The sequence below is a fragment of the Prionailurus viverrinus genome, chromosome B2 (assembly GCF_022837055.1).
Source record: "Prionailurus viverrinus isolate Anna chromosome B2, UM_Priviv_1.0, whole genome shotgun sequence".
NCBI classification, from domain to species: Eukaryota; Metazoa; Chordata; class Mammalia; order Carnivora; family Felidae; genus Prionailurus; species Prionailurus viverrinus.
The window spans coordinates 32217627-32357854 of record NC_062565.1 but is presented as its reverse complement, the minus strand read 5'-3'; the positions used below and the strand labels follow the sequence as shown (position 1 = coordinate 32357854).

Genomic DNA, 140228 nt, shown 5'->3' with positions numbered 1-140228 from the left:
CCTGGGAGTTCAAGATTATCAGTTTTATTTGGATGCCTCAATTCATTTGGGATGTCTCAATTTCAAGGTTCAGATCTCATTCTTTCCAGATCTCAGGGCCCTAACTTTCACATGAAGACCTTGGCAAGACTGTTAATTCAACAGTCATTATAATTCAGCAACCTACACAATTGAATTTTGATTTTGATTTTGATTGTTAGCTATATCAGCCCTGGAACTCTATAAGAAATAAGTTCTTTTAGGGTTATCCTGGAAGCTTTCTGGTTCTCATTCCATGACTTAACAGTCCTGAACTATTATTTTCTCTTTACATCAGAACAACTTGTCTCACACCACAGTCCTTACAGTCATCATTATTATTTTTTTTTGATAGCATGCACACAAGTAAGCAAGGGAGGGGCAGAGTGAGGGGGGGGGGGGAGAGAGAGAGAGAGAGAGAGAGAGAGAGAGAGAATCTTAAGCAGGCTTCATGCTCAGTGTGGAGCCTGATGCAGGGCTCGATCCCACGAACTGTGAGATCATGACCTGAGCCCAAATCAAGAGTTGGATGCTCAACTGACTGAGCCACCCAGATGCCCCTAAAGTCTTTTTTTTTTTTTTTTTTGGTGATAAAGGTGATTTTATTAAAGCACACAGGGTGACAGACCCGTGGGCAGAAAGAGCTGCCTCCCATTAGTCATTTTTTAATTTATTTTTTTATCATTTTATTTTAAGTTTATTTATTTATTTTTGAGAGGTGGGGGGGGCGGGCAGAAAGAAAGGAAGAGAGAGAATCCCAAGCAGGCTCTACACTGTCAGTGAAGAGCCCAACACGGGGCTGGAACTCACAAACTGAAAGTTCATGGCCTGAGCTGAAACCAAGTCATTTTTACAAAGATCTTGTTTTTTAAGTATACTCTACTCCCAATGCGGGGTTTGAATTCACAACCCTGAGATCGAACGTCACATGCTCCATGGAGCCAGCCAGGCGCCCCCTTATCATCACTGTTAATGGCTTAACGGCGAAAGGCCGCAGCCACATGGGCTCCCGAGGCATGTGCTCAGTTGGCACTTCATGATCAACCACAGATGACAGTCCGATTAATTGTGGTGCCATTGCATGCTGTGGGCCACTAGCAGCCCATCTGTCATGGACAAAGAGGTCAGCACTGCTATCAAGCCGGAGCCTGTGACCCAACCAACGCCCAAATCCCACCTATATCAGCCTACTTCCTGGGACCATTCTTGGTACCAATTCTTCATTAATTTGTGCCCAGTCAAGAGACAAAAGCCACACAGTAATGTAAACAGGGTAGCTTACGATAAGGAATTATTAAACAATGGTAGGTTAGTAACCATAAAGAGGTGCAGAAGTGTCCTAGAGCCGAGGGAGAGTGCCCCAGCCTCTGATTCAGACCTTACTGACCCACTGCGTGGCAGAGAAGCTTGCTGGGTTGCCCAGGCCAGAGCTAGTCAGCAGTCACCAGACAAGCGGGAGACAACCATCCAGGGTGTGAGGGAACGGAGGCTACTGGGCAGACATGTAGAGACAGTCGAGGCATGTGGAGGGTGTGGTGGTCACATCAAGAAGGTTGTGGGAAATAACCGTGGGGCGAAGTGAGCCGAGGCTGGTGGGCGGGCAGGCAGAGGGGGTCAGGGCACTGCCACGGGCCATGAGGCCTGAATATACTGTATCTGCCCGGGGAGGACAGCAGCAAACTAGTCCCTGGGCCCACTGGGACTTCGTGGTAGCTGAAGGGCTGAATTCTCTAGACTCATGGCTGGAGCGGAGCACTCCCAGATGGTCCCGCCCTCGGCCACCACAAACACACACGTCCACACATTGCTGCTAGGCCATGGAGCAGGGGCAACAAAGACAGAATGCAGCCGTTGGAACGAGGAAGAAAAACGCCCTCGTTCTGTCCTCCTGTGCCCTCTACATCATGCTCACTGTACAGAAGAAATACTTAAATCGTCCAGTCCATGACTGCCGAGCTAGGACTGAAGGATGAATTTGGAGCTGAGAGTTCATACATTGAGAACTGGCATAATGCTGTCCATCACTTTGCTATAGCGCTTAAAAACAAGCAGGGCCAATGGGGAGCCTGGGTGGCTCAGTCGGTTGAGCATCCGACTTCACCTCAGGTCATGATATCCCGGTCCACGGGTTCAAGCCCAGCGTCGGGCTCTGCGCTGACAGCTCGGAGCCTGGAACCTTTTTTGGATTCTGTGTCTCCTTCTCTGTCCGACCCTCCCCCATTCATCCTCTGTCTCTGTCTCAAAAATAAATAAACGTTAAAAAAAAAGTAAAAAAAAAAAGCAGGGCCAGAAAAAAAAAAAAAAGGAACGTCTTTACAACTCCTTTGCAAGGCTCCTGTAACATTTATTTATTTAAAACTATTCATTCATCTCCTACTATGTACTAGGCACTGCTTTAGATCCTAGTATCACATCATGAGTGAGATAGATCCATTGCCTGCTGTCACAAAGCCCACCTTGTAATGAGGGAAGACAGCAACCGAACAAACTTAAAAAAATGTCACCTGGCCACAAATGATACGCAAAGTCAAGCAAGAAAGGACTGCCAAGTGAAGATACCCCTCTCTCAGCTGTGATGGCTTGGCTAGTAGGACGCTAACCTCCCCACCAAGAACAAGAAAGCCTAGATAAAAATCAAATGACACAAAACAAATTTTATTTGCAGGCATCAGATAGCTACCAAGACAGCCAGATTTTGAGGGACTGAGTTTCCAGAATGAGTGAAAAATCATTGAGGTAGGTCCAAATTCTACTCAACTGTTCACCCAGAAGTATCTGCTAGTTTGTAGTGGCACAGGGTGAGGGGTAAGAAGCTTGTCAGAAAATGGCCACTAAGAGGTCAAGAAACTCAGCACCTCCCTCAATGGTCTCGTGGGGCTGAGGGGGCTCCTGAGACAACCAGGGCTTGAGGGGCCGAGAGCCTGGAGAGGGGAGTCCTAAAAAATGATAGTTGCCGAGAGGAAAGCATAAACTGAGAAAATGAGAATCTAACAGAGTTCTTGGCTGTCTCATGGTGCCAGGGACACAAAACACAGAGCTCAGGCTGATGAAGGAGGAGAGTTCCCTGTGAACCCCAGGCTGTCAATTAAATAAGGTCTAAATCCTAGGAGTAATGGAAGACCAGAAATCAGAAATAGATAAAAGCCTTACAGAGCACACCAGACACAAATAAGCTCAATAAGCTCAATTCCTGATTGAATTAATCTGTCATACCTCTAACTTCCTGCCTAGAGAAGCTAAATAAAATAAGTCTTCTCTGGAGAGAGGTCACCTCATCCAGAGTCTCAACAGTTGTTCATACAAAATGTTCAGCATTGAATAAAAAAAAGCCCCAGGCAGGGGCACCTGGGTGGTTCAGTTGGTTAAGGGTCCGACTTTAGCTCAGGTCATGATCTCCCAGTTTGTGGGTTCGAGCCCCACTTTGGGTTCTGTGCTGACAGTGTGGAGCCTGCTTGGGATTCTCTCCCCATACCCTCTCTCTCAAAAATATTAATATTAATATACTCCTCCTTATCCAGTCTTATATCCCAATCCCCTTGGCCCAACACCTTCAAGATCCCCATACCCAGGCATATTTTCCCAGTTACTATTGGTACATAATATCCAGATCCATGAATAAGTTCTTTTCTTCTAAAGTGGAGTCATGGGGCGCCTGGGTGGCTCAGTCGGTTAAGCCTCCGACTTCAGCTCAGGTCACGATCTCGCGGTCCGCGAGTTTGAGCCCCGCGTCGGGCTCTGGGGTGATGGCTCAGAGCCTGGAGCCTGCTTCCGATTCTGTGTCTCCCTCTCTCTCTGCCCCTCCCCCATTCATGCTGTGTCTCTCTCTGTCTCAAAAATAAATAAACATTAAAAAAAATTAAAAAAAAAATAAAGTGGAGTCAGGATTTCCCCAATTGGGCCATGATGAAAAATAGTCCAAATTACTGCCCTAGAAACCATGGGAAGCTGGGGGCAAATCTTGAGGAGAGCAAGTATCATCTTACAAGGCATCTGCCTCCACATGTTTCTGAACATGTGGAAGCTGTTATCCTCCAACAAAGGGGAAATGAGATATTTCATTAGGTGTAGCAAGTGTAGGAAAAATCAGGGTTCTCAAGCATGTGCACACACTATCCCCATCCCAGGTACCAGAGTGTCATTCTCTCCTCATCAGGGCACTGATTTTGATGTAGGAGCCTTAACAGGGCTGTGAATTAAGCCTTCTCTATAATTCTGCTACTCTCACAAACAAGTCCTGTGCTTGGCTTTCAGCTCAATCTTCCCTCTAGCTGCAGAAGATGCAAGTCTTTCGTAATACTGCCGCTGCAACATTCTGGCTCTCACACCTTACCTGAATTTGTGGCCTGTCATTTTCTCCATCCAGCATATCAAGGGCACTTATAAGAACCTAAAAAATGAGGGTATAAAAATTTGTTCAGTAAACATCATAGTCAATAGTGAAATATTGAAAGTTTTCCCCATGGGATCAGATTTGAGACAAGAATGTTCACTATCACCACATCAATGTAGCATTGTAGTAGAGGTCCTAGCCTTTAGAATAAGGCAAGAAAAAAATAATTAAAAGGACTTGAAAGAAAAAACAAACCTGTCATTATTCACAGATGAAATAGAAAAGCCAAAGGAATCTATACAGAAACTATTAGAATTAGTAAATTTAGTATGATCCCTGAATAAATATTTAAAAATAAATTGCACTTTTATATACCAGTAACACCCAATAAGAAAATCACATTTTTTAAACACTTATTTATATTTGAGGGAGAGAGAGAGAGAGATACAGAGTGTGGGCAAGGGATTGGCAGAGAGAGAGAGGGAGATGCAGAATTTGAAGCAAGTTCCAGGCTCTTAAGCTGTCAGCACAGAGCCGACGTAGGGCTTGAACTCACAAACCATGAGATCATGATCTGAGCCAGAGTTGGACACTCAACAAACTGAGCCACCCAGGCACCCTGAAAATGACATTTTTTTAAAAGAACATTTATAATTACATAAAATACCCAGAAAAATATCTAACAAAAGATGTACAAGATCTTTACAATTAAAACTTCAAAACATCACTGAGAATAACACAAGAAAAAGTGGAGTAGGGACCTCTGAGGGCCAGCTCTTCCCAGAACCACCAAAAACACCTCCCCAAACTGGTCAGAATCAACATTATAAAATTCTGGAAGGTAGTGAAAGGCTTACAGCAACCAAGTGAATGCTTAACCAGGAGAAAGTCCACTGTAACAGGGCAAGGGAGCTTTGAGGTGTTTTAACTTAGTCTTGCCCACTCTCTCCCTGGCATGGTGGCAGTCTTGAAGATGGCAGATTGTTTCCCAGTGTACCTGGTTCCAGAGGGAACAGAATGGACTTTATTCCCAAGGAATTGTGTTTGTTTGTTTTGACCTGACAGGGGTTTCTCTGAAGGATTGATGTAAGAGCTTTACCTTTGTTGCCCTATCTCAGAACTCTATCAGGGCAGAGCAGGTATGCAGAGGACATTCTTTAAGAATACTGAAAGATATGGGGCGCCTGGGTGGCGCAGTCGGTTAAGCGTCCGACTTCAGCCAGGTCACGATCTCGTGGTCCGTGAGTTCGAGCCCCGCGTCAGGCTCTGGGCTGATAGCTCAGAGCCTGGAGCCTGTTTCTGATTCTGTGTCTCCCTCTCTCTGGCCCTCCCCCGTTCATGCTCTGTCTCTCTCGGTCTCAAAAATAAATAAACGTTGAAAAAAAAATTAAAAAAAAAAAAAAAGAATACTGAAAGACAATGTGGTGCCTGGGTGGCCCAGTTGGTTAAGTGCCAACTTTGGCTCAGGTCATGATCTCACAGTTTGTGGGTTCGAGCCCCATGTTGGGCTCTGTGCTGACAGCTCAGAGTCTGGAGCCTGCTTTCAGATACTGTATCTCCCTCTCTCTCTGCCCCTCCTGCACTCATACTCTGTCTCTCAAAAATAAATAAATGTTTAAAAAAATACTGAAAGACAAATGAACAAGCTGCTGTCTCCTGGGGTTATATATTTATAGCTGTTGGAACAAACAATAGACACAACAAAAACCTGGGAGGAAAAGCTAGGGAGATTTTGGGGAGAGCAGGGGTCATGAAAAGCTCTCATGTATATTGGAGAACCTTAAAATCCACACACGTGTATGTCTGGGGCAGAATGTATGCTCGGAGAAGAACTGAGAAGACCATAGGAACTCATTTCTGGTTGGTCCTTAGGCTGAGTGCCAGCAGGACGAGAAGGCTAAGAAAGCCTCATAAATGGTTAAGCACTGAAGGAGTTACTGCAACCCAGAGCCAATGTGGAAAGACCTAGAGAGTAATTTTTCTTTCCTTTTCTTTTTTCATAATATTCAAGATGTCCAGTTTTCAACAACAACAACAAAAAAATATGAAGCATGCAAAGAAACGAGAAAGTATGGCCCATTCACAGAAGGAGGAAAGGTAGACATCAATAGAGATAGAAATGATAAAAAGGAACCAAATAGAAATTCTGGAGCTGAAATGTACAATAACTGAAATTTAAAAATCCACTAGTGGATTTCAACAGGTGATTGGAGCAGACAGAGAAAATAATCAAGAATAGGTCAAATGATCCAGTCTGAGGGCAGAAAGAAAAAAATATGAAGAAAAATGAACAGAGCCTAAGACACTGTGAGACACCATCAAGCATACTAAGTTATGCACGAGAGTCCCAAAAAGTAGGAAAGGGGCAGAAAGAATATTTGAAGAATTAATGTCTGACCCCCTCAAATTTGAAAAAAAGACATGACTCTGCATATCCAAGAAGCTCGACAAGCTTTAAGTAGGATAAACTCAAAGAGATCCACATTAAGACAGTCAAACTGCTGAAAGTCAAAGATAAGTAAAAAATTTTGAAAGCAGGAAGAGAGAGGTGAATCATAATGTGCAAGGGATGATCAATAACTATTAATAGCTGATTTGGGGGGCACCTATGTGGCTCAGTCAGTTAAGCATCTGACTCTGGATTTTAGCTCAGGTCATGATCTCATGGTTCATAAGATCAAGCCCCAAATCAGGCTCCTTGCTGACAGTGTGCTCCCCTCTCTCTCTCTCTCTCTTTTCCTCTCTCCCCCACTCCCCTACTTGCTCTCTCTCAAAGTAAAGAATAAACTTAAAAAAACTTTTTTAATGTTTTTTTTTTTTTGAGAGAGAGAGAGCATGAGGAGGGGAGGGGCAGAGAGAGGAAGACACAGAATCAGAAACAGGCTTCAGGCTCTGAGCCATCAGCACAGAGCCCAACGCAGGACCTGAACCCACAAACCATGAGATCATGGCCTAAGCCGAAGTTGGATGCTTAACTGACTGAGCCACCCAGGCACCCCATGAATAAAATTTTAAAAAAACAGCTGATTTTTTAATCAGAAACCGTTGACGACAGAGGCAGTGGGATGACATAATTCAAGTGCTGGGAAAAAAACCTGTCAACCCAAGAATTCTATATCCAACAAAATGAATCCTTCAAGAATATAGAAGAAATTAAGACATTCCCAGATAAAAGCTGACGGAGTTTGGGGTGCCCCATTGTGGCATATGTTAGTTTCTGAAATATGACACTGAAAGCACAGGCAACAAAAGACAAAAAATAGATAAATTGGACTTCATCAAAATGTAAAACTTTTATGCATCAGACACTATCAAGAGCATGAAAACATGACCCATAGAGTGGGAGAAAATACTTGCAAAAAAAATGGGAGAAAATATTTGCTAAATATATATATATATAAAGAGTCTAGTATCCAGAATATGTAAAGAACTCTGACAACTCAACAACCAAAAGACAAACAACACAACTTAAAAAATGGCCAAAGTGCTGGTGGAAGTGTAAAATGGTGCAACTGTTGTGGAAAACAGAACAGCAGTCCCTCAAGAAATTAAAAATAGAATTACCTTATGATCCAGCAATTCCACTTCTGGGTATACAGTCAAAAGAATTGAGGGGCACCCGGTGGCTCAGTCAGTGGAGCATCTGACTCTTGATTTTGGTTCATGTCATGATCTCACTGTGCGCTCCAGCCCCACATCAGGCTCCAAGCTGACATTGCAGAGGCTACTTGGGATTCTCTCTCTCCCCGTCTCTGTCCTTCCCTGGCTTGCGTGCATGCACATGCCTGTGCACACGCATGCATGCGCTCTCTCTCTCTCTTTCTCTCTCTCTCAAAATAAATAAAAACTTAAAAAAAGAGAATTGAAAACAAGGGCTCAAACAGATCTTTGTACACCAATGTTCCTCATAGCATTATTCACAATAGCCAAAAGGTGGAAACAACCCAAGTGTTTATCAATGCATGATTGGATATACAAAATATAGTATATACATACAATGAAATATTATTCAGACATAAAAATGTATGAAATACCAATACATTCAACAACATGCTAAGTGAAATAAGCCAGACACAAAAAGCTATATGTTGTATGCTTCCAAAATATGAAGTATTTAGACTGGGCAAATCCATAGAGACAGAAAGCAGATTGAAGGAGCTGCATAGATGAGAAAATGGAGAGTAACTACTTAATGGGTAGAGAGTTTCTGTTTGGGGTAATGAGAAAAATTCCTGGAGCTAGATAGTGCTGATGCTTTCACCTCTCAACACACTTTATCACTTCCAATATACACGTTTCCCTGTTTTTTTTTCCCAGCATCTTAGATGTACTTCACACCACTACATTACTTTAAAACAGTTAAAATGGTAAGTGTTATGTGTATTTTTTTCAATTTTGCTTATTTTCTGGGTAATAATAGTCTCAAGAACCTTTCTCTTCATCAAATGTTTGATCCTCTTGAAAAATTTTTGGTCTTTGAGCTTGAATATGGAGCTTTACTGCATCAAAAATACAATTTTCTCGTTGTAGTGTTTTGGGAAGTTCTTCCGAAGAAAACTGAATCCAATCCATGCCTCTGTGAAATCCAGTCTCTTTGTCAAAGGGTACAGTACACTTTCATATGTGGCCAGAATGTGCAGTGTTCTCTCAGCTCTCTCGAGGCCGCTGTCTAGGGAAGTTTTCTGCAAAAGCCACAGCGGGCTAGTACTCGCTGTGGCTCCACAGCACCCCTCACTACTGAAGCCATCATCTTTTTTTTTTAATTTTTAAATTTTTTTTAATGTTTTTATTTATTTTTGAGACAGGCAGAGACAGAGCATGAACAGGGAGGGTCAGAGAGAGGGAGACACAGAATCTGAAACAGGCTCCAGGCTCTGAGCTGTCAGCACAGAGCCCGACACGGGGCTCGAACTCACGGACCGCAAGATCATGACCTGAGCCGAAGTCGGCCGCCCAACCGACTGAGCCACCCAGGCGCCCCAGCCATCATCTTTATTATGTGCATTTTACAACAATAAAAATTTCATAGAAATTAGTAAAGACTACCAGAGGCCTGGGTGGCTCAGTCTTGAGTGTCAGACTCTTGACTTCAGCTCAGGTCATGATCTCGGGGTTCGTGGGTTTGGTCCCCACGTCAGGCTCTGTGCTGGCAGTGTGGAGCCTACGTGGGGTTCTCTCTCCCTCTCTCTCTTCCCCTCCCCTGCTCATGCATGCTCTCCCCCTCTCTCAAAATAAATAAATAAATTTTAAAAAAATCAGTAAAGATGAAAAAATGTAGAACTATATAATATTCATAGATTGGAAGATTCAATATTATAAACATATCAGTTCTTCCTAAATTGATCAACAGATTCAAGGTAGTCACAAGCAAAACCCCAGCAGGTGTTTTGTGAAAAGTGTCAAATTGAATCTCAAATGTATGGAATTGCAAAGGGCAAAGGCTAGCACATACAATCTCGGAGTAAAAGAGCAAAGTTAGAGACCCTATACTAATAGACATCAAGACTTACCATGAGGATATTATCATCTTTAGGACAGTGTGGCATTGGTGCAGGGACAGTTACCTGTTTTCTGTATCAATTCCTCACATTAGAAAATGAAAATGACCACAGTGGGGCACCTGGGTGGCTCAGTTGGTTAAGCGTCTGACTTCAGCTCAGGTCATGATCTCAGGGTTTGTGAGTTTGAGCCCCGCATCAGGCTCTGTGCTGACACCTCGGAGCCTGGAGCCTGCCTCAGATTCTGTGTCTCCTTCTCTCTCTGACCCTCCCCTGCTCATGCTCTGTCTCTGTCTCTCAAAAATAAATAAACATTAAAAAAAATTAAAAAGAAAAAAAAGATTAAAAAAAAGAAAAGAAAATGACCACAGTGGAAAAACTGTCAAGAAAGCAGGTGAACCTAGGGAAACATGTATATTGGAAGTGATAAAGTGTATTAAGAGGTGAAAGCATAAAAAGATATATACATGGCATGCACTTGTTTCCTTTTTTTTTTTTAAGATTTTTTTAAAAAGTTTATTTATTGAGCCCAACGTGGGCTTGAAGTCATAAACCATGAGATCATGACCTGAGCTGAAATCAGTCAGATGTTTAACTGACTGAGCCATCCAGGCACTCCTAAGATTTTATTTTGAATCTCCACACCCAATGTGGGGCTCTAACTCACAATTCCAAGATCAAGAGTCCCACGTTTCACCAACCGAGCCAGCCGAGCACCCCCATGCACATGTTTCCACTTACTGTGAATACCTTATTTCCTGTGTGAGAGAAAAACGACAAATTATTAAAGCGTTGCTCATTCTGGAGAGCTTTACCGTGTGTCTTCCAAGAAACACATTCAGCTGGAAGGAATAATGCTGGAAGGAACTAAGTTGGAGGAAGAGCAGTGTTATGGACCGAATTCCATTCGCCCCCATTCGTATGTTGAAGCCCTAATGCTCAGTGTGACTGTATTTGAAGATAAGGTCTTCAAAGAGGTAATTAAGGTTAAATTAGGTCGTAAGAGTGAAGCTCTAACCCAATATGACTGGTGTCCTTATAAAAATAGAGACACCAGGAGTGCCTGTACACAAAGAAAGACCACGTGAGGAAACCAGTGAGAATGGTAGCAGAGACTGCAAGCCAAGGAGAAAGGCCTCAGGAAAAACCAAACCTGCTGGCATCTTGATCTTGACCTTCCTGTCTCCAGAACTGTGAGAAACTAGACACCTGTCATTTAAGACACACGCCCTGTGGTATTTTGTAATGACAGCCCTAGCACGTTAATACAAGGAGCAACTAATACTTGACGAGAAGTCTTTGAAGGAAACTTTATTTATTTATTTATTTATTTTAAAAGTTTTTATTTAAGTAATCTCTACACCCCACATGGGGCTTGAACTCACGATCCCGAGAGCAAGAGTCGCATGCTCTTCCCGCTGAGTCAGCCAGGTGCCCCTAAAGGAAATCTTAGATCATGTAGACAGAATGATCACTGTTGCTTATAAGAGATCATGATCATGACAAGAGCAGAAAAATCACATTCAAAACGCAATTTCCAGCACAGTGTAGGGTAATCAGAAGCTGCATAACCCAGGCAAAGGGAATGTGACACTTGCCCATTAAAAATGGGCAAGTTTCTTGTCGTGCTTTGTCAATACTTTCAGAGGACGATCCACAACCATCCACTTTTGAAGACTCATTGCCAAGGAAATGAGCAGCTTCCACCAGCTTCTTGGATCTGGACATGGATGAAGCTCAGACATTTACTGTTTCACTCCTTCTGAAGTCCATTCTTTTTCAGCTTCATCCACCACTAAACAGCAACAGTGACTACAACCTCCTTATTTCCTTCTCATCTCCAACCTCACTCAGGAGACCCTGCGATTTCAGTAAGCATGTTTTATTTTATTTTTTAATTTTTTTTAAATATTTATTTATTTTTGAGAGAGAGAGACAGAGTATGAGAGGGGGAGGGGTAGAGAGAGACAGAGGGAGACACAGAATCTGAGGCAGGCTCCAGGCCCTGAGCTGCCAGCACAGAGCCTGACACAGGGGCAGGGCTCGAACCCACATAGCGCAAGATCAGGACCTGAGCCAAAGTTGGAGGCTTAACCGACTGAGCCACCCAGGCGCCCCAGTAACCATGTTTTAAAACTTGCCTTGCTTATTTCACTCTTGGCCGAGTGTTGGTTGTCTCCATTATGTGTCTTTAACATATCATTTCACTGTTCATTTACATTATAGTATGTATTTGTTGAAGTTAAAAGGAAAATGTTGGTATCCTATGTTACTGCACAAATAAACTCATTAATGAGTTAATTAACTGTTAAACAAGTAGCTGGTGTTTACATTAAGCAGAAAAACCTGGTTGACTGTTATATATATATTTTTAGAGCGTTTCAAGCGCTGAGGGAAATTGGTTGAGGTTTTAAATGTGCTGGAAATACTTTCTTTTTTTTTTTTTAATTTAAAATAATGACATACAGGCTCCCACTACCTAAAAATTCACTATCCAACATGTTTTTAAGAATGGATTCCTAAAAATTCTCTGAGGGATGCCTGAACTAGAATAAAAGTTACTAGGATGAATAAAGTCATATAGTTATCGGGGCGCCTGGGTGGCTCAGTCGGTTAAGTGTCCGACTTCGGCTCAGGTCACAATCTTGCGGTCTGTGAGTTCAAGCCCCGCGTCGGGCTCTGTGCTGACTCCTCAGAGCCTGGTGCCTGTTTCAGATTCTGTGTCTCCCTCTCTCTCTGACCCTCCCCCGTTCATGCTTTGTCTCTCTCTGTCTCAAAAATAAATAAACGTTAAAAAAAATTTTTTTTTAACAACAAAAAAGTCATATAGTTATCATACTGCTGTATAGTTAATGCTGCATTTCACTAGAAGACACCCATGATTGGGGCGCCTGGGTGGCTCAGTTGGTTAAGTGTCCAACTATTGGTTTCGGCTCAGGTCATGATCTCACAGTTTGTGGGACTGAGCCCTGCATCGGGCTCCACGCTGAGCTCGGAACCTGCTTAAGATGCTCTCCCTCTCCCTCTTCCCCTCCCCCACTTGTACTCTCTCTCTCTCTCTCTCAAAATAAATAAACATTAAAAAAAAAAAAAGAAGACACCTATGATTAACCCTTAGTGATGCTGAGATTGAATGCCTAGATTAGGATTGCAACATATGATCACCTGATTTATAGTTAATGATTTCCCTCTTGAAACTAGGAAGTAATCTGCATGGTGTTACTTTGGCTCTATATGAATTTTTACAATAACTAATCATCTATTGGTTTTAATACCAATTGATAATCCTTGCCTGAGTCAATAGTTTCGTTGGAGTTCATGAAATTATGTTTTTCTAATTCTTTTATTTCGCTTACTTGTTTAACATTCCGTGAATGTTCTCTTCATTATCTAGAACTATTCGGTTATCCTAAAATAAATTTTTACTGGAAGAGCAAAACAAATGCTTAATATTTTCCCTTTAATTACCAACTTTCAAAGTAAGTTGTTCTTTTTTTGTTTGTTTTTTGTTTGTTTATTTTTCTCTCTCTCTCTTTTTTTTTTTTTTTTTTATTAAACGCTTATTTTTCGAGAGACGGAGAGAGACAGCGAATGGGGAAAGGGCAGAGAAAGAGAGGGAGACACAGAATCCCGAAGCAAGCTTCAGGCTCTGAGCATAGAGCCCGACGTGGGGCTAGAACTCACGGAGCAGACCGTGAGATCATGACCTGACCCAAAGTCAGACGCCTAACCGACTGAGCCACGCAGGCGCCCCTGTTTGTTTATTTTTGAGAGAGAGACAGAGTGCAAGAGAGGGGTTCAGAGAGAGAAGGAGACACAGAATCCAAGGCAGGCTCCAGGCTCTGAGCTGTCAGCACAGAGCCCCACGCGGGGCTTGAACTCACAAACCGTGAGATCATGACCTGAGCCAAAGTTGGACGCTTAACCGACTGAGCCACCCAGGTGCCCCAAGTTGTTGTTCTAATAGCTGCCTTAGGGGCACCTGGGTGGCTCAGTCGGTTAAGCGTCCAACTTTGACTCAGGTCATGATCTCACGGTTTGTGCGTTCAAGCCCTGCGTGAGGCTCTGTGCTGACAGCTCAGAGCCTGGAGCCTGCTTTGAATTTTGTATCTCCCTCTCTCTCTGCCGCTTCCCTGCTCATGCTCTGGCTCTCTCTCTCAAAAATAAATAAACATTAAAAATTAAAAAAAAAATGGGGCGCCTGGGTGGCTCAGTCAGTTAAGCGGCCAACTTCAGCTCAGGTCATGATCTCGCGATCCGTGAGTTCGAGCCCCGCGTCAGGCTCTGTGCTGACAGCTCAGAACCTGGAGCCTGTTTCAGATTCTGTGTCTCCCTCTCTCTGACCCTCCCCCGTTCATGCTCTCTCTGTCTCAAAAATAAACGTTAAAAAAAATTTTTTTTTTAATTTTTTTTAAAATAGCTGCCTTAAATGATAATAAATGAGCCTCCTTGACTACTCTCATTTTGGGTATTGTTATAAAATAATGAATTTTCATTGATTCAGTGTGTTCAATACAATTAGTATTTTTCTATGTTTATTTTTGAGAGAGAGAGAGAGAGAGCCAGTGAGGTAGGGGCAGAGAGAGAGGGGGACAGATGACCCAAAGCCGGCTCTGCACTAACAGCAGTGAACCAGAGGCAGGGCTCCAACTCACAAACCGTGAGATCATGATCCGAGCTGAAGTCAGACACCCAACCAACTGAGCCACCCAGGTGCCGCAGCTGTTATTCTTTTAGTTGTTCAGAATGTCATAACTTTGTTCAGTGGGGACACCTTCACATGGGCTCCTGTGTCCAGCTTTCTTGTTCTTAACACAAAAACATGTCCCAGGCACACCTTGAAAAATGCCTGTTTTAGACCTGGAATCAGCAGTTTCCTAAAGAAACCATACTTTCATTTTGTTTGTCTTATTTTTCACTGTTAGTCTTTAAAAAAATTTTTTTAATTGAAGAATAGTTGACATATAATATTGTATTCAAGTGTACAACATAGTGATTCAATATGTATATACAGTACGAAACGGTCACCACAATACGTCTATTCCCATCTGTCCTCATACAAAGCTGCTACACTAGTATTTACTATATTCCCCATGCTGTCCAAGGCCATGCTTTGTTTGAATGGGGGATGGTATTAGAGATCATAACATGGGCACTAGGGCTGCTCATTGCTTCTAACCCATTTCCATGGACAGAAACAGAAAAATACATATTTCAAAACTCATGAATTCATACTGAGTTTTCATTTTTCACATTGGTATGTTTTCACTTCATTCCTTCGGTTACATATCTTTTCTCTTGTCCTAAGAATTCTGATTTCTTACATTAATATAATTTCTTGTGTCCTTTAACCTATTTATAAGAAAATACTATATTTTCAAAGTTCTATTACTGGTAATACTACAAACAATAGAACTTCTGAGAAAAGTTTACATTTTAAGAGAGGTTAGGGGCACCTGGGTGGCTCAGTCGGTTGAGCAGCCGACTTTTGCTTTCGCATCAGGTCATGATCTCATGGTTGTGAGATCGAGCCCCGCATGGAGTTCTGCACTGACATCCATCTCCACCCTGGGCATGGAGCCTGCTTAAGATTCTCTCCCTCTTCCTTTGCCCCTCTCCCCTGCTCGTACTCTCTCACTCTCTCTCTCTCAAAAAAAATTATTTAAGAGAATTTAATATTTAAGCATTTAAAGTTTAAAAACAGGAGTGCCTGGCTGGTTCAGTCAATAGAGCATGCCTCTCTTAATCTCAGGGCTGTGAGTTCAAGCCCCACGTTGGGCGCGGAGCCTACTTAAAATAATTTTTAAAAGTACATTAAAATATTTTAAAATAAATAAAGTTTAAAATTATAGCTGGAGGTTTTTTTGTCTTTAGAGTACATCCCCTTAAGGTTGTAGTCTTTAGAACTCATTCTCTCTGTGATTATGTTGCCAAGTTAATATGGTTTAATTCATTTATTCTCAAAAGAATTTCTAAAATCTCTTTTATTTTTTGATTACGTAGTGGAATTACATGATTCAAAGTACACATAGAGGAGTCAAGTACATGTAGCCTTGTTTCTTTTTTTTTAATTTTTTTTAATGTTTATTTATTTTTTGACAGAGAGAGAGAGACAGAGCATGAGCGGGGAAGGGGCAGAGAGAGGGAGACAGAATCTGAAGCAGGCTCCAGGCTCTGAGCTGTCAGCACAGAGCCACGATGCGAGGCTCGAACTCACAGATCGCAAGATCATGACCTGAGCAGAAGTCAGACACTCAACCAACTGAGCCACCCCGGCGCCCCCACGTAGCCATGTTTCTATCTTTACCTCAACTTCTTTCCCATATTTACTGTTTTCTTATTTATTCTAGTAGTGCTTCGCTTTGCAAATATAAGCAAATACACCTTTCTTATTTCCTCCCCACCCTCACTGTCTCATACAAAACATAGGATATTACACTTTGCTTTCTTTCATCCAACAAAATATACTGGAGATCTTTCTACATCAATACATTGAGCAATTGATGGTTTTAAGAGTCAAGCACAAAGTTTTATTAACTTGGACCAGCACACAAACCAGAATTGTGTTTGTAATATAAAATTTCTGATTAGACATCCTTAAAGTGTTTAGCAATTCCCCAATTTATTTCTCAATCTTTAAAAAAATAAAACTGGCTATAGGGGTGCCTGGGTGGTTGAGTTGGTTGAACGTCTGACTTTGGCTCAGGTCATGATTCATGGTTTTTGGGTTCAAGCCCCACGTAGGTCTCTGTGCTGACAGCTCAGAGCCTGGAGCCTGCTTTGGATTCTGTGTCTCCCTCTGTCTCTTCCCCTCCCTTGCTCGTACTCTGTGTGTGTGTCTCTCTCTCAAAAATAAATAAACATTTAAAAAAAAACATAAAAGTCTCTTAGAGAACAAACTGAGGGTTGATGGAGGGAGGTGAGTGGGGATGGGCTAGATGGGTGATAGTTAAAATAAGGAAGGCACTGTTGTGATGAACACTGGGTGTTGTATATAAGTGATGGACCACTGAATTCTACTCTTGAAACCAATATTGCACTGTATGTTAAGTAACTAGAATTTATTTTTTTTTTTTTAAATTTTTTTTTTTAACGTTTTTATTTATTTTTGAGACAGAGAGAGACAGAGCATGAACGGGGGAGGGACAGAGAGAGAGGGAGACACAGAATCAGAAGCAGGCTCCAGGCTCTGAGCCATCAGCCCAGAGCCCGACGCGGGGCTCGAACTCGCGGACCGCGAGATCGTGACCTGAGCTGAAGTCGGACGCTCAACCGACTGAGCCACCCAGGCACCCCAAGTAACTAGAATTTAAATAAAAATTTTTTTTTAAAAAGAAAAAGGAAACAAATACAAAAATTATGATCCAAATAAGATTCTCACATTATGATTGCTTAATAATATGTCTTTTAAAATCTTTTAGGGGGCACCTGGCTGGCTCATTTGGTGAAGTGTGTGACTCTTAATCTTGGGGTCATGAGTTTGAGCCCTTCGTTCAGTGTAGAGATTACTAAAAAAATAAATGTAAAAAGCATAAAAATTTTGTTTAAACATGAATTTGTTGCATTAAAATTTTTTAAGTTTATTTATTTTGAGAGAGAGAGAGAAATCAGGAGAGGGACAAAGAGGGAAAGAGAGAGAGAGAGAGAGAGAGAGAGAGAGAGAGAGAGAATCCCAAGCAGGCTCCGTGCTGTCAGCACAGAGCCTGTTGCAGGGCTTGAATTCACAAATCATGAGATCTTGACCTGAGTCAAAATCAAGAGGCAGATGCTCAACTGACCACCAAGGTGCCCCTAAGACATAACATCTTTTAAACTACAGGTTTCCCTCCTTCCCCCTTGTCCCTTTGCAGTTTTTCTTGTGAAAAAAATGGCGTGTTTTTTTCTTAGAATTTCTTGCAGTCTCAGTTTTGCTGACTACATCATTGTGGCGTGGTTTAACATGTTCCCCTGCTCTCTGCATTTTCTGCGAATTTGTAGTTAATATTTTGAGGCTTGATCACATCCACGTTCAATATTTGGGGCCAGACTAATTCATAGGTGGTGGTGGTGGTTTTCCATAAGAGGCACATATGGTCTGGCTGTTTCTTTTTTGTGGTGTTTGCACTGATACCCAATGCCTAGATCCATTAATTCATTCATGGTTCATTCATTTTTTTTTTAATTGTGGTAAAATACATGTAACATAAAATGGACCGTTTAAACCATTTTCTTTTTCATTTTTTAAGTAGGCTTCACACCCAGCATGGAGCCAAATGTGGGGCTTGAACTCATGACCCTGAGACCAAGGTCTGAGCTGAGATCAAGAGTAAGACACTTAACGGACTGAGCCACCCAGGTGCCCCCAAATCGTTTTCAAGTGTACAGTCAGGAGCAATAAGTATGTTTACAGTGCTGTACAATCGCCACCTTCTGTCTGCAGAACTTTTTTCCATCTCCCCAAACTGAAACTCAGTATCCATGAAACAGTAACATATACTGGAGCAAAGTCATCAAAGTTGTTGAATCTCGGGTAATGTCAAGCTGCTATATACACTTCCTGCACTATTAGAAGTTACAACAAACAGCAAGATCTCCATTCCCACACAGATTTGCAGCATATATTATTTCTGAGCTTGAACCACAGTTCCAGCAGTGATTTTCAAACCTCAATGCAAGTGCAAAGAAAATGTCTATATTTCATTTAATTGTGCAATTGAGGAGTTTCCACCTCATCTTCATTTGGATGTGACTAATCCAAGATGTAATGACATGATAAAAGGCAAGTATCAGGAGAAGAATATAATAGAATTCTATAAATGCCTTTCAGGTGATGAATATGCTCAATTAAAATTACATGCTCTTGGATTAATATCAGTAGTTGGCGGTACTATCTGTGTGAAGACATTTTCAGAGATGAAATATGTAAAATCTCATTACAGATCAGCATTAGCAAATGAACATTTGCAACTGATTCTGATGACAGGGAACACTAACTTTGTACCCCAGTTAAAGCAGTAGACCTGTATTACCAAAAAAAAAAAAAAAATTGTACTCAATCATTATACTTTGAGTTTTGTCAGGAAAAAAAACCTGTGGCAATTTGTTTTCTTTAATTTCCATGTACTTATATAATATCCTTGATTTTGTTTCTTGGCATGCAAAGCCTAATATTTACTATCTGATCCTTTATAGCATAAGTTTGCCAACCCCCGGTCTAGAAGAACATTGGACAAGTACAGCCAGCTGCTTCTAGCCATTCAGATAAAACCCTTGATTCACTCCCAAGTCCTTCTACTCCTGTCTTCCACTCATTAAATGGCCTCTCTAATTCAATTAATCAAGACAAAACTCTAGGGGTCTTCCTTGATTTTTTACTTTCCCACCATCTCTATATTAATCTGTTAGAATGTTCTTGCGTCGGTCCTACTTCCAAATGTAATAATAGCTTTTAATCCATCTACTTCTCTCCATACCTGCTGTTTTTATCCACCTCTTGTCTGTGCTGCTGAAATAGTCTAATTGGTCTCCCTGCTTCCACTCTTGCCCCTAATGATCCAATATGCCCTCTGTAGCTGGAGGAATCTCTTTAAAATGCTAAAAGGCCATTGCTCCTCTACTTTAAACTCTTTATTGCCTTCCCATTGCATTTCAAATACAATCCAAATTCCTTAACGTGATCTGAAAGGCTCCATATAACCCAGTCCCAGCCCACCTCTTCAACCACATCTGCAATGGACTGAACGTTTGTGTTCCCCAAAAGTTCATGCACTGAAATCCTAACCCCCACTGTGATCGCATTAGAAGGTATGGCTTTTGGGAGGCGATTAGGTCATGAAGGTAGTGCCCTTATAGAGAACTTCCTGTCTCTTTCCACCACATGAGGACATGGGAAGATGACCATCTATGAACCAGGAAGCAGGTCCTCAGAGTCTGCTGGCACTTGATCTTGGACTTACCAACCTACAGAACAGTGAGAAATACATTTCTGTTGCCTATAAGTCACTTAGTCTGTGGTATTATTATAGCAGACCCAACAGACTAAGACATCTCATTCCTCCCCAAGTCCACTGGTTTCCTTGTCACACATACCAACCTCGTTCTCTCTCTTGGCCTTTGCATCTGCTGAACACTGTACTAGAACCATTTCCCCTGCCCTGCTTTGCTTGTCTGGGTCTTTCCTCTCCTTTGGAATACGAGATCAATGTGTACAGTAGGCCTTCCTTTTGTGGCACACTCCCCCTTATTACCGGTTCATTTTCCTTTACGGCACTGGAATGTAATCTTATGAGGGCAAGCACTGTCCATCATGCCTAAAATAGTACCCACATATAATGGGTAATAGTGGATAGCTGGCATATACTTACTGAAAAGGAAATGCCAGGAAAGTTTCATGACAAGGTGAAATAAGAGCTAGTAGAACACGTAGCAGCAGTCCCACCTGGGCCTCATGGTCAGATTTCTAAAGAAAGTGATGTGTCAGCCGATATCTGAAGAGAGAGGGAATTAGCCCACTGAAGACTGTTTCCAGGTAGGTAACTATTCTAGGCAGAGAGATGAGCACGAGGAGCAGAAAAAGCAGAGGCCCGGGGGAGACATGAATGGCAAGAGTGCAGTAATTGGGAGATCATTTGGACTCCATCAAAGAGCAGGAGGTTTAAGCTGGAGAGCTGGCGAAACAGTACTTTATGCTTTAGCGAGAACACTGTGGCCATAGTGTGTGTGGAGTGAGACGTAGAGAGAAGCGAGACAAGACAGGAGGTTGCAGTAACAGTAAAAGAATGCATCGATTTGAAATATTCAGGGGATGGCATTGGTAGGACAGATATGGGAGGTGAGACAGGTGCCCAGGAACACTTCCAGGTCTCAGTCTTACGCATTTAAGTGGATGGGGGAGCTTTTACTAAACCCGGAAACAATGGAGCAGCTGACTTGAGCTGGGGTAGAGTATTTTAGGCATGCTGAGCTTGAGAGGTCTATGAAGTACCTACATAGCTGGTTTAAACATCTGCCTCTCACGGTGATAATCCTGCCCTTCTCATCAGTGCCAGGTACACAGCAGGCCTTGTTGCTGAAGGAAGGAAAGAAGGAAATCTAAGTGGGTCTGGGGGTCAGGAAAATTGGAGATATAAAATTAAGCGTCATCAGTATTTAAGTGGTTTAACTCAGAAAAGTGGATAAAAATCACCCAGGAATATATAAAGGTGGAAGAGGGCGAAGAGAACCCTGAAGAATTCTCACCTTTATGAGAAAGGTAAAAAATAATGTTCACATCTAATCCTTACTGAGTACCGTAATGTTTCATTTCCCCCTCAGTTGAAAATACTTTCCCTTTATATATGTGACCCTTCCCTGAGAGCACTGATCCTGGTAAAGGTGTGGGGAACTAATGTTCTCACTCATAATAACAGCTAACGTCTATTGAGTTTACCGAGTCCAAGGCATTGTTGTAAGCACTTTACATGTATTAATTAATTCTTACAAACCTGCAAGCACGATTAAATGCTAATGAGGAACTCCAGACAGAGAGTGAAGATAACTGGACAGAGGGGACAATTAAAAGAGCAAGGGCTCTGGGAAGGGGGCTAGCCTTGGACAGTAGTAGGGACACCTCTTCCACTACATGGAGGAATGGACAGAGGCAGAGAAGTAGGCTTTTAAGTTTTAAATCTTTAAACACTTAAATCTAAATGCTTAGATCTAAATTCCAAGGCTGCTTGGAGCTTATTTTCCACTTGGTGCAAGGCGCATGGTTACAGGGTGTAAGGAAGGCTTGCCTGTGGCTTGGATAGTAAAGACTGGGGTTCTGTCAACTTCCTTTTTGGTGTTTTGCTGTTTTGTTGTAAAAGAAACCAATCACTTCTGCTTGAGGCAGCCTGTCTAGTCTAAGGGGAGGGAAGGGGTTCTGATGAGCCTAGCACCTCCTGGTGGTGGCCACTCAGGATTGGGGCCTGGTGTTGGCTCTGCCAGGCTGGCCACCAGGCTGCTTCTTCATGGCTTCCAGAGTCAAGTCACAGGTGATCGTGCCATTGGAGGCCTGGGGGAGATTCCAAGCGTGCCGGGGACTCCAACACTGTTAGCCATGAACTACTTTGGGAGAGGGGACTTCCCAAAGAAGCGTGCCCACCAGGTCAGCCCTGGGGAGACAGGGGTGGTGAGGGATGGCTTCCCCAGTACACTGGGCAATTCCACAGAAGCTGTTACTGGAAGTGGAACCCAGGTGGCGCTGGTAATAGTCGTGGGTGGCCACGAGTGAGCGAGCTGCTGGAGGGATGGTTGCCATGCTGTCACTTGTGGCCTGGTGGAAGCTTCTGTGCAACCCCTTGTAGGCTTGGGCCCGCGATCCCGGGTGCCAGGGACTGAGATGCTAGGCCAGGGAGTCCATTTACATAGGAGACCGAGGAAGTCTGCTCCACGTGCACGGCGAGGGGTCTACATCCAGATCTTTCGTTATGGAACTTGTTTTTTGTGTAATTCCTAATAACTTAAAAACGATAAAACTCTAAGATGGCATTTTAATTTGCTTGCAGTAGTAATAACAAAGTTCTATGGGGACTGAGGAGAGGGAGGAAGCAATTCTGCCTTAAGTTCAGAGGGCAGAGGTGGAAGTTGGGCAGATTCACCATTTCTTGAATACCTATTAACTGCCAGGGGTATCTGACACCTTAAGGATCCCAAGATGGGCAAGAGGTGAAGATTACCTGGGGTGGGCCTCTGTTCCCCTGGGCTGACTAGCACCATTCCCCACTCTTATTCCAGTACCTCAATTTCCCCTTGAGGATTGCACATGCCCACTTTGTTGCCTTGATGGAACATATGTTCAGGGTGCTCTGGCCAGAGGGTGGACCTGAGGCTCAGAGTTCTCCTCCGGGAATTTTTATCTTGAGATAAGTAACACAAGAAATAAGGACTAGATTGGGGTGCCCTGGTGACTCAGTTAGTTGAGCATCTGACTTCAGGTCATGATCTCACGGCTGGTGTGTTCGAGCCCCAGGTCGGGCTCTGTGCTGACATCTCAGAGCTTGGAGCCTGCCTTGGATTCTGTGTCTCCCTCTCTCTGCCCCTCCCCTGCTCTCTTTCTCTCCTTCGAAAATATTAAAAAATAAAAGATAAAAGAATTCTTGGATCATCCCAAAACATACGACCTACAAAAATCCCCCAGGAATTCCTGCTCCCTGAACGCCCAGGGCTTATCCTTATCCAGGTCTTATCCTTCCAAAGGCTGGTCCTTGAGCCCTTCCTTCCATCCCAGGAGCCACCCCACATACTTCCAGATTCCTGTTTTAATAAGGTTAGTCAGAGCCAGTTTCCCTTGCTTGCAACCAAAGGATCCTGCTCAATAGATACACAGGTGTGCCTCATTTTATTGCGCTCCACTTTATTGCACTTTGTGGATACTGCACAAACTAAAGGTTTTTTTTACAAACTTGAGGTCTGTAGCAATTCTGTTGAAAGCCTGCAATTAAAGGTCTGGAGCAAGTCTATCGGCACCATTTTTCCAACAGTATTTGCTCGCTTTGGGTCTCTGCATCACATTTTGGTAAATCTTGAAATATTTAAACTTTTTCATTATTAATATATCTGTTATGGTGGTCTGTGATCAGCAATTACCACTTATTGAAAGCTCAGATGATCATTAGCATTTTTTAGCAATAAAGTATTTTTTTAAAGGTATGTACATTTTTTTAGACCTAATGCTACTGCACACTTAACAGGTTACCATAAAAACATAACTGTTATATGCACTGAGAAGCCAAAAATTTCATCTGACTTGCTCTGTTGCAGTGGTCTGGAACCGAACGTGTGATATCGCTGAGGTATGTCTGTAGTCACCTACAGAATGTGTGCCAAAAGAATGGCAGGTGGGTGGGATTGTAATTGATCCAAGATTGGGAGCCCTCTCCCTGACCCCCTTCCCAATGTATTCACAGTCCTTACCATGGGGATGGTACCATGGCGTGGCTCTTTAGAGGGGCTGACAGATCACAGCTCGAATTCACCTTCTCAACCATAAAGTCACATTTTTCAGCCTCTTCTGGGTGCCATACCCAGTAAGATTTTAAGGAACATGCCTTGGGGAAAGCTATCAATCCTGGCCCTACTGTTCTAACTTCAATTCACGTTCCCCATTTCAACATCATTGCAGCCACCCACACCGTCACTATACTCTGGTACAGAGTGATCTTTGTGAAACCTCTGCTCATCTGCAAGAGGTCTTCTCTCAGCTTCCTTTATGCCACTACAGTAGCCTGCACTGCCCCCTTTGATGGATGTGTCATACTACATTGTCATTTTTGTCTAGCTTTGGTGGTAGCTGTGAACTTTTGGAGGTCAGGGTATCAGGGTCTAGCACAGTGCTATGCACTAAATGTAGAACAAACCAAACAACCAAATGTTATCGATGATACAAAAAGTCAGGGGAGAGTACAGGTAAAGATCATGTGAACCAACACCTTCAAAAGTAAGAAGACAGGGAACCAGTTAGGAGATATATACCACCTTACAAAAACCAAAAATGACCAGTTCATACTCTGAAAGATAAGGGAACTTACTAGAGATCGTTCAGTGGCAGGTCAAGGCCTAGAACCTGGCCCACTGAGGTCGAGGACAATGATCTCTGCACCAATGTCAAACCATCCCATTCTTCTCCCATCAACATAGCCCTGCTGCATAAGGAACACATTCAAGTTTTTGCAACTCTGTTTTCATGCTGTCTCTCCCAATAAATTACTCAATCCAGTCCATTGTCAGCTTAGATTTCAGGGCAAAGTTTATTTGAAGAAATTAAGTAACTGTGAAAATCTCCCCATTCCAATATCTACTCTTCTCTCTCTCAAGGGGCTATCGTGTGAGTGGGATGGAAAGGAAGAGTGTGTGGTCCTACTGTGCAGTTACTCTCCAGCCTTCTGTATGCGCTGTCTCAGCCTCTGACAACAGACACTTGTTCAAAACAGTGGTGCTACCCTGAGAGCATTTTAGGTCGGTGGCCACCTCCTGAGTTCACTGGTCACATTCCAATCACTGTGATCAATATACGGGTGATCAGTGGTGGACACAGGTAAACAAGAGGCACAGACTGTTGAGGGAATACCCTCTGTTAAAAAGAGGGTTCTAGGAATGACACCTGGAATGCTCAAGTTTGTTAAAGTGCTCAACTACCACATTAAAAATAGAAGTGTTGGGAAGGTGAGAGAGCAAGTTATGATCTGAGGAGCTTCTGGAAAGATCTAACAAAAGAAAGCACATAAAAAGAACTCTACCTAAATCATTTCAGCAATGACAAGGGTGAAAACACAGAGCTTATTAGTTTCAGAATCACTAGACCTTAGAATCAAACATCCCTACGTGGAGACCAGCTCCTTTAACTCCTCGTGGAGACCAAATGCAACATTTAATCGTCACGTCTTTTTGCTCTCTTTTCTCAGCAAACTCTTAATCTGAAATCTGGTTTACTGTATGAAAGGTCTATTATGGGCAAGTGATCAAATTATGTATGCCCTATACACCACCTTCTGATGGGGTGGTTAGCAAACCTCGAGATGAGAAAACTGAATTCCCAAATCTGACAGGTCGACGCCCACACTTAAGAACAAGATGTCCAGGATATATCTATTCTCTTGGCATGATTTCAAGATCCGAGAGTGGGGTGCAATGGTGGTGAGGGGAAAGTGTCCATCAGCAGCAGTGGCTCTCCTGCACTAGAAATTAGCGCATGGCCTCAGCAGTCAGTTGTAAGTCCAGTGAGCAGTGGCCCAGCCCTGGCCCTTGCACAGGTCCCGATGGCGAAGGAAACAGGCATGGACTCGGAACCGACGGCCGCAATGGGGGCAGGCATGCAGGGCTCCAGCGTGGGTCTTCATGTGCTCCGTCAGATGGTGCTTCAGCTTGAAGCGCTTATTGCAGACGCCACAGCCAAAGGGCCGAAGGCTGAAGGTCAGCATGATGTGACGGTCACGCTTTGGCTTCACTGCAAACCGCTTCCCACACAAGCAACCGAAGCGTTTTCCATCTGCGGGGGGTGTACCTCCTAACTTCACAGGCCCATGCACAGCCTGTCCTGCCCCCCCAGGTCCCCCACCCCCTGAGAGGATTTCATTCCCATGAAGATCCACTGGTTTCCAGGATGGACCTCCTCCTCCTCCTCCTCCATATGTCGCCCCTGCTCCCGAGGGCAGCAAGAACCCTAGCTCTCCATTCCCTTCAGCGTCCCCTCCAGGAAACACTTTGGTCTCCTCCTTTGCTCCTCCAGATTGAGTTCCACCTGTTGATATCTCTTCTTTAGGCTCAGAGGGCTCCTGCTTAATGTAGAAGACTTTGGGGGGCAGTGCAGTATGAGGGGCAGGAGGCTCGAGGGGTGCACTCTCGCCCTCTGGAACCCTGCGGGGCGTAGTGGATACGGGCAGTGAGTGAGATCCATGAGGGCAGGGAAAGCTCCCTGATACTCTCGGGGGCTGAGGAGTCTGGGAGGGTGCTGTTGACGCCTGGTCCTCCTCCTCCTCCTCCTCTTCTTCCTCCTCCTCCTCCTCCTCTTCCTCAACTTGAATCTGTAACACATCGCCCAGTTCGCTCCCCTCCCCTAAAACGGGGCTCTCGGTAGAAGTGGAAGACTGCACTGGGGTCTGGAAAGGGGAAGAGCGAATGCACCAGCCTCCTGGAGAGGATGTGGTGGAAGGAAGTGTGTGGTAAGAGGTCGCCCCCCGGGCTGAAATTCCACCACCTGAGTTTTCTAGTTCTCTAAGAATCTCTGAGCACTGATCTACTACTTGCCACATCTGCAGGCCACTGGCCACGAGGAGGTGGGCAGGGAGAGCATCCAGTGGCAGACGGAGGCGCCCGGAATAAATGAGCTGGAGCAGCCCCTCGAAGGCATCGGCTTCAATGACGCTGGGCAGAGTGAGACGTGGCGCATCCCCCAGAAGTAGTTTGTCATGGAAGTAAGGAGAGGCAGCAGCCAACACTGCTTTGTGAGCCCTAAGTTCCCGGCCCTGCACCAAGAGGGACACATCACAGAACTTGCCCTCTAGCCTGTGGCGGTTCAGGGCTTCCAGCAGCAGGGAGCTATGCTGCGGGAACTCGATCTGGATCGTCCGCGGGGCTGGGTTGCAGATCGGGGAGGGGGGGACGGGAGGCAAAGGCGTCGAGGTATCCATATGGCCTCCTCAGAAAGAGAGATCCCAGAGAATCTCCCAGAGAATACGGGAGATGAGGGGCTGGGGGCGGAGCCCACGCGGGACGAAGGCTGTGGAGGAAAGAGACGGGGGTCACAGAAGCTCTGGGTAAGGGGAACCACGTCTCCTCACACAGCACTCGCCTCCCCAACCCAACATGTGGAAACTTTGCAGTCAGTGGCGATTTCCGCAGATCAATCCCGCGCACTCCCCCACCAAGGAAATAAGAACTAAACAACCACAGCAAAAGACCAACCGGGGTTTAACTTCCAGGGCCTGTGAAGGAGGATGAGGAGGTCCTTCCAGCCACGCGCCTGACCTCGCCGGCCCCCGACGGCTCCTGCCCTCCGCTCCGCTTCTTCTCACGGTGCCCTGAGAGCCCGGCTCCCGGGAAGCCGCGGCCACCGGGGGACCTTGAGTGACGGCCGAGAGGCCCTTCCCGCCGCCACGCCCCCGCCGGTACACACGCGGCTCTGGACCAGAGTGCCTTTGCGGCCACCTCGCCGTCCCAGGCCGGAAGCCACCGCCTTCCCGCCGGACGCCAACGCCGGGTGGTGGGCGGTGCCAGAGCCGCAGCCAATCGGAGGGCAGTGGCCTAAAAGCCCCGTGTTGATTGGTTGCGCGGGCGAGAAGGCGGGGCTAGCAGGAGGTCGCTGGCCCCTACGCTGCTGCGGGTGGGGTGGCCTCTACTGGGGGAGGACCGCAAGCCAGACTTCCGGAGAGCACAGCTCAGAAGGAGGGGGGAGACTCAAAAGTCGTAGGGTGATTAAATGTAGCGCCCGTCCCCCGGTAGGTGCTGAGAAGGCGAGTTTAATTCGGTACCTACTGTGCGGGCCACGTACTGTCCACACATCTCCTTGTATCCTCCCCCAGCCCTGGAAGATAGATGTCGCGATCCTCAGTTTTCTTGGGGGAAACCGAGGCTGCCAAGTGACGGGTCTGGGATTGGAACAAAGATTTGCTGAGGCACCAAGTTCTTTCCTCCATTCCGTACGGTAGCATTTTAACCAGCAATTAAATAAACCTTATTTCTAGGTGATCACTAAACGTGTGTGTGTGTGTGTGTGTGTGTGTGTGTGTGTGTGTGTAACATAACTTGGAATTTATCAGATACTGTTCCTGTTCCTTGGCCTCTTTACTCCTTCGGGTTAAGTGGAGCAGTGCGGAGGAGAGACCTAGATTGGGTAAGCTTGGCCAGTGCAAACCCCCTGCTCAAAAACACAGTAGTCTCATCGCTGGGTGGGAGAGAGATTCTGGGGAATACCGTGGCATCACGCAGGGATATAGTTTCTTCCAGCAGGTCACCTTCCTATGAAAAAGCAGATCCCGTCACTTGCTGGTCTGTCTGGAAGTTGCAGCTTAGGAAAATCAGTACAGCGATAAAAGAACAATCTCCGTTTATTAAACATGATTTTTCTGTTTCACCACACACTCCAGAAAAAAAGGAAATGGGGCTGGGAGTGGAGAAAAAGGGATAGTGGTGAAGGACAGAGAAGGCTGGGAGTGGGGTGGGACAGGGTGGGGAGGGAGAACGAGAAAACAAAATAAAACAAGTAGGAAGAGCATCTCCCTACCCTTAGGGTGGTGGAGGGGGAGGGACGCGTGGGGGGGGAGGGGGCCAGGAAGCTCTGTACAGAGGGGTTGCCCCCAGCCCACACACACACACCCCCGATATGTACAGTACAAACCCCAGATAATTACAACAGCCAAAGAGAAGAGGAAAGAGGATCCAGGGGTAGGGTCTGAGGTTGGGAAAGCAAGGAGAGGGCACAGGGATAAAATTTCACATATTTACAACTTTTATATAAGTATAAATTTGGCCCCGGCTGGGTGTATGTGTGTAGGGGGATGGGACTGAAGGGGAACTGTCCATACAAAAGAAAGAAGGGTGAAGTCTGGAAAGAGTCTCAATACCAAACGCAAGAAGGGATGAGGGGGCAAGGCTGGGTAGGGGACAGCAGTCAGGGAAGAGGGGGTGCCAAGGAGGGGCTTCTCCCCTCCCATGACCTACCCACCCTAAACCCCATCCATCCTACCTCCCCTATCCCGCCAGAGAGCTATGTACAGAGAAACACCGAAAAATTGTGGAGCTGGCGGGAGGGAGGGAGGTGGAGGGAGATTGGGGAGGGGGGAGGATGAGAGGGAAGCCCAGCCCTGTCCTACCTCCCCCGGGGGGGGGACAGAGTCATGGAAGGGGGCCCCCAACACCCCTCCTCCAACACAGGTCCCCCCACCCTGGGGGAGAGAGACATGGCTTTTCCTAGAGTAAGTTCCCCCCTCCCCCTGGGAGTAGAGACCAAGAAGAGAGAGGGGGAGGGACAAGGGGGGCTGTGTGTGTCAGGGTAGGGCAGATCAACTAGTCTGTCCTCCCTAACATACACACCCTCCTAGACCCTAACCCCTCACCCTAACCTCAATTCCACCCCACCCAACACACTGGGGGAGGGGGGGGCATAAGCCCCCTCACCCCGCTCTGGGACCAGCCAAGAGCAGATCAGGTGTGGGAGGAAGGGGAGATGACTCCCATTCCCCCCTTGCCGCCCCCTCCCTGCCCCGGTGGCCCCTCCACCCCATCTGGGTTCTGGGTGGGGAGGGAGTAAATTTAAGAGTAGTAGGAGGAGAAGGAGTTTGTGCGTGCTGAGCCCCCCCAGACGCTCCTGAGAAATCAAGGGGTAATAGGGCCCCCTCACCTGGGGTCCCCTCCCCATAACAAGGGGGACAGGGGAGGCCAAAATGGGGCGGTGGAGGGGAGTTAGATTGTCAGCTCTGGTTACTGCTAAAAAATCACCCTGAAGTTGAAAGTTTGGAGGTGCCACACCCCCAGGGTGGGGGCGAGGGTCTGTCCCCCAGTGCTCAGGGGAACGATGAGGCAGAGGATGGGGATAGCACCCCGGAGTGAAGGGGTCTGTGTGGGGTAGGTGGTGTCCTGGGGCAAGGGTCCCTGGGGGTCACAGGGGGCAGCACCCCAACAGGAAGGAAAAGGGGACAGCTAAGGGTCCCCACTCTCCCCCCTGGAAATGGTGCGGTGGGGGTGGGGGATTGATGCCCCCCAAGGAGGCATTCAGGGAGGCAATCCCGCTGTCCCTCGGCGATATCCAGTCCTGGTGGTGGGTGCTGTTCCAGGGTGGGGTGCATGGGGAAGGAGAAGAAGGTCTGTGATGCTGGGTGGGCTAGTGGTCTGCGGTGTTTCGGAACTCGCCGTTCTCGGTGATCTGCAGCCGGGGTGGGGGGGGCGGTGCTGGGGGGGCCAGGCCGTTCCAAGGTGGGGCCAGCGTCACACGCGGGTTTGTTGGACCCAAGGGGGGAAGCTGCCTCTCCTGCAAGACACCAAAGAGGAGAGCGCGGACTTATTGAGACGCTTCGCGGGGGCCTGGGTGTCAGCCCCCTTAGCCGTAGCCTCCCCCATAGCCAGCCCATTCCATAAATCATGTCCTCCCACCTTCCCCCAAGACAACCCCCCACCCCCGTCCTCCTATTGTGTTTCTCACCTGCAGTAGAAGTTACATCTTCTGGGATCAGGGAGAAGGGAATCTCACCCCAGACTCCTAATGGGCCTTCCAACCCAGGGAGTCATACCGGGAAACCAGTCAAAAGAAACAAGTTCCTACCTCACCCCCAACCTAAACCCTTGCATCTTCCCCCTACCCAGCCTCCCTCCTCCTCTTGGAACCCCCTCCCAGCCCACCCCCAATCCGAGGTAGGAACTTTGTATTGAGGGAACAAGGGGAGGCAGTACAGCAAAACCTCATTAATCCAGACCCCCATGGATTTGGAATTTTTTCATAATTTGAACAAAAACTGGGCTTGAGTTTTCCTTTATCTATGAAGAAAGGGCGTGCTAAGCACATTAATAGTGGAAATGTGTCTGTAGGAGGGTACGAGCAAACAGACTTCTGAATCCTATCTATTCATTAACGCATGCTCCCTGAGGGCCTGGAGTGGAAAAGCCTTGTTCACCGAGTTCTACTTACTGTACGTATTTTGAAGACATGCATTTCATTAAATGTTAGACACTGTTATTCGGTTTTGTCACTTATTCAGAGTGGCCATCTTCCCAATATAACACTCCAAATTAGAGAGGTTTAACTGTACTGGGCTGGGGCGGGGGGCGGGGGGGGGGAGGGGGGATTCAGGGAAGTCATGTGGGATGGTAAAAACATCGTGGGAGGGCTGCTTCTCTCTCGTGCTAAGGGCAGAAATGACTGGGAGCTTCTGCAGAGGCACAGCATGCCACAATCTCCGCATCCCCAGGAAGCAGAACTGCTTCATTCCTTTCCGCCCCCAGGATCCTTTCAATCCCTCTGCCTGGGATCCCAGTTAGAGGGTGAGGGGTATCAGACCCTCCTCCCACCCCTGGTCCTATTCTATCACCTCCTCCTGCTCCTGGACCAGCTCCTGGCTTCTGGCTCCTGCCCTCAGCTCTGGCTGCTGTTCCTCCGCTAGGAGAGAAGAAAGCCACCTGTTCTATACTTCTGGTTGCTCATTTGGCTTTTTAAAATACAGGCACAGAATTAGTTTTTAAGTCAATGGCTAAACTGCAGAGGGACCAATACCTAAGAGTGATTTAGAAAGTGTCCAGGGGTGCCTGGGTGGCTCTCAGCTGGTTAAGCATTTGCCTCTTGATCTCGGCTCAGATCATGATCTCACAGTCTGTGAGACTGAGACCCATGTCAGACTCTGCGCTGACAGTGCAGAGCCTGCTTGGGATTCTCTCTTTTCCTCTCTCTCTGCCCCTCCATCCTGCTCATTATGCATGTGCGCTCTCAAAATAAATAAATACACTTAAAAAAATGTTAAAAAAAAAAAAACGATCCAAATTGTTTCCTGGGCCACAGGGCATTTAGGCCTAGCAGCCTGGTTCTGCGTAACCGTATCTCTATAGGATACAAAACATTCCCAGTAGAGGCTCCCAGATCGGCTTTCCCTTTCAAATCAAAGACCTCACCTCTCAGAAGGTCACCAAACCCTCAGCCTTAAGCAAAGCTCCCCTCTTAGCTTGCTGAGCATCTTGCACACTTTCCCCAAGTCAGCAAGGGAGGAAATTACGTATGGTAGGGGATCCTGAGTGTGGCAGGAGAGCAGGAAAGGGAACCTCAGATTCCCTTCCCTCTGCCTGTCTGCTGGCAACAGAACACAGGCATGCCCCCTACACCCCCATGGACCCAAATTTAGAAAGTAGATAAATTAGGGCGCCGTTATTCATTTTACAAAAGAATTCGCGGCAGGAGTCCTGCAAGTGGTGAGGTCCCCTGGTGACTCGTAGCATCTGTTTGCAGATCACTAACTACTTTGACGGAGAGGCTGGGCAGGCAGAGAGTTAAAATTACAGTGTGAGGAGCCACTGCCCACTGCAGGTCAATCCCGCAGAAAAGAAAGCACCCTAGAAATGGTATCAGTGGCTGACAGGTTCCCATTTACTGGGTTTTAGGTAGGACCTCGTGTCCGGCAAGGCCCCTGGGTGGCGGGAGATGGGGGGTGAGCTCCGATAAGGACGGACAGGTTATTTAACATGCTGTTCCCGGCATCTCTGCCTAGAAATCCACATGGCTACTGAGCCCATGATCTTATCTAGGAAGACGGCTCACCCCACTTCCAACTCCCACGCCACATGGGCCCGTGTGCATCCTAACATCTGTCAGGGCTCCTTTTTTGTTTCTCCTTGTTCCACTCACCCTGCCTAGTATCCTGACATCCTGAACAGCATTCTTTTCAGCCCCCCCAAAAGTCTTCCTGAGTCAGTTGCCCATTCCTAACTCTCACCCATTGGGGCCCAACAGGAGCTACAGATCCCTTCCACTCAGATATAAGGGAGGAGGAAGAGAAACGGGTGAGGGGTAGAAGGAGGGATGGAGAACGGAGGTTAGGGAAGGAAGGGGAAACCCCCACCTACCTGCTGCAGTCAGCACAGCCCCTCTAGCCAGGGTCCCCCAACCCATCATCACCGCCACCCCTTAACAAAGCCCACCCCCAAAGTCCCAACTCCCAAGGACGCTCTGGTGAAATGGGGGGTGACAGACATACACCGGAGAGGCAGAGGGAGAGGACCGAGAGGAGGTTGGGCGGCGGGTTTTGTAGGAGAGATCTGGGGATGTGCCAGGCCTGTCCAGGGCAAAATGCTTGGTGTTGGCGGGGTGTCACTGAGGATTTCTGGGAGCAGCAGGGAGTGCTCTCTTTGGGCAGTGCCTTGGGAGCCGGGTCTGTGCAGGAGGTGTCAGGAGGGTAGGGTCTGTGGAGGTTCTCGGGTGTGGAGGGCAGCAGTGAGGGTGGGGAGAGGCTCCAGAGAGTTGGAGGGGAGTGGGCTTCACGACCAACCTGCAGTGGTCCGGAGTCACCTCCCCCTGTGTCCTCCGCCCGTGGTCAAAGCGGAACCAGGAGAATTACCTGATGAGGAGCTGCAGGGGGAGAGAGTGGGGTCACGGGGTCAGGAGCCTTGGCGGTGGTGGTGGGGAAGCCTGGCGGTCAGAGCAGAGGAAGGAGGAGCATGGGTGGGAAAGTGAGCAGAACTGGGGTGAGCAAGGGGTAAGGGTGCAGGAGGGAGGTCCTACAAGCTGGCTGAGGAGAGAGGGAGGGCGGCAGGGAGCTGGAGGGCTAGACAGGTGTGAGGACCAGAGGGAGGGATTTTCATACTGAGGGAAGGAGAGCTTTCAAGGTGAGAGGGGCCTTCAAGAGCTGAAGAGTCAGAAGAGGAAGCTATTAGGGAGTTGCCCAGGAGACAGGAAAATTGGGGAGCCAAGAGAATAGAGGTGATGGGGACCATTCAGAGCCTGGGAACTGGAACTCACCCTGCCCTGTGCTCTAGTCTAGTCAACTGCAGCCTCTAGCGCTTCTGGCCCAAGATGAGCTCAGAGGAAGTTGAACTCCCGAGGTGAACAGGTGCAGGCACAGACAGGGCAGGGGTGCCAGGAACTGGGTGGGGTGGGGTCTGGGGGCAGAGAGACTGAGGTTCTGGTGGAGATTCCGAGACCCAGAGAGGAGCGGGAGAGACGGGGTAGGAAGGCACAGGGGTGGGGCTGACACTGCCAGGAGTGACAAAGGCACAGACGATGGGATGAAGATGGGGTCACCGGGGAGCACAAACGGAGGACAGTGGGAGACAGATGGTGATGGGGCCGGGTGGCTGGTGCAGTGAGTGCACGAAGGACAGTGGGATGGATGGGGATGGGACACGGAGAAGATAAATGACATTGTAATTTCCACCTGAGCGTCGAGCAGCCTCTTCTTGGGTTCGGGCAGCGGCTCAGGCATGGCGGGGTGGTCCCGGCGCAGCTCCTCCTCCACCAGCATCAGCCTGAAGGGACGGGCTTCAATGGGGTTAGTGGCGGGCACGGGCTTGGAGCCTGCCGGTGGAACTCCTGATCCTGGGGAACCCCTGCAGCTCTCTGGAAAAGCCTGGGAGTCCTTCTCCTCTGCCCTCGAATCCTTCCGTCATTATGACCCAAAAGACACCCTGCAGTAACCTTCCTCTCAAGGACTCTCCCGTGCTAAGGACAGCTTTCTGGGCCTTGAAGACCTCCGCCACGCAGACACCCCCGGCACTCCGTCCTCCCACTCAGGATGGTGCCCTCCCACTGCCCCTCTGTAGCCGAGCTTCTGCATTTCCCATTCCATGTCCCCGAACCCAGGCCATCTCCAGTACAGCCCCTGGGACACCCCTAGCCCAAGAGCGGTGTCGACAATCATCATTCCCCGCATCTCCCTGCCTTTGATGAAGGCTCTCAAGGTGATTTCTCGCCGAGGATATCAATTAGAGAAGGGTTTGAAAACAAGTTTCAAGTCAGGCCGTTCTCCTTCTAATCAATCTTACTCAAAAATACATTCAGAGTGAACCAAAGTGGGATTGGCCCTGATTTGAGTGGGGCGTGGGGTCCCAGGACAGCTAACCACCTTGCCAGGATACCTTCTTTGGAGGCCAGGGCTTGGCAGAGCAGTGCAAGTGTGCACGCACTCCACTCAAAGGAGGGTCATTCGCTTTCTAACAGAGCACCTTTTCAAGGCTGGAGAGAAAGGGTTTACCGAGGATGGGGATAGCCAGGGGCTGCTCTGGCTGGGGCTCTCTGCCTCACTTTGGGGAGAACATCACAGGCTAGGTTGAGAATAACCAGTGGGAGGCTGCAGCCTAGGCTGGGGCCAGACACATAGTAATGGACGGTAACAAGCACATTTTCCAAGGGCTTCAAAGGTCAATCTCTCAGGAGAGAGATCAGGGTTTGGGAGAGGAACACTTGTGCACTAAGCAAGAGGTCTCTCCCCATCAGGTGACTGGTGAATGGGTGGCAATCTCTGGGAGTGGGGTGGTGGGCTTTCCTCATGGGACCCTGAGTTTGGGGCTTGAGGCTAAAAGGGGGAGCTCACTGGCTCTCTTCAGCCTCAGGTTCTCCCTTGCTACCCCTCCCCAGGCCGCCCCTCACCTGCCAATGATGCTCTTGATCTGCGAATCCTTCTCCACCTGCTGCTGCCTTAGCCTCTTCTCGCTCTGCTCCAGTCTGGCCTGATACTGCATCAAGATTTTGCTGGTCTGCTCTTCCTGGGACAGCAGCCTCCGCTCATACTCTTCTAGCTTCCGGTTGGACATGTGCAGCCGCTCCTTCAGTGAGTGGATCTCCTCCTCATACTCCTTCACCTGCCCGCCGGGCACACGACCCCGCACTGTGAGGGGTGCCTCACCCTGACCCCACCACCCAGTCTCCATCCTTGCCTACCAAGCAGCCACTGCATGGTGAGGGACATCCCAGCTGGCTTCTCCAGACCCTTCCCTGCCTGCTCATCATACCAGACATAGTAGCTTCTGAGAAGGCCCTTCCATGGAGCCAAGGCTCCTTTAAAATGGACCAAGGTCATATGCTCCTACACCGAGAAGCACAGACCCGCCATCACATGTAAATCTGGACACGTGAGGACCCACACAGACTCACGGACACACCTTGAAGGACTGTGCACAGAAATTAAACATTAAGGTGACTCTTCAACCCAACCAGGGCACATTAGGGAGACCCAGGAAGAAAAGACATCAGATAAGAAGAGGGGATGTGGGGTCAGGGAGGGGTCTGGGCTTCAAACAAGTCGAGGATGAGAATCTAGGAATGCCTCTCTGTTGATAATGATCCTGGAATTCTGGGGCTGGAAGGGCACAGGAGAGTCATTTTTATCTGCCCTGTTGGCTCTAGAGCCTAGAACTGTGCTATCTGATACAGTAGCCACTCGCCACATGTGGCTATTTAAAATTTAAAAAAAATTTAAAATTCAGTTCCTTGGTTGCATCAGCCACGTGTGGCCAGTGGCTACCACGCTGGACGGTGCAAATCACAGGACACTTCCCATTACTGCAGAAAGTTCCACTGGACGGTACTAGTCTAGAGCCTTCATCAACAAAAATATCTCACCCAAGCCATAGAACAGAAAAAATGACTTGGGAGAGTATTTTCTCATTCTCCAGAGAGAATACATACATAACGAACCCCATTCTAGATGCAAAGCAAAGATGTTATATATTACCTGAGCTGGCTACCTTGATGCATCAGAGCTCGACTCTCTCATGGAACTTGCTACACCGAGTCCACCTAGATCAGTCCCGACATTTTCTTATGCTCAAAGACCACATGCCCCAAGAAACCTCTCTCTGCTCCACCCAGGTTGGAGTCAGACATTCTTCACAATAACCTAATCTTACAGCTACCCTCTTCTTCAGAGCCCTTGGAGCAACAGCTTCCCCAAGGAACTTTCTGCTAAATCATCTGTGTGTGCCCCTGAGCTCTTGCTGTCTTTTGCTCTGGGCATCACCAAGCTGAGAGTCCAGACGGTTTTTCCACACACAGGCCAAGTCATGCCACTTTCCAACACTGACCCTCTGTCACCCTATGCCCACAGGACAATGACTGGGAAAGCTGGACATCGTTTGTAGTGTAACTGTAACTGCTGTGCCCCCTGCCCAATTTATCAGCTCACACTGCTGGCAAATCCACTTCCCCTTTCCCGAGTAGTCACAAGAGCCAGGGCTTATGTTCCCCCTGGGGAAGAACACAGAAATAAACCTTAATATAGAATCTTTCTCCCCAGACAGTCTATGACACGCCACAAAATAAAGCTGGAAGTTGGCCTTCCGATAGACTGACTGTCGACAGCCTCCCCTGATACACTGAAGGCTTCTCACGGAAGGGGATCAGGTCTTTGTCCCTTCTTTCTACCGTAATCACTTGACCCTGGGTGCGTCCCTGGGAGGCATCTAGAGGCTTCCCCTGTGGGTAATGGGAAGGTCAGGGGCCCGGCGTACCCTGTCCAGCCGGCTCTCATCCATCGACTTAGAGTACTCCTTGAGCTTATACTCTTCTCGCTCGATGTGGGCACTCTCGATGTCAGCTGACAGGTGAGGCATGTTGGAGACCCAGGCCACCGTTCGCTCGGAGGCTGGCATTGTGGGGTTCAGCGTGGATGGCGCCTGAGAATGCTGGGATGGGGCAAGGTGGGGGTGAATAGAAAGGAAAGGTGGGAGAAGGCAGGGTGCATTTAGAAGGAGACAGCGCTGCCAAAGGAGATGACCGTCCCAACCTTGTTCCCCTGCTCTAGTGTTGATCTCCTTGAATCCACAGTGCCTAGAACAGGACGTAGCGCATAGCAGGGACTCTACATACACTCGTTTAATGAATGAAAAGGGGTGAGAAAATTGTACCTTCAGACCACAGACTCTATTCTGCCCCCACTTCCCCACCCCATTTCCTTCTTCCCTCCCTGGCCCTCACCCACTTGGCCTTCCTCCCACCCTCACGTACCTGCTTGGTGATGGAGGGCTTGAGCCCCCCACCCCCTCCGCCACCGCTGCCCCCGCTGCCCCCAATGCTGCCCTCTTTGCTGAGGCTTTGTTGCCGCGGACGGGCAGGGCCGTAACTCGGCTCCGGTGACTGCAACAGATTCCCACTGGATGGCCGGGGTTTCTGGGCAGCGCTGACCGTCAACTGCTGAGACTTGCCCCTCTGCAATGGAGGCGGCTGGCCCCCGCCACCCCCACCACTGCCCCCACCACCGCTCCCACCTCCGGGCCCTGAGGGGGCGGGCCTCTGGGGACCAATAGTGATCTGGGGAGGGGACAGCATGTGCTGCAGGTTGTCCTGGAGTGAGAGCTGCCGACGGGTGAAGTCGGTGCCAGAGGGTCCAAACTCATCACTGTAGCTGTGGCTGTGAAGGATGGAAGCGGCGGGGGGCTTGGGGACCCCTGAGGAGAGGTCCTCGCTCTTGCTATAGCCATGGAACGGGGCAAAGGTGTCCCCGGGGGGCTCTCCACCTCGGTGGTGGTGATGGTGGTGATGGTGGTGATGGGAGGAGGGAGGGGCATGGCCACCACCCCCTCCGTGGCCTCCTGGGGGGCCTGGCCCATCAGCAGCCATGTGGAAGAGAGGGTTCTGAAAGGAGAGGGGGATACGCAGTTGCTGGGCAGGGACACCGTCCGTGGTGACACCCATCTGGCTGAGGCGCATGCCAGCCGCTGTAATGGACGAGCCACTCCCCTGGGAGAGGCGTCCAGCGGGCGCAGGCCGCAGCCCTAAGGCCGCTGTCAGGGAAGCCTGGCTCGAGTGCAGCAGGTCCCCAACGGCCGCCAGGTTGGACACACTGCTGCTGTTGAGACGGCCGCCGGGCCCGTCGCCCTGCAAATCCAGCATGGAGACACTCTTGTTGACACTCAGCATCTTCTGCTCTGGCTCTGTGATGTCCGAGCTGCTCGTGCAGTATGCCGGCGAGGAACGGGCCAGCGGTGGACGGCTTACATAGAACAGGTCTTTCCCCCCACCAGGGGGCGGTGGGGGTGGCTTCTCCTTGGTTGGGGAAGGGAGGCGAGCCATGTCCATAGAGCTGCGGGAAGGGAAAGGGGCGTACAAGCAGGAGGTAAGGCCAACGCCACCGGCAACTGAGCCTGCTGTGGTCTGGCACAGGCCTGGGGGTGAGAAGTGGGACCCACAGGGAAGGGAGGAGAGCTGGAGGTGGCAGCTCTGCAGAGGGCAGGTAGGGAGGGGATACATGGGAAAAAGGAAAGGAAAAGGCCTTTCCTTTCCAGGGAGGAAGTGAGGCCTAGAGGAGGGGAGATGGGGGCACCAAGATGGGGGATGAGGGGCAGGTCCCAGCAGATATGGAGGAGATGAGGGTGCATGGAGGAGAAGAGGGGAGGAGGAAGGTGAAGGCCACTGGAGTGGGAGCGGGAGCAGACAGGAGAGGAGAGGAGGGTGGGGGAGGGGAGAGCCCCTCACCTGTTGAGGCCTCGAGCCATGAAGGACTGAAGGTCGATGGAGCTGGAGAGAGATGGGAAGAGGGGCGAGCACAGACAGAGAGAAGGAGAGAGGTGGGCAGAAGGCGTGGACGCATGGAAGGAGAGGCGGGAATGGTGGAATGGGTATGGCATCATGGAGGGAGACCGGGGCAGAGGAACAAGCAGGGCAGTCATCAGAATGAACAGCAGCCGAGGCCGCCACATCGGAGTGGATGCCAGGGCTCGGGAGGCCCTGCTAGGGTCCACATGTTACTTCTCTGGGGCTGGATCGTGGCTGAGGTCTGCAGGCTTCTGGCGGGGGGCTGGGGAAGTGCTTATTTACCAACCAGCACAGAGACAACTGAACGTTTTGACACGACATGGCTGATCTAACTTGTGTGGCTGAACCTCAGCTCTGGGACAGGCATGGGCAGGCAGAGGGACAAGGCAAATCAGAGCTTGTGGCAGGACCCAACCCCCCCCCCCCCCAGGCTTCCAGCAAGCTGGAGCTGGAGGAGCCTCCACACTCTTCCTGGGGCTCTGAGATTCCTGCTCCCTCTGGCCTTAAAGGGGCTCTCAGCTTAACCACGGACTATACCGGTCTCCTTACCATTTTCTGTGAGAGCCTGCCTCTTTTTCCTTTTAAGCCCTAGAGAGATGCACAGGGGCCCAGTGGAGTGTGTCCGGAACAGAAAAGTAGGGGCTCCTAGGGCACCGGTGTGGGGGTCCCAGGTGCTCACCTGTTGAGGTCCCGCATCATGTAGCCCTGCATCTCGGCCGATGGGCCTCGCAGCACCACAGGCTGAGGCCGGGGCCGCTCACTCTGACGGCTTGGCTGCCTTTGGATGTTGGGGTTCCTCAGAGCTGTGCTGATGTCATTGAGGAGCCGGGGCAGTGGGCCCAGCTTCAGAAGGGCTTCCTGGAAGGGTGAGGCTGTTACCTGGGGGCTAAGTGCCCAGCTCTAAGAGGACCTCAGAGGGTGCAGATGGAGGGTGTCTGAGCTGGGGGGGGGAGGGGGTGGGCGGGGGGTGCTAAAGACACATCTGGGGACAGTAAGGAGAGAAAAATCTGTGCAGGGGATGGTCTCTCAGGCCACAGGAGCCTCTGGAGACATCTGGGGATGCGGCAGAGGGGCATCTGCTGACCTTACTGAGCTGGGGCAGCACCTCCCAGAGCAGGGCATGCAGTGTGGAGAGCTCTCGGCCCAAGTCGATGTAACCCTCAAAGCTACTGCTGTTGGTCAGCGTGTCCAGGTTGGAGATCTCATACAGGAACTGCTGCATGGAACCCCACTCCAGCTCCAGAAACTCATTCATGAATCCCAGAAAGTCCTCCTTTGAGGTAAACCTGGCCAAGGCATCCAGAAGGCAGGGGTCACACACACACAGAAGGCCTCACACCCACCTGTCTCAGGGTCTCTGGGGACTCGGGAGGCCCTTCGTGCCCACCCCCAGCCGCACCCTACCCCTGCCTGAGGCTTCTCTCACTTGGAAAAGTTGGCCAGGTTCTGGATGACCTTGGCAATGAGGGTTAGGGTTCGTGAGGTCTGCTCATCTGGGTACTCCTGCATGAGCCCAAAGAGACTGGGCGACATAATGGCTGGGCAGAGGAAGCGCAAGAAGAGCGAGGCGCTGATCAGCCTGTCAGCGATGTCCTCCCGGCCCCGCTCTGCGCAGCGCAGCCGCCAAGATGCAAACACCTCCTTCAGCTCCCTCGGGAACACGCTGAGGGGAAGGGGTGGGGAGACAGAGAGAAAGAGAAAGAAAGAGAGAGACCGGGACTGAGCCCCAGAGACCCTCAGCTTCCAGGGAACATGCTGAGGGGGGTGGTAGGAGGTGAGGGTGTGGAAACAGAGTGGGGGAGAGACAGGGAGGGAGGGGCTGCAGGAGGAAGACGGGAGGCTGCTGGAAGAAGAGGGCTATGGCAGAGGGAACAGACAGATCAGGGAAAGAGAAATGGACGGGGAGAGAAGGTGAGGGGAGAGAGACATGCGGGAGAGAGACGGAGGGCGTATGAGAGAGACAAGGAGAGGAGTAGAAGAAAAACAGACACCAGGGAGAGACAGAGATGGGAGAGAGATGGAGGGTCACTTGAGGTACAGGGAGCTCGGACCCCCCAACTCTTCTGGATTCCAGGGAAATGGGGATGGAGGTGCCCCTGCGTGACCCCCATTGCCCGCAATGGCTCAGCTCACTCCCCACCTCCCCGTCCCACTTCAGTGTCCCACTGACACCTTAATCCCCCCCCCAACTTGTGTAGTGTAAAGCAGAGCTCACCATCGCCCCCACACCTCCAACTGGCTCCTCCTCCTGACTTCCCCAGTTCTGCCAATGAGACCACAGGTCTCAAACACCAGCCCCGTGGCCTCTTGAGTCATCCTTGACTCCCCACAGACAAACTCCCTTCTTTGCAATCAGTTGAAGGCTCCGGCTGATCCTTTCCTCAGTGAGTCCTTCACAGCGGCCCCTCTCTCCCTTTCCTGCCACCGTCCCGATCCACTGACAATCACCTCCAACTAGCCTGGACTCCGCTCTCCCTACCCCACTCACTCCCTGCACCCCACGCCACTTAAGGATTAATCTTCTCAATCATGATACTTCTTGGCACTAGCACCACTAATGGCATCCGTGACCTACCAATGAACTCAAACTCTTAGCCTGGCAGCTGAGGACTTCCAGATTCTAACTCCAACTCCCATGTCCAGACCTCTTCTCCTTCCACTCTCCATTAGGAGCCATGTGCTCCATTAAACCTGGCCTAACTGCTGGCCTCCGAAAGCTCCCGGGCCCTCACCTTCATGCATGTGCCCCTCCCATGGCATTCTCCCAGAATGTCTTCTTTGCCCATCAAATCCACACATCAGAACCTAACCCGGTCTTCAAAGCCCAGCCCCGGGCGGGGGGAGGGGAGGGGGGCGGGGGGTACCTCCTTCACGAAGCCTTCCCAGCTTATCTCAATCAAACCTCCACTTTCTCTGGCCTTATGTTGCCTGGGGGGAGGGAACCTTCCTTGGCACTTAACACACAGTACAACTGTTCCGTAGCTTTCTGTGTATCTAACCTGTCCCTCTAAGGGCAGGGGCCAGGCCTCAATCTTCTGTCTGCCTGCCTTACAGCCCCAAGCACGCCGCTTCGCCCATAACCAGTATTCAGTCCTCTTTGCGGATGGACAGATGGATGAACAGATGAACACACGACCCCAGCCCCGGCCCCCACCCAGCGTTCCCAGTCTCACCAGTGGGAGTTGACCACCTTGCACAGGGCCAACTCACAGCACATCCGCAGGTTGGCCTGGTGCTCTGCCAGGCTGGACGCCGTGCACTTGATAGGGTCCACCTCGCAGTTCTCCTCCGACTCATACAGAGCACGGATGAATTCCCCTGGGGTGGGGGCACAACAGAGGGTGGTCATACTTGCCAAGGGCAGGGATGGGGGCTGCCTGGGTTGGGGAATCTCGGAATCCCATGGTTGGAGGCTGGAGTCCGGGGACTCGAGGCTTGGAAGCATTCAAGCTGAGGAAGGGTGACTTGGGGTCTGGGGTAGCCAGGTTTAGGGTTGCGAGGCACGTGTGGCAGGTTTGGGAAGAAGACCTGAGACTAGGTCATACCGATGGCATCCTTGAGGTATTTCTGACCAATCAGTCTCATGTACTCTTCTATGGCTTTAGTGGCGAGCGTGTTCTCGCGGAATATGAGGTGCTCCCGTTCCATGAACCGGTCTACCTCGGACATGGCCATGTCTGAAAGGAAGTCCTGAGGCCCGGGAAAATCCAAGGGTCAGCCTCCATACAACCCGAGCTCATTCTGAAGACATTAGTGCCCTATCCTTACTATCCCCCTCTCCCAAGCGAGTGCCCACTCCCAGGTTACCTATTCCTGGGGGCACAGCACTCACCTTGGCCTTGCCCGTACTCTGCAGAATGTGAACCAGTGCACTGGCAACCTCCTCCTTGCCCTTGACATTCAGGGCGGGCTCCAATACGGCACACAGCATCCGGTAGTGGTTGGTGACGTACTCTGCAAACTCCTTATACAGCTCCATGGGCAGGATACTCATCGTCTGGTAGCGTGCTTTCAGCCGCACAGCTGGGCAGCCTCCTTTGCCCTTGCCCCCTGAGCCGCTCCCTGAGCCCCCGCCCCCTCCTGAACCCCCCATGCCCCCGGAGCCCCCACTGCCTGTCGGCAGGGTCACGGGGTACCACTGCTCTGTGAAGTGGCGCCCAGCTAGGGTGGCCACGGGCACAGTCACCAGGCCAACGTAGCCCGCCTTGTCCTTCTTGCGCTTTTTGTCTGAGTCACGGTACAGATGTAGCCGCAGGGCGCGGACAGCCGGTAGGTTGTTAAACTCAAAGTGCTCGCCCCAGAAGACGGTGTCCCCCGAGGCCGACCGGGGCTTGGAGGTGGTGCGGGCATACAGCATATCATCCAGGCAGAGCTCGCAGTAGTACCGCTTCTTGGGGGGTAGCTCCCGAGCCTCTATGATCCACAGCTTCAACACATTGTCCACCCGTCGGCTGTTGTCCTGGTGGGGTGGGGTGGGCATGGCAGATAAAGGGGAAGGGAGAGAGAGACAGAGACACCAAAAGGGGAGAGACAGTGAGAAAGTGACAGACAGTCTCTGAGATAGCAATCGGAAGGCTGAGAGTACGTGTACTGGGTTGACTAGTATCCTCCCTCCAAAATTCATGTCCACTTGAAACCTATGAACGTGACCTTAACTGGGAAAAGGGTCCACTTAATATGGGTCCACCTTAATATGGGTCCCTTAAAAGGGTCCACCTTAATATGAGGTACACTCATATTAAGATGTGTTCATGCTAGATTAGAGCGGGCTCTAAATCCAATGCCTCGTATCTGTATGGAGAGAGATTTAGAGACCAGAAACACACGGAGGCAGAAATTGGACAGGTGTGGCTGTAAGTCAAGGAATGCCAAAGATTGTTGGCAACCCCAGGAGCTAAAAGGCAAGAAAGAAAAAAAGAAAACAAAAGCAAAAACAAAAGAGGCAGGGAAAGATTCTCCCTTAGAGCTTCAGAGGAAACAAAGTTCTGCCAACACCTTGATTTTAGACTTTTAGTCTCCCAAACTGTTAAGGAATGAACTTCTTTTGTTTTAAGTGACCTAATTGGTGGTAATTAGTTACGGCAGCCCTAGAAAATGAATGCAGATGGTAGCTCATACACCAGACAACAGAATCAGCATTGGGAAAATTTTCAAAAGCTAGAATAATAAACCAAAAATAAGGTGGAATTTGAAGGGAAGAACTGGGGAGTCCTCCAAAGACAATCAGAAGTTGATTGCAAAAACAAAAAAAGTGAGCTGCATAAATACAGGATGGGGGAGGTTACATGTAGCATGAAAGGGCCTTGAGGATACAATGGACCACAAGGTCATAGTGAAGCCCAGGAGATGTCACAGTCACAGTAAGAAGAAAGCATGGCGTTCAGACTCTGCACACGTTAGACCGTATCCAGCAAGTAGGGTCTAATTAAGGACAATGAAAAACAAGGGCCCCCTGGAGGAGGGTCACCAGGACTGTGGGCTCACTGGAAACTGGGATTCGAGAATAGCTGAGGGAACTGGGAGCATGTCTCCTGGGAAAGAGAAGCCTTGGGAAGAACACAAGACTGTAGAATTTCTGAGCCAGAGGGGACTTTAGAGGTCATCGAATCCCCATCTAAACCCCATTCCCACCAGCTCTACGGAGAGGAAACTGAGGTCTAGAGACTTGGCTAGCTGACAACTGTAGCTGTGCAGGAACGCTGCAGGCAGGGGCTAGGCGACCACTGCCAGGGTGTTGGTGGGGCGTTGCTGCCCCCAGGGAAGACGAATCGGCTTTCTAAGTCTGTGACTTCTATGGCAAAGAAACATCACAAGGTAGGAGGAATGGTAAAAAGACATGGGGGGACTCAGAAACAGGTGGGGGTCACCTCCTGCTCACCCAGATCCCCTCCTCTCCAAGCCTCCCTTTCCTTTAGAGCTCATCTTGCCCCCTAGGCCCCCGGCTTCCCCCGTGGCTTGACCTTTGCCTTGCCCATGCTGTCTGGGTCTCCTTTACTCCCGATACCTTGTTGGGTTTTACTGCCCGTTGTAGGTTCTCGATCCATTTGTCCCTCTCGGCGGCAGAACGACAGGCAAAACATTTTGTCCCTGAAGACGTTGTTACCTAGAGAGGGATGGGGGTTGAGATGGGGCTCCAGAGTGGAGGTGACTCCTAAGACTGGAGACTCCATCACTGTGTCTTCCTCCCTGGCCTGCCCTCCTTTCTTTCAACCCCAGAGGTTTCTGTTTCCTTACCATCCCCACCTGTGCTACCTTCGTCAGGCCTCCGTGCCCTCACCCTCCATCGCTCCTGCACTCCTCAGTTCACGAGACCCAGTACCTCAAAACAGAACTCCTGGCCCAGGATGGAGCTATGCACTGGCTTGATAATGGAATCTTCATCCAAGTTGAGCTCCAAGGCCTCGGCCGCACTGCTAGGGCTCAGCAAAGACTCGTGCGAGTGTGACTCCTTGAAGCTCTGCATCAGCCGGGCCCTGGCAGGGAAGGGTCCGATGACAGGGTCAGGGCCCCACTCTTCTTACACACCCAGGGGCTAGCTCTAGGGTAGGGACCTGGGGAAAGAGTCCCCTGAGCCCCCTTCCCACACAGACACAGACAGAAAGACATGAGGAAAATGAGAGAAGCCAGGACCCTTTAAGAAACTCCTACCCCGCAATTCACACCTGAGGGGTTGTGAGGACTGGGGACACCTGGAAATACCTCAACCCAGAAATGGACCATGGCAGAAAGGAAAACAAAAACAAAAACAAAGAGAACAGGTGGGTGTGGGGCACTTTTAGGTGACCACCCCCACCCCCCAAATCAGAGCCTCAATATCAGGGGGAAAAGTAGGAGTAAAGAACCAGAAATACAAAGAAAATGTTTATTTGGGCCTGGCACACAGCTAGTACCTAAAAAACATGTAATGATTCAAAGAATGAATGAATGAAAGCAGAGGACAAGTTTTAGCAGAATCAGAGGAAGGAGGGAGGGGAAATCACAAGCAATAGGAGAAAGCTGTGGGCAGAGAAGTGAGAAGGAAGAGATTGAAAATGGGGCCTGGGGAAGAGGAGGAGGTAGGGCAGGAGGGAGAAGGGGGAGGCCAAGCCACGTGCGGAAAGACCGAGGATGGAAGAAGATGAGGAGCAGCTGGGAAGACGGGCGTGGGAACAGAGGTGGGGGACAAGCAGGGACCACACCAGGGAGCAGAAGGTAAAGGGGACTGAGGGAATGGAGGACGTGGCACACAACACAGAGGGATGGGATAGTGAACGGCTGGGAGATGGCTAGGGGAGGAAGAGTGGAGAGCAGCGGGAAAGCGGGAGGGAGAGCTCGGGTGTGGGAGCCTCCATGAGGCTATTTATAGCAGCCCCGTCATCTTGGGCTCCTTTGCCGTCAGCGCGACGCTCCCCCGGCCCCCCGCCCCCGCGGCCAGGAATACCATGCCCTCACCCCCCCGCCAGGCCCAAATCCAGCTCTGGTGACATAGGAGGGGGGTAGGGGAAGGTGTGACTCACCTATCCCAACCTCCCTACCTGCCCAATCCTGGGGGCGGCCAGACATGGGGGGAAAGGGAGGACAGGGTTCTCCCTGGGGAGAGACTGGGTGAGGGGGAAACCCAAAGAGGGACCCCAAGAGGCAGACAACAGAAGCAAATATCAGATCTCCTGCAACCCCAGTCTCAGAGACAGTGCCCCCTGGACTTCTCAGAGGGATTTCTGCCTCATACTTCATTCCACGATTAACCCTACAGCTTCCCCTCCCAGTTCTGTCAACCTGCATACCTGTGTAAGCCTCCCCTTTCTGTCAGGCTTTCTGCTGCCCTTCCCTCATCCATCAGTATCTGCCAGCCCCAGCCCCACTCCAACTGCTGCCATTCCCTCACACCCTTCTCCTAGATCACACTGCTCCCTCTCCTACCAACCCACCACCCCTTCCCTGGATTCCTTCAGTGTTTCCCAGGCTCCCAGGCTCCATTACTCCTCCTCTGTCCTGTACAGCTCCTTCAGTCCGGGGATGGAGCCCATCCTTCTGGTGACCAGGAGAGTCCCTCCTTGGCCTCACCTTCATTCTCTTCCTGCCTCTCAGCTTGTCCTCTCCCTGCACCGTGCCTCTCTCCTGCTTCCTCTTCTCCATTCTGTCCCTTGTCCCATAACATCTCTCAACCAATTCACTAATCCACGGCCTTCATTCTCTGCACCTAGATAGCCTCCTTCCCTCCAATCTCACCCAAGAGTCCCCTATGCTGCATCCAGCTCATCCCGCCCACTCCAGCCCCTGTACCGGTCATGGTCAGCACTTCGGAAGCGAGGCAGGATCTGGCGAAAGCTGCTGGTCCGGTCAAGTTTGGGTTGTGACTTCGTGCGTTTGATGGAGCTTTTTAGCCTCCGGCTCAGGAAGCCTTGCTGGGGTTGGGGGGAAATGGGGAGAGGGGTGGATTGGGGCAGGGTCAGTTCTACCTACTCACCCCTCAGCTGGTAGAGTCCCTGGATGAAAGTGGGATGGGGGGGGCGGTGAAAGGGAAGTCTCTAGAGATGAGGAAATGGAGATAGGAGCTCTGCTACCAATTTTTCTTCCCTTGCTCCCAACGGGTGCAAGCATACACACACACACACACACACACACACACACACACACACACACACACACCAGCTTGGAGAAGGTGGGAGGGCTGGTCTGAGAAGCAGGGGGACAGAGCCAAGGAGGGGGAAACCAAAGAGGTGGGGAGAGGCGCGCGCATGAGTGAGTGTGCGCGCGCTTTCTCTCTCTCTCTCCCTCCTGCCCCCTTTCTCAGAATCCTGGGGCTCCAGCTGGGGCTAGAGAGGAGGGGACCCAGCTGAGCCACATCTGGCTGGTGCCTTCACTCACCGAGGGCCGGAAGGGCGCAGCGGGGGCGGCCTCCATGCTGTACTGCTTCCCCCCTGGGACGCTCTTCCTCCTCGAGCGACCCAAGTGGTATTCTGGAGGGGGATAAAGAGCCAGAAGGGAAGTTGGGGAGGGGTTGCTGTTAGCCCAGGTTTCCAACTCTGGCCCCAGCCCATTCGCCCACCTCCCTCTGCCCCTCAGCTCCAGCCTCACCTACCCCCCGGAAAGCAGCAGGAAGAGCAGCGGCGGCTGAGAGGCTGACGGCGGGAAGGAGGGGGTAAAGAACCCGAGCCGGAGCCCCCCGAGGGGGATGGGGTGGGAGGCCTTAGGCCCATGACTGGGACTGGCAGTCAGCAGAAGGGCATGGCTGAGAGGGTCAGTAAAACCCCAGTGATAAAAGGACACCAAAGATCCACAGAAGCTAGGTCCTTGGTGCCCACCCCCCCAGGAAGGGGCTAGCTGGGGGGGGCAGTTGGGTTAAAGGTCATTGCCCATAGGCAGGCTTTCCTCTCCCCTCAGCTGGGCACATCTTCCACCTGCCCCCCTCTCCTGGAACCCCTGTCTGTCTGGACAGCCAGGGCTGCCTCCCATGACCCCCTCCCTGGTCTGGAGGGGGAAGTCTTAGAAGCGACCTGTGAGGAGTGGCAGGGGAAGAAGCCTGGGGACAGAAAATTCAAGGAAGGGGCAGATGGGAGGGGGAGGGGAGAAGGGCAGGTTCCACGTGCACTGCAGTGGCAGGGACTCAGGAGGGAAGGGGGGTGGGGAAGAGGAAAAGAGAAGAATGCAGGGGAGTGGGCAGGGAGTGGGGAGGATGAGCAGTGGAGGTTCAGGGGACTCCCAAGTGAGGGTAGGGAGAAGAGGAGGAGGGGAAGAGAATGCGGATGAAGCTCGGACTGCCACGAGTCTAGAGGGGTGGCAGCTCAGAGGAAGGAAGCTGGGGCTCTGCTGCCAGGGAATTTAGAGGGGCCAAGGGGCTAGAGGAGAATGAAAGTGGGGGGATGCCAAGCTCCGGCTCCAGCTCCAGAATGGCTGCCCAGGCCTGGGCTCCCCCCTCAGCCCCACAGTCACCACTGCAGCCAATGGGGGGGCAGGTGCTGCATCAGGGGCGGGGCTATCATCTCCACGGCAACAAGAAGCTACAGGCTGGGGGGGGGGGGGGGGACCGGAAGAGCTGCCTGTTAACCCTCTAGGTTCCAGAACAAGGGAGGGCTACAGCTACATTTCACTGTCTGCTTCCAGAATTGCAAATCACCAGCAATCTACCCTAGAATCAGTCTTCAGTTTCCCTTTGCCTTCAAAGCCCAGGTGTTAGAAAGTCTGCCCACAAAAATGCGGACACCATGACACAGGAACCCTTGTCAGACCCTTGGGAACATGTGTGTAGAGGACAGAAACATACACTGAGCTGTGTGGGTACGTGTATATAACCACAATACAAAAAATAGGGATCTAGGTGCTTATGAGACATACACACAACTGTGAGCACAGGGGTGCCACAGATCCACGTTCTGAGACCTTGGGACCCACATACCCCACGGGATACATGCTTAGACATATGTGAACACTGCAACAGGGGAGTACACATTTGGACCCAGACACCCACATGAGAGCTGCTGGTGTGGACCTGTGGCCCCAGTCCCTTGGGAATCATGTGGGCAGCACATTACAGAATTAGACATTTAACCCTCACACACACACACACACACACACACACACACACACACACACACACGGAAGTCAGTTTAACCTCTAAGATACATGCTTGAGTATACCATGATCCCAACCACAGCAAGGTATCCTGGTACCCCAAAAGCAAAAACATCCTTCATTCACATGGGAAGTATGACCACATCCACTCTGTCTCAGGACAACCCCTTCTTCTCCCCCAGCCCTTCCCTGACTCCAACACAGGCATCAGTGATTGCTCTCACAATAAACAAAAACAAGGAGCAAACGCATTATTTATCCTTCTGAGGGCACACTCAACAATGCATCCAAGTCTTTTTCCTAGTCTCTGCATTTCTCAGGTATGGCTGCCTCACTTCCATTCCAAGGAACCAAACTCAGCCACTACTTTCATATGCAGGCTCCTTTAATAAGGCACAAAGACTAACTTGAAATCCACTAAAATTTTGCTTTGGAACTAAAGAATTGACAGGCAGAGAACAAATTTGCTAATTGGTTCTCTTGGTTCTTGGAAGTAATATCACCTCATGCATATTATCAGGAGCTGAGATTTATGAACTCACACATAAGTCACAGGTACGGGTAAACCACGTACGCATATGCTTACAAAGACTTTCACTACCGCAAGAAAGAAAACCACAAAGAAAAATGAAACAAAGTGACAGAAACACAGGACATTCTGCTATTAATGCTGCATGCAATGACATGTACAGGAAACACAGCACATACCCGTGTACACACACAGAGCAAACCTGGTAAGTGTACACTGCGATCCTGGGTCTCCAGGTCCCATCCCTGCACGATGTATACACGCATGCACACACATAACAGCCACCTACACACACCCGTAACACAGGCATTGTGCACACACCCACACATGTACACACCCTGTGTACACACACAATTGCACTCTCACACATACACAGCGAGGGCTTGGACTCCCGCCTCTCCAATCTCTCTAATCTTGCCATCACCCACAGAATCTCTCCCTGCCCTCCAATGTCCCACATCCCTAACCTTCCCTTTGGCCTTTCTTCCTTGTCCTACCCAGCTGGCAACTCTTGAGGGGAGCCAAGGAGAAAGGTTGCCAGAGCAGGATGAGGAACAGAGCTGGACAGAGCAGCGAAATGGGGGGCAAAACTGTGCAGGGGACAGGAAGCTCTAATGACAGCACCTGCAGTGACAGGCCTCACTGTGAGCCAGCCTCTATGTCTGAGTGGCCATCTCTCATCCAACCAAGCCTGATCCTATACAACCTACATGAACCGGTGTCCTCTCTCTCATCTTGCCCCTTTCTTCTCTCAAGAGATAGCTTTACCAAAAGGCCTCTTTCCTCCTCCTGCCCCTCCTCCCCAGCTCCCAGACCCCTTCTCCCTCCATCCAGTTCCCCATCTTAAGCTTTCTTATCCTCTTTTCTCCTCAATCTGGCTCCAATATCTCCCACATTCCCTTTCTCCAGCCATTCTTTCCCTCTTAGCCAAGCCTCTCTCATTCCTCTTCACCTCCCTTCTCCCCACTTTTCCACTTTCTCCCCACTCCTTTCTTTTTCAGCTTTTCAATCCCCACTCCTAGACACACCAGGGGCTCACACCTGCCTAGCTCAAAGGTGTTTCGTACATAGTAGGATGCCAAGAAGCCCACTCACACACACTCACTCCCTTCCCCCACTTGCACACCACCCACATCCAGACACACCCTGGACACCCGTGCTGGGATTGACACAGATACCCAGGCCAATGATGGAACACATGCAAAGACACACACCTGCCACCAGGGACAGGGAAAATCCTGCTCATGCAGCCACACATCCCTACACACAGGAGACTGACTGGAGGTGAGCCCCAGCCAGAGAGAGACATGCATGTTCAGGGTCGGAGGTGACATGTACCAGTATGACCAGTGGCCGGCCCAGCAGTCTCCTAGGCAGGAACCAGACAGAGAGGCACGATGAGACAGGACAAGCTTGCACACGGCTGGCTGCACATGTGTGCATGAGGAACTGGGCCCCGGGTACACATGGCATCGACACACAGGGGACACGAGCATGGACACGAACACATACACGGACACGCGGGCTGCCGTGTCCACCAAGGGGCTCCGAGATCACCCCGCACCGGCCTCCCCCGCGTGCTCGCGACCCTGGCCCCCCCGAGGCCGGTCCCCGACCCCCCACCTCCGCTGCCCCCCTCCAGTTACCATAACTCCCCCCACTCGGAAGATGCAGCGAGAACATGCGGAGGGAGCAGCTGCCGCCGCCGCCGCCGCCGCCGCGGCTTCCCCACCCCCTCTCGCGCCCACGCACACGCGCGCCCCCGCCCCCACGCGCGCTCCTCGTCCGCCCGGCCCCGCCCTTACCTCGCACCGCCCCCTGGGGGGGGTCGGGGGTGTCCCCGGTGGGGGAGGGGCCCCGCCCCTGCGCGGGGGAGGGGCGGGGTGCGGCGGGAGAGGGGGCGGCGCGGCCCGGCTCGCGCCGCCCGGCGCGTTGGGGGCGGCGGCGGGGCCCGGGACGGCCGGGACGGCCGCGCGGTGACGGCCGCGGGAACGGCTCCCTCCGCCGCCGCTCCCGCCGCTGCCGCCGTTGCCCGGGCCCCGCCGCCGTTGCTAGGCGACCGCTGCTGCCGTGGCCGCCTCTGTCACGAGCCCCGTCGCCCGGAGACAGCGCGAGAGAGACGGGGGAGGGGGGCGAGGGGACCCCCAAAATCAACCGGGCCTCCCACCATCCCCTTCCGAGCAGGACCCCCCACCAAAATCGCGGAGGGAACGAGGGGCGGCGGCTCCACCCAACAGAGGAGGAGCCCTGGATTCCAATGCCCCTCAAAGGTCCGGCGACCTCTCCTGGGCTCCAGCGTCCACAGCCTCAGCACACCCCTTCGCGGACCCAGGCCCCCAAGCCCCCCTAAAGATCCTTATGTCCCCTGCATATCCTCCAGGTCCTTTACACATTCCATGTCCCCCTGAAAACCCCAAACGTTCATTCACCAGCTAGCAACTCTTTCACTAAACCCTCCCCCCCAACTATATATACTCCAGGACCCTCTTCCAACCCCTACTGAATCCCCAACACAACAACTTCCACATACCATCCCCAACTCCAAACACACACGGTGCCCCCACCCAAAACACACAGGAGACCCACACCAGAGACCCCAGACCCTGAGGACTCAGGATAAGGAGAAAGATGGGGATTATGTGGGCAGAGATTATCAAACACGCGACATATGATAAACATGCTCCATGAGCATGTGACCATTCTGGCCTAGACACACAGGTATGCACATGTGCACACACAAATCTTTCCCAGACATGGACATGACTCACACACACACACACACACACACACACACACACACACACACAGATGTGACAGACATCACACATATTCTCTGTACACACCACCACCACCACCACCACCACCACCACCACCACCACCTGGCTTTGCCTCACAGAAATGTGCTATCCACACACCCCCATGGTCATAGGTTTCCATGACAATGACACACATCCCTGCCCACCCACCCACCCAGGGCCCCAAAGCTGGCCCCCAAGGGCAGTGAGACCTGGGCCTATCAGAAGAGGGCTAAAAGGATGCCAAAGGATGGAGACAGGCCACTCAATCTCTTTGAGCAAGAGAAACTGGGAGTCTGGATCCCTGAGGGGAGGAGTTGCTGGTGGAAGAAAGGGGTCACCAGGGGGTTTGGAGGGGATGGAGGAACTGGATCCCTAGGTCCTGGAAGGGGAATGCAGTGATAGGGGGCAGTGAAATGGGGGTTTCTGGGGGCTGAGGACGTCTCTCTGCACCTTGGCTGCAGATCTCTGTTCTCTGCCTTCATCTACCCTCACTGTTCCCATGGAAACCTTTTAAGCGAACTTCTCAGGAAGACAAAAATCTTTTTTTAAATGACTAAAGAGGGGGGTGGAGGGGGGGCAGAAAGAGGGAGGGAGGGGAAGAGACAGATGGAGAGAGGGAGAGAGTTGGAGAGACAGACTGAGCAGATAGCTCTACAGACAGACAGAAAGATGATGGGGGTCTGATGAAGTTCCACTGGGAGCAGAGGGGACCGACAGAGGAATCAAGAGGGGTGCAGAAAATAATGAGAAATCAGGGAGGAAAGAGAAAGGGGGCGACAGAATTGCAGAAAATAGCAGCAGTTGAAGAGAAGAGAAAAAGGGGTGGGGGGAGAAAAGAGGAAGGGCCCACAGGCCCGAAGGTCTGGGAGAGGAATCAGGACCGTGGGGGTGGGGCAGAGGTCTGGGGGAAGGGCAGGAACTAGGTCATTCTCTCCACGATCTCAGACCAAGGGCTGGGAGGGGCAGGGGCCGGAACGCTCGGACAGGAAGCTAAAGATCTAAGGAGACTATTTTTACAAGCATCAGGAAAACAGGCAAACTTCGCTGCTGGAGAGGAAAAAGGGAGCGAAACAGAGCAAAGACCACTGGGGCCTCTCACCCACAGCCCCAGTCCCGCTCCAGATCCCAGAGGAGGGCGCCTTCTCCTCCCAGGCTCCCACTCGCAGGATGAGAGACTTTGTCTCCTCCTCCTCCTCCTCCTCCTCCTCCTCCTCCTCCCACCCCCTGACAGCTCCCTCATTTCCCGGACTCCCCCCTCCCCGGCAGCCCGGTCCACCTTCAGCCCTCTCCCCGCGACTGTCCGGGGCACGAGAGCCTGCTCGGCCGCCGTACCATGCTCGCCGTGGGGCCGCCCCTCCACCGGCACGGAGACCGTGCGTCTCAGCAGTTTGTTGCGACTGGACTCGCTCCTCCGGTCCCGGATCAGAAGGGGGTGTATCTAGGGGATGCGGGGGTGTGTCAGACCTCACTGGCCCAAGCCGTCCCTCTTCTTGCCCCCCGCCCCCACCACCGAGGAAGAATGAACCTCCCTCTCCATCGGGCCTGCCCACCTTCAGCCCCTGCTCCCGCACACTCTTGAAGTGTCTCGGGATGAGTCGATTGCTCTTTCCCCTCTCTCTCCAAGTGTCTCTCTCTCTCGTTCCCTCCCGTCCCATCCTCCTCTTCCCTCCCTCCATTTCTTTTGAAACACCCTCCGGGAAATTCTCCCAAACCCGACTCAGTTCTTCCCGCAACTCCGCAGGAGTCTGCTACTCTCCTAATCCCCTTTCCCCTTGACCTTCAATTCCTCCATTCTCCCCGCTTTCCTCCCAACCTCCCACCTCCCTCACCACCTTCCCTCCCTCCGTGCCTGTCACGGGGGTAGCAGAAGCTGCATTTATAATCAGGATCTACAGCTTGTCTCCCTCCCACGGCCGGGCTTTCGGCCAGACTGGGACCCAACCTCCCCACACCCCCCAAAGGGCCTGGTCACCTCCCCACACCCTTCATCTCCTTCCCTCGCCCCCCCACTCAACCTCTCTCACATCCCTCTTCTCTTGAGCCATTCCCACTCCCTGAGCCTCATCCCCAGCTCCAATCCTCCAATCTCCTCTACCCTACAAGAACCACCCCGCCTTGCTAAGTCCCTAGCCCCAGGTCCACAACCCATCCACTTCAGCCCCTGTGGCCCTAAACGCTGCTTACCTACCCATCCCATCCCATCCCACACCCTCCCTACTCCAGACTCTGGCCACTTGTAGTGCCCCTCAGCTTGCTGGCCACCGGTTCCCCCCACCACCTGAGCTCATCTCTACCATTCCACCATTACCCCATCCATTGCTCTCCCTCTTCATCCTCCCAACAGTCCCCACTCTCATTGGTTCCTGTTTCCCCAATTCATCCTGCAGACCACAACCTTTGGTCAAGACCCGCGACCACAAGTGAATCACTCAAATGCCCCCCAATGCCTAAAACTTGGACTCCCTAACCACCTCGTCCTTTAAAGCCACCATGTCCCCTGTGACCTGGAAGTTCTAGCTGGCCATCTTTCCACACTCTCACTTGCCCCTCAGGTCCCTCAGAACCCTGATTAACCCCAACTCCAATTCTAGCCCTGCCTCACCACACCCTCCCCAACAGCACTGGGAGCACATCTCTCACCACTAATCTGGTTTCAGAGGCTACCTATCACTCTCTAAAGCTGCTCTCCCAGATCACCGCCACTCCCTGGATCACACCTCTGGGCATCCATATCTGCATCCCATTTTCTCTGATGGGTCCCCCACTGCTGCTTCAGTGACTGGTGGGAACCCATACTCCCCTGCCTCTAATGGCCCTGCGTGGCCCCCACCTCCCACACTTTGACTAGTCCCTGCCCCTCTCCTACTCCTACTCCTTTAGAAAATGTCCTCTACTTCTAGTTCCCCTCCTCCCCCTGGCTTCCCCTCCCTTATATTCTTTTCCTGATTGATGTCTCTGGTGAAAGCCCTCCCAGTCTTTCTAAACCCTGACTGCAGGCACCTTCCCAATCTTCACCGCCATCCACACCAACATCCAATGACTTCTGTCATCTCTCCCAGTACCTCCCAGCACCCCCACCCCCCACCGCCCAGTTTCCCTCAATTCCCTCTCCCAACATGATAAGGGCAGGACTGGGAGTGGTGAATGATGGGTCTTGCTGAGGTAGGGGTGGGGAGAAGAGGAGAGGGTTCTCAAGGATCACTTTGGAGGTGATCCCTCCAAAGCAATACCCATTTTGCCACCCCTTCTCCAAACCCTTCAGTTTCCCTTTCCCATCCTAACCTATCCCACAATATGGTCAGGGTGACAACAGGAGCCACCCCCAAATCTTCAGAACCACATCTCCTTCCCAACCCTGCATATGGCCCAGAAAGATCCCCTGGCCAAGGGGAGAGAAGGCCTGTACTTTTGCACATCCCAATCCAAATCTCAGTGGCCACCCTCCCCAGGCCGCTTGCAAATGTTTCTCTCTTTTTTGCTTTCTCTGTGCCTGTCATCCCTTCGCTAATGAGGATTCTTCTTCTTATTCTCTCCACATTCTCCCATGCTACCCAGAGGTCTTTTCCCAACCTTCCCACTCCGCTCACCTCGTCCTCATCCAGCATGAGAAGCTGGTTCCCCGAGATGATGCAGAACCGTGGGTTCCAACCAGGACGATCATATGGGGAATGAACGTATTGGGTTCGGTGCATAGGGGGTCCCCGTACATCTGGGGGACAGAGACACACAGAAACAGTAAGGGAGGCTCTATGCGTTTAGGAGACAGAGGCCCAAAATGGCAAGAGAGAGAGTCCACAAAGTGGGAGAATGACACCCCACCCGCCTTGAGATCACAGATAGAGGGTAGGCACATAGTAACTTTAAAGGAACAGAAGATAAGCCTGTATATCTGGGGGGAAAGAGGGGAGGGGAAATCACATCACAGGGGGCTCCGTAGACTTGAGTTAAGAAATTCAGGGGGGCGGGTTTCAGGGAGGGGAAGCATATCATGACAGAGAGGGTACAAGTTTAGAGGCAGAGAAAGTGACCGTGCTTTCCATCCACATCAAAAAATATATATAAAAAGATGGAAGGAACAGCAAAACTGGCAGAAGGAAGGCACACAGAGATGGTGGTGGTGGGTGACTGGGAAGAGGGAGGGCATCCAGAAGATGAGGACTTGGAGGGAAGGTGGCTCACCCATCTGTAAGACAGTGAGAGGAGGGCTGCACGGCTGTGGGAAAGAAGGATGGGGGTGGGGTGGGTAGGAACATTTGGGTCATGAAATTCTGATAGCTAAGCATCTGGAAAAGAGAGGAAGTGAGGGAGCTTACCTGTTCACAGAATCAGAGACAGGAGAGGGCCTCTCCTCCTGTCTCTCCTCTATTCTCAGCTCCCTCCTCCTCTAGCCCAACCCCGCTCAACCTCTGGGGAAAGTTCTGGTTCTTCTGGTGGTAGGGGGAGGATAGGTCTTGTCAACATCTGGCTATGGAGGGGCTGGAGAGTGAGGAGGTAGGAGACATGCCTTTGTTTGAATGAACAGAGACTGAATTGATCTCTTCTCCCACTCCATGCCCAGAGATTAAAGATTCAGTACTGCCCCTTCTCTTCACCTAGTCTCCACGGACAGGACGGAAGCCAACTCCACAGGTTAGGAACCTCTCCAAGGCACAGTGAGGAGCTTGAGGAAGAAAGAGGGGAAGGAAGGATGGAAGGTCTGGGCCTGTGACAGAGAGGGGGCCTCCAAAGTGCAAGCTGAGGATGGGGACAAACTTCTGAAAAAGAACACTAGACCAAGCATTGCCCATGCTCGGAGATGCCCCCAGGGGGCATCTTACCCAGTTTAGCTGTTCTTTCCATTCCCCCATCCCTGCAAACTGTCTCTCCTTTAAATCCCAATGCCACACACCATCACAGGGACACAGGGAACAGGCCCTATGGAAGTAAGAATCAAATTGGTGACATCAAAGTGACAGAAAATAGGTTTAAGGTATCACAGTGTGAAACAATTTAGAGGAAGAAAAAAAAAATCAAATCCTGTCACCTTTACAGGATAACTAATCATGGACATATTGCAGGAAAAGAACTGTTCTTTAAGCTCCCTCCTAAATGAGTACCCTGGGGCGCCTGGCTGGCTCAGTCAGTAGAGAATGTGACTCTTGATCTCAGGGTCATGAGTTCCATCCCCATGTTGGGAGTGGAGCCTACTTTAAAATAAAATAAAATCTAACTGAATACCCCTGAGCAGGAAAGTTTTGAAAAATCTAGCCCCTTTCTGTCGATATGCATGTTCTTCAAATGGACGTAACCTTCACATCAGAGTCAGAGATGAACCCCTAGAATACATATATTTAGAAACCCCAGTACTTCCAGACTTTCACTATCTCCATGCCACCTCAGAGATTCTCTCCAATACCCTCTTAGATACAGATATCACCAGTCCCTAGGCTCTGAGACTGCACACACTGCAGGCAACATGCCCACCGCACTCAGACTCTGAGGGCTCCCAGAAGAGAAGTCTGTTGATACATATAACCATTCTGGGAGGGGCTGGTTCTGGCTGTAGCCACAGGAAGGCAGGCTAGAGTTTAGGGGACACTTTCCCCCCGGGAGCAGGGAAGGTTGCAGGGAACTTAGCTTAGGAGCGACTCTGGAAACACACACCCCCCACACACATATTGTCTGGACTTAAGTAAGGATGATTCTGGGAGGCAGATGCAAGAGACAGACCAACACAGCTGAGAAAAGGGAAAAAATTTTACTAGGATAAGAAATCCCACAGGGCTTAGATGGGGATGTCTCATAGGCCCTGTTCCAACCATCAAAACCTGTATCTTTGCACCCCAAATCTCCAACGCCCCGGGAAGTAGAGGAGACAAGAAAAGAGGAACGGGTGGAAGAGCGAAGTAAGGTATTAGTGGAAAGTGGGTAGGCACAGACTTGCAGTGACAAGATGGGGAATGGGGTAGGGATAGAGGATGGACTGGGGGACAAATCACAGGGATGGAGCTAAGTGAAAAGGAGGCAGAAATGAGAGTCAATCCCTAGAGACAAGGGAATATACCAGAAGAGCCCAGTCGGACATGGGGCAGAGGAAATGAGGTGCACCTAACAGGGGTACTAAGACAATGGGGTCATGAAGGAGAGGTAGAGAGGTGGCAGAGATATAAGGGAGCTACCAGATAGAAGGGAGGGGAGAGGGAATGGGCCAGAGAAGGGACTGAGATAGGGGAAGAACAGAAGGGGGACTCATATAAGGAACGGACACCATATGGGGGGAAAGATATAGGTGATGGACACCAGAGGAGGGAGGGGGAATGGAAATAAGGATTGGAGGTGGGGGAGGGGGGTAAAAGTGGTGAAGTGAAGGGGGCGGATAGGACCCCGGAGGGTACATTTCTCTGGTCAAAGGCCTTAGTGATGGTCAGAGTCTGGGGCAGGGTCCTAACCTGCCCTCTACTCCCAGCGCTCAATCTTACTTCTATTGCCCCCTCCCCCCCCTCAATAAACACACACATAATTTGGCCCTCCCCCTGCCCTGGTCTCTCCTCCCCCAGCCCATTCCCTCTCTCCTCTCTTCCCTCCATCTGGACCCTCCATTCCCCCACCCCCCACTGCCTCCCTCTCTCTCCATCTGGCCCCTTCTTCTCTCCCTCCATCCTCCTCTTTTTTCAACCCCCTACCATTCTCTGAGCCCCTCCACCATATACTACCCCCCCATCTTCTTGGCCTCTCTTTCCATCCCTGTGTTTTCATTTCCCCCTTCCGGCCCCTCTCCTAAGACTCTGTCCTTCTATTTCCTTAATATCTTCCTCATCTCTCAGCTCCCACCTCCAAATTATTTCTGCAGGTCTCCCCCCAACCCTAGCCTTCTATATTCCCACCCTTTCTGGCAATCTCTTTTCCCCTTCATCATTTTCCCTTCAGCCCCATTCAAAGCCTGTTTCCTGGCCCCTCCGGCCCCTATCTACCCCTATCTTCTGGCCTCCCAATCCTCCTTCCCCATTGCTCCCATCCCTGCCTTCCCGGTCCTCCTCTCTCTCCCTCCATTTCAGCTGCTCCCCTCCCTGGCCCCGGCTCTGCACACCCCCCCCCCCGCCCCTGCCCCTCCCCCTCTTGCCCCCCCCCAACTGGCCCTCCCCCTCCCCTCACCACCGTACCTCTGAAGGGGGCATAGGACATCGCGGGGATGCTCCCCCGATGGATGGAGGCGCGAGACCTGCTCATCAGGCCTGGGGGGGAGGGGGCGGGGGGACGGGGGAGAAAGAGAAGAGAGAAAGAGGGGGAGAGAGAGGGGGAGAAGGAGGAGGAGGTGGAGGAGGAGGAGGAGGAGAGAGGAGGAGAGAGGAGCAGAGAGGAGCGGAGAGGAGGAGAGAGGAGGAGGAGGAGGAGAATAGGAGCCAACGGCAGCAGCAGCAGCCGGGAGGGAGAGAGAGAGAGAGAGAGAGAGAGGGGGGCGGGGGAGTGAGCGAGAGAGGAGAGAGCAGGAGGAGGAGGAGAGAGAGACTCTGCAGCCCCCACCCCTACCCAGTGAGAACCAGAGAGAGAGAGACCCCTGCCTCAAAAACATAGTAGACGGAGTGCAGTTCTAAAGATGCATACCTCAGATCCTGAGACTGACAGACCCCAGACCCACAGAGAAATATACCTTGCCATCCCCCAGGGGGGGGGGGGCGGTTAATTTTAAACCCAAAATCTAGAGGGAAAGATACCCCAATCTCAGGGCACAAAACAGATCCTGGACTCCCCTCCCCATTGAGAGAAGGGTCAGAGATCAAAATATCAATGTCCAGCTTCAAAAAGGTTCTGCACAGCCACAGAAATCTTAAGACTCCAGAATCAGATGGTAATTTCAGGAACCAAGATCAGAGACCTAGAGTCAAAGAAAAAGATGAGATCCAGATTCAGAAAAAATCCAGACCTCGAATTAGGTCTTAGAGAACTCAGATCCAAAGATACCAGACCCCAGACTTAAATCTCAGAGAAAAGAAACTGCAGACTCAGAGACTGATAATTCAGGAGACCAAGAAACTCCAGACCTGAGGGTTGAGGATGGGCAGAAGGGAAAAGAGAGAAGAAGAGGAGAAAGAGACACTCAGGTAGCTCAGAGATGTAGAATGCAGAGACCCCAAACTCATAAAGAGTTTGAAAGACCTTGGAGAGAGAGTGATCTCAGTCCCAGAAACACAGAAATTCCCAAAACAAAAAGGAATCTCGGTCCCAAGAAGGATCCCACTGCAAATACTGAAAGGCCCTACAGAGATCCAGCTCAGAAACAAACTCCAAATCCAAAGACAGATGACGCAGGTAGGACGGAACTCTGATAAACGCCCAGTGACACCCACCCAGCAGACCCAGAGACCCCAGATCTTGAAAGGAGGAGAAATACTGGGTAGGGGGAGTGGCAAGAGCCTTTTCTCTGCTGCCTCCTCCCACCTCTCTCTCCTCTCATTGGCCCCTCTCTACATTTTTGGGTCACTGGATGTGCTTGGGCCCCAGGGAAGTTATGTAGGACAGGTCCAGGCTCCTGGGGGATGGGTTAAGGGAAGGAGACCCAAGACTCAGAGGTGTTATAAGTCCTGAAGAGTTCAATAGAAGAGGGGTGAGGGACAAAAGGACCATCACCACGTCTTGGTGTCCTCCATATCCCCAACCTGCTGCCCTAGTCTCTTCCCCACCCCCACCCCATTCACCAGTCTGTCTCCAGCTGTAGGGTTTCAGTTAAGAAGGCTGAATTGCCCTCAGCCCCATTTTCATCACCCTCTATCCCATTCACAGTGTTTCACTCTGTCCTTTTAAAAAAGCATCTTGCCCCACCTAGCCATCGTCTTGCCATGCACATCCCTGCCTAATCACTTTCCCCTGCCCAGGGACAGCTGGCTTCTCAGATTATCCCTGTTCATTACCCAACCTAGACATATGTCAGTCCTAACCAAAGAGGCAGGGGGCGCTCTCTTTACCCCCTGAGATTCGAGCTTCTCAGACCCTCCCACTCTTTAAGGCCTCGGGAACAGTCTAACGGCTGTAACTGGGCACATTCTGGCGTTTAAAGATGATTCCACACTCCACAACCTGACGCATCGAATTGGCGGGGTCTCCAGCCCCCCTTTCCTAGCACCAGCACTCTCATCACGTGGCGTGCGGGGCTGGCCAGCGATTGGCCTCTTCGCGTCGCTCATTGAGATACAGCCGCCTGAGGGAGACAGGCCCCCTCACGTGACAGTGGAACGACGCTGCGGCTCCCCTCAGCCTGCAATTGGCTGTTTTCCGGTTTACACGGAAACGAGAGTGCCATTTCCGCGCACGTCTGCAGATCCGGCTGTCGATTGGCCCAATTCCCTTTCGCTCCTCCTCCTTCAGGAGGAGGGGCAAACTGGGCCACGTGAGGGCCAGGATTGGCTGGCTCTGGATGTTCGTCCGGCTTCCGCTGTGGGCGCGTGGTGTGCTTTTTCTTATCACGTGACTGCTGCCCAGGTAAGAAGAGGCCGCTCTTCCTGGGTTTGGGGTCGTTTCTCGGAGTTACGTGTGATTTTTGACATTCAACCCTCCTCTACCAGCAATAGGCTGCATGAGTTGGGGGCGGGCTTCCGCAATCCTGTTCGGCGCAGGGGTGAGTGGCCGGCCCCGCCCCTTCCGGTCCTCGCAGCCTCTACCACCACCCGCTCCCCAAATCCTAGAGGTTGGCTTCTGAGGAGGGAGTGGAAACCGAGTCTGCCTTAATTGCTCAAGTTTCTCTCCCAGCTTCAGGGACCTTTTCCTTCGGGGTGCAGAAAAGGGGAAGGGCAGAGCTTGTCTATCCAAGCGAAGGGTTCACGAGATGCAGTTTCCTCGGGTAGTTGTGGAGTGACACCGAATTCATTTCGTGCTCTCAGGCCGCTCTGCTTCTGTCGCTTCTTTGGATGCCGGCGCTGCTGCCTGTGGCCTCTCGCCTTCTCTTGCTACCCCGAGCTCTGCTGACCATGGCTTCCGGAAGCCCCCCGTCCCAGCCCTCGCCGGCCTCGAGCTCAGGCTATGTTCCCGGCTCAGTCTCTGCAGCCTTTGTCACCTGCCCCAACGAGAGGGTCGCCAAGGAGATCGCCAGGTGGGAACCTTAGCGTGGAGCCAGGAAGGAGGATCGTGAGGGGAGAGAGTTGGAGGTGGCAGAGAAGTGCACTCCTGCAGCTTCCTGCCTGATCTCCCGCTTTGGAACCCTGTCCTTTGGCTGCCAGTGCAAAAATCCGGGTCATGGGGCATTCTGAATGGGGCTTTCTCTTCACCTTCAGGGCTGTGGTGGAGAAGCGCCTGGCAGCCTGCGTTAACCTCATCCCTCAGATTACATCCATGTGAGTCATAGGCTTTGGGGGGGGGGGGTTAACCTGACTCTAGGGGCTGACTGGGCCTTTCCTTGAGGGCAGTCTTTGCTCCCTTAACACTGTCTCCCTGACCTTTTCAGCTATGAATGGAAAGGAGAGCTTGAGGAGGACAGTGAAGTGCTGATGGTGAGAAACGTTTCCCCATCCAGCGAAACCCTTTTGAAACCCTTTTGGCTTCTATCCGTCAAGAGATCCTGAAATCAACCCCACCCCTGATTCAATCATGCTTATCTTTGCTTCTTAGATGATTAAAACACGAAGTTCCTTGGTTCCAGCTTTGACAGATTATGTTCGGTGAGAACTCTGACGTGGGTAGGGGTGAGGGCGTGGGGTAGGACTTGTTGGGCAGTCCGAGGGAGTGGGCTCCTTTAGGTAAATCTTTGAGTGATTCCTCCCCCCCGCCCCCACCATTTTTTCAGTTCTGTGCACCCTTACGAAGTGGCCGAGGTGATCGCATTGCCTGTGGAGCAGGGGAACTCCCCATATTTGCATTGGGTGCGCCAGGTTACAGAGTCAGTTGCGGACTCCAGCACAGTCCTACCATGATGAGACCGGTTCTGCCATGTTCCCCTTGTATATTTCAATGCCCTTTGACTTGCAGTGATAACTGGGCCCCTAATAAATCCTGTCTGTGGTTCTCTCTGCCTTTTGCCTCTTTTCTTGTCACATATGTGAATTTGGGAAGATTAGAAGTGCTTCTGTTTCCTGTGTTCTCATCTTCCAGAATGACCCAGGGCTGCTAGATTTGTTTATTTACCTTTATTTCAATCATACAGAGTCTGGGATCCTTTATCATCCCCCACCCCCCTGCCCTCAGTCTCAGTCCCCAGGGGTTAAATAATTTTAAAAAATATTTAAAAAGCTGTAACAAAATAACATCAAAGGAAATGGGAAGAGGGATGGGGGAAGGGTCAGGAATCACGAAGGGAGCAGAGAAGAGACAGCCTCTCCCCCAATCCCCCCACCTGGATTCCAGCCTGGGCAGTAGAGAGAACTACCCCCTACCTCCCCAGGTACATCCCAGCTGTAGGTGAGGTCAGAGGTCAGGGTATGAAAGTGCCGGTGTGTGTGAATGGGGAGGTGGGCAGAGGCAGGCTGTTCAGAAGATGCCCCCACCTCCCCACTCAACCAGGTACTGCACAGAACCATCAGGCCGTACTCTCCGAGCAAGGACCCGGACAGGGTCCCCTCGGGACAGGTAGCCAACCCCACCTCGGACTCCTCCCCCAGTCCCAGGAGACAAACTACGGCACAGGGGAGAAGTGGGTGCTGAGCGTCTAGGAAGACCTGGGGAGGGGGCTGGGACTGAGGAAGATGAGGCAGTCATCGAGTGGGGGGCACTTTTAGGGATGTCTGTGGGGAAACCAATGTGAAGTTCCAGGGGTGACCTAGGGAGAGAAGGCAATTGTGAGTCCAGATGCAGATAAGGACTGACTGAAAATGGAGCTCACATGTGGATCAGAGGAACGAAGCAATCAAGTTAGAGACTGAGGAACTTAGGAACATAGAGGTGAAGAGGGGTGGCACAGGCAAAGGGGTAGAATCTCACCTGTCTGGGGGTTCACCATCCCCAGAGGTCCCTGCGGTGCTGGCAGAGGGGTGGAAGGAAGCGAACATCCGGATGGGACTGCTGGGGTTGGGGAGGGGGAAAGTCAGGACCTGAAGCAGGGGAATAGGACCCTCTCCCACTGAGAAGGGCAGAGCGCAAACATTAGCCCCAAGGAATCCCCATCCCCAGAATACTAGGGATCAGACATTGGTTCTAGAAGTCTCTCTAAGACAAGAAGGGGGGAGCCAAGGGGGAGAAATAATTCTGGGTAAGAAAGTTCAGAGGATGTAGATAATTGGAGAAGAGACTCCAAGGGTGCATATCTGGTTGGAGGGTGAAGGAGCACTGACCTGGGCAGGCAGCGGGCGTCTGTGGGCCGGAAGTTGTAGCCGCTGCTGCCCTGGTAACTCTGGTTAGGGCTGGGGGTTGGTGGAGACACTGAGGCCTAGAAGAAGGAGCAAAGGACTGAGAGATAATCCTTGATTCCTTCCCACACCACCATTTGCTCCGTGGGGATCCCCCTGCCCCTGTACCTGCAGTGCCCTCTGCAGACGAGCCCGCTCCCTTTGCTCCTGGGGCTCGGGCTGATTGCGCACTGCTGAGGGTGGCCCCAGCTCCTCCATTTTCCCCTTCTGCCTCCTCCTCAGGGGCTCTGGCTCCGGCCTCCGGCGCTTCCCCAGGGGACGTGAGACCCCTCCCCCAGGGCCCTGCCCTGAAGGGAAGCTGTAAGAGGCCTCCTTATCCCCCCAGCCCCCTCCCGGACACCCCAAAGACCTCCCCATCTCCATACATATACCACCCCCTACTGATACCCTGAGAATTTCCCCATCCTCCCTGGACCAGTGACCTGGTGGGGGCTCCATCTCCAGTAAGGGGCTCTACAGGGGGAGGGATCCGAGCATGAAGACCAAACAAACATTTCCTCTTCTTAATCTCCCTCCCTGAAATGAAACTGGGGTGAGGAGACAAATGATACAGGGTCAGTGCAGTAAAAAAGAGCCCTTCTTATGCTGTCACTTTTCAGAGATGATCTTCCAGGGGGGTGGCAGCCCCTTCCCTCCCAGGATTCCATATCCATATCTGCATCTCATTCTGAGCCTGTCTCCATCCAACTCACCGGTCCTTGTGGCTGTTGAGAGCAGAGAGGAGTTTGGAAGAACGTTCTCCCTTGGGGGTATCTGAGAGCTGGGGGAGGGGAGGGAAAATGGGGTCAGGGGAGCAGTGATGCTTCCCTTCCCCCTTTCTTTATACTTCCTTGTTCCACCCTCATCGCCGAAGCCTCACTACCCCTTACCTCCCCGAGGAGCAAACTGTCCCAATTCTCAGAGGTGAATGGGAGGATCTCACGGTCAAAATCAAAGTATTTTTTCTTACAGCAAACGCTGAGGTGATAGAGGACAAGATGGGCCACATCCACCCTGAAGAAATATTGGGTTGTCAAGGTTGTGGAAGCATTAAAATAGCCTAGAGAATCCCAAGCTGGGAGGTTGGGGTGTGCAGGATGAAATCCTGGGGGTGCGGAGAGAAGTTACACTGGTCCCCAAACCAGCTCACCAGCGAAGCTGTAGCCTCCTGACCTTCTCAGGGCCCCCCCGACACACACAGCATTCAAACTCATAGAACCTGGAAGTGGGCGAGAAGGGGAGAACACACCTTATGCAAGAAAATAATACCTACCACACTATAGAGGACTCACGAGCAAGGATGGGGCACGCAGGGAAGGGAAGCTTCAGAGCTTGGGAAGAGGACAGATCTGAGACAGCATGGCAGGGCGCCAAGAGAGTGGAGCAGAGTGAGAGGGCTCCCCGTGGCTCCCGGCTGCCCCAGTCTCACCTGTCCCCATAGAGGAGGGGCTTGCTCAGACACTGGGTGCAGGCTTCATGGAACCACTGCAGGCAGCTCCGGCACTGCAGCATTTTCAGGTTCCACCTGCGGGGGAGCACAGGCCTAGTGACCTCCAGACACTGCCCCCACCTCCACTGCCCCGGACCCTACTCACCACCTCCCCCTGCCCTCTTTGGCACTCGCGTCACTCTGTTCTTTCTCCTTCATTCCCCGAAGTCCGCCTCCCCCCTACTCTATCACTCATTCCTTACCTCCCCCCCCTCATTACTCACTCCCCAGGACCACCACAGTAACAGTAGCTCTGCTGCCGGTTGCTCAGATGTCCAGCGTCCCAGTCGAGCCCCTTCAGTCCATATGGCAGTGACAGCTTCATGCCCAGCATGGCCCGGGCGTAAGGGCCCTTCTTCAGTGCACCCCCCCTCTGCAGAGAGGGAGTGGACAGGCCGCCTCAGAGGGGTGGTGGGGAGAAGCTGTGGGTAGGGGGTTCCCACAGGAAAGTGCCTTTACCTTGGTGGCGATGGCGAAGACACACTGGCGGCAGACCCAGGATGGGCCCTCTCCCTCTCCAGGGGCTGGAGCTCTGGGAACGTGGCAGTCCTGGTGATAAGCTGAATAATGATAATATTGAGGGTAGACCAACCACTTATGGCATTGCATACCTAGGTGGGCTAGATACTGGGATAGGAAGAGTCTCAGCCACCTCATTTCATTTTTTGCCACGATCCTGCTGCGGTGAGTGAATTACTCTTATTTTACAGATGAGGGAACCAGGCTCCTAGAGGTTTGGGGATTTGCCCCAAATCTTATGATTAGACAAGGGTGTATTTGAAGCACCCACTGTCTACAAAGCTCACGCCTCCCCCCTCCATGGCTGTTTCTCCCTGTGCTGGAAGGGAATGAGGTTACAGGGTTGAGGACACTGCCCAGAGCAGTGGCTTGGGGACTCAGCCAGGACAATGGCATAAGGACCATGGTGGAGGGAAGGTTCAGAGGCAAGCTAGACCATTCAGGTGTCCCGCCCTCTCACCGTGGCGACACTTCTCACAGCTGACCAGCCGGTTCCCAGGGACCACAGTCTCAGAGCGACAGACACAGCAGAGGAGTTCCTCCCCAGGGAGGGCAGCTGTGAGGAAACACAGTGTTGCAGGGCCTGTCCTCAAGCCCCTTTCCATCCCCCAAGCCAAGTTTCTATTTTCCATGGCATGCACACACTTGGGTCCCCAGGGTCTCACCGGGGCTAATGTCTTTCCATAGAACCAGAAACTGGGAATCGTCCTCAAACTGGACCAGACACACCTCCCGAGCACTGTCCACCTGGAATGGATGAGCACAGGGGATGAAACAGGAATCAGAACTACATAAGGGGAATGGGGGAAAGGCGCTAGGTCAGAAATCAAAAAGGTCTTACCTTCTTGATGGTTCCCAAGTATAGCAGCCCATCCGTCCATCTGGCCAAAACATCTTGACCCTCCCAAAGTCGAGGCCTGGGGCCTGAAGTGGGAGCAGGGGAGGCTGGGTCCCAAAGTGGGGGGGCACCAGAGCGGCTCAGCCGGGGGGGCTGTGCCATTGCATCCTGGGGGGGGCCTAGCCAGAAGTGGGATAGGAGAAGGTTATGAATGTTGAGAAACTGTCCCCAATTTTCTTTGCCTCAAGGACTCGAGCTGCTGTGCCCCCAGACTCCAAATCTGAAGCACCTGGATAGGAAATCACACAGCCCCCCTCCCAAGCTTCTTGACTCCAGCTCTTCCAACTCTGGTGCCTGGCTCTCCTCTCCCTAACTACCCCCACCTCCCAACCTAGTTCTCTAGCTTCCCAGCTTCCAGAGCTCCCCTGGGATACTATATCCTGGCCTTGAGATTGTAGGAGAAACGATGATCGAAGAAGCAAAGGTGACCATTCAGTTTCTACTATCACCTTCTCCTGTTAGAGGTATCATAATTGGGGTGCTCTGCTACCCAGAGATGTGTTTTGGGACCTTTTCTGGAGATGTTTTCCAGAATAGGAACGGCTGCCTCCCTGGGCCCGCGTGTCTCATTCAGAACAATCAACCTGATGCCAGGTTATGTCAGGTCACCCTCAAATACGGGGCTCCCTGCCCCCGGGTTAGATAACTTCCCTGAGTGCCCCGGGAGGGGGGCGTGTCCCAGTCCCGGTCTCTACTCCCCATGACGGCGAGTCCGAGAGGGGACTTGAGTCGGCCCAGCCCGAACCGATGCCTAGGCGGCGAGGCTCTCCCGCCCGCGCCCTGCGCGCCGACCCCCGGCTCCCTGCCCCCCCACGGGCGCCTCCCGCCGCCTCCTTACCAGTGACAGCTGGGGCCGCCGGGAGCCGGGCAGAGGCAGACGTGGGAGACCGAGGCGAACCCCCCGCGCGGGGAGGGCACGTCTGGGCGTCGGAGGGCGGGCAGGCAAGGGCCGGGGGGTCCCCAGGCCCAGCCCCTCCGTCCCGGCAGCTCTGGGGCGTATGACGCAGCAGCCAAAGCAGCGGCAGCGGCAGGAGGAGGCGGCGGGGGAAAGGAGGGGAGGGGAGGGGAGGGACAAACCGGCTCGGGGGGAGGGTGGTGGGAGGGGAGGACTGGGGGGAAGGAGGAGCCGGTGGGGGGGGCGGGCACCACCTCACCCCACCTCCCTCACCTCCAACGGGCCTGGAGGCCGCCGAGCGAGCTGTGCCCTCTCCACAGCTGGGGCGGGTGGAAAGTCAAGACCCGGAGGGAGAGGGAATCCCCACAGCCCCTTCCTCGGAGGGAGACCCGCCTTCGGGGCAGGAGGGAATCCCCCCCTCCCGACAGCCGGCCTCCAGACTGGCCCCCGCCCCAGCCACATCCGTTAACTGCCCCCCCAACCTCCATGGTCACTCCAAGTCCCGCCTCCCGGCCCCAGTTCACGACCCCGCCCTCCATTCACGCTTCCCGTCGCCCCCGCCACGCCCTCCTCCCTCGAGTGCCCCGCCCTCCTCCCGCCTTTGCCCCCGGCCCCGCCCTCCCCGTGGCAAATTCCCCCCCAACGCCGCCGCGCTTCTGCGCACGCGTGACCCCTCCCGCGCGCGGCACCTGGGAGGATTGGACCCCTCCTCTATGGGGCGGCGGCCGTTACCGGTTGGCGCGAGCTAGTCAGCGGGCGTGCGTCCCGCCCAGCGCTTCTAGGGCGGGTGCTCAGACCAGGAGAGCTAGTAGCGAGGCAGTGACGCCGCCGAGAGCCAGCCAATGGGCAGCGGGCGGGCCGGCCCTGGCGGTTCGAACGCTAAGGCAGGGAAAGGGCGGGAGGGGAGAGCCAGCAGTTTGTGGGAGGGCGCGCCAGCCCCGCCTCTGGGCTCGGGTTCCCACCTTCCCTTATCCACCAGACACTTCCCGCGTGGGGCTGGGGTGGCCGGCGGCAAACTAATGACGGTGGTTGGCTAGTGGGCACATCTCCTAGATGCGGACAACCCGGGAGGGTGTGGGAGCCTCAGGCCACCTAGACTCCAGGGGATGGCCTAATGGGGAGAAAAGCTGAAGCCCTTGCCCTGCAGAGCACAAATACTTGGCAGAGTGGATAGTTCCCATTTCTACAGATTTGGGCAATCGCTAATAAAACCTTTATTAAAAGACAAAAAAAAAACAAAACAAAAAAAACTGTTCTTTATTTGATAGACCCAGGTCATACGGCACCCCTTCCCCCCACCCCCCAATAAAGCATCCCTCAGCTGCCCCATCCCCATCCCTAAACACACACACAGGATCTGGATCAGTCTTCATTTCCTGTTAGCCTGGGCCGTACCAATAACACACTGGTTCACCTGCGGACAGGGGGTTTAGACAAGATAAAAACGTTTTCAGAGTAGCCAAAAGTACAGTTTTTCTCCAAGATCACCTCCCACTCCCAATATTAGGGCTGCCCTCAGAAAATACTGAAACCAAGGGCTCTGAAGGCAGGTACAGGCCTCAGTTATGGTTAGTTCTATGCCCACTGACCACACAAAGTCAAAGAGTAGGTGAAAAGCTTGAGAAGGATGGAAGCCACACACAGGAGCAGAGAGAGATGGAGTGTCCATTTCCAGCAATTTCGTGGCCCAGAGACCCCAAGCCCTCCTAATAAGCTAGATAAAACATGAACAACACTCATTTAGGAATCAAGGCTCCTCAGAAAAATAATCCCAAGTCTAGGGCAGGATTTGTACAAAGTGAATCTAGAATAAAGACTACTTGGGTCCTGTCTAAAGGGCACAGGAGCCAACTTAAAGGAGCTCCCACTGGGCAAAGATGGAGCAATTTGAGCATCAGAAAGAATAATGACTACAAAGGATAGATATCAATACATAAGCATCTGTAAAATGATACTCCCCCACCCCCCATAAAAACTCACTTGGTTACCTTTGGAAGTTGCCAAGATATCAACTTCTAATACTAGAAATCGATAAAGAATCTAGCATGTATCCTGCATTTCCTATATGTGCAGAATTTCAGAGTAACCAAATAATACATGGTAAAGGAAAGTACTTTCTAGAAGAAATGTGACTACTACGTGTAGAATGGGAAAATTAAACTCCCTAATGAAATAGAAGATCTAGGTATGAACATTGATAAAATCACTAGGTGAAATCACTAGGTCAACAGGGTATTTTTCAAATGGATAGATCAAGTTGATAACACCCAAATCCAATGATTCGTTTTTATTTCATTAAAAGTAGAACAATTAGATATTTAGGTGCCTCCTGCCTCAACAAAAAGTGTACTGCACCATTTAAGTTTTCTTGTCAGGAAATGTGAGACTGATTCAAATTTAATCAAAGCCCCTAAATCTACTAGATAACAAAAATTATGGAAGAAGGAAGCAACCAGCCAAAATCCAGATTTGGTATATTCTACCAAACAAATGACCCTATTTCTTCAACAAATAAGTATCATAAAAGGTAGTGAGATTCTTACAGATTAAAATAAATTTAAGAGACAATCCAACAAAAAGAAATGAGTGGCCCTTGCTTTGATCCCAATTAGAATAAACCTAATATATAAAAGACATTTGAGACAATCAGGTGAAATTTAACAACATAAATTGGGTATTAGAGGATAGTAAAGAGTTTATGCTTTGGCTGTTAATGATGTTGACAGAACTTTAATCAAACTTGCAAGACAGCAAAGGAAATCCTGATCAAAGCAGAAGACCAGGGCAAGGTGCCAAAGGACCTGACTACTCCCATGGGAGCAACCAATGTCCACTGGGGTAAGCCCGAGTACAGCAGAAGGGCACGCCTGACCAGAGATCCTGAATAAAGCCAGAACCCTCAGGAAGGGAATAGCCAGAGAAAAAACTACCCTCCAGAGACCAACAGTATGGAAACCTTCTGACTTAACTCTAGTGCAGGGAGCATAAATCTCCTAGAGAATTCATGGCACGGCCCTCCTTCCACCTAATGTTTAAGTGTGTTTTGGGGCCTGAATTCACACTATTTGGAATGGTCTGAAAAAAAATGTCTATTTTGGTCCGGAAAATCCCATTTCCAGGAATCTCTCCCTAGATAGTCAGATATAACTGGGGTGCCTAGGTGGCTCAGTCAGTTAGGTGTCTGACTCTTGATTTCAGCTCAGGTCATGATCTCACAGTTCATTGGTTCAAGCCTGGGGTCGGGCTCTGCTTGCTTGGGATTCTTTCTCTCCCTCTTTCTTTGCCTCTCCCCTGTTCATACTTTCTCTCTCAAAATAAATAAATAAACATTAAAAAAAAAAAAAAGATAGTCAGGAGCGCCTGGTGGCTCAGTCAGTTAAGCGTTTGACTTCGGCTCCAGTCATGATCTCACTGTTTGTGGGTTTGAACCCCACATCAGGCTCTGTGCTGACAGCGCAGAGCCTGGAGCCTGCTTCAGATTCTATGTTTCCCTCTCTCTCTGCCCCTCCCCTGCTCATGTTCTGTCTCTCTCTCTCTCAAAAATAAACATTAAAAAAAAAAAAAAGATGGTCAGGTATAACTAAATAAATACAAGATGACATATGTACAAGGTTAGTCAACATGGCCTTGTTTGTAATAGAAATAAAGTGGAAACAATCCAAGTGTCCAGTAGAGGGAACTGGTGGATAAACTTTGGTGCAGCCACACAACGGAGTCCTAGGCAGACATAAAAATAATGGAATGATCTCTGTGTACTAGTGGGGACTAATCTTGGGGCTGTCTTGATAAGCAAAACAAAGTACAGAACTATATATATATATATATATATATATATATATATATATATACATATACATACACACACACACATAGATACATATATATATACACACATATGTATATGAGAGAGATCTTTTATATAAAAAAGAATAAGCACATGCATATTGCCTATATTTGCAAAAAGAAACACTGAAAGGATAAGTAAAATGATAAATGAGAAAAAGGATAGGGCAGGTAGGGAGAAAGGGGTAGACAGGGGGGCTGGTAAAACTTCATTTGTTGTATATAGCTTTTATATAGTTTTGACCTTTTAACTACCTATTTTTAAAAATTAAAAAACCTAAAAGCCAATAGTTAAAAATGAATCTAGAGAGGTAGTGCCCCGGATGCCTGACAAATGCAAATCCTTTCCAGATGAATGTGCCCTTGGCCTAAAGGACTGAAGGGTCAGAATGGAGAAGCCTACAACCACCCAGGGGTCCTGACAGGGCCTGGGCTTGGTGGTAACTGCACCTTGGAGGCAAAGCGTAGGGAGTTGAGGGACTCGGACACGTTCTCTTCCAGAGGGGAAATGTTCACAAACATGAGCCTGTGGAGAGAAGAGAGGGGGCCGAACCCCAGCATCAGTGGCTGAGTAGAGCCTGGACCAGGTTTCCATTTTCCTGCCCCTGACCCCAGCATCACAGTCTCCACCCAATGCCCCCTCCTTTCTAAATCTTATTTATTTAGGTAATCTCTACACCCAACATGGGGCTCAAACTCACGACCCCAAGATCAAGAGTCAGATGCTCCTCTGACTGATCCAGCCAGGCACCCCTCCACCCAACCTCTTCTATCCGTCTGTCCCTTTCACTCACATCTTAGCGCTGCCACCCAGAGAGTTCTGCAGCAGGTAGGTGAGCTTGCTGTTCCGGTAAGGCACATGGGACTCCTTGAGAGTTGAGGGGGATAGGTGATTAGGATAGGACAGGGTTCAGCATGACCAGCCCCAAACCATCCCAGGTCCCACCTGCCAACATCCCCATGCCCACCTTGTTGCTCAAGGCCATGATGACCAGCCCCAGGGTAGACAGGCTGCTGTTAATGGCTTGGGTTTCCCGAAGGCGTTCCCGCTCCCCAGGGCCAAGGGTTAAGCCGGGGTCTAGCCGCTCACTCCCTGCCAGGTCCACAAGGCTGAGGGGGGCCCCACATTGCAGGCCTCGCCCAGCATGCTCCCCAGAGATCTGCAGCTGGAACACACTGTGACTGCGTGATGATCGCTCATTCTGGGCTGTGCGGGCCACAGCCCGGTTCTGGTGGGCCAGATGGAGCAGGGCCTCCACCTGGGGATGGGGAACAGCAAGGGGCAAAAGCAGGCAGGGAGTCAACGCGTAGCTATATCAGTAGCAATTAACAAGAGTCAGCACCTGCCCTCTTGAAGCTTCCTTTCCAGCCAGTGAAGAGACAAAATAAATAAAACGCACAGAATAGCTAAGATACTAAGGAGCAAAAGAAAACAGAATAAGGAGTATGTGAAAGTAGGGTGAGAGTTGCAATTTTAGACACAACCGCCAGAAACAGCTTCAGTACCTTAAACTCCTAAGGCAGCGAGGGAGCAAGCCACTCTGGGAGAGGAACATTCAGGCAAAGGCCCTGCTACAAGAACGTGACTAGCAGGCTAAAGAACAGCCAGGAGGCCAGCATGGCCAGAGTGAACTGGGCAAAAGGAGTAGTAGGAGCTGAGGCCTGAGATGCAGTGGGCCGGGGCCAGAGAACACCCTGGCACACGCGTCACTCCACTCCCTAGTTCTGTACGACGGACAGATCTACCTTCCAGCCCGCCAGCCAATGCTGATGTGGCGACCCATCCGCACAACGTACCCTCCCCTCAGCCTTCGACTTTCTCCTGCTCCCTTCTGCATCCACCTGCATCTGATGCCACCCGATCCATTCCTCCCCGTTTTCCAGTCCCAGGGCCCATCAGTCCTTACCTCTTTCTCACAGGAGACAGGAACATATCGGGCATTGGTGACAGTAAGCTCCTCGCTTCCTGGCCCTGCCCGGCGAATCTCACACTCGCCACCCTGGCCCTTCCGGGTCCCGGTGGCCAGCAGGTCTCGGACAGTCTCATTATAGATCTCTACATAGCTTGCCACAAAGCTGTAGGTCCAGCCCTGGCTGCCCAGCTCCTGGGCCACGGAGAAGAGATGCCGCAGGGCCCGAGGGATCAGCCCCTCCAGCTGGGGGTCTCCCCCAGGCCCACCCTCCATCGTGAAGGTCTTGCCACTGCCTGTCTGGCCGTAGGCAAAGATGCATACTGGGTAGCCATCCAGGGCTGACTGGACAAGCATGGCAATCTCCTCAAACACTTCGTCCTGTCCACTCCCTGGTGGGAAGACCCGGTCAAAGGAGAAGTCATGGCGGGTGGGGGGGGCCGGCGCCCCACTCAGGGTCCCACGACGCTCATCAGATCGGGAGAGGCTGAGGCGGGTTGGAGGATCAGAGGGCCCACCAGGGCCAGAGGGAAACAGGAGGAAGCCAGGGGGTGGGGTGGGCTCCCCTGGAAGGACAGGGCGGACCCGGCAGAACACACGGATATTGCCTTTGAGTTCCTGTAGCTGGTTGTGTAATCGCCGGCGCTCCATCTCTAGCCCATGGAGACGTTCTCCTTGCTCCACTAGTAAGGCCGCCTGGGTTGTAGCCTCCTGGCGCAGAGACGCCACCTCTGCTTGGCTGCCTGACAGAGCTGCTTCTGACGCCTGTAGCCTCCTCTGTCCAGAACGGAACGGACACAGAGGGTGAGACACAACAAGGAAGAAGGACAAGTGGGTGGGGGGTGGAGGTAGGGTGGTCCCTGTCCCCAAGGACTTCAGTCTGGTAAAGAAAGAGGGAAGAAAATAGGAATCATGGTACTAGAATAGGGAGTGCTGTGGGAAGAGCCAGAAGGGGCATAAGGACAATGACATCTAAGCTGACACCCAAAAGTACAGGAGTAAACCCAGGAAAAGATGGAGAACAAAAAGAACATTCTGCAGCGAGGGAAGTATATATGCAAAATGGCCTGAAGAGAAGATTGAGGCATCGGAGAAACTGCAAGGAATTCAATCTAGTTGGTGCTCACCAAGGAGTCAAATGGACATGAGAAGAGGAAGAGAGAATGCCATGGAGATTTGGTTTTATTTTTTTATTAAAAACAATTTTTTTTAATGTTTATTTATGTTTGAGAGAGAGAGACATGCAGAGTGTGAGAGAGGGAGGGGCAGAGAGAGAGAGAAACAGAACTAGAAGCAGGCTCCAGGCTCTGAGCTGTCAGCACAGAACCCAATGCGGGGCTTGAACTCACGAACCGTGAGATCATGACCTGAGCCAAAGTCGGACGCTTAACTGACTGAGCCACCCAGGTGCCCCGGAGATTTGGTTTTAAATGTTTATTTATTTTGGGGGCACCTGGGTGGCTCAGTCAGTTAAGCGTCCAACTTTGTCTCAGGTCGTGATCTTGCGGTCCGTGGGGTTGAGCCCCGCGTCAAGCTCTGTGCTGACATCTCAGAGCCTGGAGCCTGCTTTGGGTTCTGTGTCTCCCTCTCTCTTTGCCCCTCCCCAACTCACACTGTGTGTGTGTGTGTGTGTGTGTGTGTGTGTCAAAAATAAACATAAAAAGAAACTTTTTTTTTTAATTTTTTTTCAACGTTTATTTATTTATTTATTTATTATTTATTTATTTATTTATTTATTTATTTATTATTTATTGGGGGCCACCCAGGCGCCCCAAAAGAAACTTTTTTAAATGTTTATTTTTGAGAGAGAGGAAGAGAGAGAGGCAGAGAGAGAGGGACAAAGGATCTGAAGCGGGCTCTGCGCTGACAGCAGAAAGCCTGATGCAGGGCTCGAACTCACGAACTGTGAGATCATGTCCTGAGCTGAAGTTGGGCACTCAACTGACTGGGCTACCCAAGCACCCTGACTTTTTAAAAAAAATTTTTTTAAGTTTATTTATTTTTGAGAGAGACAGGGACAGCAGAGTTGGGGGGAGGGGCAGAGAGAGAGGGAGAGAGGGAGAATCCCAAGCAGGCTTAGTGCTGTCGGGGCTTGAACTCCCGAAACTGTGAGATCATGACCTGAGCTGAAACCAAAAGTCGGACACTTAACTGACTCAGCCACCCAGGCACCCCACGATTATTATTATTATTTTAAGTAGGCTTCATGCCCAGCACAGCCCAGCGCAGGGCTTGAACTCACAACCCAGAGATCAAGACCTGAGCCGAGATCAAGAGTCAGATGCCTAACCGACTGAGCCACCCAGGCACCCCTGCCATGGAGACTTTTGATCAGGAAAGAAAGAGAGAAAGACAGAGGGGGAGACAGAGGATGAAGGGAGACACAGATCCAGGTGGGAGCTATGAAAGCAAGAAGGACAGGGAGAAGCAGGGCAGACATAAGACACAGTCAGGGGTGGGCTGGGGTGGAGGTTAGAGGACAGACGTGTACTGCCAAAGAAAGGCAGGCAGGGACCCTAAGCCCAAAGAGACTTCAGGGTAACCCAGAAAGAAGGGTTAGCATTTGGTGAGAAGGTGGTCCTTACCTCCTGCTCCTCCAGCCGGGCGGCCAGTCCCCTTCGCTCCTCCTGCAACCCCAACTGTTCTTTCTGGAGCTCTTGCACCAAGCCCTGCTGTGTGCCCAGCTGCTCTTCTAGCTCCAGGACGAGGGCCCTTAGGTTCCCCAATTCCTGTTGGCCCTGCTCGGCCTGGGCCTGCGCCCTGGCCAACTCCCCTTCCAGTGTCCTGCATTCTGCCCCCAGGGACTTGGCCTGTTGTTGGGCCTCCCGGAGCTGGTCCTGTAGCTGTTGGTTCTCCTGGTCCAATGTCTGAGTCCTCTCACGACAGCATTTCAGTTCTGCATTTAGGTCACATAACTGACCCTTTAAGTCCCAGGCCGGACGTTTGGTGGGTTTCCTCCCTCCCAGCACGGGAGCAGCCGCTAACATGGCACAGAAAGGGCAGGGTCAGGGAGGCCTTGGCTTTCTGCCTCTCTTCCCTCCTAGGCTTTAAGGCCTCCACACCTCCTGCTATATCTCTTTCCCCTCCAGACAGGGAGGAGACCAAATGGATGTTTTGGGGTACTCACCATCTCCTCTGTTCCCTGTCCCAGCCCCTCACCTAGTGGTTATGTTTGTCACCTACCTCCAGGCTTCTGGGCAGGAGCAGCAGGGCCTGGTTTCTGATTCTTCAGCGCTAGAGAATTGGGGAGTTAACGTACGGAATCAGCACGGGTGTCCTTTACACACCCTCCCTTTACACACACCTCAAATCTCTTCTCAGCCCCAGCTCTGAAGCACTACTACCTGTGGCAACAGCTGTGGAACATCGGGGTCCTGTCTTCTTGGGAACTTTTGGAGCTGTCAGGAGATGGGGGAGAGGAAAAAGAACAACCAGACTCAGGATGGTGTGAACTCTGGCTGGGCCAGGGGCAGAGGAGTTGCATTTTCTGAGGATTAGAAATAAGACAGCTTCCCTCTTCCCTGAAGTGTGGCCAGCTTCTAAAGGTATCCTTCCCAGGACCAGGAATTACACAATACCCCAAGAAAAAGTTGGACCAAGATAAGCAAAAACAGAACACAGGGAAGAACCACATGTCAAGTATGCTACCATTTATGTAAAAAATATTGGAGACATGTCCATGATAGAACACCCCTGGAAGGACATACAGTTGCTCCTGGGGAAGGGACCTGGTGGCTGGGGGACAGAGGTAGGAGGGAGACTTTTCACTGTATAATAATGACTTCTGTGCCTTTGGAATTTTGAAACAAGTGAAACATATTACCTATTCAAAATATGCTAAAATTGAAAGAAATCTGAAGAGCACTGGACTTCCGTTCCCTTGGTTTCTGTCCACCCCTAGAGCCCACCTGTGGTCTGGCCTTGTGTCTGTGGCACTGTGGTGAGGGCTGGTGCTCTGGGGCGGGATGTGGCAATTTTGGTCACTGTGTCCAGGCCTCGTGTCCTTTTCTGGAGAAAGACAAGAATGGGGTCCATTTACTCTCCCTGATTGAGTTAGACACACAAACTCTCTGTCCCTCTCTCTCACACACACATACATGTACATGTAAAGCTTTCCAAACCCAGCTTACCTTCTCAGGCTCCAAGGCATCCTCCATCTGGTCAGGCCCCCTCTTAAACCTGGTTCCCGGAAGAGGCAGCCGAGAAGGAGCCTTGACCGGGGGTCTTTTTAGCTGTATGTTCCCCCTCACTTCCAACAAGGGGGACCTCTGTTGGGAAAAGAGAGAAGCTTTAGACAACTTCCTGGAGGCCCAAATGTCCCAGGAACTCCCCTTCTTGGCCCCCCCACCCAAACTCTTAACCACCAACAAGCACTGAGTACCTCTTGGGCACAAACTGGGGCCTACAGATTATGTGCCAGCCAAAAGGCAAAGAGAGAAGTGGGACATAATGCAAAAGTGGGAGAAATCTCTAAGGGAAAAGCTGGACAGACGACGCTAAACTTCAGCTAACTTTAAGGGTAGTTACTTAAATAAGCAGAAAGACATGGACATTGTTTTCAGAAGGCAAAACCTCAAACACACACATGATACGGCTGGGAGACCAACGGGCTCTTTGAGCTAGAATGGAGAATCATAAGGGAGAGAGTGGAAGAAAGATAAGGCTGAAGACTAGATGGGAGGAGCAGGTAACATTTTAGAAATTGTTTTAAATACTTCATCTGTATCAGCTTCTTAATCCTTACAGCAGCCCACTGAGAAGTGCTATTATTAGCCTCATTTTGCAGATGAGAGAAGGAAGGCACTGAGAGGGAAAATAGCTTGTCTAAGGTCATCAGCCAGTGAAGGGCAGAGCCAGGGTTAGAATCTACACAGTCTGGTTCCGGAGGCCATGTTTTTAACTGCTAGGGCTGTGATGCCAGGCCTAGGGAAGAGTTTAGTCTTTAGCCTTGCATATGTGGAGAACCAGATACAGCTTCTGATTGGGCATGTGAAAAATATACAAAAGAGTCTATTTATAAAAAATAATGAGGTTGACTTGCATGGAGAAGACTCAGAAGTAGCATGACCCAGTTTGGAGACCACCAAAATCAGGTAAAAGGTGGGGACAGTGGGAAAGAAAGAGAGTGCCTCTCCAAAGCATCTCAATTCAGTGCCTGGGGATTGTCCACTCCACGGCTACTCCTGTCTAGGGTGACCAACCATTCTAGTTTGCCCAGGACTAAAGGGTTTCTGAGGACACAGAACGTTTCTGTGCTAAACACAGGTCCTTCCTATGCAAACCCTACTCCTATCCCACGATCAGGAGAACACCATGTATACAGAACAACTTCTGATCTTCATGAGAGTTAACTTTTATTTACTATTATTTTATTTTATTATCTCATCTCATCTCATCTCATTTCATTTTTGAGAGCAAGAGACTGAGCGTGAGTGGGGGAAGGAGCAGAGAGAGAGGGAGATACAGAATCTGAATCAGGCTCCAGGCTCTGAGCTGTCAGCACAGGGTCCACGCGGGGCTTGAACCCACAAACCGTGAGATCATGACCTGAGCCAAAGTCGGACACCTAACCGACAGAGCCACCCAGCCACCCCAGAAGAGTTCACTTTTACTTCTAAGGCATCTTCTCTTTCAGCTTACTTCATTCACTCGATATTTACTTAGTGCCTGTTATGTGCCAGGAAATGCTCTGGGTTTGGGAGTAACCAAACCACCAGATGTGGTCCCTGCCCTCAAAATGCTCATAGAAAATGGTGAAGAGAAGCATTTAAAGAGAGCATTAAAACTTTACTGAGTGCTATCATAAAAAGTGCCCAGGGGAGGGGATGGGCATATAGTTCAGATGGGGAGAGTGTCAGAGAACACTTCTAAAAAGTCTTTCTAGTCAAAACCTTGAGGATGAGTTGGCCTGATGGCTTGGGCCAAGGACGAGCATCCTAGGCAGAAAGCAAGGAAGGGGGTGCACACAAGGAATGTCAGGTTATTGTGTTCAGCTGACACATGGAGTGTGCACAGAAAGTGGGGAGGTGAAGGCAAGGATTATGGCAGTTGGCATGCCATGATAAGGACGACAAGTGTCTACTGAAGGCAAGAGGGACACTGATGATTTTTAATCAGGAAACTAATATGACTAGATTTGTACCAGAAAAGCAAGTGAAGCAATGTGAAGAATGAATGGAAGCAGAAGATGAGGGCTATGACAGGCAGGGAGTATGCATCACTCCTTTCGTCCTTCATTCAACAAGGATTTGTGGCACTCAGATTTATTGCAAGACTGCTTTGTACCAGACATTGTTTTAGAAGCTGGGGTAAGAGTAATGAACAAAATCCCTGCCCTCCTGGAGCTTACTTTCTAGGGCAGCCTTTCCAAACTGGAGTACAAGATAATTAAGCTCTAAAAAAACGATCCACTTTCTTAATTCTCCCAAGGAAATACACATCTCTCACTATTCCGGATGCAACAGAGAGAAGTTAATCATTAGATGTAAAGAATGCAGTGGAGCAAGAGCTTAACTTTCATAGAAGTCAGTCAAGAGGGGCTGTTTTAGGAGATTAAGGGCTAAAAAGAAATGCATCTGAGAGAGGCCACCCTCTCTTGGGTTCCCCCTCTCTCATGGAAGGTTCTCCTCATTTCTCCAAACTTGAATGGTGGTCTTTCTGTTCTCAGTGGGAATGAAAAGGAGGGGCTGGATTACTGGAAACCAAGTATTGACCTAACTAGGAGCTGGCTTGGCAGTGAGGGAGATGGGGGAAACCGAGTGGACACCAAGATGCCTGTCATGGTTCCAACAACCAAGAGAACAAGAGGAAGGGCTGGTTTTCTTTTGTTTTTTAATTAAGCTTTCATTTAAAAATCATTGCAGACTCAGGGGTGCATGGGTGGCTCAGTTGGTTGAACATCCAACTCTTCATTTCTACTCAGGTCATGATCTCGGGGTTCATGAGACTGAGCCCCACATAGGGCTCTGCGCTGACAGCACGAAGCCTGCTTGGGATTCTCTCTCTCCCTCTCTCTCTGCCCTCCCCACTTGCACTCTGTCCCTCTCTTGAAACAAATAAACATTTAAAAAAAATCACTGCAGATTCACATAAAGTTGTAAGAAACATCACGGAGAATGTGATATATTCAAGGATGTTCACAGAGCCAGCCAGGTGCACCTCAATACATTTTTAAAGGAATGAAATTTGATGTCTACCAACAGGGGAATACTTAAATAAACTGATATATCCAAACCATTGGCTTCTATACAAATAAAAAGCCCCCACCCCAAAAAAAGGAGGTGTCATTTTTTGTTCTGTTGCCTACAGAAATGTATGTACACAAAGAACATTTTTTAATCAATTTAGATTAATCAAATGTATTTTTTTAATTTTATCTTTTTTTAAGTTTATTTTTTTCAGAGACAGTGTGCACAAGAACAGGGGAGGGGCAGAGAGAGAGAGAGAGAGAATTCCAAGCAGGCTCTGCACAGTCAGCACAGAGCCTGATGCAGGGCTCAATCCCACCCATTGTGAGATCATGACCTGAGCCAAAATCAAGAGTCGGATGCCCAACCAACAGAGCCACCCAGATGCCCCCAAATGTAGTGTTAAAACCAAAGTTTTCTTTAAGTATTCCAAGGCTACACACTGAATTTTGTTATAACCAATGCCCTTTGTTCTCTCTACACTGCCACAATGGATCTACTAAAGACCTAACTCCCCGGAATTTGTGTGGGCTCTGAAAAATGTATTCAAAGGCTTATTTATTAAGGAAAACTCCAAAGAGTTTAGTGTTTATTTTTCTTCCGTCTATAATATAAAGCCAGGCACAATGACTCCCAACTTTCCACAATGAGAAGCATAAGAGAAATGTTTCCCCTCAACGTGCACATCAGATCCTACTCTCCTCATCTACTAAGAGAGACCCCTACCAATCCTTCCTTTTCTCCTCTACACCATCGACTTTTCACTCCACTGGATCATTCCTACCTGCTACAACACATGCTATTGTTGTAAAGAGTTTCTTGACTCTACTTTCCCTGCTAGTTTTATCTTTGTTGCCCTTTGCAGCAAAACTCAAAAGTGCTATCTACGTAGCATTCACTATGTCCAGATTCTCTCCTAAACCCATCCCAATCAGGCCTTCACTCTCCCCATTTCACCAGAACCACTCTCCTCAAGGTCACGAGGTCACTCTCCTCATGTTGCTAAGTCAACTCTGCATCTTCCCTTTCCTTGACCCATCAGCAGCATTTGATGCAACTACTCACTCCCTCTTCCTTAATACACTTCCTTCATTTAGCTTCCAGGAGACCATCCTCTCTTGGGTTCCCCATCTCTCATGGAAGGTTCTCCTCATCTCTACAAACTTTAATGGTGCTCTTTCTATTCTCTATCCACATTCCAGTCCACTCTCATGGCTTTAAATACCATCCATATACTGACCACTCCTAGATTTGTATCTCCAGCCCAGACCTTGCAACTGTCTTCTCAATGTGTCCACTTGAAGTCTAATAAATATGCCAAACTTACATCCAAACTCACCTCCTAACATCCAAGCCCCCTTCAAACTCACTCCTCTTACAGCTTTGTCCATCTTAGTTAATATAATTACATCTTCCAGTTGTTCAAGCCAAAAACCCCCAAGGCCTCCCATTTTATTACATTCCATATCTAATGCCAGCAAAGGATGACAGAATCTGACCACGTGTTACTCTTTCCACTGCTACTACCCTGATCCATGTCACCATTATCTCTCAGGTTATCACTTGCCACTGGTTATCAACTGGGGGTGATTTTACTCCCGACAGGACATTTGGCAACGTCTGGAGACAATTTGTCATTGATTAGGTGGGAGCTGCTACCAACATCTAGTGGGTAGAGGCCAGGAACACTGAGAACATCAGACGATGTACAGGACAGCCCCCACAGTAAAAATGTCAGTAGTACAGAAGTTGAGAAAAGCTGCTGTATTCCTCACAGTTCTCCTTGTTTCTATCCTTACCCCCTACCTCTACGCTCAATGTGGCAGCCAGTGACCCTCTTAAAATGTAACACAGATCTTATCTCTGCTTAAAATCATCCAGTGATTTCCCATCTCTCTCAGAGTAAAAGTCAAAGCCCTCACAATGGTTCCTACAAGAAGCAGTGGGGTCAACAATCCCACTCTCCATTCTCTGACTTCCCTTCCAACAACTTGCCTCCTCGCTCACTCCATTTTAGCTTTGTTTTACAATTCTTTAGGACTTGGCTCTAGTAGATTTCCTCGGCCTGGATTGCTCTTCCTTCAATATCCACTAGCCTTTGTCCCTTACCTCCTTCAAAGCTTTATTCAAGGCTCACCTTCTTCATAATGGAGCTTACCAAGACCATTCTATTTAATACTCCATCCTGACAGTTGGCCTCCCCTCCTCCCTCTTAATCTGCTCAGATTTTTCCTTTTCTCCATTGAATTTAACACTTTTTTAGAAGTTTGTTTATCTTTGAGAGAGAGAGCGTGCGCATGCAAAAGTCGGGGAGAGGGGCAGAAAGAGAGAGAGAGAAAATCCCAAGCCCCACATGGGGCTTGATCCCACAAACCATGAGATCATGACCTGAGCCAAAATCAAGACTCTGGATGCTTAACTGACTGAGCCATCCAGGTGCCCCCAGCACTTATCACTTTCTAAGAGAGTTATATAACTTATGACATATTTCCTGTCTCCCCATAAAATAACAGCTTTCCATAGAACAGCATCTATAGAGATGACAGGGATTTGTCTTGTTTATTGCTGCATCCCAAGTATCTACAACTGGGCATGGTACATAATAGGTGCTCAGTAAATATTCTACGCATACATATGAGAAGGCTTCTACTATTTTTCGCTGTCACATCATACTGCTCTGCTCTTTTTTTTTTTTTCCCCCCCGACGGTTCTTTTTTTTTTTTTTTTTAATTTTTTTTTTTCAACGTTTATTTATTTTTGGGACAGAGAGAGACAGAGTATGAACGGGGGAGGGGCAGAGAGAGAGGGAGACACAGAATTGGAAACAGGCTCCAGGCTCTGAGCCATCAGCCCAGATGCTCTGCTCTTTAGTTGTCAGGACACAAAGAGTCTCTCTTCAGGTTGAAACTTGACTCTGGAAAACTCTGAATGTGAAATACGAACAAACAGAGCATCCAGGGAGGAGCCTTTTTCTGGCACCAAAAGTCAGTACACTCTGGCTGTCACACATCTTTCTCCACTGGACAGGGGAGGCTGCAGATGGTTGTGGGGTGCAGCGGCACTGATAAGAAACTAAGTCAACCAGCCTCACGGGGCAGAGATCGCTGTAAACTCTGGGGAAGGAAAGAGAATGAGTCCTTCAGTTCAGATTACCCCATTCCCTCTATCCCCTTTCTACACTCCGAAGCGGCAGCAACCAGGAGAGGACAGGAAAGAACACCAGCAGGGATTTGGCCTCAGGCACCATTTCCCCAGAGGTAAACGGAATCTCAGGACTCTGCCTTCTCAATCACGGACAGCAATCGTCGGTACGAATGGAGAAGTGGGTACCAGTCAGACAATCCTGAGAATTCGAAACGGTAAATCCTGGAGACACGAAAACGAGGAAAGGTGTTTTGAGACTCCCTGAAATTGGAGGAGGGCAGGCAGACGTGCACTCAGACTTTCTGGGGCTGCTCCCTGCCTTCTCCCTCCCTCACCCCTTTCCAATGCGTGGGGACGCGCGGACCTTCGCCTTCCAAGCCGGCAGGACCAAGGCCGGCCGGGAGCCAGGGGCTCGTCAGCATCGGGGGCAGGAGATCCAAAGCGGCTCTTACTCACCTGCGGTTCCATGTCCAGCACCGTGCCGCACGCGCCAGGGGACCACAATAGAAGAGGACAGGGCGCCGGAACTCCTGGGACCCACGTTCTCTCGCCAGCTCGCGACACAAGGGACGCGCGCTCCGAACTCCAGCGATTACCAGCCTAGCGCCACACCCGCCACTTTTGAATTCCAACCGCCGCTACCCTTCTCACCTCCCTCCGCACTCAGGGGCCAATCGTCGCCGTCGCCACAGCCGAGGGCCAATCGCAGCGCCCTCCGCCTCCCGAGGCCACACCCCGCCAAGCCGGCACCTTGTCCTTCCTGCTTCGCCAGCCTGGGGAGGCCGCCTGGTTAGTCACGCTTCCGGCTTCACTTCCACCTCTGTTACCTACTCCTCCTCTAGCAGTAGTTCCTCTGGGCTTCCGGTCGGCCCCTAGCCGCAGGGCTTTAAGTCGGAAAAGGCCTGGAACGCGCCGCTCGAACGTAGCTGGTGTGGGGGCAAACCGCTGGAGGAAAGGCATCACGCGTGCGCAAACGAGGACCCGTTTAGGGCGAGGGACGAGACGAGCTCCCCCTAGCGACTGCAGCAGGGAGCGCACTAGTTAACCCCTACTGGATAGTTGTGATTGCGGTTGGTTGCGCGGCGTTTTCGAGTGGGAGCTGGATCCCTCCCGCGAATGTGAGGGTGGCCGCGTCTGCCCCTTCCCCAGTCATTTTTGTCATTTTTCACCAAACTTAGGGACCGTGGGTGCAACTTGGCGCTCCATGGGAGCCCGACGGTGGGGATTCGAGGTTCAGAGTAGTTTTCTCTGCAGTCCCCCTCTTCACCCTACCTCCTCGGTACCTGGGCGCTAATACTGGAGCTGGCTTAGGAGCCTCGAACCCACAGAGGGCATACTGCTTACATTATGGAGTATTTTATGCTTTTCAGGCTGTCTGCACGTGCATTGTCTCTTAATAATCGCTAATCTTACTATGTGTCAACCGTTTTTGCATCTCTTATCTGCAAGCTGGACGAAGGAGACGAGGTTTAGGAAGGTTAAGTAACAAGTTCAAGGTCATACTGCTGATTAGGAGTGGATCTAGATTCCTTTAGCTTCAAAGTCCAAGCTATCCGTTACCTCACACTTACCTCTAACAACCTTTGTGTCGAGAACAACCAAATCTTACCTGTGAGTAATTTGCAGAGTGATTCTACAGCGTGTATTCATCTGAGTTCCCAACGAACCTGGAGATAGGCAGGACAGGAAATTTATTGATGAGACTGAAAGGCATAGGGAAATCTGTCTTGGTGCATTTTGGGGAATCAAGAGAACTGGAACATAAGCCACCTATCTTCTAAGGCACTGTTTTAACTTGAATTCAACCTGCTTGTGGAGAGAGCAGACTGTGAGGAGACAAAATGTCTGAAAACCCTGTTGTCATCCCCCAATCTTTAACAGCCTAGGAAACCTACAAAAAGCAGGAGCTTGAAAAGAGAGAGGAGGAGTGATGGAGGAAACAAGGAGACCAAGACTTTTTATTTTTTTAATGTTTATTTTTGAGAGAGAGTGCACAAGTGGGGGAGGGCCAGAGAGAGAAGGGGACAGAGGATCATGACCTGAGCCAAAGTCAGCCACTCAACTGACTGAGCCACCCAGGGTCCCCAAGGACACCAACATGTAATGGATGGGTAAAGAGGGAGAATTGAGAAGAAACATACAGCAAAAGGCATTTCTCAAAAATTAATGTTAGACTAGGAGAAATATGGACACATACATTAAAGGGGAAGCAGTTTATTCGTGTCAATTGATGCATAAAAACTACTCAAAACATTCAGCATCTATTGATACAAAAGAACACCCCATAACCTGATGAAGTATATCTTCAAAAACCCAACAGCACACATCACAGTAATGATGCAATGTTGAAAGCATTTCTGCTAAGGTGAGAAACACCAGAGTGGCTCGGTTAGTAAAGCATCAACCTCCTTTTTCAGCTCAAGTCATGATCTCACTGTTCCTGAGATTGAGCCCCCACATCAAATCTCCACCTAGGATTCTCTCTCTCCCTCTCTCTCTGCACCCCCTTCAAAATAAATGAATAAACTTAAAAAAAATTACATTCAAAACAACATTTTACTCACAATGCCCATTTCTCTAGTGACTTTCAGAAATTACTTAGATATTGCACAGAAAAATATTTTTCAATAAAAATATGCCATTTGGTTACATGAACATATACATATGTAAGTCAAGCTGTACACTTTATTTATTCACTTTATGTTTGTTTTTTAAAAAAAAACTTTTTTTAACGTTTATTTATTTTTGAGACAGAGAGAGACAGAGCATGAACAGGGGAGGGGCAGAGAGAGAGGGAGACACAGAATCCAAAGCAGGCTCCAGGCTCTGAGCTGTCAGCACAGAGCCCGCCATGGGGCTCGAACTCACGGACCGTGAGACCTGAGCCAACGTCAGACACTTAACCAACCAAGCCACCCAGGCGCCCCTATTCACTTTATGTTTGGTTGCAATAAAAATTTTATTTTTTTGTCTCAAAAGTTTTTATGGGTAATTGTTGTTGTTGTTGTTTTTTAATTTACATGCAAGTTAGTTAGCATATAGTGCAACAATGATTTCAGGAGTAGATTCCTTAATGTCCCTTACCCATTTAGCCCATCCCCCCTCCCACAACCCCTCCAGAAACCCTCTGTTTGTTCTCCATATTTAAGAGTCTCTTATATTTTGTCCCCCTCCCTGTTTTTACATTATTTTTGCTTCCCTTCCCATGTGTTCATCTGTGTCTTAAAATCCTCATATGAGTGGGGTGCCTGGGTGGCAGTCGGTTAAGTGTCCGACTTAGCTCAGGTCACGATCTCGCGGTCCGTGAGTTCGAGCCCTGCGTCAGGCTCTGGGCTGATGGCTCAGAGCCTGGAGCCTGCTTCCGATTCTGTGTCTCCCTTGCTCTCTGTCCCTCCCCCATTCATGCTCTGTCTCTCTCTGTCTCAAAAATAAACGTTAAAAAAATTTTTTTAATAAAAAAAAATCCTTATATGAGTGAAATCATGTATTTGTCTTTCTCTGAATGACTACTTTACTTTCACTTAGCATAATACTCTCTAGTTCCATCCATGTAGCTGCAAATGGCAAGATTTCATTCTTTTTGATTGCCAAATAATACTCCATTGTATAGATATACCACATCTTCTTTATCCATTCATCCCTTGATGGACATTTGGGCTCTCTCCATACATGGGCTATTGTTGATAGTGCTGCTATAAACATAGGGAAGCGTGTGCCCCTTCGAAACAGCATACCTATATCCCTTGGATAAATGCCTAGTAGTGCAATTGCTGGGTCATAGGGTAGTTCTATTTTTAGTTTTTTGAGGAACCTCCATACTGTTTTCCAGAGTAGCTGCACCAGTTTGCATTCCCACCAGCAGTTCAAAAGAGATCCTCTTTCTCTGCATCCTTGCCAACATCTGTCGTTGCCTGGGTTGTTAATGTTCGCCATTCTGACAGGTGTGAGGTGGTATCTCATTGTGGTTTTGATTTGTATTTCCTTGATGATGCGTGATGTTGAGCATTTTTTCATGTGTCGGTTGGCCATCTGGATGTCTTCTTTGGAGAAGTGTCTATTCATGTCTTTTGCCCATTTCTTCACAGAATTATTTGTCTTTTGGGTGTTGATAAGTTCTTTATAGATTTGGGATACTAACCCTTTATCTGATATTTCTTTGCAAATATCTTCTCCCATTCTGTCAGTTGCCTTTTAGTTTTGCTGATTGTTTCCTTCGCTGTGCAGAAGCTTTTTATGTTGATGAGGTCCCAATAGTTCATTTTTGCTATTGTTTACCTTGCCTCTGGAGACATGTTGAGTAAGAAGTTGCTGTGGCCCAAGTCAAAGAGGTTTTTGCCTGCTTTCTCCTCAAGGATTTTGATGCCTTCCTATCTTACATTTAGGTATTTCATCCATTTTGAGTTTATTTTTGTGTATGGTGTAAGAAAGTGGTCCAGGTTCGGGGCACCTGGGTGGCTCAGTCTGTTGAGTGTCTGACTTCAGCTCAGGTCATGATCTCTCTGTCTGTGAGTTCAAGCCCCCGTCAAGCTCTGTGCGGACAGCTCAGAGCCTGGAACCTACTTCAGATTCTGTGTCTCCCTCTCTCTCTGCCCCTCCTCGACTCATGCTCTGTTTGTCTCTCTCTGTCAAAAATAAATAAACATTGGGGCGCCTGGGTGGCTCAGTCAGTTGAGTGTCCGACTTCAGCTCAGGTCATGATCTTGCTGTCTATGAGTTCAAGCCCCACATCGGGTTCTGTTCTGACAGCTCAGAGCCTGGAGCCTGCTTCCAATTCTGTGTCTCCCTCTCTCTCTGTCCCTCTCCCCCTCACGTTCTGTCTCTTTCTCTCAAAAATAAATAAACATTTAAAAAAATTAAAAAAAGAAAGTGGTCCAGGTTCATTTTTCTGCATGTCGCTGTCTAGTTTTCCCAGCACCACTTGCTGAAGAGACTGTCTTTATTCCATTGGATATTCTTTCCTGCTTTGTCAAAGATTAGTTGGCCATATATTTGTGGGTCCATTTTCTGGGTTCTCTATTCTGTTCCATTGATCTGAGTGTCTGTTCTTGTGCCAGTACCATACTGCCTTGATGATTACAGGTTTGTAATACAGCTTGAAGTCCGGGATTGTGATGCCTCCTGCTTTGGTCTTCTTTTTCAAGATTGCTTTGGCTATTCAGGGTCTTTCCTGATTCCATACAAATTTTAGTATTGTTTGTTCTAGCTCTGTGAAGAATGCTGGTGTTATTTTAATAGGGACTGCATAGAATATGTAGATTGCTTTGGGGAGTAATTGACATTTTAACAATATTTGTTCTATCCAGGATCATGGAATCTTTTTCCTTTTTTTTTGTGTCTTCAATTTTTTTCATAAACTTTCTACAGTTTATAGATTCAGTGTATAGGTTGCAGTAAAAATTTTAATAAAAATATACGATTTGCAATAGCAACAAAAATATAAAGTACTTGAGAATAAATTTAACAATAGGTGTACAGGCCCTTTGCAGATAAAATGATAAGGCTTTACTGAAAGATATTAAAGAAAATCGAAATTAATGGAGAGAGATACTGTGCACTTAGAAGAACGACCTGATATTGTAAAGATGTCCGTTCTCTCTCCATGACCTCAGTGTGGGGCCAAGGGGGATGATAAGAGTCTTCTATGCCCAGTCCTGGTACAGTCTCACCCATCTGCCCATCTCAGGAGCAGACTGAGTGGGACAGCCCTTGGTGGGCCTTTACTCCTCCCCAGAGATTTCCTCCTGCAAGCTGAGGAGTTTTTCTTACCTTGCAAATCACATTCCTGAATCCCTCATCCCTTTCTCCCCCTGCTTCCCTTTCTGGCTTGTCTCGCCCTTTGCAGATCTCTCCACAGATGGCAAGGTGGGCTGTAAAGTTAACCTTGATTATGTCTGAAAGATGTCAACCCTTCACACACCCCCCATCCTACCCCAGCAAATTCTTGTGTTCGCCTTCCTGGAAGGTGTGTTACTTAGCCCCTCACCCTTGCAGGTATTCTGCCTCTGTTACCCTCTCCCACAAAATTTGTTGTCAGTTTTGATCCTCAGCCCCCTTGGTCTCAGAGTAGGGTGACAATCCAGCAGTTCTGTGACTATACTAAAAACCACTGGTTTGTACGTTTTAATTTTGTTCATGTTTATTCATTTTTTTAGAGAGAGACAGACAGACAAACATAGTACAAGTGGAGGAGGGGCAGAGAGAGAGGGAGACACAGAATCTGAAGCAGGTTCCAGGCTCCGAGCTGTCAGCACAGAGCCCGACGCGGGGCTGGAACTCACGAACTGTGAGATCATGAACTGAGCCTAAGTTGGACGCTTAATTGGCTGAGCCACCTAGGCACCCCTGATTTGTACATTTTAAAAGGTGAATTTTATTTCTCAGAACTATTATGAAAAGCTTTAATAGGCCATTCGGCTTTCAAGTACAATTCATTCAACATGTTTGAAGTGCCCACTCATACCATGTATACTCTGCTAGGCTTTGACGAAGGAGACACACACAGTCTCTTACCTATCAGAGCTACAAGTTGGGGAGTAAAGATACAAGTTGGGGAGTAAAGAGGTCGCAAAGGATGGGTCGAGCTTTGTGGGTCTGAGAGGACCCAGCCAGAGGTGATTGATTTCCCCTAAAGTTATTCTCCCTTTATCCCAGGGTTTTATTTGGTAACACAACCAAGGCATAGATAGATACTGGTCCTGTGAGGTGGAGACCCACCCATCTCCACAGAGTAAGTCATGGCAAGGAGTAGGCCTGTGGTTTATTCTGGAGAAGGAGGCCTCCAGTTTTTCCCCGAGTGTCCCGCCACTGCGGTGCCTCCCAGATCCTTGTCTACAGTCTCTAGGGGAAAGGGTGCAGAGAAGCTCTCCAGGGGCCCCCACAAGCTCACCTTCTGGGAACACAGCAGAAGAGGAGCCCTATTCCAGGCCACTTGCCCCAAATCCACAAGTGACAATCATGGGTGTTTCTTCAGGCACCAAGATTTGAGTAGCCCACGGGAGAAGAACATAACTACCATTAGGTCTGAGGTGCACTATCAGCCTTTTGTCCCCCAGGGAAAGAAGTATTTGGAGTGGGAGAAAAACCACTAATATTGTCGAGGCTGTGTAGGAAGTGAAGCCCAAGATGGCATGAAGACCGGGCAATTCAAAGTGTGCCAGGGCACGGGGAGTACTTTCACATTTTGTACCGCACGAATGCATTACACAATAAGATGAAAAGAAAATGAGAAAAACGAAATATGCCTCCCTGTCAGATTGGTACTCCCATACATTATTGGTACTTCTTTTCTAGAAGTTTAGGAAACTTGAAAGTGCCAACACCTCTTTTTGTTTTTCTTAATGTTTATTTATTTTTGAGGGGTGGGGGAGACACAGAATCTGAAGCAGGCTCCAGGCTCCGAGCTGTAAGCACAGAGTCCGACGCGGGGCTCGAACCCACAAACCGTGAGATCATGACCTGAGCCGAAGTTGGACGCTTAACCGACCGAGCCACCAGGTGCCCCAGTACTGACACCTCTTAAAGTAATATTCCAATTTAAGAATTTGGTTTAAGGAAATAATAAAAAATGCGCACAAAAATTTACAAAAGTAAAGTGTTGTAAACAACCAAAGTTTCCACTAATGGATAATTATTAAACAGAAGATGACAAAATTATGATGCAAATTTAATTTACAAGTATTGATAATAACACATATATACATATATATGTGTGTATGTATGTATACACACACACACACACACACACACACACACACACATACATATAGTATACTTATCAGGGACAGTGTGCCTTCTATGTGTGCTGCTGCTGGTGATTCAATCCTGAGCCCTAACTCACCTAGCCCTGCCCTCAGGGAACTTAGAGTCAATTGAAGAGACTCACCTTAAACACAGCCATACCATTCAGTGTACAACTGTAAAATGAGATGAACTCTAAGGAAGAAAAGCATTTGAGAACATGTGGAACATCATGCAGCCACTGCGAGTAGTGATTCTGGAGACTCTACAGTAACAAGTGTGCCATAATGATACATTTGTGGGAATGCAAGCTGGTGCAGCCGCTCCGGAAAACAGTATGGAGGTTCCTCAAAAAAACTAAAAATAGAACTACCCCACGACCCTGCAATTTTACTATTAGGCATTTATCCACAGGATACAGGTGGGCTGTTTTGAAGGGACACATGCACCCCCATGTTTATAGCAGCGCTTTCAACAATAGGCAAAGTATGGAAAGAGCCCAAATATCCATTGATGGATGAATGGATAAATAAAATGTGGTATACACACACACACACACACACACACACACACACACACAATGGAGTATGACTCAGCAATCAAAAAGAATGAAATCTTGCCATTTGCAACTGCGTGGATGGAACTGGAGGGTATTATGCTAAGTGAAATTAGAGAAAGACAAAAATCATATGACTTCACTCATATGAGGACTTTAAGAGACAAAACAGATGAACATAAGGGAAGGGAAACAAAATCATATAAAAACAGGGAGGGGGACAAAACAGAAGAGACTCATAAATATGGAGAACAAACTGAGGGTTACGGGAGGGGTTGTGGGAGGGGGGATGGGCTAAATGGGTCGGGGGCACTAAGGAATCTACTCCTGAAATCATTGTTGCACTATATGCTAACTAATTTGGACGTAAATTTTAAAAAATAAAAAATAAAATTAAAAAAATAAAAATAAAAAAATAAATGATACATTTTAAAAGACCATAATTCAACCTTGGTTCAAATCACTTGTCACTGTTACAAGTGACAGTGATATCTTACGGGAAGTGTTGCAAGAAAAGAATTTCATTGACATGAAGTCTTTCAGTGCAGCTTAGGTACAGGTTACAGGTACAGGTACAGGTACAACTATGGGTACAGGTACAGATATAGGTACAGACAGTATGTATCAAGTACAATGGGCCAACATTTGGCCAAGGGGAAGAAGCTTTTCCAAAATTATTTTTGGCATGCTCTGTTTCTAGTTAAAGCGTAACTACCATTTTATTTTATGTTTTTAATTTATTTTCTAAAGTTTATGTATTTTTGAGAGAGGGGAGGGGCAGAGAGAGAGAGAGAGAGAGAGAGAGAGAGAGAGAATCCCAAGCAGGCTCTGCACTGTCAGCCAGAGCCCGATGTGGGGCTTGATTCACGAACCGTGAGATCATGACCTGAGCCGAAATCAAGAGTCTGACACTCAACCAACTAAGCCACCCAGCACCCCTCATTTTATTATTTATTTATTTACTTTTCCGTTTCATTTTAAAAAGTGGGATAAAATCAGGCAGCCTCTGGGATAGGCTATTTCTAACTCCAGAAATTATAACCTACAATTGAAGGCTTTGATGATAGGCTTTTTATGAAAGGAAATTGCATTTGTCGAGACTATTTGTTATAGCAAATTGTGTTTGTTTACTTCATGTTGAAACTATATTTGTTATGTGAAATTACATTTGTACATTCACCTTATATTGATAGCCTCCTGTTTGAGACCTTGCTGATTTTGTTACAATTAATCAAATCTGCATATTATCTTGCCAAGTTAGATTCCAAATCTAGAATATCCCTCCTTGTTAGTTATTCAAGTAAAAAAAAAAAAGGTATTATAGCACATTTGCTTTCAGAAACACATCACTGCATCTGGATCCTCCACAAAGGAGAGCATTTATGATTTAAGGTGAGTGAAGAAGTCTGCCCCCCTGGGGGGACTTGTATATACACTACATTCAAAATTGCGTTTGGGAAAAAAGAGGATGCATAAGAAAAAGAGTGGGGAAAAATAATCAAAATGCAAAACTTTTCACTACATTTTCAAATGTCATGTAACATGGCTATAATACCTAGGTATGAAAAATTCTTTTAAAAAGATTTCCCTGAGACTGAGAATTAAATCTGCCCCCCAGGCCCCCCAAGGATCCACTGAAATGTTGAGATGTTTCTGTGGACACAAAGATTGGATGGGGAACATTGGAAAATTCCTGTTTGCATTTTTCTACCCAAAAACTAATAGAGATTTTTAGTCCACGTGGTAATTATTTCTCCAGTGACTTTCCAGTTCTCAAAAAGATAAGAGAGCTCCTGACATTAACTACAAACAGATGGCTGGATTCTCTCTGGCCATCTCATCTTTCTCCCTACTCTCCCAGACTATCCAAACACAGCTAACAGCACAGATCTGGAAGAGGAGGGGAAATGAGATTGGGGATGAGAATGCCCACGGGACATTGGGCATGAGGGAATCTTCAGAGGCCAGGCATCATCCAAGTTTCACCTCACGCTGCTACGGGAATGTTCTTTTTTTTTTTTTTTTAATTTTTTTTTCCAACGTTTATTTATTTTTGGGACAGAGAGAGACAGAGCATGAACGGGGGAGGGGCAGAGAGAGAGGGAGACACAGAATCAGAAACAGGCTCCAGGCTCTGAGCCATCAGCCCAGAGCCCGACGCGGGGCTCGAACTCCCGGACCGCGAGATCGTGACCTGGCTGAAGTCGGACGCTCAACCGACTGCGCCACCCAGGCGCCCCAGGAATGTTCTTTTTAACCATGTGTCCGGATCACAGAATTCCACTACTACTAACCATATTCAATGAACGTCCTAGAGAGTTTCTCATAAAGGAAATTTTCATATCCAGACTGGGAAATAACTGGTCACTTAAGTAGGCCAGAGGTTGGGTTAGATGAAAGAAATGTGGCTTTCTATATTTTACTGTCATTTCTTTGATGGAAAATGCAAGTTGGTCAATAAAAAGGGAGTGAATGCATACGATCCCTCCCTGGAGATACGAAGACCTCCGTCTCCAGTCTCCAGTCCCCATTGCCAAGGAGGCATCACTCACCACCACCACACCCTCCATCTGCAGGGGTAAGCCTCCCAAGAGACAGCCACTCCCTGAGTAAGGTCCATTATCACACTGAAAAGCAATGTCAAAGATCCAGGGAAGATACACCCTTTAGATCTAAGGAATCATCTTCCTTTCTTTGGTCAGTGCTCCTCAGAAAAAATTAGTCATAAAAGAAAAAAAAAAAAAGGTGCTACTACCCTTAATAACATTTTGCTTCATTTTTTATCCAGAATACAAATTCAGTATAAGAAGCACTCCCATCAGTAACTGCTTCTTTGGAAAGGCAACAGTTAGTGGTCTCCCTCCCCCTGGATTTTGAAATGTGTTACCTGATTTGCTTGGGCCTGGGAGATGCCAAGAATCATCAACACCCAAGGGCCTGGAAGTTGTAAGACGCTGCAGCTGAGTGTATCTGGAAGCCTATGCCTGAGTCCTGACATTAGGGAAGAAAGGCCCTGGAAGAGTTTTATGGAAGAAAATTGATTCTTGCTTATAGAGAAGAAGTGGAACAAGAAGCAGATAATATTTTGAAGGATGCTGATATCAGCGATTCCCTGTGGTTGATGATCCATTTGGGGCTACAACACACAGTGATCTCATTCTGAGAGCAACAAAACTGGGAATCTCTCATCGAGTTATTCAAAATGCTCTCATAATAGATGCTTAGGCTGCTGTTTTGTAGTTAGGTTTACAGTTGTATAAATTGGGAGAGCCAGGTTCTATCGTTTCCCGGACAGGCACTTGGACACTGGAAAGCTTTTTTGACAAAGTGAAGAACAGACAAAATGGCACACATGCGTCGTGCTTACTAGATATTGAAATAAAGGAGTAGTCTTTGGAACATCTAATCGAAGGAAGACTTACAAACCTCCTTGGTGTATGAATGAAAATCAAGCAGCCCAGCAACTTCTGGAGATTGTTCAGAATCAAAGAATATGAGAAGAATCAGCAGCCACCAAGGAGACACTGTGTTAGCTTAGCCAGGGTTGGAGCTAAGGACCAGAAAATTGCAGCCAGCCCTTGCAGCAAACATGCACCATGAACTTGGAAGGACCATTTCACTCCTTAATTATCACAGGAGACAACATGCGTCTGTTGGAGATGGAGATGCTAAGCCTGTTTTCCATACGGGAAAACGGCCCAGAATCCCCAAGCATTGATGGGCTCCGAACATTGACATTTTCTATTGTTAGATGGTTGATTTCAGTCATACATGCCTGTACACGTGTTTGTATAACACACTGAACAGTTCTTTTGGTTTATTTAGTAAGTTTAAAACAAATGACCAAGAAGAAAGATGTTGACTCAACAATTAAAACAAAACAAAACAAAAAGAATACTTTTAAAAAAATTTTTTTAACGTTTATTTATTTTTTTGAGACAGAGAGACAGAGCATGAACAGGGGAGGGTCAGAGAGGGAGACACAGAATCTGAAACAGGGTCCAGGCTCTGAGCTGTCAGCACAGAGCCCGATGCCGGGCTCGAATTCACGGACTGTGAGATCATGACCTGAGCCGAAGTCGGCCGCTTAACCGACTGAGCCACCCAGGCGCCCCAAGAGAATACTTTTTTACAGCATGGAGCCAGAGGCCCTGTGTGGGACGCTGGGCACACAGCAGTGAACAGGACAGACATGGTCCCTGCCCTTTTTGAAGTACTCACCCCAGTGAGGAGTGCAGATAGACGAGCAGATAGAGAGGCAATGACAAAAAATAAGAGATCACAGATGTGGTATACTCAGCACAGCATGTACAATGGTACGCCATTTTCTTCCCTTTGGATGCCGGAATCTTGAGAGGAGTAAGTGCAATGTAAAATGCATTCACCTTGAGAATTGTATTTAGCTTTTTGATGTTTTCCAAATCTAGTGAGCCCTTCGCTAATTAAAAAGAGGCTTCCCTTCTGCAAAGAAAAATTCATATCTGATCTTATATTTGCTTTATGAAGAAGGCCTTCCCTATGTTTTTCTGCCACCACGGCTTAAATGGTCCAGTGTGCTGCCCATGCCCGCCTGGCCAGACTTCTCCAGGGCAAATCCGGCTACAAAGCGTTTTTTAATTTCTCAGAAGTGCAATGTGCTCCCTCACATCCAGGCCTTCCCATTTAAAACTTAAAATGATTGTTCTCCCTTCTCTTCCTTTCTCTTTCAAAATGAGGAGCTCTCCGTCAGACCGCCGCCACGCCGCCACCCCAGAGGCCAGCCCCACTCAGCCTATAGAGCTGGCCAGGCTCGGCAACGTGCTGGGTGGGACTGGCTCGCGGGGACAGTGCACGCAGGTGCGCGTGGAGGTCACGGATCGCAGGAGCAGTTCCACCCTCCACAAGGTGAGAGGCCTTGGGCGCGAGGGCCAAGTGCTCACCCTGTCAGAGCGAGAGGCTGCGCTGAACTTGTGGCTGGGTCCTGGATGTCTGGGAGGACCACTTGGCCCACAGGGGTGGTTTGCGATTAATAAAGCGTTTATAGTGTTTAAAAAGGCCGGGGGGGGGGAGGGGACGCCTGGGTGGCTTAGTCGGTTGAGCGTCTGACTTTAGCTCAGGTCATGATCTCACAGTTTGTGAGTTCGAGCCCTGCGTCAGGCTTTGTGCTGACAGCTCAGAACCTGGAACCTGCTTCGGATTCCGTGTCTCCCTCTCTCTCTGCCCCTCCCCTGCTCACACTCTGTCTCTCTGTCTCTCTCTCAAAAAATAAATGAACATTGAAAAAAATAAAAAAAAAAACAAGAAATAAGTAGAAAACCACATAGCACAGCCATAGTGAGCCTCACGGGATCACCACCCCCTTATTCAACACTAACAATTTGTCCTGTGTTTTTTTTTTTTTAATTAGTAAAATACTACAGACTCAGTTGATGCCCCTGTGTACTCCTTTCAGATAGCCCTCCTCTCTCCTCAGAGGTAACCTCTAGCCTGAATGTGATGATTGCCAGGCCCGCAAATTATTTTGTACCATTACTGTATTTTTATGGGTCTGTGAGGACATACAGCATTTTAACGTGTTCAAACTGGATTTACTTACTTGCTAACACATTACAGTTTAGTTTCATCTTCACATCACATTTTCTTTACAAGTGATTTCAAAACTTTTTTGATCACAGGTTTTCATTTTCATGTGAAACACAACAGAGGATTGAGCAAGGTCTTGCTGGAGACATTTCAGTGCAAATATTTTTTTTTTGCATTCTGTGGCAATTGTAAAATATCACAGAAAGGAAACACGAGTTTCTTTTTTAAGATAATCTGGTGGATGGGTTTCAACAAGTAACCCATAAATATGGTTTTGCCAAAGTCCAAACAGGCTGTACGTGCCTTGAGCATTTTTCTTGAACTGGTTGGGGCCAGATTTTATTTTGCTATATTTGAATAGATGATATAATTGCATGATTCAAAATTTAAGAGAGGCAAAGGATGTATGTTAAAAATACCAACCACTTCATCCCTCACCACACACTTCCCATCTCTGAAGGCAATGAATGTTTTTAATTTCCAAACTATTTAAGTGGGAGTGTGTATTAAATGGGAGGGCATTTAAATGGGACACTCTAGGTGTCCCTGTGCAGCTTGCCTGCTTTTTCCTATCAACCTTATATTTTTGAGATTTATATATTTTGAAACATGTCGACCCAGGTGACTCATTTTATCTGTTCCATAACAGTGCTGTCCAGTAGAACTTTCCGGAAATGTTCTATATCTGCACTGTCCAATATGGTACCACTACTGAGCACTTGAAGCATCTGAATGCAGCTAATGTGATTGAGGAACTGAATTCAAACTTTGAAATTTAAAACATAGAATTCATTTGAATCAATTTAAATTTATAATTTTTAAATTTAAATGTAAAGAGTCCCGTGTGGCTTGTGGCTACCATATTGAACAGCACAGCAGTATAATATTCAATTTGATAAATATATCACAGATCATGTATCATTGTTTCGCTTATGGATATTAAAGTTATTTCCACCTTATTCGGGCGCCTGAGTGGCTCAGTCAGTTGAGCGTCCGACTTTGGCTCAGGTCAGGATCTCACGATCCGTGAGTTCGAGCCCTGCATTGGGCTATGTGTTGACAGCTCAGAGCCTGGAGCCTGCTCCGGATTCTGTGTCTCCCTCTCTCTGCCCCTCCCCCACTCATGCTCTGTCTCTCTCTCTCTCTCTGTCAAAAATAAATAAACTTTAAAAAAATGGCATAAACCACGTAGACCTATCAGACATTTATTAAAAAAAATAATTTCCACCTTATTGCTATATAAAATAATGCTGCAATAAACATACTTCTGTATACCTTCTTGTGCAAATGTGGGAGAATTTGGGTATAAGTCTATAAGTGGAGGGGCACCTGGATGGCCCAGTCCACTAAGTGTCCAACTGCAGCTCAGTTCATGATCTCATGGTTTGTGAGTTCGAGCTCTGTGCTGATGGCTCAGAGCCTGGAGCCTGTTTCGGATTCTGTGTCTCTCTCTCTCTGCCCCTCCTCTGCTCGAGCTCTGTCTCTCTCTCTCAAAAGTAAATAAACATTTTTTTTAAAGTGTGTAAATGGAATTGTGTTATCACCGCCACTAGAGATTGCCAAATGGTCTCCACAGTGGTTTTTCCAGTTTACTCTCTGACCCAGTGTAAGAGGGTCCTTATTGCCCCATAGTCTCACATTTGATATTACCAGACTTATCTTTGCCAATCTGATGGATGTGAAGTGTTATCTCGTTATTTGAATCGGCAGTTTTTGTTTCTTCTTCTTTGAGGAATTGTCTTTTGTCCTGTCTTCACTTTTTCTGTGGGGTTTATTGTCTTTTTCATATTGATTTGTGGAAGCTCTCTATAAATTCTAGATAGTAATTCTTCTTGGTTATATGCCTATATATGACGTCTACATTAATGCACCTTTTAGTATTAATTTTTGGAATAGCAATATATTCACATGTATTTCAAAAGGCACACAAAGATAACCAGGGTTCTTCAAAAAGTTAAATATAGAATTACCATATGACTAAAAAAGATTCTCTCCTTGACCAAACTAGCCAGGTGTCTCTAAACCCTTTCAATCTAGACCTATAAAGACTTAAACAAATGCTAACATCGTTTCTAACAGCTCAAGGCCACATCCTTGCAATGACCCTTGACCCCCTTAAAGCACCTGCCTGAGAAAACTTGAGGCTGCCAGAAGAATTTACTGTTTGTTCCAGCTGATGCCTGAAGGTAGGACCCCTGCCTCTCAGCCTCTTTGGGAGGGTAGAAGCCTAACCTGGATAAGCACCAGTTAATAAACCCAAATGGATTTCACACGGACCAACTCCCCCGCTTCCTGCTTTTTTGTAATTTTCCACTTCCCTGACTCTACAAAGTTGCCACTCACCCCCCTCCCTATTCCCTCATTCTCCCTTTAAAATGCCCAGTTACCTCTGTACGAATCAAAGTTGAGTTTCATGCATGTGGGACTCTTTTCTCCACTGCAGTAGTATCTTACTGACTAAAATCTGTCCTTCCCACTTTAAGTAGCGCCCAGCTTTGTTTATTCTTGATATGAGCCAGCACTTTTACCCAAGAAATAAAAACGTATGTACACACAGAAAGTTGTACAAGAATGTTTATAGCAGCGATTTTTCTAATAGCCAAAAAGGTGGAAACAGCCCAAGTGTCCATCAACTGATGAATGGATAAGCAAGTTATGATACATACATAGAATGGAATAGTAAGTATTCAGCCATAAAAAAGGAATGTAGTACAGATACATGCTACTTTGATGAACGCTGAATTATGCTAAGTCTAAGAAACCAGATACAAAAGGTCAAATTGTGTGATTCCTTTTTATACGATATATATATAGGCAAATCCATAGAGACAGAATGCAAAATAAACTTACACAAGGCGGGGGGGGGGGTGGCTCTGGCTGTCTCAGTCAGTCGAATGTCTGGCTCTTGATTTTGGCTCAGGTCACAATCTCAGGGTTTGCAAGATCCAAAAGCGCTGTGTAGGGCTATGTGCTGACAGCTCTCTCTGCCTCTCCCTTACTCGTGTGTGCATGTGCATGCTCTCTCTTTCTCTCTCTCTCTCAAAATAAATAAATAAACTTAAAACAAAAAACAGAGTAGAGGTTACAGGGTGATGAAGTCAAGGGGAATGTGATTACTTAATGGACAGGAAGCGTGTTTATGGGGTGATGAAAAATGTTTGAAATTAGAGAAAGGTAGTGGTTACATTAACATTGTGAATATACTAAATACCACTAAACTGTACACGTGAAAATGATTAACTGTATGCTATTTGAATTTCACCCTTTAAAAAAAAGTAACCAGGGGCGCCTGGGTGGCTCAGTTGGTTGAGCGGCCGACTTCAGCTCAGGTCATGATCTCGCGGTCCGTGGGTTTGAGCCCCGCGTCGGGCTCTGTGCTGACGGCTCAGAGCCTGGAGCCTGTTTCAGATTCTGTGTCTCCCTCTCTCTGACCCTCCCCCGTTCATGCTCTGTCTCTCTCTGTCTCAAAAATAAATGAACGTTAAAAAAAAAAGTAACCAATAAAAAGTCTCCCTCATTATCCTATTGCTTGGCTACTCCGTAAACCCTTCTCAGAGGTAACCAATGTTTTGTTGTTAATTTGTTTTTCAAAACTCCACGTATAATGACTTTTATTTCTTTTTTTTTTAAAGATTTATTTTGAAGTGATCTCTACCCCCAACGTGGGGTTTGAACTAACAACCCCAAGATCAGGAGTCACATGCTCTTTCAACTGAGCCAGCCAGGCACCCCGGAAGTTTTAAATTTTAACATAGACAAATTTATCAATTTTTTTCCCTTTGGACTTGTGCTTTTCAAGTATCTTATGCAGAAATTCTATCTTATCCCAATATTCTACTGCCCTACATTTTTCTCTGAAAGTTTAAAATTTTTGCTTTATGCATTTAGGACTTTAATCCAGTTGGGCCTCCTTTCTCTGTATGAAATGAGATAGAAATCTAGTTTTGTTTTATTTTATTTTATTTTAAGAAAGAGCGCATAAGTGAGTGAGGGGCAGAGAGAGAGAGAGAGAGAGAGAGAGAGAGAGAAGCAGGGCTCACTCAAAGTGGGGTTCATGTTCACCCGATGCGGGACTCGAATTCATGAACCGTGAGATCATGACCTGAGCCGAAGTCAGATGCTTAACTGACTGAACCACCTAGGTGCCCCTTTATTTTATTTTTTCATATGGAAAACCAGTTGTCTCAGTGCATTTTATCGAATACTCAATCCCCATCCACAGAACAAGGACAACTTACCTATGTCAGTATTAGATGTCCATACATATGCGTAATTATTGTTAAGCTTTCTTTTCTGCCCCATTGCCCTATGAGTTTATCCCTGTATCAGTACCCAACTATTTTAATTACTAAATGATTGCCATAATTCTTTTTTAGTGTTTATTTATTATTTATTTATTTTTAAGGTTTATTTATTTAGTTTGAGAGAGAGAGAGAGAGAGAGAGAGCTGAAGAGGTACAGAGAAAGGGAGAGAGAGAGAGAATCCCAAGCAGGCTCTGTGCCATCAGCACAGAGCCTGATGCGGGACTTGATCTCACAACCAGAGATCGTGACCTGAGCTGAAATCAAGAATCCCATGCTTAACTACGCCACCCAGGCGCCCTGCCATAATTCTTGATATATGGTAAGGCACATATCTTATGATATCTTAGTTGTTCTTGGCTCTTTGTTCATCCATATAAATTTTGGAATCAGCTTGTGACGTCCAGAAAAACTATCACTAGGGATTTTTTATTAGAATTGCATTAGATTTACAGATTACTTTGGGGAAAGTTGACACTATTGTAATATTAAGTCTTCTCATCCAAAAACATGGTATGACTTTCCATTTATTTAGGTCTGCTTTAGCACATTTCAATAAAATGATATAATTTTTCTCAGAAATTTCTTGAACATTTTTGTTCGATTTATCCCCTAGTTACTTTCAAATCTTTATTGTATTGTAAAGGGCTTTTATAAAATTATATTTTCTTACTAATCTGCCACTTGTATAAAGAAAACCAGTTTTTTTTGCTTTTAATCTCATATCCAGTAACATTTCTAAGGTTTCCTATCAATTCTAATAGTGTGTTGGGTTTTCTATGTAGACGATAAGATCCCTATAAATAATACAATAATTATTTATGGGGTTTCCCCCCTTTTTAATTGTCAGGTTAGCAGTACACACACAGCTGGGTTAGATTTACACACACACACACACACACGCACGCACACACACACAGCTGGGTTAGATTTACAAAAATCTTGTTTAGGATTTTCCCAACTATGTTTGTTAGTGAGATTAGCCTATAGTTTTCCTATCTTATACTGTCTTTGTCTAATGTTAACAAAGTTATATTGAGCATTATAAAATAATTTGAAAATGTACTCTCTTTTTTCTCTTCCCTGGGAAAGTGTATGCTGTTTTTGTTTTAATGTCGGTTATAACTCTGTATCAAAGTAATAATCTCATGGAGTGTTTTTTCTACCTTCAAATAATTTGTACAAAACAGTGAGCCCCTTGGCCCCACACTCTTTAATTTTTTTTTTCTTTTTTAATAATCTCTATGCCCAAAGTGGGGCTTGAACTCGTTAGTCAGAGATCAAGAGTCACATGCTCTACCCGCTGAGCTAGCTAGGCGCCCTAATTTAAAAAGAATATTTTTAAGGCCCAGGGTGCCTGGCTCAGTTAATTAACTGTCAGACTCTTTTTTTTTTTTTAATTTTTTTTTCTTTTTTTCAACTTTTTTTTTTTTATTTATTTTTGGGACAGAGAGAGACAGAGCATGAACGGAGGAGGGGCAGAGAGAGAGGGAGACACAGAATCGGAAACAGGCTCCAAGCCATCAGCCCAGAGCCTGACGCGGGGGCTCGAACTCCCGGACCGCGAGATCGTGACCTGGCTGAAGTCGGACGCTTAACCGACTGCGCCACCCAGGCGCCCCAGGATCAATTATCTTATACTACAACTCAGAATGTGAGGAGAAATAGTTTATCTATAAGCAATGTGGTCTTTCTTACAAACTTCATCCACTGGGTGGCATTAAAAGCCGTAGTTGTTTCAGTGCAATACCACAGAATAAACACGCTGTTCAGATATTTTTTAATCTATCTAGGTAAAAATGCTCAGAGTCTCAGATTTCTCAGAGGTCTTGCCTCTTCCCAGGCTTTTTTCCAAGTAGCTGTGAGAGTGCATGGAGAGAGAGAAGAGGCTTAAGTGATCTCCTCAGGAATGGGTGTATGAGGAGAATTGGGGTCCTTGTGCTCTCAATGTGTCCTTTGGCTCCTCTGGTTTATGGGCCAATATGCACTTGGTCATTCTCCCCCTGCTGGCCTTTGGCTAAAGTCAGCACTTACAGTATCTCACATGTCTTTCTTTCTTTTTTTTTTTAAAGTTTATTTATTTTTGAAAGAGAAAGAGCATGAGTGGAGGAGGAGCAAAGAGAGAGGAGACAGAGAATCCCAAGCAGGCTCTGTGCTGTCAGCACAGAGCCCAATGTGGGGCTCAAACTCATGAACTGCCAGATCATGACCTGAGCCGAAATCAGGGGTCAGACACTTAATGGGCTGAGCCACCCAGGTGCCCCCTCACATGTCTTTCTTGACTAGGTCTGACTTCAACCTCCCCATAGCTCTGCAAAGCCCAGTGGACCCCTTGAATTTTGACATGGCCCCCATCCAGGCTCTGACCCAAACTACATGCCTCTGTTTCCTGTTTGGATCTTCCTGCCATACCATTCTCCATGGCATGCCCATGGCTCTCAACTGAATACTCATCACTGGAGGACTAGAAGTACAAACTAGACCCTATCTCTCTGACAGTTTACCCTGATTTGTCCATTTATCTACATTGGGCACAAGTTGGTGCCAACTTCAATGATTTCTTCTCTTTCTGGATATTTCTGAAGCCATTCCCACAAAAGCAAGTTAAGCCTCTTTGATTCTTATCTCACTCTCACCTTCTAGCTATCTTCTTCAATGTCCAAGAAAGGAAAGGGCAGGCTTCTCTTTTATTCCTTCGATATCATATCCTTGGCTTCCTGGCCCACTTCCTAAGTCCCACTTCAGAAGACAGCAGTTCATTCTGGAAACAATCCTTTGATATAGGTGTTATCATCATCGTCATGAGTAGATGAGGAAATCAGAGACAATAGACTAAATTACCCCTACTTTGGTGGAGATTTGAATCTAGTTTTGGATCTTGATCTTGTTAAATGGGAGCTAAGTGAATATAGAAAATTATTTCTCTCACAGAGTCCAGTTTTCAAGCCTATTGTTTTGCTCGAAAAAAACTATTTTGAATTTCAATAATGCATATTAGCTCTTTTCTTCTTAGTATTCCTCCTGAAACAATCTTAATCTCCTCACAAACAGATTGATGCCATAACCAAATAAGAAGGAGGTCATTTCCTTGCTAAGTGCAAAGGGAAAAACACATTAATAGTTTCTAAGGATCTAAGTCAATGGCAAAGCTAGAGCTAGAATGCTCCCTACTCTGAAGTCCAGGGAATTTTTGGCTAGTCCTTTGTGGTCATGCATACATGTCAGTGTGTGTATGCATGTGTGTGAGTATGTGTGCATATGCGTGACAATGTTGAGAAAAATCAGGTCTTCAATTATTCTTTTAAAGAGGTTTTCTTATGTCATGAGTCGTTGGCTTTTAAAGCCCCAAAGAAAAAATTTGACTCATTTATAATCGGTGTTGTATTATCATTCTTTCTTGAGATAAAACCAGAACCCTTGTTTTCTGTGATGAGCATAGGGATGGGGATTACAGAAAATATAGGGCAATAGGTTACTATTTTAAAAGTCTAGTATCTCTAGGATCTAGGTCAATGGCAATGAAGAGAAGAGAGGGCAGTGATGGTCCTGACCAACTACCACTGAGCTGTCTAGCCCTTTCGCTTTTCTTCGACCTCCTTGAGTCATAACTCTGGCTCCAATAACTTACGAATGCAGCAAAATGAAGCCAAGATATTTTTGAGCCTTAACCATATGCCCAGCAGTATGTTATGTACTTTTATATACATTACCTCTTTTATTCTCAAGGCAATCCTTCAAGATAGGTATTAACATTCTCGCTTTTCAATGATGAGGGAGCACAGACAGAAAGAGGTTGAATAACTTCTCCAAAGCCCCACAGCTAAACCATGAAAGAGGTGGGATTCAAGCCCTGTCTGCTATGGTTACTAACCTCACCTCCTTTCCTTATATTAAGGTACTTCTTGAGAGAATGTACCAGCACCACATGAGGAGGATTCTGTAAAGATGAGTATTTTCCTTCTTGCAGGAGTTTATTTTTAAAATGTTTTTCTTTCTTGCAGGAGTTTATTTTTAAAATGTAACCTGGCTTTATGGTGGTAGAACAGTCTCAGAACTGTTTGTATCAATTTGCCATTTAAGTTTAAAGTAAAAGACTGGTTAATGATAACAGTGAATCATAAAACCTTCAGAAGGAAAGGAGGTTTTGTGGACCATTTGTGTGTGTGTGGGGGGGGGGGGCAGTTTTAAGTTATTCATTTTTAAAGTCAGTACTTTTTAATGAAAACAACTTGACCAAAAATCTGTCACAGAATTTTGAGACCCATTAAAACAAAAGTTTAATGAGGAAAAAAAACCCAAAAAACTTATGTTGGCTTCATTTGTTTATTAAAAATTTTTTTTTGATGTTTATTTATTTTTGAGACAGAGCCCAAGCAGGCGAGGGACAGAGAGAGAGGGAGACACAGAATCCTAAGCAGCCTCCAGGTTCTGAGTTGTCAGCACAGAACCCAACGTGGGGCTCAAACCCACGAACTGGGAGATCATGGCCTGAGCTGAAGTCAGACACTTAACCGACTGAGCCACCCAGGCACCCCAACCTGGCTTTAAAGGCATCAGGGGTGCCTGGGTGGCTCACTTGGTTGAGCGTCCGACTTCAGCTCAGGTCATGGTCTCACTACTCATGAGTTCGAGCCCCAGTCAGGTTCTGTGCTGACAGCTCAGAGCCTGGAGACTGCTTTGGATTCTGTCTCCCTCTCTCTGCCCCTCCCCCACTCATGCTCTGTCTGTCTGTCTGTCTGTCTCTCTCTCTCTCAAAAATAAATAAACATTAAGGAAAAAATAAACTAAAGGCATCAGATCGGGGCGCCTGGGTGGCTTAGTCAGTTGAGCACCTGACTCTTGATTTTGGCTCAGGTCATGATCCTGGGGTCATGGGATCGAGGCCCAAGTTGGCTCCACGCTGAATGTAGAGACTGCTTAAGATTCTCTCTCTCTTCCTCTGCCCTTCTTCCCTGCTTGAGTTCTCTCTCTCTAAAATAAAAATAAATAAGGGCACCTGGGTGGCTCAGTCAATTAAGCATCTGCCTTTGTCTCAAGTCATGATCTCATGGTTTGTGAGTTCTAGCCCTGCATCTGGCTCTGCGCTGAACCCCCGTGAGCCTGCTTGGGATTCTCTCTCTGCCCGCCTCTCTCTGCCCTTCCCCCAATCACATATGCAAGCTCTCTCTCTCTCTCAGAAGAAATAAACTTAAAAAATAAAATATAAGTAAGTAAATAAATAAACTACAGGCATCAGATTTAAGCCACTGCCAAAAAATATCACAAGTGGAGGAGGCCCCAGCTCCCTTGCCATGGGTTAAAGGGAGCTCGTATTGGGATCCGTAAAAAGCCACCCAATCTGAAGGTAGTGTTTGGGGGCATTTCCCACTCTTGTCTTTAAGTTTAGGTTTTTGAAACCAACAGTGAGTAAAGGAGAAAATGCCTAAGCTCAAATCTTTTTTAGAGATTTTATAAAAATTCCAAGGACACCTGGGTGGCTCAGTCAATTAAGCATCCGACTCTTGATTTCGGCTCAAGTCATGATCTCAAGCCTCACATCGGGCAATGTGCTGACAGTGCAGAACCTGCTTGGGATTCTCTCTCGCCTTCTCTCTCTGCTCCTCCCTCCCTCCCCCCCACTCTAAAAATAAAGAAACTTAAAAAAATTCTAAATGCATATTTTTCTTCCAGACCAGTATATGCTTTTTCTTTAACTCTTTTTGCCATTTTCTTTAGCTCTTTTTGAGCACAGTCTCCATGTCATGACATCTTGATGGATAGAGGCAGTCCCTCAAACATCAAGTACTTGAAGTTCTTCTGGTTCAGTCTGGTGACCTATCGACGAATAACAAACTGCACCAAAACTCGATGTCTTAAAACGGTAACCGCTTTACTGTTTCTCACAACACATGGGTCAGGAATTCTGGCAGGTCGTAGTTGGCTTCTGATTCATGTGATGCCCACTGGCGCTGGAATGCCCTCGAGGGCTTCTTCACTCACAGGTCTTGAGCCTCAGCTGGCAAGGCTCAAGTGGCCAGGGGATGACTGCAATTGCTCAACTGGTGTCATACATCTGAAGCCTCAGTTCTCATTGTTGCTGGCTTCCTCAGTTCTTTGTTGTGAAATCTCAGGGCCCCTCCCTCTCTGTGTGGCCTTTCCACACAGTCACTCCAGCAGGGTAGACAGACTTCTTACCTGGAGACTCAAAGTTCCCAGGAGAGCAAAAATGAAAACTACCAGGGTTTCTTTAGGCTTAGGCTCAGAACTGGCTCATAGTCCCATCCACTGTAGCCTATTGGCTACACAAGGTTGTGAATATTGTGAGGCATCCATTAGGGGTCACCGATACAGCAGACCACCATAGGTCTCAACCTATATCAGCCAGTCCTGCAGAAAGTTCTCTTCCCTCTTTGTTTTGTTTTAATTTTTTTAAGTTTATTTATTTTTATTATTAATTTTTGAGAAAGAGAGAGAGAGTGCAAGCCAGGAGGGGCAGAGACAGAGGGAGAGAGAATCCCAAGCAGGCTCCAAGCTCTCAGGGCGGAGCCCAAGGAGGGGCTTGAAATCACAAACTGTGAGATCATGACCTGAGCCAAAACCAAGAGTTAGATGCTTAACTGACTGAGCCACCCAGGTGCCCCTCTTCCCTGGTTTTTTTTTTTTTTTTTTTTAGATGAGCCCACAAGAGACCTTACATGTGTTTGTAAGTATCAGCTGTAGCCTCCATGAAGTATCTGCCGTGTTCCTCCTCTCCTATTCTGATTCAACACTCATAGTTCTCAAAGCTGCTTAAGGAAGCTTTGCTGTTACCGGAACTGATATCCTACAGAAGAAGCCATCAGCCAGTCCTCAGATTACCACATTAACGTGTGACAAACTGGGACAATAGGCCCCACAGCAGCAGGACTTGTGTCTGGAGTCCCCAACATCTCTCAGGAAACAGCTCCTTCTGCTGATGAGCCTGGATCTATTAACCACTGGCACTCACACTTGTACTAGGGCCCGGGGTGGTGGTGAGCAGACATCACATCCTCCTTTTCTCTTTCTCGTAGATACAAAGCAAAAAGCCAATCAATGCTCTCAAGCTTCTAGAGCAATAAAGGCAGAAAGTTGAAGGGGAAGACTGTCTTCACCAGCCAGGCAAGATGCCCTGTCACTCAAATAACTTTGTGACAATCTCTTTCTGAGAAGTTACCAATGTGTTTTCCCAGTTGATTAGAAGTAAAATGTCACACTGTCTGTGATAAAATAGCAGGTTATAAAAGGACACAGAAGGAATTCTGGTAAGGCATTCTTTTTAATGACCGAAATCACACAGTGAGGAGAATAGAAAAGGAGACAGTAGAAACAAAATGTTGGAAATTGGAAAGCTGCAAGGCAAATGGTAACTAATTTAGTAGATTAGAGAAAGCTGGGGAAAACCGAGCAGCAACCACATTTACATCAAAGAAGCTGCAAAAGGAATTAGCGACACAAATCACCTCTGGAGGTGAGTATGGGGCTGAAAACAGAACGTTTAGCTGGAAGTCTACTTAAGAAGCAGCTGAACCCCAAATACCCCTCCTCTGACAGCAGGTATATGAGTTCTCCTCCCAAACTAGCAGAAGTCTGAGCATTTATATCCCAGAAGGTACCAATTAAAGAGTTTCTAGACTGGAGGACACCAGATGGCGAGGGTGTCATTCTAAAATGGGAGGATTGGGGTGCCTGGGTGGCTCAGTCGGTTAAGCGTCCAACTTTGGCTCGACTCAGGTCATGATCTCACGGTTTGTGAGTTCGAGCCCCATGTTGGGCTCTGTGCTGACAGCTCAGAGCCTGGAGCCTGTTTCTGATTCTGTCTCCCTCTCTCTCTGCCCCTCCCCCACTTGTGCTCTGTCTCTGTGTCTCAAAAAATAAATAAGTAAATGTTTAAAATTTTTTTAAAAAAGGGAATTTCATTCAGAAGAAGGATAGACTAACGTATTTGAAGAAATTGAGAAGAAATATGCACTGGGGGATATTTGAACATTGAATTCATGGTAAGAAGGTAGAAATAATTCACAAAAAGGCAATTATTAGGTCAAGGGGAAATGAGAGGTTATGCAGCAAGTAATGTTTGTGCAGTGGTAAATAGGTTAACAGTGAATATCCATTTAACCAAAATGAACTATGTTGGACTGACCCGGGGATGAGAAATGGGCAGATAAGGCCCAGTAGGGGGTGGGTGTCGTTTTCGATAACAAGCCCTGTTGAAGTATTTAAACTGTGTGCATGAATGACTTTGATAAAATATAATGATATTATGAAATTAATACCAAAATAAACATAAATAAAGACAGGAACTCTAAACAGGAAAGGAGATGAAAGCAGGGATCAGTGGCCTGTTTTTTGTAAAAAGTCTCATAAGATTATTCGACTTTTTGTTTTCCAGCGTCTTCATTGAAAACTTTTTATGGAAGCATGTAACTTGCGTACCCAAAGGGTACATATCATAAACATACAACTTGATATTTTTCACAAAAATGAACACAGCCTTGTAACTACCTTCAAGAGAAAGAAATGGAAGATTCCAGAATATTCCCTCATGGGATGGCTTCATCTACCCCCTTCCAATCGCTACCCACAAGGGTAATCCTTTTCCATTTCTAACATTTAGATTCATGTTGACCATTTTGTATTTTATATAAATGGAGTCATACAGTATGTCACCTTTTGGGTTTGATTTCTCTCATTCAACATTACGTCAATGAGATTCATCTGCGTTGTTGCGTGGCCCTGTAGTTCGCCCCCCTGTCCCTTTGTGACAATGTAACACAATTTATCCATTCTACTGTTCAGGGCATCTGTCTAGCTTCGAATATGGAGCTACTACGAGGAGTGCTACTATGAACATTTTAGTAAATGTTTTTGGTAGACATTGTATACACACTCTTGTGGGCCGTATTTTTGGATACTGCCTGACAATTTTCCAAAGTAGTTGTACCGATTTTACATTTACATCAATAGTGTGTGAGTGTTCCAGTTGCTCCACATCCTTGCCAACACTTGCTGTCATTAATCTTTTTCATTTGAGTCCTTCTGGGGATATGTCGTAGCATCATGTTGTGGTTTTAATTAGAATTTCTCTGACAGCTAATGAAGCTGAGTACTTTTTCATAAGTTTATTGGCCATTGAATATCAGCTTTCGTGAAATGTCCCTCCAAGTTGTTTGCTCAGTTTTGTATTGTGTATTTCTGTCTTTTTCCAACTGATTTGTAGAAATTCTTCATCCATTTTCATATTGGTCTTCTGTTGCCTGTATGTATTATGAATATTTTCTCTCACTCTATTGGTTACCTATTTTCCTTTTGAACTATGTTGCACAAATAAAAGCAAGATCCAAATTATATGCCCTCTACCAGAAACACATCAAATATAAATCCATATCTGAGTTAAAAATAAAAGTATGCAAAAAGATATACATACAAACACTAAAAGAAGAGGGGCTATATTAATACCAGACAAATTAGACTTCACAGTAAGGAATATTACCAGGGATAAAGAGGGACCTAACAATAAAGGAATCAATTCATAACAGTTCTAAAATTTCATGCATTGAACACAACCTCAAAACACATATAGCAAAACTTCTAGAAGTGAAAAACAAAATAGATAAATCCACAGTTACAGTTGGAGACTTCAACATTCCTGTCTCAGTAATTGATAAAACAACCAGACAGAAAATTAGCAAAGATTTAAAGACCTGAACCCACCATCAACAAATTTGACCTAATTGACGTTTATGGAACATTCCACCCCACGACAGAAAAACAACATTCTTTTCAAGGATGCATGGGGCCTTTACCAAGATGGATCACATTCTGGGCCATAAAACAAGCCTCACCAAATTTAATCTAATTGAAATTATAAAAAGTATGTTCTCTCACCGCAACTGAACTAAATTAGAAACCAATAACAGAACGATATTTGGAAAATCTCCCAAATATTTGTAAATTAGAGCGTACTTCTAAATAACCCATGGGTCAAAGAGGAAGTCACAAGGGAAACCAGCAAATAGTTTGAATTGAATAGAAATAAAAACACAATATTATCAAAATTTGCGGATACCACCAAAGCAGTGCTTACATGGAAATTTAAACATCAAACTAGAAAACAAGGAAAATTTCAAATCAGTACTCTAATCCTCCACCTTAAAAATCCAGGAAAAAAAAAAAAGAGCAAATTAAATCCAAAGCGAACAAGGAAGGAAATGAGAAACAGCAGAAATCAATAAAAATTGAGAACAAAAAGTAATGAAACCCAAAGCAGGTTTTTAGAAAAGATCGTTAAAATCAATAAACATCTAGACACACATCAAGAAAAACAATTTAACAAAATCTGTATTGGCAGAAATCAGATCAGTGCTTGCCATTAGCTCCACTTTGGGGGGAGGGGTTGATCACAAAGCATCAGTAGGGAATTTTGAGGGAGATGGAAACGTTCTATAACTTGACTGTGGTGATGTAAGCGATTGTATACATTTATCAAAACACATAGAATCTAAACAGAGTGAATTTCACTGTATGTAAATGACATCTCAATGAACCTGATTAAATATCAGAATCCATTTGAGCACTTTAGGGAAAAGGAGAGTTTCACGATACTTTTGTTTTAGATGTGACTGTGCTCTGGATTGCAGATAAAATGTGTTTGTTTGTTTTGCCCATATATTGTGGTTTTTTAAAAAGAAAAAAAAAGAAGGAAAGAAACTATCGTCCTAGAACATGCCAAAGTCTTTCCTGCCTTGGAATTTTATACACTAGCCACTTCCTCTGCCTGGAAGGCTAAGACTCGTTCATTCTCCTGTTTGAAGTCACCTTAGGAAGTCCTTTCCTGGTCACTCTGTCAAGTAACTAAGTATCTTCCCACTCTCTATATCTCTAACCCTCCCTCTCTGTTTATTTCCCTCATATGACTTACTACAATCTGTAACTTTTTACTTTTGAACAATACACTGAGTCTGTGGACTTGCAGATTGTAATCAGGTAATAGCTTTACCCTCTTCTCCTACTGCCCTTTGGAATCTGCCTTACTGGGCTAGTTCTTCCACCCCCCTACCCCCTGGAACAATACTCAGGAAGGCCACAGACCATATCTGCTCAGCCTCTGGTATAAAAAGACCTCCAAACTTCATTTTAAACTTTCTTCTCTGGGCCAGCTAAGACTGGCTTGACGTGGAAACCTGTGGTGGGAAACAGACACGGTGTGGCTGGCTTCCTCATGCATTCCTTTCTAGGCTCCCTCAGTGTCCACCCTTCCCACCAAAGCCAGATGCAGGGAGGTAAGGGGAGAAAATGCTTTCCTTAACCAGCACAGACCAGAAGTGGTTTTGGTTTCCTCCGGCCGAGGCAGATGTTCATTATTGACTCCTGCTCTTGGGGGATGTTTGTGGCTCTGTATATCCCCCAGTCGCTGGCTGTCTCTCACCTGCAGTCTCTATCCCAAACCTTGAATTTTATTTTCACACCCCTTGACTCTGGATCAGCCTTATGACTTGCTTTGGTCAATAGAACAAGGTGGAAGCAATCTTGTGTCAGCTGTGAGCGTAGGCCTCAGGAAGCCTTGTATACTTTTCTCCAATCTTGGAACCCTGGCAACAAACAAGCTCAAGCTAGGCTTCCAGATGACAAGACATGGGACCCAGGCACCTCTTGCCACTCTAGAAACACACAGCCAACCTCCAGAAGTAATGCTGTCTGACCAACATCTGATTACAAACACATGAATGAGCCTTGCTGATATTAAAAGAATTGCATGCAGGAGACCAACCCATACTGCCGACCCACAGAACTGTGAGCTAATTAAGTGGGTGGGCTTTTTTTTTTTTTTAATCTTTATTTTTGAGAGAGGGAGAGACAGAGTATGAGCGGGGGAGGAACAGAGAGAGAGGGAGACACAGAATCTGAAGCAGGCTCCAGGCTCTGAGCTGTCAGCACAGCACGTGGGGCTCGAACTCACCAACTGCAAGGTCACCACTGGAGCCGAAGTTGGACGCTTGACCGACTGAGCCACCCAGCTGCCCCAAGTGGGTGTTGTTTTAAAACACAAACCTTGGGGCGCCTGGTTAAGCGTCCGACTTCAGCCAGGTCACGATCTCGCGGTCTGGGAGTTCGAGCCCCGCATCGGGCTCTGGGCTGATGGCTCAGAGCCTGGAGCCTGTTTCCGATTCTGTGTCTCCCTCTCTCTCTGCCCCTCCCCCGTTCATGCTCTGTCTCTCTCTGTCCCAAAAATAAATAAACGTTGAAAAAAAAATTTAAAACACAAACCTTGGGGGTACTTTGATACACAGCAATTAACTAACTGATACAGTCTGTTAAGAAGTTGTAGGGGTGCCCGGGTGGCTCAGTCAGTTAAGCGTCCAGCTTCGGCTCAGGTCATGATCTCGCAGCTCACAAGTTCGAGCCCCTCATCAGGCTCTGTGCGGACAGCTCAGAGCCTGGAGCCTGTTTCTGATTCTGTGTCTCCCTAGCTCTCTGCCCCTCCCCCACCCATGCTCTGTCTCTCTCTCTCAAAAAAATAAATAAAACGTTAAAAAAAATTTTTTTTAAAAAAGAAGTTGTCTGTGCTGGGTTGAGAGGCAGACAGCAGGAGTAGCAGCACAGGGCAGCGGTTCCAGTTTGAGACTAGTCCAGACCCTTATTTGCTTCTCCACCCTCCTCAACCTCCCCCACGCCTACCTTGTTGTGCACGTGAGCCTCTATTCCTACACTTCACCCTCCACCTTCTATTTTCCCCACTATTGCAGCCGCCTCCAGGCCTGTTGCTATAGAGCCTACCAGTGTGTCAATAAACAACAGCTGAAGCAACAACAACAACAACAAACAAGGAGTTTTATCTGTGCCAGCTGGATTCTGGTTCATAATTTGCATGACTTTTCTTTATTTTTTAAAGACTTTATTTTTAAGTAATCTCTACCCCCAACGGGGGGGCTTGAACTCACAACCCCCAAATCAAGAGTCACATGTTCTACCAACTGAGCCAGCCAGGCACCCCATGTGACTTTTCTTTAGCCTTGTTTGGGTCTTTAGGATTGTTATTAAACAGCCAAATAATAGGACAAGTATTATTATTTGTTTTGGTCTTCTAAACTATCTTTCCTTGGCATAGGCTCTTTCACTCCACCTTATGAGGAAGAGGTTATTATTATTCTAGTTTTATAGATAGCTAATTGTCAAAGAGCTTTAAAAGATTTGTGCAAAGTCATTCAGATAGCAAGAGGCAGAGCCGGGATGTGAACCCAGGTAGCCTGGCTCCGGAATTGATGCTATTAAACACAATCTATCTGTTTCCTGCCACGGTGACAAGTATTTCCTGGGATGTATGTAAACCAGTTTGAGGAACACGGGTTTAAAATAAGGCATCTCTATATTGTCACCTCCAGCTTTTCTATTATTTCTAAAGAATAGGCACCATTTCCCAATATATAAAGAGCTCTTTCAAATCAATAAGAAAAATATTGACAACCGTCAAAAATGGGCAGAGCGTATAAACTATTTTTGGAAAGGAAATTCAACTGGTTTTTGAACCATTTGATTGAAATCGAAGCGTGCTCAATTTCAGTCATACTGATGAAATGTAAATTAAAATAACAAATGGCATACTACATTTTGCCCACCAGATAGACAAAGATAAAAAAAAGTTTGATAGCAAAAGAGAGAGAGATTTGATAGCATTCTCAGGTGGCAGGAGTGGGAGAAGGGAATTGGAATTGTCACAGTGTTGATGGGAGGGTACGCTGGTGCAACCTTCCAGACACCAATTTTACAATATCTATCTGAATTAAATATTTATACATTTTTTGAGTTAGCAATTCTGCTTCAACACCATATAACTCCACTGGACATTTTTGAGAATCATAGGGAGCACTCTTACAAAACAAGGACTCACCTGGACATCTGCATGGAGAGGCACCCTGACCATGAATTATGTGCAAGGATATTCACTGCAGCATTGTGCGTATTGGTAAAATATTGGAAATAACTCAATTATTCATCAGTAAATTAATGGTTAAATAAAAGTACCATTTAACCCTACAATAGAATGCAACACAATAGTTAAAAAGGAGGCAGCTCTGTAAATATTGATATCAAGATGTTAAGTATAAAAAGCAAGGCAGAGAATGGGTGTGGTATACTACCATTTATGTGTGGTTTTTTGTTTGTTTGTTAATTTTTTTAAGTTGGTGGAGCCCAACACCAGGCTTGAACTCATGACCCTGAGCTGAGGTACAGAGTTGGACGCTTAGCCAACTGAGCCATCCAGGTGGCCCCCATTTACATGTTTTAAAGGGTATGTATGACTACATGTTTGTATATGAAGACACTATCTCTGGCAGATCCAGGGTTGGGAAGTCCTGAAACTTGTACAATTCTGGTGGCCCTTTTTAGCAAATGAATATGGGGGCGCCTGGGTGGCTCCCTCAGTTCAGTGTCTGACTCTTGGTTTCAGCTCGGATCGTGATCTAATGGTTTATGGGTTCGAGCCCCATAACGGGCTCCATGCTAACAGCATGGGGCCTGCTTGGGATTCTCTCTCTCTCCCTCTCTCTCTCTGCCCCTCACCTTCTTGTACTCTCTCTCCATTTCTCTCGCTCTCAAAATAAATAAACTTAAAAAAGAAAATGAATACAAAAAGTACAAATCAAAATTGGGTTCAGGGCCTGGGAAGGGTCCTGAGCAATAAGGATCTCTGATGCCAAAGCATCATTGACTTCACAGTAAATTGACTGCCTTATCTGGAAAGAGGTAGGAGAAACCAGTATAACAGTTTGGTTCCCGGGAGGTGACCTGGGTGGTTGTGGGACTGGGGAAAACAGGAGATGCACCTTTCTTCCTTTGGGATTTTGCGCACGTGGTATCTATCCAACAGGAAAGATTCTTTTGTTAATTAACTGCAATGTCAAATCAGTATAATACCTAAAAATAGCCAGGACAAACAGGACAGTCATTTTTCAAGAGAAATAGGCATTCTTTTCTTTAGAGACTCTCATTTTCAAGAGAAAAAAAAGAGGATAAATACCGTTTGTTTGTTGTTTGAGCTAAATACAATGAGGACAACTGTTATTTTATATATTAAAAAATGTTTTTTAAATGTTTTTATTTATTTTTGAGAGCAAGGCACAGAACATGAGTGGGAGAGGGGCAGAGAGAGAGGAAGACATAGAATCTGAAGCGGGCTCCAGGCTCTGAGCTGTCAGCACAGAGCCTGATGCGGGGCTTGAACTCACAAACGGTGAGATCATGACCTGAGCCGAAATCAGACACTTAACCAACTGAGCCAACCAGGCACCCCTTATTTTTTTTAATATTTATTTATTTATTTTGAGAAAGAGAGAGTGTGCTCATGCAGGGGAGAGGCAGAGAGAGGAGAGAGAAAGAGCGAGAGAACCCCAAGCAGGCTTCACACTGTCAGCACAGAGCCCAACATGGGGCAACATTTTTAAATTAGTTAATTTTTTAGAAGATTTTATTTTATTTAAGTTAATTTATTTGTTTTGAGGGAGAGAGCATGCGCAGGGGAGGGGCAGAAAGAGAGAGGGAGAGAGAGAATCCCAAGCAGGCTCTGTGCTATCTGCATGGAGCCTGATGTGGGGCTTGAACCCACAAACCATGGAGATCATGAGCTGAGCCGAAACCAAGAGTTGGATGCTTAACCGACTGAGCCACCCAGGTTTGATGTGGGGCTTGAATCCATGAGCCGTGAGATCATGACCTCAGCCAAATTCAAAAGTGGCTTAACCTACTGAGTCACCCAGGTACCCCTAAAGATTTTATTTTTAAAGTAATCTCTACACCCCACATGGGGCTCAAACTCACAACTCTGAGATCAAGAATTGAACACTCTACCAACTGATCCAGCCAGGTGCCCCACAACTGTTACTTTTTAAATGCTAGTAGCTTCTTCCTGCCATAAAAAGTAAAATCCAGGGGTGCCTGGGTGGCTCAGTTGGTTAAGCATCAGACTCTTGATCTCAGCTCAGGTCTTAATCTCAAGGTCATGAGTTCAAGTCTCACAGTGGGCTCTATGCTGGGTGTGAAGCCTAGTTAAAAACAAAATAAAATTTGGATCTTAAAATTGGCCTTAAGTTTTTCTCACATACTGTTATTTCTTACATACTATTGATCTTCTTATGGCAATTTGCTGGGTTTTTTTAATAGCATCCTGTTCTTTTTTTCATATATATGCAGTCTTATCTATGAGTAAGTTTATTATAGTTTATGTGACGTTTTCCTCTTCTGTCTGTTTCCTTTATGTTATTTTTACTTTTTATTTTGGTTTGTTGTTTTTGTTCAGAGTCTTCCTCGAATATCCTGTGTTCCTTAACTGAACACTCACTTAAGATAGAGCCACCAACAAGCCAGTAAGCCACCCTGCTACCTCAGTGGGAACTAGTAGCCTTCACTATAGGGCAGTTAAGAGACAACCCAGATTTTTAAAAAATTTGAATAACCCCTAAATGTTAATATCTGTAGGTATTTTTTTCTTGAGGGGGTCAGTTTCCTTAGAGATTCAGACTCCTGTGGGGTAAAAGTTGCCAACCTTCTGGGAAGCATCTGGGAAGAGGGAGCTGAAGGGTTTACTGCTTAGGATACAGACTTCAGAAGTGTGGAGCCTCATCTCTGCTCTCAGCAGAGCCTGGTGTCCCCAAGACCAGAATCTGTCCAGTTTGACTTTCCCCAATATTTTCCCAGCATGATGTGCTGGCCTGGGGGGTTGTCTGGTTCCGAACTGTGGGGAGAACTAACTCTGCTTCATCAAAAACTTTTAATCCATCTTCCCATTGTATGTCTGCTTTCAAAGGGAACTGGGGCCTCAATTCCTGTATCTTCCTGAAGTTCTGTCTCAGGAATCAGCTTGTTTCATGTTATCCAGATCTATTTCTCTTACCTCAGGGTTTTGCTTTCCCAGGTTGGCAAAGTCAATTATCACCCCTCTTTCAGCTCTTATCAGGTTTCCGATTTCTAAAAAGTTGGCTTCTCCTATCTTCTTTGTCCCTATAAGCCTTTGTCTTTTTCATTCCTTTCCTTCAGGGAAGTTTGGGGCATGAGGAGAGAGAAACTTGAACATCCGATTCTCAAGATTTAACCAAATGAGCTTAAAATTGCCTTTGTAGTCAAAAAAATGAAGCTAGAATTTGTCCTTGGATCAAGATATGCCTTTGTTTGGGAAAGGATTACATTTTTAAACCTTTTATTTGCCATTGGTTCATTCATTAATCCATTAAAAGATATTTCCAAGCATCCTGTATACTGCACAGACTGGACATGACAGGGTTGGTTCCTGCCCTCACAAAGCTTAGATTACAGTTTTGAGAAAGGACACAGATAAAGGAGAGAAAAACCAACAAATAAATATTATAATAGAAACAAATAAAAGACAAAGAGAAAGAAAACCCCATTGTCCTCTTTTTCACATCCCAGTAAGAGTTGTTAGTATTGACTGCTTCCATCCCCCATCTCCCACTCATTTCCCACAACCTACTCCAGCTGGGCTTCTGCCTCTTACTCTAAATTCCCCAATGCCTTCCATATAACCAAACCCAGTGGACTTTCCAGACCTCCTTGTACTCGGTTTCCAACAGCAGATGGCAAATGGACTTCTACTGTATTGGGACACTTGTCCCTTGTCCTACATGACCCAACATATTTTTAATCCCCCTCTCACCTCTCTGATTGTCTTTGGTCACCATTGCCTTCTTTATCTTGACATTGAATACTGGAGCTGTCCAAAACTTGGTCTTGGATTCTCTTCTCACTTTACAATCCTAGGACAGCCCATCCTTAAGAACTGAAAATTTTAGGAGCATCTGGCTGGCTCCATCCATAGAGCATGCAATTATTGCTCTTGGGATCATGAGCTACAGCCCCACGTTGAAGGTATAGAGTTTGGTTTTAAAAAAAATATATAGAAATTTTAGCACTCACTTTCCCGTCTGGCCTCCACCAATAATACTGATGTTCCCTTTGGATATGGCCTCAATTCCTTTTCTACTTTATTTTTTCCCAGCATTTTTGGCAAAGCCCTAACTCTACCAACGCTGCCATTGTACTCATGTGGCTGAACATTTCCAAAGGGAATGAAAACCACACAACTTTGCTGGCTGATCTCACTTTGAATTTATCACAAGCCTCCAATAGACCTCAGTGCTGGTTGATAATCATATTGTGCTTCCCCAGTCCAGTGGTCTTCACCCTAGAGTATTTGGACTCCAAGGAGTCCACAAAGACCTTACAAGGGGTATGAGGGCAAGGCCAGTTAAGAAGGTATCCATTTTTGCGTTCCCTATTGCTATATGTTCTCTTACCTAAAACTGGCTTGCCTGAGAACTGTTCTGCAGATTCTCTTTTCCCTCTTCTTCCTCTTTTATCATTGCCTCTATACCATTCTCTCAAGGTAGGGAAGTGTGAAAACATCTGGGTTGTCAAACAAAAGTACAATTTGGAGTATTTGAAATATTGTTTTTGAACGTAAATGACTTTAATGATTGAGTAATGAACCCTTTAACAATTCAGGTGGTTTCCAATTCTTTGCTTTCAACAGAATTAAAATAGAATGTAATTGAGTTGTCAGCTGGAATATCATTAAAAATACTTTTAATGATAGCTCATTATGTGATTTTTGGCATATAATTCAGAAGGAGTTCAAAGAAGTGAGTGTTATTGCTATAATAAAAGGATTTCCATTCCCTTTTACTTATTTATGTAAATAAGGACTCTCAGCCCTTACTCTAATAACAAAAGAAAAAAATAGAAAAAGAATTGATAATTAGTGCTGCCTCATTCCAGCAATGTGATTCAGTGATACATGAACTCATTGAAAACTCATTAATAGATGCATTTTGGATAACATTTTAGATTAATATTTAATAATTATCAAGTTTTATAATATACTTATGTGATTTTCATCAGTTTGTGCTACTGCTAATAGTTCAATCCAGAAGAAAAATTGAAACATTTACAGTATTATGGTTAAAAGAAATTAAAAGGAACTAATCTTAAAAAAAATTTTTTTTGTTGCAGAGAAATACAGAGAGACTCTCAGATATAAAATCCATTAAATTAAGATAAAATTCTGTGGTGAAAGTGAATGAAATATGAATTCAAGGAGAAAAAATTATGTAAAATATCCAACTGTGGAAAGAGAGTTTATTCCTTTCATTTTTAAAAACATTTTTTAAAAAGTAGGCTCCTGGGGCTCTCGGGTGGCTCAGTCGGTTAAGTGTCTGACTCTTGATTTCGACTCAAGTCAGGATCTCACGGTTCGTGAGTTCAAGTCCTGTGTTGGGCTCATCATTGGCAGTGTGGGACCTGCTTGGGATTCTCTCTCTATCCTTCTCTCTCTCTGCCCCTCCCCTGCTCATGCTCTCACGTGCTCTCTCTCAAAATAAATAAATAAACTTAAAAAAAATTTTAATAAAAAATAAAAATAGGTTCCATACCCAACATGGGGCTTGCACTCATGACACCAAGATCAAGAGCCGCATCTCTACCTGCTAAGCCAGCCAGGTGTTCCATTCATATCTTTTAAAATTTAATTTAATTTTAATTTTTTTGAAATGGGGGGAGGGTTAGGGAGGGAGACAGAAAGAGAGAGAGAAAGAGAGAGAATCCCAAGTAGGCTCCACACCCAGCAGGGAGCCTGACATGGGGCTCCATCTCACATTAGTGAGATCATGACCTGAGCTGAGATCATGGCCCAAATCAAGAGTGGGATGCTTAATGGGGTGCCTGGGTGGCTCAGTCAGTTAAGCATCCGACTTTGGCTCAGGTCATGACCTCACAGTCCCTGAGTTCAACCGCTGCGTTGGGCTCTGTGCTGACAGCTCAGAGCCTGGAATCTGCTTCAGGTTCTGTGTCTCCCTTTCTCTCTGCCCTTTCCCTGCTTGTGCTCTGTCTGTCTCTCCCTCTCAGGAATGAATAAACATCAAAAAAAAAAAAAAGTGTGACCCTTAACCGCCTGAGCCAACCAGGTGCCCCCCTATTTGTACTTTTTCTAAAAGGCTGACGTTGAATATCAAATAATGATGGCATTTAAATTCTATTATACATTTAAAAGAGTAATATAAACAGCTTTGTTTTACAATGTCAACATTTATAAGACATCAGAATTTTTATACTTTTTGTAGTTATTTAAATTCACAGGGAAGGGCGCTTGGGTAGCTCACTCAGTTAAGCATTCAACTTTGGCTCAGGTCATGATCTCACGGCTTGTGAGTTCAAGCCCTGCATCGGGCTCTGTGCTGACAGCTCAGAGCCTGGAGCCTGCTTCAGATTCTGTGTCTCCTTCTGTCTCTGCCCTTTCCTCCTCGTGCTCTGTCTTTCTCTCTCAAATATAAATAAACATTAAAAAAATTTTTTTAATAAATTCACAGGGAAAACAATTAGATATAAGGTGAAAAATATGGAAGAGGTTACATAGTTTTCCAAAATGTTTTTAGGAAACAGGCAAGCAAAAAAATTTGAAGACTGATAGACTAATCCTACTACTGATTTTTACCCATGCAAGAAGGGACTCTGGCTTGAGATCCACATTCAAGAGGGCCCCACGAGTCATAACACAAAAGGAGTAAGTTTGGAAAAAATATATGGGTTTCTTTGTTATTAAGGATCTGACACTTAGTTCTGGCACAGCATATTAGTTATCTATTACTGTATGAGAAATTACCCCAGGACACCTGGGTGGCTCAGTCGGTTAAGCACAAGACTCTTGATATCGGCTCAAGTCATGATCTCACTGTTGCAGGATCGAGCCCTGCATCAGGCTCTACACTGACAGTGCCGAGCCTACTTGGGATTCTCTCTCTCTCTGTCTCTCTACCCCCTACCCTGCTCTTTCTCTCTCAAAATAAGTAAATAAACTTAGAAAAGAAATTACCCCAAAACCTAGTGACCCAAAACAGCACACATATTTACTCATGGCTTCTGGGGGTCAGAAATCTGGGAGAAGCTTAGCTTCAGCTCTGTTTCAGGGTCTCTCACAAAGCTGCAATCAAGGTGTTGCCAATGATCTCGTCTAAAGGTTCATCTAGGGAAGGATCTCTTTCTAAGCTCACCCCGACAGTTGTTGGCAGGATTTAGTTCCTTAAAGGTTATTGGACTTGAGATATCAGTTTCTTGTTGGCTGTTGCCCAGAGGAGGGCAGTTTCTTGCCATGTGAGCCCCCCCAACATGGCAGCTTGCTTCATCAAAGCCAGCAACAGGGAGAGTGTCAGCAAGATGAAAGTCATGGTTTTTTTAAATAAATTAATCTTAGAAGTGACACCTCAGGCCCAGCCCCAGGCTGCTTCAGCCAGCCTCCTTTAAGGCCTGCGGCCTGGATGTCCTTCCCCACGTGTGCCCCTTATGGGATCTACTCCCAGCGAGGCTCCTGTCTGGCCACTGGGCAGCGGACTGCTCTGTCCTTCATGCCCGCATTGAACCCCTTCCTGGGGCTCAGGGGCACCTATCTGCTGTTGTCTGGGCCTCCTTCCCTGCCTCAGGAGGCTCCACGGCTCAGACCACATCCTTGTTGGTGGCAGTCAGCGTGAAACCTGAGGGTCCCAGCGCGCAGATGGCACAGATGGTGATGTCGGGCTGAGCTAAACCCCCCTTTGGACAAGAATGATATAAAGAAAGTCTTATACAAGTTTTACAAGAGGGAGGAAATTCAGAAATTGGGTGCTGATTATGGACTTGATGCTCATCTCTTCCACCAAGCTTTCCTAAGTTTTAGAAATTATAAACCATGGCAAACCATGAGAGACTCTTAAGTACAGAGAGCAAACTGAAGGTTGCTGGAGGGGTGTTGGGTGGGAGGACGGGCTAAATGGGTGATGGGCATTAAGGAAGACACTTGTTGGGATGAGCACTGGGTGTTATATACAGGGGATGAATCACTGGGTTCTACTCTTGAAACCAATACTATACTGTGTGTTAACTAATTTGAATTAAAATAAATAAATAAATTTAAAATTAAAAAAAAAAGAAATTTGATCATGCAGTCTCATTCCCTGGATGTGGCCATTCGGATTATGTTGAAAGATATTTGCTTCAGTGCAGCTCATGTGGATGATTTATTTCCATTTTTCTTGAGATGTGAGAAGCAGATATTTCCTGTGTTGGATCCTGGGGTGATCTAGGTAAGATTGGTGACTTCAGAATCCACATGATCCTAAGAAGCCAGAGCCATACGGTGGAAGATAATATTCCATTCAGGCCCCACAAATGGTGGAAAGGCTTATCATGCAATCCAGAAATACTTGTCAACAAAATCTGGAGTATATTGTGGCCCTTTGAAACTATTGGCACATGATCTCTTCGAAAAGAGAAATACTGCTGCTGTCGGTACACTACTGAATATTTGCTCTTTTTCTTGTTAATTTGGGAGGGTTGGGCAGGGTGAAGGTGGGAGGTGGGAAAGGGCATATGTAGTAATTTACCATTAATAAAAGTGGCCATAGTTAGTTCATTGTAAAAAGAAGAAGAAGAAAAAGAAGAAGAAAAGGAAGTAACATCCCATCACTTTTGCCATATTCAATCCCTTACAAGCAAGTCATTAGATGCAGTCCACACTCAAGGGGAGGAGATTGCACAAAGGCATGAATATCAGGAGGTGGAGATCACCTGGAGCCATTGTAGAAGGCTGCCTACTATACACAGAGTGACCAGAAGTCTAAACATCTTCCATTAAAATTTACAATATTCAGGTCCTGGGGCACTTGGATGGCTCGGTCGGTTGAGCAGTCCTGGCTCTTGATTTCAGCTCACATCTTTAAGAAAATTTTTTCAATGTTTTTTTTATTTTTGAGAGAGTGAGAGAGAGACAGACAGCGAGCTGCGGAGGGGCAGAGAGGGAGACACAGAATCCAGAGCAGGCTCCAGGTTCTGAGCTGTCAGCACTGAGCCTGACGCGGGGCTCGAACTCACAAACCGTGAGATCATGACCTGAGCTGAAGTCTGATGCTTAACTGACTGAGCCACCCAGGTGCCCCTCAGCTCAGATCTTGATTCCAGGGTCATGGGATTGAGCTGTATGTGGGGCTTTGTGCAGAGTGTGGAGCCTGGTTGAGATTCTCTCTCTCTGTCTCTCTCTCTCTCTCCCTCTGCCCCTCTACCCTGCTCGTGCTCTCTCTCTCTCCAAAAAAACAAAACCAAAACCAAACACTAATCAGGTCCCAAGGAAATGTGTTTCCATACCTCTTGTCTTCTATCATTGAAACAAAAGGTGATGGTAACCAAATGCTGTGAAGATTTATGGGCTGTGCCGTTGCCGACTCTAGAGATGGACCCTTGTTTAGAATGCAGGGACAATTTAGCAGTGATAGTGATTAGGTAATAGAAAAGACAAATTAATCAATTTGTCAAATATTCTTTCCCAGTCAGTTATGAGAGCAATGCTTTCTTACATAATGATGTCTCATTTCCCGGTAGGTAGGGCCACAGTTGTACCATGGTGGCTGAGGAACATTTTCCTGTCCTAAACAATTTATGTTACTCTTAGACTTGTGAATATATTTATGTATAACAAGCATGACATATGAAATTATACTGGCAACTACATCAATAGCCAACACCTGAATTACATATAGCTTTATTTTTATAAAAATATTTAAGAAGGTTTAACTATAATCTCAAAAAGTTAAAATTTAAAATACCATCTTTCTGGGGTGCCTGGTTGGCTCAGTTGGCTGAGCATCCGACCCTTGATTTCAGCTCAGGCCATGATGCCAGGCTTGTGGGATCGAGCCCTGCATTGGGTTCTGTGCTGAGTGTGGAGCCTGCTTAACATTCTCTCTCTCTCTCTCTCTCTCTCTCTCTCTCTCTCTCTCTCTTCCTCTGCCCCTCTCCCCAGCTTGTGCACTCTCTCTCCCTCTCTCTCTCTCGAATAAATAAATAAATAAAGCACCACCTTTTTATAATAATTTAAAATATTTATTTAGGGGTGTCTGGGTGGCTCAGTTGGTTAAGCATCCGACTTTGGCTCAGGTCATGATCTCGAGGTTGGTGGGTTGGAGCACCACATTGGGCTCTATGCTGACAACTCAGAGCCTGGAGCCTGCTTTGGATTCTGTGTCTCCCTCTCTCTTTCTGCCCCTCCCCTGCTCATGCTCAGTCTCTCTTTTTCTCAAAAATAAACATTAAAAAAATAATAAAACAAAATATTTAGTATAACTTGCATTTTAAACTTTAGTTTTAATAGATGATTTAAACTTAGACAAATAATATTTGAAAGCATGAGTATAATTTTAATTTTAGGTTAACTTCATTTTACATCTGTATGCAAATACTGTATACAAATATATTCAAATTATGTGAAGTTTGAATACAGTTGCATTTGACTTTTTTTTAAAGTTTATTTGTGTATTTTTGAGGGGGAGACAGAGAGAGAAAACAAGTTGGGTAGGGGAAATGTGAGAGAGAGAGAGAGAGAGAGAGAATCTCAAGCAGCTTCTGCACTGTCAGCACAGAGCCCAATGCAGGGTTCAAACCCACGAACTGTGAGATCATTACCTAAGCCGAAGTTAGACGCTTAACCAACTGAGCCACCCAGGTGCCCTGAGTTGCGTTGACTTTTAAATTCTTTAGCCCATTACCATCAATAGAACACAGATTATTTGAAAATCTTTATTATAACAACATAGCGACTTTGCTAAAATAAAGATAAATAAAATTCATTTATAAAATTAATATTTTATTAATTTTTAAATAATGCATATCTTTATTACTCATCCAACCATATCTTATCCACCAATAGAATACTTAGATACATGTGATAATGATTAAATGATTAAATATAGTCATTTTGATGTTCTTCCAGTTGTGTTGCTTTGCACATATTTTTTTATTTTGTTATGAAGGTAGATTTCTCAAGGTATGAATAAAGAACATACTTAACAGTTCATTAGCTTGGTTAGTGACTTCAAAAAAATTAGACCTATGATATGTAAGCATCCATTTTTACTCTTGCACTGGGATCCTGCAAATGTCTACACCTTTCTCTCCTCAAATTAACCTCCTGGTGCCCTTCTGATTGTGTTACTTCCTAGTTCACTGAAAGGTGGAGAACTTTCTCCACCTCCCATTACACGTCCGCACCTATCTACACTTTTACCCTTAGACTTTGTCTTCCCTCCAGACACCATAAATGTAATAGTCTATCTAAGGCCACCTCTTTTACTTGTGGCCATTGAACTCAAGGATACCATTCCTACAGTTGCCACTTTACTCCCCAGTCTCCTCTCTCCCTACTTAGTCATTCTTATAAGCATATCAAAATATCAGAATATACTATTAAAAATATTCTTCCTCTTAGGGTGCTGGCTAAGTCAGAGGAGCATGCAACTCTTGATCTTGGGGTCATGAGTTTGAGCTCCTTGTTGGGTGTAGAGTTTACTTAAAAAATAAAATCTTTAAAAAAATCCTTCCTCTTGATCCCATGTTTCCTTCTACATTATGCTGCATCTTTCTCTTTCCTCTCAGGGCAACATTCTTGGAAAGGGCTGGCTGTGTTCTTGCTCTCCTCTTATTCACCACCACACTCTCTTGAATTCTCTCCATTTCTTCCATCAAGTGGTGGATTTATGAGGTCCATATCTCTTCCTTATAAATCTGAACAGGCTTGTGGCTCTCTTGTAGCCAATAAAAAGCAATGAAGTCGTGCTGCATGATTTCTGAGGTTAGATCTGAAAGGTGATGTACCTTCTGCCCTTTTCACTGCAACATTCGCCTTTGAGCCATGAACACCACGTAAGAATTTTAACTACCCAGAGGTTACCATGCTGTGAAGCAGCCCAGGCTACATGGAGAGGACATGTGTAGGTGCTCTGGCCACCGGCTCCAGAGATCTAGCTGACAGCTAACATCAACTGCCAGAAGATGCCTCCAGATGATTCCACCTTAGCAGTTAAGTCATCTCCAGCCTTCAAATCTTCCCAACTGAGGATCCAGACATTGTTGAGCAAAGACAAGCTGTCTTTACTGTGTCCTTCCTGAATTATTGACATCATTCCATAAGCATAATAAAATGGTTGTTTTACACCACTAAGTTTTAGTTATGTTAGGCAGCAACAGTAACTGGAACAGTGTGTGTGTGTGTGTGTGTGTGTGTGTACATATATGTATGTTCATATATTTCCTAGCTTGGTTTGCTGTCAGGGGCTAGAAACAATGGCATCCCTGTAGTAATGAGTATATCTAGTACCCAGATCTTGGTTTCCAAATACCATCCTGTTAGAAGAAGCCAGAAGAAACAGTTGATTCCTGGGCAGAGGCAGGAAAAGTACAAATTCAGCCTGGGTCACCTCTTGTACCAGAAAGTAAGGAAGTGCTCAGGGTGCCTGGGTGTCTCAGTTGGTTAAGTGTCGGACTTGGGCTCAGGTCATGATCTCATGGTTTGTGGGTTTGAGCCCCACATTAGGATTTGTGCTGAGAGCTTGGAGCCTGGAGCCTGCTTCAGATTCTCCCTCTCTCTCTCCCTCTCTCTCTGCTCCTCCCCCACTCACGCTCTGTCTCTCTCTCTCTCAAAAATAAATAAACATTCAAAAATTGTTTAAAAAGCAAAAAAAGAAAGGAAGGAAGTGCTCAAATAATGTTGAGAACATCTCAAAAGGATACAGGATCCAGCTTGAAAGGATATTTCATTTACCAAATTTGGGATCCTTTGTGCATCAAAATAATAATTATAGTAACTGATTATAATTCATTAAGTAAAATAGAAACCCACAAGTCCAGACAATAAATATGATAGTAATGCGTTACAGTTCATTGAGTAAAAGAAATCCATGAGTCCATATGATATAAATAAATGAATAAATGAGGGAGAAGGTAATGCTCTCTCTTATAGTAGATTGTTGACTAAAAGCTGAAGAAGGAATGGTGGAATTAAAAATCAATATTTAGGGGCGCCTGGGTGGCGCAGTCGGTTAAGCGTCCGACTTCAGCCAGGTCACGATCTCGAGGTCCGGGAGTTCGAGCCCCGCGTCGGGCTCTGGGCTGATGGCTCAGAGCCTGGAGCCTGCTTCAGATTCTGTGTCTCCCTCTCTCTCTGCCCCTCCCCCGTTCATGCTCTGTCTCTCTCTGTCCCAAAAATAAATAAATGTTGAAAAAAAAATTTAAAAAAAATCAATATTTAATAAACATTATCATGGTGGTTATTCCAAGGGAGGTTATCAATCGATGCTAAGGCAAATGGAGATTTGATGACGTAGCAGAGACTTAAGAATTACAAAGGGACAAGTGCTGACTTTATGGAGGAGAAACCTGCCGAACTGTATATGGGTTCACCTCCTGCACTTCCTAATGTCATGCACTTGAAAGGACACAGCATCATTTTCCTTTTGCCTTTATGTGCACTTAGGTTGAAGGACATCTTGCAGAAAGTAAAAAGCTTGTGCTCTTTAAAACTGATTCCTGAAAGCCAAGGCAAGACAAAGGAACTACCCAGATTAAAGGAGACTGTAGATATGTGACAACCAAATGCAATATGTAATCCTGGATCAAAAAGGGCAGATATATTATTGGTGAAATTGGAAAGGTATCTGTGATTTGAATAGTGATGTCAATTTGCTGTTTAGAATAGTGTATTAGTTTGCTAGGACTGTTGTAACAGACTGGGTGGCTTAAACAATAGAAATTTATTGTCTCACAGTTCTGAAGGCAGAAGTCCAAAGTCATAGTTTGGCAGGCTTGGTTCTTTCTGAATGATGATATGAGAGAAAAGTCTATTCCATGCCTCTCCCCTAGATTCTGGTGGTTTGCTGGCAATCTTTGGCATTCCTTGGCTTGTAGACGCATCAACCGTATCTCTGCCTCCATGTACACATGGTATTCTCACTATACGCAGATCTGGGTCCAAATTTCCCCTTTTTGTAATGACATTAGTCATATTGGATTAGGAGTACACTTTACTGCAATATGACCTCATCTTAATTAATCCAATTACATCTGCAATGACCTCATTGCCAAATAAGGTCACATTCTTTTTTTTTATTAAATTAAAATTTTTAAATTTACATGCAAGCTAGTTAGCATCTAGTGCAACAATGATTTCAGGAGTAGATTCCTTAATGTCCCTTACCCATTTATCCCCTCCCCCCTCCCACAACCCCTCCAGTAAACCTCTGTTTGTTCTCCATATTTAAGAGTCTCTTATGTTTTATCCCCCTCCCTGTTCTTATATTATTTTTGCTTCCCTTCCCTTGTGTTCATCTGTTCTGTGTCTTAAAGTCGTCATATGAGTGAAGTCATATGATTTTTGTATTTCTCTGACTGATTTCACTTAGCATAATACCCTCCAGTTTCATCCACATAGTTGCAAATGGCAAGATTTCATTCTTTTTGATTGCCGAGTAATATTCCATTGTATATATACACCACATCTTCTTTATCCACTCATCCATCGATGGACATTTGGGCTCTTTCCATACTTTGGCTATTGTTGACAGTGCTGCTATAAACATTGGGGTGCATATGCCCCTTTGAAACAGCATATCTGTATCCCTTGGATAAATGCCTAGTAGTGCAATTGCTGGGTTGTAGGGTAGTTCTATTTTTAATCTTTTGAGGAACCTCTGTACTGTTTTCCAGAGTGGCTGCACCAGCTTGCATTCCCACCAACAATGCAAAAGAGATCCTCTCTTTCCACATCCTCGCCAACAGCTGTTGTTGGCTGAGTTGCTAATGTTTGCCATTCTGACAGGTGTGAGGTGGTATCTCATTGTGGTTTTGATTTGTATTTCCCTGACGATGAGTGTTGTTGAGCATTTTTTCATGTGTCAGCTGAACATCTGGATGTCTTCTTTGGAGAAGTGTCTAGTCACGTCTTTTGCCCAATAAAGTCACATTCTTAAGACACTGAGAATTAGGACTTCAATATATGAATTTTATGTGTCAAAATGCAACCCCTAACAGATAGTTATATTGGGGTTGAGAGAAATGAGCACATATATCCACATGTAGAATGGGGGAATTAGGGTGAAAAAGATACCAGAGTTTTTGATACCATTCTTTTTTTTTTTTTTTAAGTAGGCTTCATGCCCAGCACAGAGCCCAAAGTGGGGCTAGAACTCATAATCTGAGATTAAGAGTCAGATGTTTAACCAACTGAGCCACCCAGGTGCCCCTTCTTGATACCATTCTTAAATGTTTTCTGTAAATTTGAAATTATTTCAAAATTAAAAAAAAAATCCATTGAGGTGCTGGGTTTATATATTACACAAGACCTTGGTGCTAAACCTATCATGTAGAAGGAAAGATAAAGGTATTTGTATAGCCTCATCATCAGGGAAATACAAATCAAAACCATGGTGAGATACCACCTCACACCCATCACGATGGCTAAAATTAACACAGGAAACAACAGATGTTGGTGCAGATGTGGAGAAAGGGGAACCCTCTTACACTGTTGGTGGGAATGCAAACTGGTGCAGCCACTCCAGAAAACAGTATGGAGGTTCATTCCTCAAAATGTTAAAAATAGAACTACCCTATGATACAAAAATACAAATTTGAAGCAGTACATGTACCCTGATGTTTATAGCACCATTATCAACAATAGCAAAACTGTGTACAATGTTTTTTTTAATGTTTCTTTCTTCTTTATTTTGAGAGAGTGAGAGAGAGAGAGCATGAGCATGAGGGGGAGGGACAGAGAGAGAGAGGGAGAAAGAGAATCCCAAGCAGGCTCTGAGCTGTTAACACAGAGCCCAACTCCAGGTCGATCTCATGAATGTGAGATCATGACCTGAGTTGAAATCAAGACGCTTAACTGACTGAACCACCCAGGCCCCCCAACAATAGACAAACTATGGAAACAGCCCAAATGTCCATCAACTGATGAATGGATAAAGAAGATGTGGTATATATATGATGGAATATTACTCAGTCATCAAAAAGAATGAACTCTTGCCATTTGCAATGACATGGATGGAGCTAGAGTGTATTATGCTAAGCAAAATAAGTCAGAGAAGGACAAATACCATATGATTCCACTCATATGTGGAATTTAAGAAACAAAACAGATTAACATAGGGAACGGGGAAAAAGAGAGAGGAAGTAAACCATAAGATATTTTTTTTGTTTTGTTTTGTTTTGTTTTGTTTTTTAATGTGAGACAGAGAGGCTGTGAGTGAGGGAGAGGGGGCAAAGGGATAGAGAGAATATTTGTTTTAATTTTTTATTTTAGAGAGAGAGTGGGGGAGAGGGGCAGAGGGGGGAGAGAGAGAGAGAGAGAGAGGGAGAGAGAGAGGGAGAGAGAGAGTGAGAATTCCAAATAGGCTCCACAGGTGTGGAGCCTGATGTGGAGCTGGATCCCACGACTCTGGGATCATGACCTGAGCCAAAAGCAAGGGTTGGATGCTCAAACAATTGAGCCACCCATGTGCCCCAAGCGACTCTTTTTTTAAATTTTTTTTTTCAACGTTTATTTACTTTTGGGACAGAGAGAGACAGAGCATGAACGGGGGAGGGGCAGAGAGAGAGGGAGACACAGAATCGGAAACAGGCTCCAGGCTCTGAGCCATCAGCCCAGAGCCTGATGCGGGGCTCGAACTCACGGACCGCGCGAGATCGTGACCTGGCTGAAGTCGGACGCTTAACCGACTGCGCCACCCAGGCGCCCCAAGCGACCCTTAACAATAGAGAACAAACTGAGGGTTGATGGAGGGAGGTTGATGGGCTAAATGGGTGATGGGTATTAAGGAGGGCACTTGTTATGATGAGCACTGGGTGTTATACGTAAGTGATGAATTACTGAATTCTACTTCTGAGTCCAATATTGTGCTAGAATTGTGCTAGAATATTGATATATATATATAGAATATTGTGCTAGAATTGTGCTAGAACTAACTAGAATTTAAATTAAAATTTGAAAAAGAAAAGGTGTTTGTGTAGCCTTATTGTAAACTTGCCTGAGACATAAGTGAGGGTATCAGAAATTAATATGTTATATTAATATAGCACTTCACAATTTACAAACAAAAACAAAACAAACCCCTTATTTTATTTGTCCCTTATAACAATTTTGTGAAGCAAGAGATTTCTCAGTTTTATAAAAAAAGTTCAGTGACTTCCTCAAGATGACACAAACAGGTAATAGATAAACTGAGGCATATTAAAAATTCAAAGCGTTTGAGTAAAAATGGATTTGAGGGGAGCCTGGGTGGCTCAGTCAGTTGAGCGACCGACTTCAGTTCAGGTCATGATCTCATGGTTTGTGAGTTCAAGTCTCGAATCAGCTCTCTGCTGTTAGCACAGAGCCTGCTTCAGATCCTCTGTTTCCTTCTCTATGCCCCTCCCCAACTTGTATGCACACACTCTCTCTCTCCTTCTCTCTGAATGAATGAATGAACGGATTTGAATGGGGTAGCACCAAACCAAAAGCGCTTAGGCACATTCTGCAGACAGGAGCCAGGGGAAAGACTTATACAGATAAAGTCCAGAAGCAAAGAAAAGCAATTATTTGTCTGGCTATAGCTTAAAGCCTCGTTGACTGTGATTGTCTTCAGCATTTTGATTTCCAAACCTTGGGGAATTTACAGGCTTAGATTTGGGTTTGCTAATGCAGCCTAATGGCCGCCTTGTTTAATTAACACAACTCCTAAGTGATTAGTTTGACTCCATCTAGGTTTTTTGACTCTTAGAGCAACCCTCTTGTGGCGACAGCAAACAATAACAGAAGTTGGCTCTAAACAAAATCGTGGCATCGTTTGTACCTTTTTGGGGGTGAGCAAGGTCTTCCTATTAGGTCAAAATGAAGTTTAGGTAAGAGATCCTAAAGGCTCTATGCATGAGGTCCACAACCATACATTGCTCCCTCCACTGGCTACCCTACCCCGTACTGCCCCACTTATCCCAGGGGGTCCTCAGGTCTCCACATGGGCCTTGGGGCCAGTGCCTAGGGAACAGGGCCAAGAAGAGGCCTTCAACCCTTGCCCCAACGACAGCCTCCTGGAGGACACTCCCAGCCAACAACTCTAATCACCACCCCTCTCCCATATTATCGCGCCAACACTTAAGTCCCAACTACACACTCTGGCTCCGCTGACCAATCACGATCTTTCTTTTTCTATAGACCCCGAGAGCCCTTCCCCTAGGCCTCCTCCGACCACCCAAGGTAAAGCTGGAATGGGCTGACAGCGGCTCACGGTGGCACAGCAGCTACAATTGCTCACCCTCTGTCTGTAGGGGCGAAAGACGTGGGGCCTTGAACCTGGAGACCCAGAATGACTCCAGCAGTCGTTCCAGCTCGCCTGTCTCCGTGTTGCGAAGACACAGTTGCAGTAAAGGTGAACAGACTTTAGGAATTACTTAGTCCAGACCATTCACATTGCACGGGATGATTATACGATTGCCTCCTTTCTGTCTTTGATGGGGGAATTAGGGTCAACCCAAGCAGGTTCAGGGCTTGCTGCTGCCATGCCCCTTAATCCTGGCGTTGCTGAGCAAGGGCTCCCATTCCAGCCCCGCTGATCCAGTCAGCTGTCAGCTGTGAGTTAGTATGGCGGAGGAGGAAGGCGATGTGGCTGAGGAGGATGTGTTCCTGGCGTTTGCCAGGCGTCCTTGTCCTCCCAGAGGTCCCCTGCGTCGGGCCTTGGACAAGGCCTTCTTTATCTTCCTGGTCCTCTTCCTGATGCTACTGACACTGGAGGCTGTTTATAAGCTGCTGTGGCTGCTACCGTGGGCAAAGTTTGGGGACTGGCTCCTGAGAACACCTCAGAAGGAGGAGGAGCTGGAATTGTGACCACCTTTCCTATAAACATTGTCTTCTCCTGCGACAGAGGTGAGAGGTGGGGACAAGAGGGAAATAGAATGTAGGGGGCTGTGGAGGGGATACTTGCACAGCTGTCTTAAAATTTTTGCACCTATACTCTGGGAAAATTTTTTGAAAAGGTTTGTACTTCTCACATATGCTTAAGTAATCATCTACAGTTTTTCATCATAAATGAAAATTGTTTCAAGGATGGAATTTCTGGCCGATTGCAGATATTCACATCTTGGGGAACCTGGGTGGCTCAGTCGGTGAAGCGCCCGACTTCAGCTCCGGTCGTGATCTCCGGTTCTTGGGTTCAAGCCCCAAGGCAGGCTCTGCTGTCAGCGTGGATCCTCTGTCCTCTTCTCTCTCTGCCCCTCTCCCATTCATGCATGTGCTCTCTTTCAAAATAAACATTAAAAAAAAAAAAAAAAAGGAAAATAGGGGCGTCTGGGTGGCTCAGTTGTCACACTTTGGCTCAGGTCAAGATCTCATGGTTGGTGAGTTCGAGGCCCATGTCGGGCTCTGTGCTGACAGAGATTCTGTGTCTCCCTCTCTCCCTGCCCCTTACAGGCTCATGCTCTGTGTCTCTCCCCTTCAAAAATAAACATTAGGGGCGCCTGGGTGGCGCAGTCGGTTAAGTGTCCAACTTCAGCCAGGTCACGATCTCGCGGTCCGTGAGTTCGAGCCCCGCGTCAGGCTCTGGGCTGATGGCTAGGAGCCTGGAGCCTGTTTCCGATTCTGTGTCTCCCTCTCTCTCTGCCCCTCCCCCATTCATGCTCTGTCTCTCTCTGTCCCCCCCCAAAAAAATAAATAAATAAAAATAAACGCTGAAAAAAATAAATAAACATTAAAAAAAAACTTTAAAAAAAGAAAAAAGGAAAATATTCACATTTTAAAATAAACAAACTCATAACTACAGGATTATTCTCTTCCTTCTTTCGTGACTTTTTTTCCCCCTTGAACAGCTATTACCAGTCCACTTCTCCACAGACAATTTTATACTTTTATACTTGAAAGTCTTTTACTGACCGATCAATCATATTTTCTTGCATATACATATTAACTGAGATGAAAAATGTTTTTCTTTGTTGTGACCATAGACAGCAAAGTTTTTAAAAATTTTTCTTCTCGGGGCGCCTGGGTGGCTCAGTCGGTTAAGCGGCCGACTTCGGCTCAGGTCATGATTTCACGGTCAGTGAGTTTGAGCCCCGCGTCGTCAGGCCCTGTGCTGACAGCTCAGAGCCTGGAGCCTGTTTCAGATTCTGTGTCTCCCTCTCTCTGACCCTCCCCCATTCATGCTCTGTCTCTCTCTGTCTCAAAAATAAATAAACGTTAAAAAAAAATTAAAAAAATATTTTTCTTCTCTGTTATCATTACAATTATTATGAGAACAGAACTGATTTAAATAGCATCAAGATTGCACACAGTTTTTAAATGATTAAAAATTGAAAGTACATGTTTAATGAGACAGGAGAGGTGGTGTTTATGGTACCTTGATGAAAGAAATAGGCTACATGTCCCTTCAAGACAAGATTAGCCCCAGATTTCATGATTGACAACCACAGGCATATCTTGGAGATAATGCAGGTTCTGTTCCAGATGACCACAATAAAGCTAATATCGCAATAAAGAAAGTCAAAGGAGCTTTTTTGCTTTTCCAGTGCATATAAAGGTTATGTTTACGTGATACTGTAGTCCATTAAGTGCACGATAGCATTATGTGTTTACAAAAACCCAACGTACATACCTTAACTTAAAAATACTTTATTGCTGGGGTGCCTGGGTGGCTCAGTCAGTTGAGAACCTGACTTCAGCTCAGTATGGTTTATGGGTTCGGAGCCCCTCTGGGGTTCTCTCTCTCTCCCTCTCTCTGCCCTTCTCCAACTTGCATGCACATGCTTGCTCTCTCAACATAAATAAATAAACTTAATACTGCTAAAAATGCTAAACATCATCTGAGCTTTCAGGGAGTTTTAATCTTTTCGCTGGGGAAGGGTCTTCCCTAGATGCTGGTGGCTGCTGACTGATCAGGGTGGTGGTTGCTGAAGGTTGGGATGGCTGTGCCAATTTCTTAAAATAAGACAATGAGGTTTGCGGCATCAATCGACTATTCTTTTCACAAACGATTTCTCTGTAGCCTGCGATGCTGGTTGATAGCATTTTACCCACAGCAGAACTTTCAAAATTGAAGTCAGTCCTCTCAAACACTGCCGCTGCCTTATCAACTAAGTTTTATGTAATACCCTAAATCCTTTGTTGTCATTTCAATGATCTTAATAGCATCTTCACCAGGAGTAGATTTCATTTCAAGAAACCACTTTCTGTGCGCATCCATAAGAAGCAACTCCTCATCTTTTGAAGTTTTATCTTGAGATTGCAGCCAATTCAGTCACATCTCCAGGCTCTACTTCTAATTCTGGTTCTCTTGCCAATTCTACCACATCTGAAGTCTCTTCCTCCACTGAAGTCTTGAACCTCTCAAAGTCATCCGTGAGAGAGTCAACTTCTTTCAAACTCTTATTAATATTAATATTTTGTCCTCTTCCCATGAACCACAAATGTTCCTAATACATCTACATTTGTGGATCCTTTCGAGAAGGTTTTCAATTTACTTCACCTAAATCCATTAGAGGAATCACTGTGTATACCAACGACAGCTTTATGAAATGTATTTCTTAAATAATAAGACCTGAAAGCCGAAATTACTCCTTGATCCATGGTCTTCAGAATGGATGCTGTGTTGGCAGGCATGAAAACAACATTCATCTCATTGTATATCTTTATCAGAGCTCTTGGATGACCAGGTGCATTGTCAATGAGCAGTTAAAGAAAGGAATTTTTTTTTAAGTTTATTTATTTGGGGGGAGGTGCAGAGAGAGAGAGGGAGAGAATCCCAAGCAGGCTCTGCACTGTCAGCACAGAGCCCAACGTGGCGCTTGAGTTCGCAAACAGTGAGATCACAACCTGAGCCCAGATCAAGAGCCGGACACCCAACGGACTGAGCCACCCAGGTGCCCCCAGAAAGGAATCTTTCTTTCTGAGCAGTAGGTCTCAAAGTAGGGCTTAGCAGTAACTATGTTGTCAACAGATGTGCTGTCATCCAGGCCTTGTTGTTCCATTTATAGATCACAGGCAGAGTAAATTTAGCATAATTCTTAAGGGCCCTAGGATTTTTGGAATGGTAAATGAGCATTGGCTTCAACTTAATGTCACCAGCTGCTTTAGCCCTTAGCAAGAGAGTAAGCCTGTCATTTGAAGCTTTGAAGCCAGGCACTGACTTCTCCTCTCTAGTTATGAAAGCCCCAGATAGTATCTTCTTTCAGGAGAAGACTGTTTCATCTACACTGAATATCTGTTGTTTGGTGTAGCCACTTTCATTAATTATCTTAGCTAGGTCTGCCAGATAACTTGCTGCAGCTTCCACGTCAGCGCCTGCTGCTTCACCTTGCTTTTTTATGTTTGGAAGATGGCTTCTTTCTTTATACCTCATGAACCAACCACTGCAAGCTTCCAAGTTTTCTTCTGCAGCCTCTCAGCCTTCACGTAATTGAAGAGAGTTAAGGTCTTTGAGAGAATGTTGTGGCTGGTTTGATCTTCTATCTAGACCCCCCAAGCATCTTCCATATCATCAGTAAGTCCGTGCTGCTTTCTTATCATTCATGTGTTCACTGGAGTAGCACTTTTTTTTAAATTTTTTTTTTTACATTTATTTTTGAGAAACAGAGTGAGACAAAGCGTGAACGGGGGAGGGGCAGAGAGAGTAGGAGACACAGAATCTGAAGCAGTCTCCAGGCTCTGAGCAAGCGGTCAGCACAGAGCCTGACGCGGGGCTCGAACCCACGAACTGTGAGATCATGACCTGAGCCGAAGTCGGACGCTCAACCGACTGAGCCACCCAGGCGCCCCTGGAGTAGCACTTTTAATTTCCTTCAAGACCATTTCCTTTGCAGTCACAGCCTGACTGTCTGGCACAAGAGGTCTAGCTTTCGGCTTGTCTCAGCTTTCAACATGCCTTCCTT

General features: G+C 47.3%; 6 protein-coding genes and 1 pseudogene across 28 annotated transcripts; 3 read left to right on the top strand and 4 right to left on the bottom strand.

Annotated features, from left to right (window-relative positions):
* Positions 1-24574: 24574 nt before the first annotated feature.
* On the bottom strand, positions 24575-27516 carry ZBTB9 (zinc finger and BTB domain containing 9). Its single transcript, XM_047860824.1, has 2 exons — positions 27247-27516; positions 24575-27061 (listed from the first exon to the last, which is right to left on the bottom strand). Exon 2 carries the CDS (start codon positions 26970-26972, stop codon positions 25548-25550), a length of 1425 nt encoding a protein of 474 aa, XP_047716780.1. The 5' UTR covers positions 26973-27061; positions 27247-27516; the 3' UTR covers positions 24575-25547.
* An 854-nt stretch (positions 27517-28370) lies between these two features.
* On the bottom strand, positions 28371-62215 carry SYNGAP1 (synaptic Ras GTPase activating protein 1). Of its 15 annotated transcripts, XR_007152219.1 has the most exons (22): positions 57472-58335; positions 56746-56867; positions 54491-54596; positions 48128-48219; positions 47543-47664; positions 45600-45753; positions 45285-45383; positions 43113-43739; positions 42826-42970; positions 42454-42598; positions 40707-40943; positions 40365-40566; positions 39960-40138; positions 39221-39262; positions 37754-38828; positions 37258-37431; positions 35399-35610; positions 34188-34278; positions 33773-33912; positions 33303-33382; positions 31362-31429; positions 30221-30307 (listed from the first exon to the last, which is right to left on the bottom strand). XR_007152219.1 is itself a non-coding variant. In XM_047859088.1 (20 exons), the coding sequence occupies exons 3-20, from the start codon at positions 56848-56850 to the stop codon at positions 30161-30163; spliced, it is 3957 nt and encodes a 1318-aa protein (XP_047715044.1). In that variant the 5' UTR covers positions 56851-56867; positions 57472-57634; positions 62071-62215; the 3' UTR covers positions 28371-30160. The 15 variants fall into 15 exon arrangements, 10 of the variants coding, with proteins under 10 accessions (XP_047715044.1, XP_047715041.1, XP_047715048.1 ...); XR_007152218.1 differs by lacking the exon at positions 31362-31429 and having other exon boundaries at positions 30252-30307; XR_007152217.1 differs by lacking the exon at positions 30221-30307 and having other exon boundaries at positions 30693-31429.
* Positions 62216-62488: 273 nt separating this feature from the next.
* Positions 62489-64127, top strand: CUTA (cutA divalent cation tolerance homolog). 3 transcript variants are annotated; one of them, XM_047859096.1, is made up of 6 exons: positions 62489-62611; positions 63010-63218; positions 63400-63459; positions 63570-63615; positions 63734-63783; positions 63909-64127. In XM_047859096.1, the coding sequence occupies exons 2-6, from the start codon at positions 63037-63039 to the stop codon at positions 64033-64035; spliced, it is 465 nt and encodes a 154-aa protein (XP_047715052.1). In that variant the 5' UTR covers positions 62489-62611; positions 63010-63036; the 3' UTR covers positions 64036-64127. The 3 variants fall into 3 exon arrangements, with proteins under 3 accessions (XP_047715052.1, XP_047715051.1, XP_047715050.1); XM_047859095.1 differs by having other exon boundaries at positions 62605-62747; XM_047859094.1 differs by lacking the exon at positions 62489-62611 and adding an exon at positions 62618-62816.
* A 106-nt stretch (positions 64128-64233) lies between these two features.
* On the bottom strand, positions 64234-69715 carry PHF1 (PHD finger protein 1). 5 transcript variants are annotated; one of them, XM_047860780.1, is made up of 15 exons: positions 69187-69714; positions 68292-68467; positions 68116-68197; positions 67911-68006; positions 67391-67491; positions 67156-67304; positions 66872-66967; positions 66593-66661; positions 66333-66456; positions 66156-66223; positions 65886-65990; positions 65572-65761; positions 65389-65483; positions 65039-65116; positions 64234-64877 (listed from the first exon to the last, which is right to left on the bottom strand). In XM_047860780.1, the coding sequence occupies exons 2-15, from the start codon at positions 68448-68450 to the stop codon at positions 64589-64591; spliced, it is 1701 nt and encodes a 566-aa protein (XP_047716736.1). In that variant the 5' UTR covers positions 68451-68467; positions 69187-69714; the 3' UTR covers positions 64234-64588. The 5 variants fall into 5 exon arrangements, with proteins under 5 accessions (XP_047716736.1, XP_047716735.1, XP_047716737.1 ...); XM_047860779.1 differs by having other exon boundaries at positions 65039-65119; positions 69187-69713; XM_047860781.1 differs by lacking the exon at positions 65039-65116.
* Positions 69716-69899: 184 nt separating this feature from the next.
* Positions 69900-86401, bottom strand: KIFC1 (kinesin family member C1). 3 transcript variants are annotated; one of them, XM_047860122.1, is made up of 12 exons: positions 85979-86401; positions 79127-79264; positions 78905-79004; positions 78341-78394; positions 78180-78230; positions 77582-77976; positions 74994-75773; positions 74055-74345; positions 73881-73954; positions 73537-73612; positions 70594-70657; positions 69900-70122 (listed from the first exon to the last, which is right to left on the bottom strand). In XM_047860122.1, exons 2-11 carry the CDS (start codon positions 79151-79153, stop codon positions 70613-70615), a joined length of 1893 nt encoding a protein of 630 aa, XP_047716078.1. In that variant the 5' UTR covers positions 79154-79264; positions 85979-86401; the 3' UTR covers positions 69900-70122; positions 70594-70612. The 3 variants fall into 3 exon arrangements, with proteins under 3 accessions (XP_047716078.1, XP_047716076.1, XP_047716077.1); XM_047860120.1 differs by lacking the exon at positions 85979-86401 and adding an exon at positions 85784-85963; XM_047860121.1 differs by lacking the exons at positions 69900-70122; positions 85979-86401 and adding an exon at positions 85784-85963 and having other exon boundaries at positions 70542-70657.
* LOC125166277 (diphthine methyl ester synthase-like) lies at positions 80015-97489 on the top strand (annotated as a pseudogene).
* Positions 97490-135954: 38465 nt separating this feature from the next.
* Positions 135955-136197, top strand: SMIM40 (small integral membrane protein 40). The gene has a single exon (XM_047858108.1). The coding sequence runs from the start codon at positions 135955-135957 to the stop codon at positions 136195-136197; it is 243 nt and encodes an 80-aa protein (XP_047714064.1).
* The last annotated feature ends 4031 nt before the right edge of the window (positions 136198-140228 follow it).

Excerpts from the sequence above, each read along its gene's own strand:
- ZBTB9 (XM_047860824.1), bottom strand. The coding sequence starts at position 26,972 with ATGGATACCTCGACGCCTTTGCCTCCCGTCCCCCCCTCCCCGATCTGC.
- SYNGAP1 (XM_047859088.1), bottom strand. The coding sequence starts at position 56,850 with ATGCACCGAACCCAATACGTTCATTCCCCATATGATCGTCCTGGTTGG. Across the intron at positions 54,597-56,745 it reads TCATGCTGGATGAGGACGAG|ATACACCCCCTTCTGATCCG; the intron begins GTGAGCGGAGTG and ends CGCATCCCCTAG. Across the intron at positions 48,220-54,490 it reads GCGGCCCCACGGCGAGCATG|AATACCACTTGGGTCGCTCG; the intron begins GTACGGCGGCCG and ends ATCCCCCTCCAG.
- CUTA (XM_047859094.1), top strand. The coding sequence starts at position 62,706 with ATGAGTTGGGGGCGGGCTTCCGCAATCCTGTTCGGCGCAGGGGTGAGT. Across the intron at positions 62,817-63,009 it reads CCGCTCCCCAAATCCTAGAG|GCCGCTCTGCTTCTGTCGCT; the intron begins GTTGGCTTCTGA and ends TCGTGCTCTCAG. Across the intron at positions 63,460-63,569 it reads ATCCCTCAGATTACATCCAT|CTATGAATGGAAAGGAGAGC; the intron begins GTGAGTCATAGG and ends TGACCTTTTCAG.
- PHF1 (XM_047860779.1), bottom strand. The coding sequence starts at position 68,450 with ATGGCACAGCCCCCCCGGCTGAGCCGCTCTGGTGCCCCCCCACTTTGG. Across the intron at positions 67,305-67,390 it reads TCTTCGCCATCGCCACCAAG|AGGGGGGGTGCACTGAAGAA; the intron begins GTAAAGGCACTT and ends CCCTCTCTGCAG. Across the intron at positions 66,662-66,871 it reads CCCCTCCTCTATGGGGACAG|GTTCTATGAGTTTGAATGCT; the intron begins GTGAGACTGGGG and ends GCCCACTTCCAG.
- KIFC1 (XM_047860120.1), bottom strand. Across the intron at positions 77,977-78,179 it reads TCCTGCCCAGAAGCCTGGAG|CGGCTGCTCCCGTGCTGGGA; the intron begins GTAGGTGACAAA and ends GTGCCATGTTAG. Across the intron at positions 75,774-77,581 it reads CCCGGCTGGAGGAGCAGGAG|AGGAGGCTACAGGCGTCAGA; the intron begins GTAAGGACCACC and ends CGTTCTGGACAG.
- SMIM40 (XM_047858108.1), top strand. The coding sequence starts at position 135,955 with ATGGCGGAGGAGGAAGGCGATGTGGCTGAGGAGGATGTGTTCCTGGCG.